The sequence below is a fragment of the Panthera onca genome, chromosome B2 (genome assembly GCF_046562875.1).
Source record: "Panthera onca isolate mPanOnc1 chromosome B2, mPanOnc1 haplotype 2, whole genome shotgun sequence".
NCBI classification, from domain to species: Eukaryota; Metazoa; Chordata; class Mammalia; order Carnivora; family Felidae; genus Panthera; species Panthera onca.
The window spans coordinates 84,864,522-85,008,700 of NC_138343.1; positions in this window are offsets into that span (position 1 = coordinate 84,864,522).

A 144,179-nucleotide genomic window follows, 5' to 3' on the forward strand; every position below is an offset into this window, starting at 1 on the left:
GGATCAATTTAACAATCTCATTCCATGACCCATACACTATTTTATGCACATCTGCACCCAGACAGACTCATCTCCATACTAGACCCCAAATTTGATTTGTTTTAATCATGCCAGAGGAAGGAGATTAAAAGCTTCTATTTAAATAGCTGAAAATTCTCATTTAAAATAACAGCAACTAGCAATCCTCCCTCCACAATAAATTCAAGTAACTATCAATGTCTGTGTTTATTGCTTCCGTGTGCCGTTTACTTATCAATCTCTTAAATCCTTTCGGTTTAGAATATTTAAACAATCCACACAGACACAAAACATAAAAAGAATGATCATGAAAATAGGCATCCTAGAAAAATGTGCATATATGTCAAATTATTACGAATTTGAGGCACGCTGATCAAATGCAGAAAGAATTCCACTAAGTGTTAAAACAGTTGGAAAAGTCTCCCCCACCCTCAAGTCCTACTTTTAAGTTCCTTTGATACAAGGTGGCACAAAGTCAAGAGAGAACTTAAAACAAGCTTCACATTAATATTTGAAAAAGGGCACCCACTGTGTTTGATGTGGCGCCCTTCATGCAAATCATGTAGTCCAAGAGAAATCCCAGTAGGAAAGATGCTGCTTTCTTCTTAGCATGCTCCCTTTTTTTTCTGCTGGATAATAATGAACTTCTCATACTCCCTTTGCAACCCCCCCTGAGCTATACAGAAATTAAGTTATTACTTGCTGGCTGAGGACTCTTTTTGGCAGATTATTGGGACATCTTTATTATTATTATTATCAGTATTGATATGGGGTTAAGAGAAAAAGACTCAAATTCTGAATTTCATTAAGAGGGAAAAAGTTAACCTATTTTTCTAATAATAACATCAGCTCTTAGCAAATGTGGCCAAAGAAATATATATATACATTTAACTTATCAATACATGATTGGTATTTATAAAAAAGTATTCCTTTATGTACTGGCCTCATGCAAGGACATTGATTTAGCTGGAGCAGAGGAATTATTAATGGAGAGAGCCAGTGCATGGAAAACATGCCACTAACTAAATGTGGACTCCCCATAAAGCACTCCTGCGTGGGGAAGGTAGAAACTGAAAACCAAAGTTAGAATCTACTATATTGAGAGCATTTATTTTGGTGTATCCTTGAGAGCTCTAAATTTTTGTCAATATGTAATATCTTCAGGAAGAACTGGAGAACTGGGGGAGAGAAGGCCTTAACCCTTTCTTTCTTTAATAACAACAATACGGAAATCGGGGCACGTGGGTGGCTCAGTCAGTTAAGTGTCCACCTTTGGCTGAGGTCAATCTTATGGTTTGTGAGTTCGAGCCCCATGTCCGGCTCTGTGCTGACACCTCAGAGCCTGGAGCCTGCTTCAGACTCTGTGTCTCCCTCTCTTTCCACTCCTCTCTCACTTGTGCTCTGTCTCTCTGTGTCTGTTAAGAATAAATAAAAACATTGGGAAAAAAACCCATAGGGAAATGTATTCAGTGTTCTCCCCCTACCACCACACCCACACCAAATTCATTTAGAGGAGTCCTTAGTGACTAAGGCCTTTTTAAAATGGCAATCAGTTTTGTTGTCCAAAACTGAAAGTTTTCAGTTCATGTTATTAAATGCAAAAAGGAAATATCAGCTATATTTCACTTAATAGTTTATCAAACATTTTCACATACTAATTTTTAAAATTTGAGCCCCACCTCAACTTGATGAGAAAATTACTCTTCCTGCCCTCATTTTGCAAATAGGGAAACTGAATTTTAGAGAGAGTATGTAAATTATCTCTATTATCATTAAAGTGTATCTAGTCTCTTTGTCCTCTGACTCCAGATCACTTGAATTTTGTAGAATCTAATTTCTTTGGAGGTAAGTAGATACCAAGGAATTAAGATTAATTCCTTAGCCTGAAAGAAATCTGGCCTGAAATCTCTGTACGTCACTGAGTAAGTGAGTTCCTCTGTATATACTATTCATTCAGCTCCAGCATATGAATCTGAGCATTTATGGAAATATAAACTGCATGCCAAGGTTCAGGCCAAAATTATACTAGTTTTCAAGGATGGAATGGTGAGAATAATTTATTGAAGAAAGGTCACTTGAACATGTTATCATTAGCCTCATTTTAAAAAATCCCTCCATCTTCCTCATGGTCTTCTGCTCACAGTACCTTCATGCTTTTACTCTAGTGAATATACAATATTGGATAGGAATGTGGAATTGATCATTTCAGCTTTTAGATTATTATTTTTATCTCCTTTATTATTATCTTAGGAGCTCTATCACTTTGGGATGCCTGGGTGATGCCGTTGGTTAAGCATCTGACTCTTGATTTCTGCTCAGGTAATGATCTCACAGTTTGTGAGACTGAGCCCTGTGTTGAGCTCTAGCATAGAGCCTGCTTGGGATTCTCTCTCTCCCTCTCCTCTCCCTCGGCCCCTCCACTGCTTGTGCTTGCTGTCTCTCTTTCTGAAAATAAATAAATAAACATGGGGGGAAAAAAGAACTCTATCACTTCATAATGTATTTTCTCACTTCTATGTTACTTATTTTTAAGTATATACAATTTTGGCAATGTCTTGGCTTTGTATCTAGGTTTGTGTAAGTGATACAGGAAAGTGGGTCTCATAAAATGGGTATTTTTAAATCATTTTTATAATTGATCATTTTGGCTATGATCAATTTTAGAAACTACTAGAATATGATATGGTCAAAATAATTGATTTACCATATCAAAATATGAATATTCCTGGACTTTCTTGTTATTTCTATACAAATGTAGGCTCTTAATAAATATTTAACTCTGGTGGTGAAAATTACAATGAAGGTATTCATTTCTTTTGCAGTATACCCACACAATTTCATGTGGGTTCTTGAGTTTGATGATTTTGACCATGCTACTTTCCTCATATATCTTATTGTTACTGTTTCTAATATGATATTTCAGAAATTATTTTGCCACTTAATCCATTTCCTGTGTAGAATACCATCACACCACCAAACTTTTAAAAATAGGACACCAGATCCCAATTTAAAATTAAAAGCCACAGACATTAAAGGCCTATTTTAATATTCTGCTCACATTCTTTAAAAATATCACAGTAAAGCTACAAAGACACATCAATAGTACTGAATTTGAATTTTGGAAAAACCTTGGACATAGGATTTAGTTTCCTCCTTGAATAAATTAACATATCTACTGACAAAGAAAAATAAACCCAAGGAAGTAAATAGATGTTAATAATGATGAAAAGGATATGCTTGTCAAAACATGGACTCTAATGATTATTTTACACAATTACCATCACTTTGATATCCCTTAAATAATGATTTCTCATCAGTTCTTCAAATAAGACTATGAATTTCAATATAATGGATCAGACAATTAGTGCATCTAAACTAAAACCTGCATGTGGTAGGTGCCAGTGGGCTGTTTGAGGGAAAGGCTAAACAAATTATACCTATGTACTGCTCTACACAGCATGTGATACTGTTCCTGACTTAAACAGATGATATGCGTATGCCTAGCAGCTTCTAATTACTGTTTTAATGATCTTATCTTTCATAGCTAACACACAGTAGCCATTTAAAGATTGAGCAAATAGATATGCTTCCTCATCACATGTCTGCAGTTTTGTACCAGTATTTAAGATTTCTTTCTTACACATGTATAGATTTTAAAAATTATTACGCATCTACTATTGACTCGTCTTAGAACAGGAGGCCACTGCTGGGACATAAAGACAAAAATTGCAGTTAACCATAACCTAATGAAGATGTTGAACTATGAAGTCAAATGTTTTGTTTTGTTTTGTTTTTGAGCTGTCTGCATAATAAAGTATACAATTTGTATGGGAGAAAGAATATGCTCTATAGGATTTTCTTTTAAGAAAACATTAGCAAGGTCTGCTTAAACATGGAATTACCAATTCAAAGATATTATCAAATCTTTGTAAGTTTTTCTGTTATGTGCCTCTAGTTTAATGCCTATTATTACAGCACATTTAGTATATGGTGTCCAGAAGTCAAATTAGTAAGTAGTTACAGCATCCAGCCTCTCAAAATTATATTTAGTAGAGATAGGCAGGATTAAGTAATAATCCAGAACATAATATAACATTGTCTTTTAAAAAAATCTATCTCTGCCCTATCTGAAGAGTCTCTGTATAGCTTTCAATAATGATATTTTGTATGTGATTAATGCTGAAATCTAGACAATGGAAAAAACTTTGCAGGCATTATTTACTAATCCTCATAAAATGTCCATATAGTCAGGAGTATTACCCCTGTTTTTTATATGTAGATGCTTGACAAGATTTGGAAGCTGATTTTAAATTATATAAAGTGTCATTTGGGGATAAATTTGATCACTTTATCCCCCCAAAATATTCTACCTCTTTTAATGTTAATATGAAATGCTCTGCTTGTTATTTCTTTTTATACAAATATTTGTGTAATTATGTAGGGTAAACATGAAGATGGAAAAGTGAGATAGAGTTATATGTTAGCACATCTATCTTTCTCCAACATAAATCTCTGCATCATGTTAAAATAAATGAAATAAAATAAAATAGTACAATAAAAACAAAAAGGTAATATAGAACACTTGTATACATATTGTTTATTTATGTTATAAACAAAACCTTTTAATCAAGTAGGGAATTTGTTTATTTTTTCTTTACAAGTTGTTTGCTATACCTGAAAGTAAGGAAATATTAGTTATCCCCACTTTTGCAATTATATTAAAGAATTATTTCATTGGCTATATGTTCTCAGGTAGTTTCAGCAAAAAAGTAAATGCCATTTGACTTTTTTATAAATTGCTTACAAAGTGCCTACTGTTTTCAAAATAGTGGGTTACAATATTTTTGGTATGAATCCATTTGGGGATGTTTAAGTGATCTGTGTATATATCTTTGAATTTAAAAAGGCCTTTTAATTCCAATTGTGATTTTTGGGAAGCCAGTCTATCCAGCCTCAAGTTCCTAGCCAAAAGTAAAACTTGTATAAAAACCAAATAGTATTAATACTTTGAATATATTCACAATTCCATTACAAATCCTTATTTAAGTTTGGATAGAGATAATTAAGAATAAATTTGAGGCATCATCCTTTGTTAAGCAAATAACCCATTTTTTTAATGTTTCTTTATTTTATTTTTGAGAGAGAGAGAGTTGAGCAGGGGAGGGGCAGAGAGGGAGGGAGACTCCACGCTGTCAGTGTAGAGCCTGATGTGAAGCTCAAACTCATGGACCATGAGATCATGACCTGAGCTGAAATCAAGAGTCAGATCCTTGACCAACTGAACCACCCAGGTGTGTCCCAAATAACTCCTGTTTTAAAAGTAAGAGGGAGTGGGATGAAATGTGCCAACTCTGGAAATAGTAACTCTGGAAATAGGTGGAGTCTTTAAGACTAAATGCAGAAGAAACTGTACATAAGCACTGTACTATAAGTAACAAAGTTGATTCCCATATGAGTAAAGATTAACAAGTGTGAAAACACTATACATGTATATAGGAATTGAACAATTAAGTAAATGAAACCAAGTTTATCACCTGTTGGAGTGGGGAGTTGCATATAAGCAAGGGAGGAGGTTCAAATGATCCATGTATAATGGGCTGATATTGGAGATATCAGCATGAATTCATTTTTACCTTAATGCAGATATGGATGATGGCATGTAGAAATATGTATAGATATACAAATATACATAGGTTAGTATGTGCATATATATTTCCTTGCTGAGGGTCTAGAAGCAATGATATCCAGTAGCAGCAAGTACACTTAGCACCCAGATTTTGGTTACTAATACTATTCTTCAGGAGAACAAGGGATCCTTGGACAAATGGCTGATTTTAGGACCGGGGCAGAGTATATACAAGATGACCTCAGTGTATGTTATAGTATGTTCCCAAATCTAAAAATTAAGGAAGTTCCCAGCTCCCTCCCTCTGTTATACTTGCAGTTGTGCATGCCTGCACGCACATGCGCACACACATGCGCACACACACACAATGATGGGCTTATGTTAAAGGAACACAGAAGCCAAATGAAAGAGCGCCAAATGGCCAAAGCTAGAACAATATGAATGGCACAACAAAGTACCATTGTTATCATCAAAGTATAAAATGGATGTCCACATTTACTTCAGTCCACACAGAAACAAATACAATAATATACTTATTGATTTATTCATTAATGAGGGAGAATACAGAGATCTCTCATGCAGAAGAATTCCATATAATTTATATTCTCTTCCCTCAAGGAGTTAGGCACTCAAGTATTGGCTGTGCGTGGTAATTACCTACCAGAGAGTACAATTATAGAGTTTTAAAGACCAGCATAGGTCTCCCTAAGGTAGTTAATTTTAAGGTGAAATTGAAGTGGAAGTTGGAGTTAGCAAGGCAAAACAGGAATGAAGTGGGATGGCAGCTGTTCAGAGACAACTATGTCTTAATATTGGTGGATGAAAACAATGAAATTCTAGAGGTCCGTACTGGAAGGAACCAAACAAACCCAGAATGTTGGAGCCTCAAAGAAGCAAGAATGGTTCAAGATGAGGTAAGCAGCTCTATAGACTGAAAAAAAGTTCTGCAAGTGTAAAAGACATTGAATTTGTATTGCAGTGGCAATACAGAGTCATAAAGGGTTTTGTGCAGATGTGTAACTATCTAATATAATTTTTAAAAAACAATATTCTACCTGTTCTTTATAGTATTGATTGTAACAGGGCAAGGATGGATGTAACTGGCTATTTTGACAGTAATTTAAGTAAGTGATAACGATGCCTTAAACGTTTTACTTCTCTGTTTGCCTAGATCAGTGCTTCTCAAACTTTAGTCAGCATTTATATACATACATTTTAGTCAGTATAGCTTTCTTGTGATTAGTGTTTGTTGCTATATGTTTTTCCATTTCTTCCCTTTTACCCTCATGACATCACTATATTCTAGGTTTTCTATGTGTGCAGGTGGTGTTCATGTATTTTGTTTCAGTGATTACAGTATATATTATTAAGTAAAATTTTTATATATTTGTTATTTATTAATTAGACTGTGAAATTAATTAGAAATAATAGTTTACCTCCTTAAGGAAACTTACCACCATTATGTCCTTTTTTTGCCTTCATTTTCTTTTGTCTTTTCATAGATACATACCTATATATGTTGAAACACTTCAGATGATATTTTAATTTTTCTTTCCTTTAAATAATCATACATTTGTTCAAGAATTTAAAGGAGAAAAAATATACCTACCCAGAGGTTTACTAGTTCTTCAATTTTATTTTAATAAAATTGACTTTATTTTCATGCAATCAAACTAATTGGTATTAAACTTTAAGATTTTTACATTTTTCCAGCTTATTAAATATAATTAACAAGCACTTGTCATGGTAACCCCTTTTGCATTTCTGACATTGGTAATTTGTTCCCTCTCTCTTTTTGTCTTAGTTAGCCTGTCTAACAGTTTATTGATTTTATAGATTTTTTTTTCAAAAAAACAGCTTTGGTGTCATTGATTTTCTCTATTGAGTTCTTATTTTGAATTACATTGATTTCTGTTTTAATTCTTATTTCTTTTCTTCTTCATACTTAAGATTTAATTTTCTCTTCTTTTTGTAGTTTCCTAAAATGGAAGCTTACATTATTGATGACATTTTTCTTCTTTTCTAATATATACACTCAATGTCATACATTTCCTTGTAAGCACTGCTTTCTCCACATCCCACACATTTTGATTAAGTTATGTTTACCTTTTCATTTAGTTAAACATTTCAAATTTTCTTTTGACTTATTTCTTTGACTCATGTGTTATTTAGAAGTATGTTATTTAATCTCCAAGTATTTTGGGAATTTCCAGTTATCTTTCTGTCATTGATTTCTAGTTTAGTTCTACTATAGTCTAAGAGTAGACATATGATTTCTTTTTTTTTCTTTTAATTTGTTAAGGTGTGTTTTATCTCCCAGATTATGGTCGATCTTGGTAAATGTTGCATGTGAGCTTGAGAAAAATGTGTATTCTGCTGTTGTTGGATGAAGTAGTCTAAAGATGTCCATTATATCCAGTTGATTGATGGTATTATTGAGTTCAGCGATGTTTCTGCCTGCAGGATCTGTCCATTTCTGAGAGAGGGGTGTTGAAATCTCCAACTATCATAGTGGATTCATCTATTTCTTTGTGTAGTTCTATCAGTTTTTGCCTCATGTAATTTGACACTATGTTGATAGGTATATATGCATTAAGAATTGCTATGTCTTCTTGGAGAATTAACTCCTTTATCGTTATGTAATGCCCTTCTTTATCTCTAATAACGTTCCTTGTTTTAAAGATTTTATATAAATTCCATTTAGTTAACATACAGTGTAATAATATTAGTTTCAGGTGTACAATATAGTGATTCAACACTTCCATACAACACCCAGTGCTCATCATAACAAGTGCATTCCTTAATCCCCATTTATCTATTCATCCCAGCCTCACCCCCACCGCATAACCATCAGTTCTCTATAGTTCAGAGTCTGTTTCTTGGTTTGCCTCCCTCTCAATCTCTCTCTTTTTTTGTTATTTTTTTAACCCTTTGCTCATTTGTTTTTTTCCTAAATTCCACATATGAGTGAAATCATATGGTATTTGTCTTTCTCTAACTGACTTATTTCGCTTAGTATAATGCTGTCTAAGTCAGTCCATTTCATTGGAAATGGTACGAATTAAACTTTGACAAAGCAGGAAGGAATATCCAATGGAAAAAAGGCAGTCTCTTCAAAATATGATATTGGGAAAACTGGACAACAACATGCAAAAGAATGAAACTGGACCATTTTTCTTCCACCATACACAAAAGTAAATTTAAAATGGATTGAGGATCTAAATGTGAGACTTGAAACCATAAAAATCCTAGAGAACACAGGAAGCAATCTCTTTGACATCAGCCACATCAACCTCTTTCTAGATACATCTCCAGAGGCAAGAGAAACAAAAGCAAAAATAAACTATTGGGAATTCATCAAGATAAAAATCTTCTGCACAGTGACGGAAACAATCAACAAAACTAGAAGGCAACCTATAGAATGGGAGGTGGTAGTTGCAAATTACATCTGATAAAGTTTAGTATACAAAATATATAAAGAACTTATCAAACTCAATACCCAAAAATGAATACTCCAATTAAAAATGGGCAGAAGATATGAATAGACATTTTTCCAAAGAAGACATACAAATGGCCAACAGAACCATGGAAAGATCATCAACACTACTGTTCATCATGGAGATACAAGTCAAAACTACAATGAGATATCACCTGACACCTGTCAGAATGGCTAAAATCAACAACACAGGAAACAGCAGGTGTTGGTGAGGATATGGGAAAAAGGGAACCCTCTTGCACTGTTGTTAGGAATGTGAACTGTGCAGCCACTGTGGAAAACATTATGCAGTTTCCTCAAAAAAAGTAAAAATAGGTCTAAGCTACTATCCAGGATTGCACTACTTGGTATTTACCCCCAAAATACAAAAATACTAATTCAAAGGTATACATGCACCCCTATGTTTATAGTAGCATTATCTACAATAGCTAAATTATGGAAACAGCCCAAGTGTCCATCAATTGATGAATGGATAAAGAAGATGTGGTAAATTGATAAAAGAGATGTCACACACACACACACACACACACACACACACACACACACTGGAATATTATCTAGCCATAAAAAGAACTGTCTTTATTTTTGGTTTGCTTTGTCTGAATCCACTCCTGCTTTCTTTTGATTAGTTTGAGAATGGTATATTTTTCTTTATCCACTCACTTTTAATCTGTGTGTCTTTATATTTAAAATGGGTTTCTTGTAGACAACATATAATTAGGTCATATATTTTGATCTACTCTGACAATCTCTGTTTTAATTGGGACATTTATACCACTGATACTCAAAATGATAATTTACATATTTAGATTAGTATCTACCATACCCATTACTATTTTCTACTTGTTGTTCTTGTTCTTTATCCTATTTTTGTCTTTCACTTTTTTCTGCCTTTTGTAGTTTTACTTGAGCATTTTCTATGATTCTACTTTCTCTCCTTTCTTAGCATATCAGTTACACATTTTTAAAAAACGTTTTCAGTGGCACCACTAGAGTTTGCAATAAACATTTACAACTAACCCAAGTCTACTTTCAAATAACATTATACTACTTTACAGGTAGTATGAGTACCTCATAATAACAAAATAATGCTAGTTACTCCCTTCTGTCCCTTGTATCATGGCTGTCATTCATTTCACTTATATATAACCATACATAGTAATCTATCATCTATCATCTATCTACATTAATTTCCTTTAGTTTAAACAACTTATTTTTACATATCTTGCAAGGCATATCTACTTACAACAAATTTCCTTAATTTTTGTTTATGTGAAAAAGACTTTATTTCTCCTTTTGAACAAAAATTTTGAAATGTAAAGACTTCTAGGTTGGTATTATTTTTCTCTCAAAATTTTAATAAGTTCATCCTGGCCTACTTTTGCTTATATAGTTTCTGAGAGGAAGTCAGATATTATTCTTTGTTCCTCTGTAATTAAGGTGTTTTTTCACGCTGGCTCTTTCAGAATTTTTTTTTCTTTAGGTTTGATTTTCTGTAGTTTAAAGATAATATGCCTAGGTGTAGAGATTTTTTGTTTGTTTTTAGTTGTTTTTGTATCAGTTTTGTCTTTTGCATTTATCCTGTTGGGTGTTCTTTAGATTTTCTGGATCTGTATTTTGGTGTCCAAAATTAATTTGGGGGATTCTCAGTCATCGTTTCAGTATTTCTTTGCCCCTTTTTCTCTTCGTTTGTCTTCTGGTGTTCCCATTATACTTGTTACATTTTTTGTAGTTGTCCCACAGTCTTTATACAATCTGTTCTGGATTGTTTTCATCTTTGTCCTCTTTGCTTTTCAGTTTTTGAGTATTTTATTGATATATCCTATAGCTCATAGATTCTTTCCTCATCTGTGTCCAGCCTACTAATAAGCCCATCAGAAGCATTTTTCAATTTTTTATTACATTTTTTATTTCTAGCCTTTTTTTCTTAGAGCTTCTATCTCTCTGCATATATTACTCATCTTTTCTTGTGTCCTACTTATCCATTAGAGCTTTTTGCATATTAATCATTGTTGTTTTAAAAATTTTTTAAGCTTATTTATTTTTGAGAGAGACAGAGACACAAGGTGCGAGCAGAGGAGGGGCAGAGAGAGGGAGACACAGAATCTTACGTGGGCTCCCGGCTCTGACCTGTCAGCACAGAGTATGATGCAGTCTGGAAACCACAAACTGTGAGATCATGACCTGAGCCTAAGTGAAATGCTTAACCATCTGAGCCACCCAGGTGCCCCTAATCATTGTTGTTTTAAATTCCCAGTTTGATAATTCCAACTTACTCCTATTTGTGATTCTAATGATTGCTTTGTCTCTTCATTTTATCATGATTATTTTTTCTTTTGGTAGGCTTTGCAATTTTTTTCTTGATAGCAGGTCATGATGTACTAGGGAAAGCAACTGCTGTAAAAAGGCCTTTAGTAATGTGGTAGTGCAGCGTGGGGGAGAAGGAAAGCCTTCTATAGCCCTAGGGTTAAGTCTCAGTTTTTTGTGATCCTATGCCTTTGGACTGTGAACTTCACAAATGTTTCTCAGGTTTGTTGTTGTTGTTGTTTTCTCTCTTCTTTTAAGTGGGACAGGATGATTACAGCTTGAGTTGGGTATTTCCTTTCTCCAGGTCAGTTAGGCTCTGATAATATCCCAGCCTGTTAGGTTCTAGTTAACTTGTTTCTCCTGAGGGCAAGCCTTGTTAAGGATAGAATGTTCTGCTGTGTTTCAAAATGGTTCCTTTTCCCCTTTCCCTACCAAAGAAGTCAGCTTCGATTCTTTTCTGATATTTACTGTGAAAATCTGGTGGATCTCCTGGGGGTAAATCTCCTAAACTGTAAGGGATTCCATATGACTTAGTCCCCCTGGAGTTTTTAACTCTAAGAGTTGTCCACACTGAACCTCCAGCAGTTTGTCAGTTATAGTTCAGGTTTTCTTACTCTGCACCAGTTCCTATGGTGATTTCTACTGGCGAGTCTCTCTGTTCAGGTAAGCCATGACTCTCTGTGTTGATTTTGTCTGTCTGACCCTCCAAACTTAGGGACAGTTGTTTACCCCGTGTCTTCTGCCCCGTGTCTTAGGGTCTACCCCGTGTCTTAGGAATCCAAGAAGAGTTGTTGCTTTTTCAGTCTATTCAGCTTTTTATTTGTTGTTATAACATAGGGGGGACTTCTAAGCTCCTAACAGGGGGAACTGGAAACTGGAAGTTTCTTCTTGAAGTTTTATAATGATTTTCCAGGCTTTAAGAAATCTTTATATCATGTAGTCTTCTTCTTCCAAATATTTTTAGTTTTACTTGTCATATTTAGGTCTACAAATCCTGGAATTGATATAAATAATATACTTCTAAGATACATTTTTGTATGTAGCATGAGTTAAAGATGGAATTTTATTTTTATATATCCAAATATACTAAGATCTCCACTTTAATGTAAGTAAATTACTGGTAGCAGGCATACTTGACTTGTTTCTGATTTCAATCAGGAGTCTTCTTATGCATAGTTACAAATGGTGCATAATATATAGATGTTGTAGATAGGATTTATCATGTTGAGGAAGTTCCTTTCTTGCTAAAATATTAAGTCATGTATAACTATTGAATACTATTAAATAGTTTTTAATAATTATTGACATGATTATATATACACATACACATTTGTATGTAGTTCATTACATAATATGGTATTTATGTAATTATATTATAAAGATTATTCAGAGAATATCAGCTTTTATTCCACTTCCCTGTTACTGATTCAGGATGATGGTAGATGACAGGATATTCTTGAGTCAACAAAAAAGGACTTCATTTCTCTAGGCAGAGGAAGCAGTATGGATATAAGCATAATTGTGCTGTTTCCCTTCTTCCAAGTCCCCACAACATGATGTGAGGGGCCCATGATTCTAAGATTGCAGTGGGTTGTGTCACAATTTAGGATGCAGGACAAAGGCTCAGTGGCTTTTCATAAGGTAGGAAACCTTACAGCTCACAAAAACAAACCAGTCCTTTTGCTCCATTGTGTGGAGCAAACTAACATTTACATGGTAGTCATGATATATAGTTGCCTTAACATACTTATTTGCCTATGTGACCAACTACAGATAATTCTTAACATATATAAATTTAGTTGTATATAATATTGGATATATTTTGCTAATGTATTTGTAAGGATTGTTGCAATATAGTTAATCTGTGAGATGGGATTTTAATTTCCCCTTTTAGTACTTTTCTTGTATGGTGTAGATACATTATGAATTTAGAATATAGAAAATATTTTACAGGTTATAGTTCTTGATGGACTGGCTTCCTTGACCAAGTTTACATATATTATTTGTCTTATTTAAAGAATTATTTATGAGAGTTTTCTCAAACTTGCTTCGATAACAAAGCTTTGTAATTGAATTGTATGAAGACTGCATTTACTAGAAAATGGGAGAATACTGTTCTTTTAACTTTGAGGTTTTGATGTTCTATAAATACCAGAGACGTTAGCTTGGTAATTGTGTCTTTATAGGAGTAAGCCATATGCAAGGACTGGCCCTGAGTTTTCAGAGCTTTGCTGAAATCTACTCTAGCTGCATAACTCGTTGACCATCTTATAAGTTTCTACATTGGTTTAACTGAGCATAGCTAAAATTTTTAAAATCTCATGTTCATTTCTTCTGTTGGAGCTTGACAAAATAATTTAATAACACTCCAATTGAATACATAATGACTTATAGTACTTATGTCCATTTTATATAGATACTTATAAGAATAACTGCAACAGGACCTTGAAGATAATTACAAAAATTAGAAAAACAATCAGATTACTAAGATATCTCTAAGATAGTTACTGAAACATTTCCAAAATTATTAAGTATTTTAGAGTCCTGTTACAAGACTTATGGTAAACATGCCTAATAGTTGTCCATGATGTTTGCGGTATAACATAAATGTCTTAGAAAGGTAGGGTTTTGTGTGTGTGTGTATCAATTTGCAGAGACATGAAAAAGTACTAGAGGTGAGAACAATACAGGAAGTTTCAGTATTATCTCAAGTTTGAGAATTGGCTCAATGATAAGGAAATTTATTGGTTTATATACCTGGACATCACAAAACACAAAATTATATGATGCATTCTCAGTTGCTTTTACAGGATTTTCTATGGGTTGCAGTGGAGAAAGACAACCCTCTAGTTGTGCATTCAGGTCAATAGTTAAGGCTGTGCCTCAATCTCTCTTCATGATATTTTCCCAAAGACCACTTGTTCCACATACAATGCCAAAGAAGAAATGGCATTGAGAGGTGTATCAGGCCAGCTCAGGAGGAAAGGGAAGAGAAGGAGGAGGTGGCAACCAGGTCAGCAATATGAAGTAACCAGAAAGCCCACATTTAATAAGAAAAGTGACCTATGGCAGGACTCCAGTCAAAGTCCTGATTCCTGCCACATATAGTCTCCTCAGAGTTACCAACAAAGCACCAAACCTTCCTCACTAAGGTCTACAATTCTGTTTCTCCAGAGTATATTTTTTTAAAATGTGATTTCTTATTACAACTATATTGGCTCTTCAAAAGTTATCTTTGTTGGGGGCACCTGCGTGACTCAGTAGGTTGAGCATCTGACTTCATTGCAGGTCGTGATTTCGTGGTTCATGAGTTTAAGCCCCACATCTGGCTCTGTGCTGACAGCTCAGAGCCTGGAGCCTGTTTCAGATTCTGTGTTTCTCTCTCTCTCTCTCTCTCTCTCTCTCTGCCCCTCACACACTCGCACTCTGTCTCTCTCTCTCAGAAGTAAATAAGCATTAATTTTTTTTAAGTTATCTTATTTTATGAATGATTTCTAACTTAATTTTGTGTGTGTCCATGAAGATGATTTATAGTATCTTTTCCTTTAAATTTGCTGAGACTTGTTTCATTATCTAATATGTGGTCAGGTTCTTAAATGTTCTGCATATGCTACTAGAGAAGGTGTATTCTGTAACTACTGGGTATAATAATTATATATACCTACCAGAACAAACTATTGACAGTATTGTCCCACTATACTAATTTTTTCTGACTTTTGTTGGCTTGAACTTTAATGACTGTGAGAGAATAAAAGACAAATACGTGAGAGTCAATTGAGGATCTCTCAAATTTTCTTTATGTATTTAAAACTAAGTATACCTATATGCATTTATAATTTTTACATATCATATATAGAATGAGCTCTATTTTATCTATTATTTCTTTCCTTTTTTTCCCCTTTTTTGGATATCATATATAAGACAGAGAGTATCTTTCTTAAAATTTTGAAGTGAGGAGTTTGCCATTTCTATTTATTTAGTAGTATTTCCAAAAATTTGAGTTATTTTTATTTATTGTCTAATTTTAGAATTTTTACTTTCCATAAAATAATCAATTTTGTCTAGGTCATTAAATGCATTGACATATCTCATTACATTTTTTATTTAAAAAAATTGTTCTCAGAGATATCTGACAAATACTTCATTCATACTATCTTTATTTACTGAGTCCCAAGAATATAAAAATACTGTTTTGCCTTCAAGAAACATATTCTATTTGATAATGACAGATTATGATAAAAATAGACAAACATATATTTTGTAAAATGATAAGTGGTTTTGAAAGCAATTTATGCAAGATGGTGGAGGAAATGGAATGGAGAAGAAAAGGGCATTTAGTGCTTTTGTTAAGTGCAAAGGACTGAGAATGGGGAGTTTTTGGTGAATTCATGGAGCAGGAAGGAGGCAGTGAAGCTGAAATAATAGAGTGAATAAGAGGAAAGCAGAAGATGAGGTCAGAGACAGTCAGGGGCCAGTCTTGAGGGCTGCTTAAACTATTGTAAGATCTTTACTCAAAATAGTTTTTGTCTAGATATCAAATTTTATGTGCTCTAGCTATACTAATTTCCTAGAGATTCCATAACAAATGGCATTTCAGTTTGGATAGCTATTGTCTGAAATCAAGATGGCAGAAAGTTGGTTTCTTCTGTAAGCTCTGAAGAGAAATCATTCTATGCCTGTCTCTTAGTTTCTGATCTTTTCTAGAAATCCTTGGTCTTCCTTGCCTCCTCTAACTACTGGTAGCTCTAGGCGTTCCTTGGGTTAATTTCCTTCCCAGTATTCCCACTTCAGTCTGCAGGAAATATCTACCATTGCTTACTGCAAGGGTATTTTAACCAGCATCTCCCACAGTGCTTTCCACCTGGTCTGCCTTCAAGGAACTACAGCTATGTTATTCTTTGGAGATGTTTATAGCTGAGGGTCAAGAACCAATCCAAACCATCCCCTACCCCCACAACTACATCAGACACAGATCAGACTTTTATCATGTTTTGCTCTTAAGTTCATTGTATTGGGGCTCAAAGTTTTCTGCATCTCAGCCAGTATTCAGCCAATGGGAGAAAATGGTCTCTCCTCTTGAAAAGCACCTCCAGTCTGTAAGTAGTAAGGGGAAGAGGGAGGGAATGCAGAACAATCAGGAAACTTCCTGCAAAGAAATCCTCTTTTCTGATCTTCCTCTACCAGCCACCCCATTATATACCTTTACATGTGCTGAGGGACAAGGTATAGTTTTCCAGTCCCCTGTTAGTAAAATCTCACAAATGACCTGGCAATTTCTAGAATGTGTGTTCACTTTATACCCTTTGATTTAAACTCATGGGCCTCAGCCAAAACTGAGACAACTGAAAATATTTCATTCAATATTCTGATGCAGAAGAACTAATAAAAGGAATAAAAATGCATTCTTGTCCATTTTGTCTTGTACATTTACCCAATTCAAGGATCTTTAAGCTTATGCAAGTAATGCACTCCCAACCCAAGTTTAAAGCCACCACAATGTAAACTCAAAATGTCACATTCGAATTGCAGGATTCATAGACATCGAAGGCTTTTAATTGTCCTCAGCTGAATTAAGGTGGAACAAAATGAACATAGGCCACAATGTAAGGAGAAAGAGTATTATAAATTCGAACAAATTTTATTTTTATGAACAAAGTTATGAATGTTACCCCAGTAATTTGAGAAAAGCAGTCAGAACGTTTCTAAGCCATTTTAAAGACCATGAATCAAAGAACTGCATGCTTTACCAAAGAACAACTTCAGTCAAAATGGATAATTAACTAGCATAATGATAAACAACTTAAAACTTTTGTCCTAATTATATAATTTATATAAATTAATTATTAAAAGTTCTAAAAGGTAAAAACAAAGCAATTCCATCAGGGATAAGCATTAACATTTTGTATATGTAGTCCCATACTAATATACATATTTTATAAAGTATAATGTTTTATAAAATTACATTTTACATAGGTTTATATATACTTTACAAGCTGTTTGGTTATCTATCTTCTTTTTTTTTCTCCAGGGGTCAATAAAAATACATTTCATTATTTTCCCTTTAAAATCTATATGCAAAGTGTACATCATTCAACTCCTTGGGTAATCTTGATGTTTTCCTCAAATACAGCCATAAATGACAGAGGTATCTAGTTCTTAATTTACTTACGTGGTTAATCCCAACATTTTTCTATGCTGTTATAACTATACTGAAACACTCCTTTTTCTTTGCTTTTTATTATAGAAATTTTCAAAATTACACAACAGAGGGAAAATAGTATAAGCCTATGTGTACCCAATACCTAGCATAGGCAACTAGCAACATCATTTGTATATGCTTGCTTCATTTATTGTCTTCCCAAAAGTTTTTTTATTAGTTTGTTTATTTTTAGAGTATTATGAACCACATTTTAAATATAATATCTTATCTGTAAATACTTGAATGTACATTTTTAATAGTAAGGGCTTTTAGAAAATATAACTCCAATGATATAATCAGACCAAACAAAATTAACAATAATCTCCTTGTGTTATTTAATGGACAATGTTTGTTATTTCCCCAATTGATTCAAACATGTAATTTTATGATTGTCTTGTTCAAATCAAGATCCAAAAAGACTGACACTTTGAATTTGGTTAGTATCTTTCTTAAGTCAGTTTTAATCTTTTAGACATTGTGTCTCTTTATTTTTGCATCCTATTTATTGGTAGAAAAGTTAAGTTGATCTTTGGACCATACAATTTTCCATGTACTGGATTTGACTGGTATCATCTTTGTAGTGTCATTTAGCATCCTCCTCTCCCTGCTGTGTTTTCTATAAACTGGTATTTATATCCTCAGTTTGATTAGATATATATTTTTTTAATTGGCAAGAATAATTTTTGTGCAATGGTATGTTTTTCTTGTTGTGTATTATAATAAGAATAATGATGTCTAATTTATTTACAGTTTTATCACTTGCAGTGACTCTAGTATTTATATGATTATAACATTTTTTCATTAAAAAATAATCCTCTTTTGTTGGATATTTGGAAACCAAAATACGCTTTGTGGAAATTGATAAAGTCATAGTATAAGCAGCGTTTTTTTTTGTTTTTTTTTGTTTTTTTTTTTTTAACGTTTATTTATTTTTGGGACAGAGAGAGACAGAGCATGAACGGGGGAGGGGCAGAGAGAGAGGGAGACACAGAATCGGAAGCAGGGTCCAGGTTCTGAGCCATCAGCCCAGAGCCCGACGCGGGGCTCGAACTCACGGACCGTGAGATCGTGACCTGAGCTGAAGTCGGATGCTTAACCGACTGAGCCACCTAGGCGCCCCTAAGCAGCGTTTTTTAATAATAACTTCCTTGTTAATGACACAAATTATAAACAGAACTCAACTAATGGATTTTGTAAGACTTGCCTTCCTTGAGTAATTTTTCTACTTCTGGTCAATTCAATATAAGATACAGAAAAATCTAGGATCTGAAGTAAGGTTGATGTGTGTAGTGTAACATAACCTGGGACTCAGGTCCCAGTCAGGTTATGACTCAACTAAACTTTGAAACAAGTGTGTGGTTAGATGTTAAGGAGAAGGTGTGATTTAGAGAGCAGTAAATAATCACAAAATGCTTATAATATTTACAATTATAAATGTCTGGCTATAAATAATGTTGAGGAGTTTCTTTACTTACTTAGTAATCATACTAGATTCTTCAGCATTCGCCATTCAGGACTCTCTTTTGTAGATGGTATTGGTCCAGCACAGAGGTAATTGGTAACTTGGTACTACCTAACCTTCAGTGCCTCAGAAAGATTCATAGTATTTATTGTATCCTAACTCTGACTTGGAAATAAATGACAGCTGCTTGTTTAGAAAGCATATTCAAAAAACAAAAAACCAAAAACAGTCAAAAAGCAAAACAAAAAAGACAGCACATACAAACTGTTGCTTTGCAATTTCATGGGGTCATTAATTGTTCTAATAAGTGATAAAATTGTTCAGCAACAAGTGCCATTTATGTAGCAACAAAGAGTAAAATGTAAAGAGCCCAATATTTGGGCCATGGCTGTTTTCTGTATAAGTTATAGTAGTCCAAATCAAACTGTAGCTAAACAGTACAGGTTTGTGTGCCTCCAAGACTTACTCTTTCAATCTCTCTCTCTGTTCTGTATTTCTTGTCTCTTTCATTCTTGTTTTTCTCTGAAAATCAGCTTCATTCTTTCAGACTAAGTCAGTCTGGAAGTATGGACTCTATCAGCCTCCTGATAGTTTTATCATAAGAAACTCTCTGACTTTAATTCAAATGTAAAATATTGGAAAATAAGAAAGAAGAAAGGTAAAAAGATAGGCAGGCAAACTGACTTAGGCATAAATCTGGTAAAATATTTGCAGGATTTGTATAAAACACAGGTGGAAGAACTCAAAGAATACCTAAATAATTGGAAAAATGTACTGTGTCCCTGGATTTGAACACTCAACATTGTTAGTCATCTCTTCTCAGATTGACCCATCCTAGTCAAAACCCCAGCAATAGTTTTTGTAGATAATGATAAGCTGATTTTAAAACCATATGGAAAGTCAAAACAGCCAGAATGTCTAAAATACTTTTGATAAAGAGGAACAGAATTGAAGAATCCACCTTATCTGATTTCAATACTTTGTATAAAACTACACTAATTAAGACTGTGATTTTAGTGGGAGGATACATACATAGATAAAATGAATGGAATAGAACCCAGAAATGGACCCACAGTAACATACTAGTTTGATCTTGACAGAGGTACCAAGACCATACGAGAGAGAAAAAAAAAAAAGCATAATCCTTTCTAACAAATGGTGCTGAAATAACTTAACACCCTATGCAAAACAAACACCTCAAACCACACCTCACACATTATATAGAGATTAATTCAAAATGGATCACAGATTTAAAGATAAAATATAAAATTATAAAAATAGTAGAGGAATGTATCACAGAAAATCTTTGTATTCTTAGGTTAGATAGATATTTATCAGATGCAATACCAAAAGCACAATGCATAAAGTAATAAATTGACAAATTGGATTGCATTAAATTAAGAACTTCTATTTGAAAGATAGTGTAAAGAAAATGAAAATATAAGCTCCAGACTAAAGGAAAATATTTGCAAATCACATAATCCACGGAATATTTATTTGCAGATTATATGAAGAGCTCTCAAAACTCAATAAGAAAGCAACCCAATTTAAAAAAATAAGCAAAAGATTTGAACATACATTTCATCAAAAAAGATATACTCATGGCAAGTATGCAGCAGAAAAGATGCTCAACATCATTAATTATTAGCAAAATGCAATTAAAGATATTTGCAGGGGCTCCTGGGTGGCTCAGTCGGTTAAGCGTCCGACTTCGGCTCAGGTCACGATCTCACGGTCTGTGAGTTCGAGCTCCCCGTCGGGCTCTGGGCTGATGGCTCAGAGCCTGGAGCCTGCTTCCGATTCTGTGTCTCCCTCTCTCTCTGCCCCTCCCCTGTTCATGCTCTGTCTCTCTCTGTCTCAAAAATAAATAAACGTTAAAAAAAAATTAAAAAAAAAAGATATTTGCAAATGACATATCAGACAAATATCCAAAATCTATAAAGAACTCACAGAACTTCACACCCGAAAAACAAATAACCCAGTGAAGAAATGGGCAGAAAACATGAATAGACACTTCTCTAAAGAAGATATCTGGATGGCCAACAGGTACATGAAAAGATGCTCAACATTGCTCCTCATCAGGGAAATACAAATCAAAACCACACTCAGATACTACCTCATGCCAGTCAGAGTGGCTAAAATGAACAAATCAGGAGACTATAGATGCTGGTGAGGATGTGGAGAAATGGGAACCCTCTTGCACTGTTGGTGGGAATGCAAACTAGTGCAGCCACTCTGGAAAACAGTGTGGAGGTTCCTCAAAAAATTAACAATAGATCTACCCTATGACCCAGCAGTAGCACTGCTAGGAAGTTACCCAAGGGACACAGAAGTGCTGATGCATAGGGGCACTTGTATCCCAATGTTTATAGCAGCACTGTCAACAAAGCCAAATTATGGAAAGAGCCTAAATGTCTGTCAACTGATGAATGGATAAAGAAGATGTGGTTTATATACACAATGGAATACTACTTGGCAATGAGAAAGAATGAAATATGGCCTTTTGTAGCAACATGGATAGAACTGGAGAGTGTTGTGCTAAGTGAAATAAGTCATACAGAGAAAGACAGATACCATATGTTTTCACTCCTATGTGGATCCTGAGAAACTTAACCGAAGACCATGGGGGAGAGGAAGGAAAAAAAAAGTTAGGGAGGGAGCCAAAACATAAGAGACTCTTAAAAACTGAGAACAAACTGAAGGTTGATGAGGGGTTGGGAGGGAGGGGAGGGTACGTGAGGGGTATCGAGGAGGGCACCTGCTGGGATGAGCACTGGGTGTTGTATGGAAACCAATTTGACAATAAGTTTCATATTAAAAAAAAAAAAACTACAAGGAGATACCACTCTTCACTGATTAGTTAGCTTAAAACAATAGACTAACAATACCACACATTGGCAAAGATGTCCCAAAGTTTCAGATATGCTCTTTCTTCATTATGTTATCTAAATAATCAGTGTTTCTAATTCTCAGTTCCCACCTCTGTAAAAGGTGGCTACTAATCCCTATCCTGTATATGCTATTGGGCTGTTGTGAGGAAAAAGAGGAAAAAAAAAGCAAAACATAAATGGAACATTTTGTAAAATACGAGGTACTTTACTAATGTAATGAAATATTGTTATACTATAATTTTAGTACAGTTAAGAGAAAAGATTAAAAAATGCTGAAAGCAATGATAACCTGTTTATAAATGAGGTACATTCATATCATTTATTATACAAAGTTCTTGAAAGATATAATACAACAATAATAAGCCCCATTATCAATTAAACATGACAATGATATTAACAATTGCTTTTTGATCATAGAATTATTATCATAGAATTATTATCATAGAATTATCAAGAAATGTTAATAACCAAATTAATGATATAAATTATGCATGGATAAACTATCTCTACGTGATAGTTAAAGCAAACTGATGTATTAATCAATTATTTCAATGCCTGCCTTCAAAATTGCCTTAATTTTAATGAAAGTAGTTATCATATAAATATATTTTCCTTTTTACTTCTCTGATCATTCACTATAGAGCAGACTGATAACACATTCAGCTATACTGTTCTGCAAAGAAAAGATAAAAAGAAATAAAATAACAACTCCCAAATCTAAAGAAAAAATTAAAATGTCAACAGTCCTTTGGTGACAGTTTTAAATGAATCTTTAAAAGAAGCTTATTTTGGAAAGCCTTCTGGTCACCCCCAATTACTATGGTTGCCTTGGTTGTGACAGCTGGTGTATAATCTTTGATTACACTGTCATTAAAATGTCTTTTATACCTTTTTTAATGCCATCAACACACCATTTGCTTTTCAAATCACACCCTAAAGTGGGTGGATCATGGGCATTGAGGTATCTATGAAGTTTCTAAGCCTTTTTCACACTTTTTGGAGCTGGTAAATTCATACACAGTATGGGAATCTGATGCTGCTCCAGCTCTGATATACTAAATTTAACCTAGATTTTTTTTAACATCTACTCACACTTTTTATGTTTTGCTTCTACCCTCTTTCTCAACAGAAAAAAAAAGTATTAATTTCATTAGTGCTCATCAATGTACCTCATTGAAAATGGTAATAATGAGGTCAAGACAGAAGTGCAGCAACTAAGTACATCAATTAGAACTTCATAGGGAAAAACACAATGTTTCATAGCCTTAGACCACTTATTTAACCCAATCAGCCAGCTTGGAAATTTCCCCAATGAAGTAGAGAGTGTGCAGATTCATCTCTGTGGTGTGGGCAAGAAACTTAATGAGGTATCAGCCTTTTATTTTGTTTCATTTTTTTTCTTTTTCTGATCATGTGGTTTACAAAATAAATTCAGATAACTTTACTGAGTCCTAGTTTCTTTGAAAGCAAAATGAAAATAATAGCTGTTCTTTTTATTTCTTAAAGTTGTTCTAGTCATTAGAAGATATAAATCTTGACAACATATTGCAATCTAGAGAGCTCTATAATGCAATGCATGGCTGCTGTTAGTAGTGACTCTATAGTTACATTAATCAGAACAAGCATCCACCTCCTACTGGGTCAGCAACTAAGTGCCACAAAAGGAGGACTGATCAGATCAGCTGAGGCAGTTCTATGTCCAATAAACATCTCAACTTATCAATAGAAAACAAAAAGGATAGTTGTTATTTTTTTTAAATAGTTTTCAAAACATTTTGAAAGAAGGGTATTTACTGTTCTTCCTTGGAGAAATTTTTAAATTGTTTGAGAGATTATGATAAAATCATAAAAATTTAGTTTTCAATAAACATTCCTCAGGTACCTAAAAGACTGAAATGTTAATAGAAATGGAGATACAGAAGTTGCTTCAAAAGCCTGAAAAAAACATATTTAAAACAACACAGGCTAGAAGAAAGTTAAGATGGCAGAGTGGTAGGAGGAACCTATGCTTGCCTCATCCCTCAAACACAGCTAGATAAGTTGCAGACCATTCTGAATACACAGGGAAATGATCTGAAAACTGAGAATAAACTGCACAACTAGAGGGAGAAAAAAGCCACACTGTGTGGAAGGTAGAAGGTACGGAGACATAGTTTGGGAGAGGAAAGAATCACCAGTGCTGTGGAGGGGAGGGGGCCTGATAAGGGAGAGAGGAGAGAGAAAGAGAGAGAGAGATTGAGAGAGAGAGCAGAGCAGGGTACTTCACAAGAAAAACATTTCCCCAAAACCATTGATAGGGAAACCATTGATAGGGAAAGCAAGAGGGACTGATTATCACAAATTTTTATAAACAGCAGAGCTGAAATTCTGGTCTTAGAAGTCTACAACATTGCTGGGGTGGAGCCTGATGGTCGTAGAGATGCTCCTGTGGAGAAGGAGGGCAGAGGCCTTGAGCAGACAGTGTGGTCTGAGGATCCCCGGGATTGCACTGGGAGAGACCGTTCCCCTTCTTGGAGTGCATTTAGGAGAGGGGGCACTGCCTCTCCAGGGACAGAAGAGCTGGGTGCGGGGGGGTGTCATTGAACTGCTCCATTCATAAGCATAGAAACAGAGACACATGTTGAGGGCAGCTAACCTGAATGTCAGCTTTTTGCTGCACTTTACCTTAAACTCCAAGCCCCTGTGCATTTGTATGACTGCACTTTTGGGACAAACTAGCAACAGATACAGTGCAGTGAGACCCTCCCCCAGAAGATCAGTGTGGGTCTTGCTGAACTGGGTTCATAAAATTTGGAGTCTTGAAACCCAGAGAACATGCCTGATATAAAACACAGGAACACTGTGCCTCAGGGTGGATAGATGACTCACACACAGAGTGAAGGCAGGGATGTGAGGGATGTCTGGAACAAATGAGAGGAGATTGTTTCCTGTTCTGTAAAAGCTCCTTGAAGAGCAGTAGACATGAACTCCCCTCTCCATGGACTAGAGAGCCAGCTTATGTCATTTTTATTCCTGCCCATCAGCAAAGATGGACTTCAGTGGGCAGCACAGTGCCCACATGTCCACATTGGAGGCTCGAGTCACTTACACCAAGCTCCACCCCCCCCACCCCCACCCCATGTTCTGTAGGTGCTCTGAAGTAGGACCAGTGTGGCTGAGAGAGCAGCAATGAGCCCCTTTCCCAGAACACCAGCACAACCCCCCATACCCACCTAGTCTACTGAAGATAGAGTGCTGCAAAGCTTCAGCTCCAGTGGAAATAGGATCTAGCCCCTTTTTAACAAGCAGACCAAAACTTGCCACACAGTGGACAAGGTCCAAACACTCCCCACTGCAGGCAATGAGAAATCTGAAGAGGACCAACCTCAGGGAATGAGTGGCCAAAAAACAGGAGCAGAGTGCTCACAGTGTACACCAGAAACACTTCCTGAAGTGCAAGGCCTGGACAGTATAGGACCTGTTAATATAGCCATTACTATGAGGAGCAGGACCTCTTAATATAGCCATTACTGTCAGTAACCAGCTTGCCTATCATATAGAAGACAGAGACCTAGACAAAATGCCAAGTCAGAGGAATTTATCCCCCAAAAAGAACAAGAAGACGTCATGGCCTGGGAGCTAATCAAAACAGGTATAAGTAATATGTCTGAACCAGAATTTAAAACAATGATCATAAAGATACTAGCTGGGATTGAGAAAAGCATGGAAGACATCAAAGAGTCCCTTACTGCAGAGATAAAAGACCTAAGAACTAGTCAGGTTGAAGTAAAAAATGCTATAACCTAGATGTGAAACCAGGGGTGTCAAGATGGCTCAGTCTGTTAAGCATCTGACTTCAGCTCATGTCATAATCTTGTGGTTCATGAGTTCGAGCCCCACGTCAGCTTTGTGTTGACAGCTCAAAGCCTGGAGCTTGCTTTGGATTCTGTGTCTCCCTCTCTCTCTGCTCCTCCCCCCGCTCATTCTCAGTTTCTGTCTCTCAAAAAATAGATAAACATTAAAAAAATTTAAAGATGTGAAACCAACTGAATATAATGACCACAGGATGGAAGAAGCAGAAGAATGAGTAATGATGTAGAAGATAAAATTATGGAAAATAATAAAACTGAAAAGAAGAGGGAAAAATTGGATCACAAAGGTAGACTTAGGGAACTCAGAGACTCTATAAAGTGTAATAACATTCAAATCATAGGAGTCCCAGAGAAGAAGAGAGGAAAAAGGGAGCAGAAGGTTTATTTGGGAAAATTATAGCTGAAAATTTCACTCATCTGGAAGGAAACAGACATCTAAATCCAGGAGGTACAGAGAACTCCCATCAAAATCAATAAAAGCAAGCCAATACCAAGACATATTATAGTACAGTTTCCAAAATACAAATATAATGAAAGAATCCTGAAAGCAGCGAGGGAAAAAAAAATCCCTAACCACAAGGGAAGACGAATCAGGTTAGCAGCAGATCTTTCCACAGAAACTTGGCAGGCCAGAAGAGAGTAGCATGATATATTCAATGTGCTGAATGGGAAAAATATGCGACTAAGAATATTTTATCCAGCAAGGCTGTCATTCAGAATAGAAGGAGAGATAAAGAGTTTCCCAGACAAACAAAAACTAAAGGAATTTATGACCATAAAACCAGCCCTGTAAAAAAATATTAAAAAGGACTCTGAGTGGGAAAGAAAGACCAAAAGCAACAAAGACTAAAAAGCCACAGAGAAAATCTCCAGAAACACCGACTTTACAGGCAATACAATGGCACTAAATTCATATCTATCAATAATCACTCCGAATGTAAATGGACTAAATACCCCAATCAAAAGACATCAGGGTATCAGGGTATCAGAACATATAAAAAAACAAGACCCATTTATAAGCTGTGTAAAAGAGACCTATTTCAGACCTAAAGTTACCTGTAGATTGAAAGTTAGGGGATAGAGTATCACTTATCATGCAAATGGACATCAAAAGAAAGCCCGAGTAGTTGTACTTATATCAGACAAACTAGATATTGAACCAAAGACTGTAATAAGACATGTAGAAAGGCACTGTATCCTAATTAAGGGATCTATCTATTAAGAAGATATAACAATTTTAAATATTTATGCCCCCAACTTGGAGGACCCATTTATATGTATCAATTAATAAACACACACACACACCTAAAAACCTCATTGATAACAATACAATAATAGTAGGGGACTTTAACACCCTCCTTACAGCAATGGATAGATAATCTAAGCAGAAAACCAACAAGGAAACAATGGCATTAAAAGACACACTGGACCAGATGGACTTAATACATACATTCAGAACATTTCACCCAAAGGAGGAGAATATACATTCTTTTCAAGGGGACATGGAACATTCTCTGGAATACATTACATACTGGGTCACAAATCAGGCTATTTACAATTGCACCAAAAACTATATGATACCTAAGAATAAACCTAACCAAAGAGGTAGAAGATCTGTACTCTGAAAACTATAGAACATTTATGAAAGAGATTGAAGGTGACACAAAGAAATGGAAAAACATTCCATACTGATGGATTGGAAGAACAAATATAGTTAAAATGTCTATACTACCCAAGGCAATCTACACGTTTATTGTGATCCCTATCAAAATACTACCAGCATTTTTCACAGAGCTAGAACAATCCTAAACTTTGTATAGAACCACAAAAGATCCTGAATAGCCAAAGAAATCTAGAAAAAGAAAAGCAAAGCTGAAGGCCTCATAATTCTGTACTTGAAGCTATATTACAAAGCTGCAGTAATCAAGACAACATGGTCCTGGCAGAAAAACGGACACATAGATCAGTGGAACATAATAGAAAACCCAAAAATGGACCCACAACTATATGGTCAACTGATCTTCATCAAATCAGGAAAGAATATCCACTGGAAAAAAGACAATCTCTTCAACAAATGGTGTTGGGAAAACTGGAGAGCAACATGCAGAAAACGAGCATGCAATTAGACCACTTTCTTATACAATACACACAAATAAATTCAAAATGGATGAAAGCCCTAAATGTGAGACTGGAAACCATGAAAATCCAAGAGGAGAATAGAGACAGCAACTTATTAGTAGACATGTTTCTTGAAGCAAGGGAAACAAAAGCAGAAATGAACTGTTCGGACTTCATCAAGATAAAAGCTTTTGCATAGCAAAAGAAACAATCGACAGGTCTCTAAGGCAACCTAAGGAATGGGAGAAGATATTTGCAAATGACATATCTGATAAACAGTATCCAAAATCTGCAAAGAACTTATCAAACTTGACCCCCTCCCAAATAATCCAGTTAAGAAATGGGCAGAAGACATGAATAGACATTGTTCCAAAGAACATATCCAGATGGCTAACAGACACATGAAAATATGCTCAACATCACACATCATCAGGGAAATACAAATCAAAAGTATGATGTGATACTACCTCTCATTTGGCAGAATTGCTAAAATTGACAACACAGGAAGCAACAGATGTTGGTGAGGCTATGGAGAAAGGGGAACCCTCTTACACTGTTTGTTGGTAGAAATGCAAATTGTTGCAGCCTCTCTGGAGAACAGTAGAGTTTTCTCAAAAATTTAAAAATAAAACTACCCTATGACCCAGCTGTTGCACTACTATGTATTTACCCAAAGGATAGAAAAATACAGATTCAAAGGAGCACATGTACCCCAATGTTTATATCAGCATTATTATCAATAGTTAAATTATGGAAAGAGCCCAAATGTCCATCAACTGATGAATGGATACACACACATATATATACACACACACATATATGTATATATATATATATATATGTATATATATATATATGTATATGTATATATATATGTATATGTATATATATATATACATATACATATATATATATACACACACACACACACCCATACACAGATGTGTACATACAATGGCATATTACTCAACCATCAAAAAAATGAAATCATTCCAGTTGCAACAACATGGATATAGCTAGAGTGTATCATGTTAAGTGAAATAGGTCAGAGAAAGACAAATTCATATGATTTCACTCATAGGTGGAATTTAAGAAACAAAACTGATGAACATTGGGAATGAGAAAAAAAAAAGGAGAGGCAAGCCATAAGACACTCAATTGTAGAGAACAAACAAGTTTACTGGAGGAGAGGTTGGTGGAGATGGACTAAATGGGTTATGGGTACTAAGGAGGGAACTTGTGATGAGCACTGGGTGTTTATATAAGTGATGAATCAATAAATTCTACCCCTGGGGTGCCTGGCTGGCTCAAACAGTAGAGCTTTGGACTCTTTGATCTCAGAATTGTAAATTCAAGCCTCACGTTGGGTGTAGAGGCTACTTACAAATAAAATCTTAAAAAAAATTGGGGATCCTGGGTGGCTGTTGGTTAAGCATCTGACTCTTGGTTTTGGCTCAGGTTATGATCTCACAGTTTGTGAGTTTGAGCCCACATCAGGCTCCATGCTGACAGTGTGGTGCCTGCCTGAGATTTTCTCTCTCCCTCTCTCTCTCTGCCCCTCCACACCCACTCTCTTTTTCTTTTTGTCTCTTTCTCAAAAATAAATAAATAAACAAGAGATTAAAAAAATAAATTCTAATTCTGAAAATTAAATAAATAAGTAAAACAAAACAAAACACAGGTTAAAGTATCTTACATTTTAATGTTTTAAATTATTTATGTTTTACTTTTTGTGTAAACACTGCTATTCTAATGCTGATTAAAATATTTGATTAGTAATGTCTTGTAATAATGCAAACCAAACAAACTTAAAAATAATATATTCAGTTAAGAGATAAAAAGTTTTAAATAATGAATCCCATGTAGAAAATAGGAGTTCTTTAATTAGGAAAAGACTGGTAATCTTAGTTTCAAACTTTAAAACAATTACCCATGAAGTGTGTAATAATTATATTACTTGAAATGAATTATCTGTTTGCTATATTATTTACTGCATTTCTTAGTTGAAGCTCAGATTTTGCCGAAATGTCTAGATTCCCTTTGAGTATGGGAAACTTTTCAGTCGTCCAGTGCTTATTGCTTTTAAGGTATATCCTTGTCAATATCTCTGATATTTCACAGTATATTTCCTTCACACCTCATCATAGAGCACTCATCCAGTTCCAGGGATTTACTGATGGTGAATTTCTAACGTTGAATCATGAATTCCTTCATAGAGACTTCACTGTCTGTTAAATTCACACTGATTTTCCATGAAACGTTGGAGTTGGAATTTTCCCATTGTTATATATAGTAAAGTCTATGTAAAACACTGAACTGTTTTACATATTAGATATTAGATATTTAGACTTGAGATTAATGCAGCAGCCTTTGCTTAAGAATATACTGGTTCTGAGATAGTTTCTCTTTTTAAACTATATTTCGTATAATGAAACATATATGAATTGTTTACAACAAAATGATGTGACTTTTTGGTGATATTATGTTAAAAATAATTATAGAAAAACATGAATTCTGGAAATCCTGTCAACTGTTATTAATTTAGTTCAAGATTTATAAAAGACTCTAAAGCAGATATTGCAGTAAATATAAAAAAGTGAGAATTATAATTGTATTCAAGGAGCTTATTCTTTCATTAGTAGAATATTTTACATACATGTATAACAACTAATAGTAAAGTCAGAGAATATCAATGTCAGATAAATGACTAAATAGAAACCTCAAGACCTCAAGAAACCAGTTTAGACCTGGCAAGGTATCACTTCACTGACACTTCCTTGGTTTCCAAAAGAGCTTCCTCAATGCTCTGAATGTAAATATTAAGAAATAAGTGTTAAAGAACAAGTTACAATTTTCAGCTTACTTTACTTGTGTTTTGAACAGGACTTTGTTTTACAGGTCTCTGCTACTGACTGAGGCATAGATCATTGTAAGTTAAGGAATGGATATAGTATAAGCAATAGAGAGGTTTTATAAAAAGCATAAATCTTAATGTGTGAGTGAAAACAAGTTCCTGACTGACCAAAGAAGTGTTTGAAAAACCAGCCAAATCCCAGGGTATTGTAAAGGCCCACTCACCATCTGTTTGAGAATCAAAGGGTCTGGATGTGATGACAAGTCATAGTTAATGCAAGCAAAGGAGTAATTGCCCTTTCTACTTGAGTTTGTGAAGCCTTGACCACTTCACAGACATAAAGATTTGCAGATTACTCATCCAGGGGAATCTGATGAGTCAGCACATATTTAGAAAGAAAATGAAAGAAAATGAGATAATGATATAAATAATATAAAAATGTGTAAAGAAGGAAGAATGATAAAAAATCCTGACTCTCAATGCTTAATCTTTGAGAATAGAACAATCTCCATCTTTTGCATAGATTTATCTATTCATGACCAGTTGATGGATGAGTGTCTCTAACGGTTGAATGAGTGTGCATTTTCTTTTGGAATAACAGAGCTTAAAATGGTATTATGAGTCTTCCATTTGTTATATTGGTTTTTTTAATCTGTATCAATGTAATTATCTTAAAATTTTGCTCAGCAAATATCTAATCCAGGAAGATAATGTTATGTTTAGTTCCACTCTTCTCTGCTACTCATACGTTGAATTATAGGACTTACTATGTTCTACTGACTAAATCCTTTTAGACTTAAAATTTTGATAGTGAATGTGAGCAAGTATTCATCTACTCAGTGTAAGAAGGCAACCATATCTCTTTCCAGCTCACCCCTTACTTCTTGGTGTCTTTCTTTCTACTATGCAGGCATTGAGATGTGGAAGGCAATCTCTCCCTTTTTGACTATTTTTCCATGTTCTCAGTTCACTGATAGTGAGAAAGAGCTGATTTAACCTGAGCTTCAAATCACCAAAAATGAGCATTAATACGTTCCTACTGTTCATAGACATGTATATTTCAACAGTAAAAAAAATGAGTCCCTTTTTATAGGGCATTTAATCTCTAAATTTTATACCTCACTCACAGGTGGATTTGAAAAGGGTTTATGAATAGAGTATAGCTCTTGGTTCATCTCAAATAAAATTATAGTTATCAGAATATCCTGTTCACCCTTACATAATCTCAGCCCTCAGTCAATATGATGTTTTGGTTTTGAAAACGTATTTTTCTCAGATTCAGCTCAGCCGTTGTCTTGAACATCAGCTATGTTTTTGACCACACATCAAGTGATATGTGACTCCCAGCCTTTTTCTTTATAATAAACATGCTATGTTTTGCTCAATTTCTAGTCACATTACCCCAAAATGCTGAACTACTTCCCTGATCTAAACTATCTAAACTATGCATTGTTAAAAAATCAAGGAGTCAGGTTGAACATGTAGGAAATAATGAGACTTAGGACTAAATATGGAGGAAATATGTTACCATCTAAGCATATATATAAAGCCTTTGATTGTTTATAATTGTTTTTTTAAGAGTGTGTGTGTGGGCAAGGAGAGGCAGAGGCAGAGGGAGAGGGAAAGAGAATCCCAAGCAGGCTCTATGCTTTCAGTGTACAGCCCTATGTGGGGCTCATTCTCACTGACCCTGAGATCACAATCTGAGCCAAAATCAAGAGCTTAACCAATTGAGCCATAAGGGCGCCCCTGATTGTTTATAATTCTTAATAAAACTCCCAAGTCGTCAAATGTCATAAACAACATCTACCCTCTTGATCTCTACATTTGACTTCTTTCTTAAACTCATTAATTTATAGCTTCTATCAACATTGCTTCCTTTGAAACTCTATCTCATCAAGTTAGTAGTTGTCCCCTAGTCGTTTCAACATATTCTGTACACAGTTTTTTTTGGACATCTTGACATTGGTATCTATTCCCTGCTCATTAAAAAGCTCCCTCTTTTTCTCTGTGATAGCTTATAATATTGCTCTCACTCACCTTTAGGCTTCACTTAAGACTATTTTTCCTCTTTGCAATCCTTCAAATGTTGGTGTGCCTCAGTGTTGGTTCTCTACCCTTTTCTAATTTCACACATTCTTTAGTGATCTCCTTCCTGTTTAAAGCTTCACTGTTGACCTATGTGCTGATGACTATTGCAAATGTTCCCATGATTCCAGACCCACAGATCCAGCTGTGGAGTGCACATTGCCACCTAGATGCCCACAGACATTTCAAACCCACCATGCCCAAACTAGAACCCATCAAATTTGTAATTGCTGTACCAATTTTTCTGCCAAAATAAATATATCATAAGGAATGAATACTTCGATGCTTTTGAGTTTTCTATTGTATTAAAGACCAATTATAGGAAAAATGTTTTAAGTTGGGAGCATATTTTAGTAACCTTCAGTATTTTCCTATTTTTCTGTGTCTTCTGCTCGTTATATGGCTCCTTAATCATACATTTCATATTAAAGTACAAATGCATATATGTGAATCTGTGTGTTCATATATATGTATGTGAATATATGTGATATCTATGTGATATAAATATGATATAAAATCATGTGATATAGATAGATAGGTAGATAACTATCCCAATTGCTGAATGACCTGAAATTATGGTTGATAGCACACAGCTGAGAAGAAAATTATTAAGCTCTCATTCCCTATATTCTAAGAGGATTCGGGTCTTGGTGTGAGATGCCCAGTTTTCTTCTGTGCTCAAGAGAAACTAAACTGGTATCTTCTGCCTTTATCTTCAGGAGACATTGGAGAAAATAACATTTCTGAGAAGAACATTCTAGGTGTCTAAGTATAGGGTCTGTTTTCTCTTGGGAAAGGTGTGGACACCAGTCTCTTAAGGCAAAGAGATATTGGTCCCTGATACTGATGTAAAGATTTCTAAAACCAGCAGGTATACAGGAATAGCCCATACTAAGGGCTTCAAAGGACCAAAGTTTAGTATCCCTGGGAATGAGAAGATAGTTTCTTCCTTCCCGATTCACTCTTAGAAGTTGGAAATAGGCCTTGACAAAAAATTAGTAGCATAGTTGGTGTCAAAGTTGTGCAGGGGGAGTGTGGCAGTCAGGGAATCTGATGGATAACACCACATGAATTGTTAGTAGGACTAAGTGAGACATTGCTTAGCCTGTGGAGGTCCATCATAAAGGACTTGGCTGACATGTTTAAGCATGCCTACAAGGCACGCCTATACTTTCTTCTTGATTCTGCTCCATAACCTCATCAACATACTCATTCTATTCTTTTAGGATACTTTATATGGAATGATTAGTTAATATATAATTCAAAATAAGATACTCCAACAGGACTACCACCAATAAAAATTTCTATTATCTAAGTAATATAGGAATTTAAAACACTGTAGTCAGGAGAAGGAGGGAACTAAACTGATTCTTTTTTCAAACTATGTGCCAAGCAGTATACTCAGCACCCTACATGTAATAAATTGCTTTGTCTATGCAACAATCCTATGAAATAATATTTCTATTGCAATTCAGTAGATGAGAAAAGTGTTTTTCATAATGCTAAAGTAATTTGTCCAAGATTATAGAGTCAGAAACAAATCAGTCTATCCTCCTCAAGACTTAAAATGCTTTTTGTTATGACATACTTCAGCAAGGAAAACATTTTCATCAGGAAACCTTTTATACATTAAATTGTTTCTTTACTCATTCATAAAATGATGATTGCTTCTAAGACCTATTATCATGACATCTGTGTATACCTAGATTAGAAATGCATATATTTAAATGACTTCTAAATTTTGATCATGTACTACTTTAATGAGTTTCTCAATGTATACATTCCAATACACCTGTGTTTATTTATAAGTTCAATAATATTTTTAATAAGAGTTACCATGCCACATAGTATTCTATACACATTATAAGTCTTAACTCATTTGATCACCATATCACCCATGAGGCAGGTACTATTTTCATCCCTTTTTTAAAGACAAGGCACAGACAAGCACATTTGCCAAAATGCCTTAATTAGCAGGTAATGAAGGGAGTTTAGAGTCACATGCTCAGTTTCTAGAAGCAAATCTTTGAACTTTTTAATATATTATTGCTTCTATATGTCTTTCTATGATAATTGTATGAGTCACACAATAATTGTATGGATTTCATGAATATTATACAATATATACAAAAATAGAATTTAAAAATGATGAAATAAAAATGAATATAAAATACTTTTTGCTAGTTTTTTTCTAAATTCAAATAGATCATTTTATGTATCCCAGTATGGAAAATACTGATTTATTTTCTAGAAATTTGATCTCCTCTTGACTTTAACAACAATGCTATCTTCACATATATTTTGAGATGAGAATTTTATTCCTTTACAAAACAAGCAAGAGAGATAGGAGTTTTATTCCCTCAAAAGGTTTTGTTGACTAGACTGTGAAGATCATCTTTTTGAATAAGAAAGAAGAGAACATATGGAAATTAGTAGCAAACTATCAAAAGGATGATATTACAGAAGCAGTAAGCAGAGTTTAAAAACCATCTGTGTATTTATCAAGTATGTCTGTATAACAAACATGCTTTGTAGGAGTTCACTTGGGTGTGTAGGAGGGGCTATGTCTTCATATTCTGACTGATTAGAAAAAAATATCCTCAGCTTCTGAAGAAATGCTTTACTATCAGGTGTAGAAATTTTAAAAAGAAAAAAAAGCCCTAAATAAATATGTATCTGTGTTAAATGCATAAGCCTTAGCATCATAGAAACTAAAAAGATTGTTTCATTTAGTTTAAAGAAATTCATAGTCCAGTAGGAATTTTTATATAGTAAATTACTAGATTTCTGTTATTTGTCCAATTTTTGCTGTGGCAAAAACATGAGCTTTAGCTTCATTGCATATTTCCCTCCAATTTTTCCTAGTCGCAAGTAGACAGGTAATTCATATGTCTCAGTGGGGGTATTTTGGAGCCTGTTTCATACACAATTTCAGAGAGAGAGAGGTAAATGAGATAACTAGGAGAGGTCCCAGAAATGAACTCTTCTTAGGCTGAAGCTCCATTTTAAAAGCATAAAATTATAATAAAATTTAAAAATGCACAAAGTGCAAAGAGGCAATGTTTGTAGTCAGAAAAAAAGAAACATAATTTATTCAATTTGGGGGGGTGAGAATTCTATTATTTATTGCAAGTATAACAGGGAATCTTTTTGGTGGTAGAATTTTGCTAGTAGGCAAATGTCAACATGGAATCACCAACTTAAAACATCAACCTCAGTCTCAATATCCTTCATCCTGAAAATATTTAAATATTTAAAATTTGACTCTTCAAAGCTTGAAAATTTGTCATATTTTTCTTTTCTTAGAAAAATTACTTTAATATAGCTTTGTTTATAATCATGTCATGTTTTCTAAAAATAAGGGTTGCTCCATAAAGAGGCCATTCTGTATAGTTAGTGCATTTTCTAGCAATTTTTTTTTTTGACAGAGAGAGAACATGAGTGAACGCATGTGAGCAGGGGAGGGGCAGAGGGAGAGAGGGAATCTTAAGCAGGCTTCACTTCCAGCACAGAGCCCAAGGTGGGGCTCGATTTCACAACTGTAAGTAAGATCATATCCTGAGCCGAAATTGAGAGTCACACTCTTAGCTTAACTGACTGAGCCACTCAGGCATCTCTAGCATTTTGTTTCCTTAAATTAACTTGGAACTTACATTTCCCAGAATAGTTTCACATATACTTAATCCCACAAGGCTTACCATTATATTTTTCCAGAAAGGTCTCAGAAGTCACCTTCTAGAAAAGAGCGATATACTAAGAAAAACAAATTTTAAGAACAGATGTTTTAAATTCAGTATGTTTTATGATGAAAAATGAATCTAGCTTCTTAAGAGGATCCAGAATCTACCCTACCCATTAAATGTGTTCCTATGCTAACTGATCCCATGACAACACTGAACTATATATGCACATTCTCTAGATAAATGCCATACTTTATCAGCAGTACAATAATTTAAGGCCAACATCACAAAACTTATTCTTTTTCCATATTTTGAATTGTAAGTTATAATTATTTAATTCAGAAAGGTGAACTCAAGAAACTATCCAGCCATATAAAATATTCACTTCACCCAGTCACTGATAACATCTAAATAAGAAAAGAATGAATTAGAATTTGATCTGATCTTAGACCCAAATGGCAGCCAAAGGAAAATTTTATCTAAAAGGTTTTTTTTTCTCAGAATATTCAGGGATTGAGTATTATACTTCCAAAAAATAAACACAGCCACAAAATGGAAACACACACACACACACACACGCACACGTACATGTGTTTAATGCATAACTTAAATATTTCTTACGATCTGCTTCATAGAAGATTTTTAAAGGAAATATTTGCAATGATTGTATCCTCTTTCCCAAAGAGGGAAAGACACTGTTTTTGAACACTCTTTGTTCCATATATTATTTTGCAAATGCTATTTGTATATTGAAGCATTCAAAGTTGAAAATCCCAACTGGCTTATTTTAAGGAGTACAGTGTCAATTCTTAATGCTATGACATTATACAAGTAGTGCCTTGGGTAATACAAAAACTTTCCTACTTGTAAGCCTTGTTGTGTTTCAAAAATGTACTACATACATCTGAATTTGCTCTCTTCTTACAGAATTTTAATGTATTATTACCATAAAAATCCAACAAATGTTAAGCTCCATTTAGGTTACAAGTATTTATTACATGTCTAATAAGTGAGAGACATATTTTAAAGCACTGAGATATTTAATATTTAAAAGCACTGAAATAATTTAGGCATGGCATGATGCCTCATTAAATAACTTTAGATATGTCTATTATAATAGCCATTGGTTACAAACATTCATTTATTTTCTAGAGCATAACCATTCTTGCTCAGTGAATGTTCTGCACTCTGAAATTTCAGAGAAGCTATATTTTCTGTCTCCAATCTAAACAGGTATTTTCTAATTACTTACAGATTTTACCCAGCTTTGATTTTCAAATGGCTTATTTTTGTTTTAAACTATTACTTGGATTTTAAGTCCGCCATTTTTACTTCTAAATTCCACCTTAGTGGAATCACATTCATAGTACAGCATGTTCATAATAGAACTGCTTATATTTCAGTATTGTTAGGCCTTCTTTTATATATTGTCACTTTACCATTTTCTTCTTATTTTACATTTTATCTTTATTTTCTTAGGATAGAAGATATAGAAAGCTACTTTTAACAGGGCCCTCATCCATATAAACAAATCAGCATATTAGCATTATTCTTGAGATTCAGTGTTGTGCAGTCTTTGAAAAGATGTATCACACTAGACAACAGGAACAGTCTTTTCCCTCAGCCATAATTCTGGAACCATCCCAACTGCAGGGTCTCAGGATAACCACAGGGTCTCAGGGCTCCTTGGAGCATCCAGTTGTCTTCACAAGCAGAGGGAGTGGGGTATGGTAGAGGCTCACAGTGCTCCCTGAAGGGTCCCAGTCAGAATGTGGGATGCTTCGTGCTACAGTGTTGTCCAGCCTGGGAGATCCAGAACACCTGTAAGAAACAGAAAATTTTGAGGAAGACACACCAGAGCACAAGAGACTGTTGAAACCAGGGATCTGGAATAGAGGCACAGTTAACTAAGCTGAAGACTGATATACTCCTATGGAAGGCCATCCCCTTCTTTTTTATCAAGATGGCTTAACAAGCTCCTTTCATTCATAATATAGTTAGTTGAGTTACTAAATCACAAGTACAGAGTTCTCTAACTTTTGTCATCTTTAATCATTGTAATTAAAACCGAACAGTTTTTATTTTAACTTGAGTTTCAGCTCTGAACTTCAGGTCAAAGAGGTTTTTTTCCCCTAAAGCACTTCAATATAATGTGAACAGCTGGGAACTGAGCAGTTTTAAACATAGTTAAAATCTTTCCTTATAACTGTCCTGCTTTAATTGACCTTGCATTTTCCCCTTCTTTGAAAAAATATTTCACGGTATTCTTTGATGACTTTTTTTTAAGTTTACTTATTTATTTTTTGACAGAGAGAGAGAATATCAAGCAGCCTCTGCACTGTCAGTGCAGAGCCCGATGTGGGGCCCAAACCCATGAGCCATGAAATCATGACCTGAGCCTAAATCAAGAGTCAGGTGCTTAATTTCCTAGCTACCCAGGTGCCCCTCATTGATGACTTTGATAAATTCAATTGTTACAGGGCTGATTTTAGCCAAAATTATGAAATAATAATTATTAATTATTATTCCCATAATAATTATTAAACTCATATTGAGTATGATATATGCCCTGACACTGTACTAGGAGTTTGAATATTACATGAATTTTATGTTCATTGCCTTATTTACTCTTTGGTTAATCACCCAGCTTTATTAATTAATTAATATATTTATTCAACAAACATTGTGCACTTCTTATGTGCCTCACACTAATCTAAGTCCAGATACCTATCACATAACAAAACAGGAAAAAAGATCATGCGCCTTCACTTACATCAAGACTCATTTGTGGGGGGTGCCTGAGTGGCTTAGTTGGTTATGCATCCGACTCTTGATTTCTGCTCAGGTCATGATACCATGGTCATGAGATTGAACCCTTCATTGGGCTCTGTGCTGGGAGCGGAGCCTACTTAAGATTCTCTCTCCCTCTGCCTCTGCTCCTGGCATCACCCCCCACCCCCGACTTGCATGTATGCTCCTGCTTTCTCTCTCCCAAAATAAATAAACATTTAAAAACTAGAAAAGACTCATTTGGGCTGTCTTACCCAAACCCAAAGGCTTATACACTACTACCCAAAGGCAATTTTGCTTCCTAAGTTCAACTCTGTCTTCACCCATCCATATAGGCCTCATTACTCCCTTTCTTTCTTTATCTTGAAGCTTACCTATATTTGGACAGTATCCCAGTCCTGGAAAAGCTCTTATCTGGTAAACATGCTAGTAAAGTGTTATGTCGATGACCCATCTTCCTGGCACCATATATTCATTTCAAACTTGCTCTCCTGGAGATAACTTCACTGCAGTTTTTGCTCAGTCTTGAGGAATGATGACTCTCAGGCTGGACTGCACAGTTCATTTCAATTATGAGACAGGGAAATGTAATAGAAAACTACTGAGGAGATCATTCTATTCTGCAGAGGCCTTACGGTTACCCTTCTATATTATTTAACTCTGACATCTGAGCACTGAATCTTTCCTAAGATACTGATATTTAGGAAAAAAAGGTCAGTTTTCTTAGATTTGCATTCTGTTACCCTACCCTCCCTATATTTTAAATCAATAATTTACGTGCAATACAACGTACAATAAATAAATTTTAAGTGTACAGCTAAATGAATTTTTACGAACTTATATACTCATGTAGTAATCACCACAGTCAAGATATAAAACAATACCTTCCCAAAAAGCTTCTCTTGTATCCTTTACAAGACAATCTTCTTCTGGGACTCTAACCCAGGGCACCACTGATTTTCTTTCTGTTGTTACAAACTCAATTTATCTTTTCTAGATTTTATTAAAATTGGATCATGTGATATGTACTCTTGATGTCTGTTTTCTTTCACTCAGCATGTCTTTGACATTCATTCCTGTTATTTCTATGAGTAGTGTGCTTTGTTTTACTGAACAATATTGCATCTTACAGATATATTTTTTTATTTTTTATTATTTTTTTATTTTTTAAATTTATTTATTTTTGAGAGAGAGAGAGAGAGAGAGAGAGAAAGAGAGAGAGAGGGAGAACGCAGAGAAAGAGAATGAGACACAGAATCAGACAGGTTCCAGGCTCTAAGCTGTTAGCACAGAGCCTGATGGGGGCTCAAACTCACAAACTGTGAGATTGTGACCTAAGCCAAAGTCAGACGCTTAACTGGCTGAGACACCCAGATGCCCCCAGATATATTTCAATGTATTTATCCCTCCACCTGTTGATGGACGTTTGGGCTGGTTCTACTTTGGGGTTATAAAAATAAAGTTGCTATGTCATTCCTATTCACGTTTCCAGGTAAACATCTAGAAATTAAGCTGTTGGGCGGTATAAAATCAGTGTATATCAAAATATTGAAGAAACTGCTTAACTTTTTAAAAGTACTTGTACATTTTATATCCTCAAAGGCAATATGTGAGAATTCCACTTTGCTCCCTATTCAGTCCATCATTTGGTATTGCCAATTTTTATTAATTTCAGTCATTCTAACATCTATGTAATGTCTCTGCAGTTTTAATTTTCATTTCCTTGACCACTTAAATATTAATTTAATTATCCTATTCATACTGACCACTCATAACCCTTTTCAGGAAGTTTCTGTTTATATCCTTTGTCCACTTTTTTCAAATTGAACTGTTTGACTTATCACTAAGCAACATATACGTAGTCTGGATATAAATCCTTTGTGAGAAATATGCATTATAAATATAATCTTCAAATATGTATCTTGTATTTTCATTTTAATGACATAGTTTAAAAGCAGAAGATACTAATTTTGATGAAGTATAATTTATCCATTTTTAATTGGCTATGTATTTTATGCTCCATCTAGAAAATCTTGCCTGATCAAAGTTTGTAAATATATTCTCCTGTGTTTTTGTAGTGGTTGTACTATTTTAGCTTTTAAGTCTGAGGTCCCTTTTAAATTAACTATTGCTGTGATATGAGGTAATAGTGAAGTTCTTTTTCTTTTTTTTTATTTGGGTATAACTTAATTTCTTTTGCACTGCTTGTTCAAAAGATTGTCCTTCCTCTTTTAATTTCCTCAACACATTGTCAAAAATTAATTGACTATATATATATGAATATGACTATATATTCTCTCTTCTCCATTTATCTGAATGTGTTTTCTTGTGCCAGTGTTACACTATCCTGACTGCTACAGCTCTATAAAAATATGTGAAGTCAAGGGCTGCAAGTCACAGACTTTTTGTTTCTTTCTTTTCGTTGCCATATAAATTCTAGAATCATTTTGTCAATTTTTACCAGGGTTGGAAAGTTTTTAATGAATCATTTAATGTATTTTAGTTGATATAGGGCTTTTCTGGGTCTTTTAGATTTCTAGGTCAGTTTTGAAAAACATATGACTTACAAAGAATATGTCTGTTTCACTAACACTTCGAATATTTCAAATCCATCGGCATAAAATTGTCTACAATATTCACTTATTATTTATTTATGTCTCAAAAATCTGTAGTTATTAACTTCTCTTTCATTCCTGAGATTGGCAAAGAGTATTTTTTTTCTGTTTTATCAACCATTTTTTATTTTGTCTTATTTATTTTATGTTTAGTTTTTAAAACGTATAAATTTTTTCCAGTCTAATAGACATTTTATGGATATTTTCTAAGAAACTGTTTGCTTGTTTTCTATTAATTTGTGCTCTTGTTATTATTTCCTTTCTTCTCCTTATTTTGAATTTGATTTATTCTTCTATTTCTACCTTCTAAAGTTGGAAAGTTAGATGATTGATTTGAGAATTCTTTTATTATATGAGCATTTAAATCTCCTTTTTTTTTTGTAGACTGCTTTTACTACAGCCAACAAATTTTGGTAAATTTTGAATATTTTCCTATGTTGTTGTTGTTGTTTTTACTCATGGGTTGTTCAGGCTTATGTTATTTAATTTTCAAATAGGTGGATATTTGGGTATTTTCTTATTGATATTTAACTTAATTTCATTGTAGTGATATTACACATTTGATAGACACTTTTACGTTTATGAAGACTTATATTATGGACCAGCATTTGGTCAATCTTGATGAATGTGCATATGAAAACAATACGTATTTTGTAGTTATTTGTTGGAATCTTCTGAAATGTTAATTAGGTGAATTTAGTTGATTATGTTATATCTTTTATATCTCTACTTATTTCTTAATTTCTTGATCTATTAATTAGTGTTAGAGTAGTGCTGAAATCTCCAATTACAATGATGAACTGGTCTCTTTGCACCCACGTCAGTTTTACTTCATGTACTTTTAATCTTTGCTTTTGGATGAATACTCATTTTGCATTTGTCTATTCTTATTGATTATTGGGCACTTTATCATTATGAATTTTTCCTATTTATACCTTATACTATATTTTGTTTGAAATCTAATTACTCTTATATTACTATGGACATTTCAGATTTTTTTGTAATTTCTTTTTGTATGCTATGTTCCATTATTTTTCTTTTTCTGTATATTTATATTTAAATTGAATATCTACAGAACGTATTTGACCTTTGCTTTTGCCCCTTCAGTTTTACTATCTGCCTTTATTGGAATGTATAGAGCATTTATATTTATTGTTGTTACCAATGAAATTAGCTTCAAATCTAATAATTTGCTAATGATAATGATTTTGGGTCTCATTTATCATTGATTCGTATAGAGTTTTGTCCTCACTAAATACTTAACATTCTAGTTTATCGTCATTATTGGTCTATTAGCTATTCCTCCCCCCACCCTTTTTTTTTTTCCTGATAGTAACTGGAGCATTGACATGAACTTTCAACTTATCACAATCTACCATCAAATGCTATTACATTCTTCCACATTTTATGTAAATTTTTACAACATTATGCTTCCATTCCTCTCCTTCTTTCCTTGGTCTTATTACCATATAATTTTACAGTTTGCTCCAACGTATGTTTTAAACCTACAATAGTCAAACAGATTTTTTAAGAAATAAAAAAGTAATATAGGGGTGCCTTGGTGGCTCAGTGGATTGAACATCTGACTTTTGATTTTGCTCAGGTCATGACCCCAGGAATTTAGCCCTGCATGAGGCCCTGCTAAGTCTGGGCCTGCTTGGGATTCTAGCTCTCCTCTCTCTTTTCCCCCAGTTTGCATGTGCATGCTTACACATGTATGTACTCTCTCCCTTTCAAACAAAAAGTAATATAAATTTTATATTTACCTACATATTATTCATTTCTGTTTTTTTTTTTTTTTTGTATATTGATACAAGTTTTTAGGTTAAAACATTTTCTTTTGCTTTTTTTTGTAAAGCATTTTTTTTTTATATTTCAGTATAGTTGGAATATTGGTTTTTAGGTGTACAACATAATGATGCAGCAAGTTTATATGTTATCCTATGCTCATCATAGGTACAGCTATACCATCTGTCACCATACAATATTATTATATATACCATTGACTATATTCCCTATGCTGAATTTATTCCTGTGGCTTATTTAATCCATAAATGGAAGACTGTTTCTCCCACTTTTCTTCACCCATTTTGTCCATCCTCCCACCTATCTCCCCTCTGGCAACTATTAGTTTTTTCTCTTCATTTGTGGGTCTGATTCTAATTTTTATTTAGTATTCATTTGTTTTTTAGAATGCACATATAAGTGAAATCATGTGGTATTTGTCTCTTTCTGACTTATTTCACTTAGCATAATACACTGTAGGCCTATGCACATTGTTATGAAGGGCAAGATCTCTCTCTCTTTCTCTCTCTCTCTCTGTTTTTTTTTTTTTTTTTTTTGGCTGAGAAACATAATGGAATCACATCTTAATCATTCATCTACTGATAAACACTTGGGTTAGTTCCATATCTTGGCTATTATAAATAATGCTGCAATCAACATAGGGGTGCATATATCTTCAAATTACCATTTTTATTTTCTTTGGTTAAATACCCAGTAGTGGAATTATTGGATCATATGGTATTTCTATTTTTAATTTTTTTAATGGTTATTTATTCTTGATAGAGAGAGACACACACAGAGTGCAAGTGGGGGAGGGGCAGATAGAGAGGGAGACACAGAATCTGAATCAGGCTTTAAGCTGTCAGCACACAGCGCCATGTGGGACTCGAACTCACAAACCGCGAGATCATGACCTGAACCGAAGTCAGATGTTTAATGACTGAGCCACCAGGCACCCCTCTATTTTTAATTTTTGAGGAACTTCCATTGTAGTTTTCATAGTGCCTGTACCAATTTACTTTCCTACCGCTAGTGCACAGGGCTTTCTTTTTTCCACATCCTTGCCAACACTTATTATTTCTTGTCTTTTTGATTCTAGCCATTCTGCCACATGTGAAATGATATCTCATTTTGGTTTTGATTTGTATTTCCTCACTGATTAGTGATGTTGAGCATCCACTTATGTGTCTGTTGACCATCTGTATCTCTTCTTTGGAAAAACATTTATTTAGGTGTTCTGACCATTTTTAATCAGATTATTTGGTTTTTTTTTTTTTTTTTGGTGTTAAGTTCTCTATATATAACGAAAGTAGATATTTGTGAATAATATATTCAGTAATGGGTTAATATCCATTTTTTTTGTCTTAAAGATTTCCTTTAATATTTAATGTAGTATAAGAATACTGGTCATAAATAAGCTTTGCTTTTCCCCTGCCAAAATCTTTACTTTCTGAAATATATTTCTTTTCAGTATAGAAATCCAAATTGAGACTGCTTCTTCTTTTTTTTTTAATTAGCACTCTGATCCCCTTTCTTTGTTTTGTAGCTTACATAATTTTTGACAAATATATTTGTGATTTCTCAAACGTCTCTGTAAGTAATGTACTTTTTTCTTGACCTGCTTTTCTTTTTATCACAATATAATTTGATTATATTGTACATTAGAATGGTTTGCTTTCTGTTAATCTTTATTGGGTTATGTTAAATTACTTGGCTATGTGGGTTTATAGTTTACTTTAAATATTGCAAGATTTTCTTATTTATTTCTTCAAATATTTTTTGACATCCTCTTATCTTAACATCCCAATTATCATATGCTAAACTGCTTAGCATATCACCATAAAGCACCTGATCCTTCATCTTCATGGTATTTTCTTCTGCAGTGTCTAATCTATACTTAACACTATCTACTAATTTTTTTCCATTTTAGATATTGGGTTTTTTAATCTATTTTTAAAAAATGTTTATGTACTTATTTTTGAGGGAGAACGTGTGTGCGTGAGTGGGGGGTGGAGAGACAGAGAACTCTAAGCAGGGTCCATGCTGTCAGAGCAGAGCCTGATATGGGGCTTCAACTAACAAACTGTGAGATCATGACCTGAGCCAAAATCAAGAGGCGGTTGCTTAACGTACTGAGCCGCCCAAGTGCATCGCATTTTTTATCTTTTGATATTTCATGTTTTCATATCTCTTACTTCTTTTCTTATTAAAGAAAAGAAAAATGTCTTTTCTAGTAAACCATACTAGAAAAACATCTTTTCTAGTAAACCATTACGCTTATTCATGAGAGTTTCATTTAATAATTTTCCCATCTCTCTTATTTCTGGATTTAAACTGACTGTCTTTCTTCCTGTTTTACTTTTTTTTTTTCATTTCTAGTCTAGTAATTTGTATTTGGATACTGAATGCAGTGATTTTATAATGTTGAGTTAAATTTTTGTATTACTTTAAAGAATGTTGCACTTTGATCTGCGTATTAATTTAAAAGTTACCACACACTATTCTAATCTCTACTACTATAGATTGGTTTCGCCTGTTGTTGGACTTTGTATGAATAGAATCGTAAAATATGTATTATTTTGTGTTGGCATCTTGTGCTCAACATAACATTTTTCAGATTCATCCATGATTGCCTGTATGAATAGTTTGTTCCTTTTGATTGCCGAGTGTAATTGCATTGTAAAAACCTACCATGATTTGTTCATCCGTTATTTTGTTAGTGATTCCAGTATTATAAATAGAGCTACCATGAACATTTTTGGACATCTATTTTGGTGGAATGTGTTTATTTCTGTTGTATATATATCACCAAGTGGATTTTCTGGATCATAAGGTAGATACATATTTAACTAATATTGTACTATTTTATACCTGCCACCAACAATGTGGTTGCCAGTACTTGATATTGTCAGTCTTTGTCTTATAATTTTAGATGTTCTGATGCATGTGTTATGGTTGTGGTTTAATTTGCACTCCCTGTTGCTTAATGATGTTGAATACCTCTTCATGTATTTCTTGGCTGTTCAGGGATCTTCTTTTGCAAAGTGCTTATTAAATGTTTTTGTCCATTTAAAAAATTTTATGGTAATGTCCAGGGGGTTTTGTTTGTTTCTTTTTGTTTTTAAATTATTGATCTATAATTTATAACCTTTGTGCAAATTTAGCCCTACTACTGAGGCATGACCCTTCTGAGGTCTCTACAGAAAGCTCCATACATGCAAAGATAATTTTCACACTGGATGGTGAAAATGCAAATGATTATACTGATCTATGAATTCGGGTGAGTATTGCCCCCAAACTTATCTGTGACCCATCTTGTCAAATTTTACCCTATGTGTACACTGATTGTTATTGAATTTTTATTGTTATTTTCAATAACAGTAAGTCTACATATATCTAAACAGTATATCTATGGGGCTCTGTTATTGCTGTGGAAGTTCCTTTTTCTTATGCTGCAATCTAGAAATTTCCCCAGGAGGAAAATTGGAGTAAATATGTCACTTACTTCATTTGTTTCCCTTTTTCAAAGATCACAGTGTTGTGCTTCCTTTTATTCAATGTGTGAAAAGAATAATTTCATATTTTCAACCTACTTTCTAGAAGTTTGTACTAGGAAGATAAGTCTTAAAACTGTTATTCCATTATGGCTAAAATTGGGAATCCCTCCTCTCCTTCCTTTTGGATGATGATGGTCATGATAACTCTACTTTATGGCTCTAAGTTTTTCATTTGCAAGGTGGAAAGATGGAAGTCATATATGTCTTGGATTGGATAAAAATTCATAATAATTGGGTTAAAATAAAATAGATATTTAAATAGCTAAAAGATTTGAGTAAACTTACACACACACACACACACACACACACACACACACACACACACACACAGAGTCTCTTTTCTACAAAGGTATTCTGCCTAAAACAGAATCTCAGGATTTTTATCAAAAAAGATGAGGAACGGAACAGGCACCTGGGTGGCTCGGTCATTTAAGTGTCAGACTCTTGCTTTCAGCTTAGGTCATGATCTCATGGTTTGTGAGGTCAAGCTCCACATGGGGCTCCATGCTGATAGTGCCGAACCTGCTCGGGATTCTCTCTCTCTCTCTCTCTCTCTCTCTGCCCCTCTCTCCTCAAAGTAAGTAAATAAATTAAAAGAAAAAGATGAGGAGGTTTCTGGGGCACCTGAGTGGCTCAGTCAGTTAAGTGTCTGACTCCTGGTTTCTCCTCAGGTCATGATCTCATAGTTGCTGGCTTCAAGCTCTGCACTGATAGTGCTTGGGATTCTCTGTCTCCCTACTTCTCTCCCTCCCCTTCTCTCTCTCTCTCTCTCTCTCTCCCTCTCTCTCTCTCTGTCTTTAAGAAAAATAAATAAGCATTAACAAAAAAAAAGATGAGGAGGTTTCAAATGTTCCCTTGGGTGTCAGAATATGGCTATTTGCAATCTGCAATAACCCATGGGAGATTTGGAACTTATCAGTGATAATGCAAATTCACAGCTTCACTGTGCTGTGTACAAAAAGCTTTCATCTGTCCACTGCTAGTTTAATATAATGTGCTCTGTATTCTGTAAAGCACTAGAGGTGATAACCTAAAATATACTTCTACAGCACTACAACATAAAGACTAAGAAAGTTCTGTAGGGGCTATGTACACAGGATACACTGCACCCTTGCTAAAATGATACGTGTTTTGAACTGAAGTATTGCAACTATATCTAGTTGTTTTGTGACATAATGCCTAAAAAGCTGTTTTGAAAAGCAAGTATAGTACTGCATCTTGTTGAAATTTACCAAATCACAATTCAAATGAGTGGGGGAAAAAAAACTGTTGATGACATCAACATAGTAAACCACATGTCTCTGAAATATAAAGTATATCCTGCTTGCTGAAGAGGTTTTCAGGGAAATGGTATTAATCTCAGGGACTAAAGACAATTTTAGTACTCCAGAGCTTCTAGTTTTATGTTAGATGTGTGCAAATTGTCCAAAGAGTCTAATTGTAATGCTTGATTGGACTATTAACATAAAGTGGGAGTTTTCTCCTGAGATTGCTTTGAATTAGTAGAACCAAAACTTGAAGATGGAGGAAAAACTATGGTCCTTAAGCAGCCACAGGGCAACTTGGAATTTCTCAAGTTAAATATGTCCATGTCATTTCTACCATTAATCATTTTTGAACCGTTAATTTAAATAATACTTGACATACCCTATCTTAGAAATCCTATACTTTGTTTTAATATTAGCTAACCCAATTTTTTTTGGCATAAGAGACTGCAAATATTATGGAATGACCGTATCTTGTTTGCTTTGAGATTCCAGAGGTCAGTAACATTCAGATTACATCAGGAGGAAAGTCACGGGGAGCACTGCTAGAATACAAAATGCATCTCTTACTTGCCAAACACCTAGCTGCAAAATTTACCATCCATCACTCTTTAGAACTTGCCATTTGATGTGTGCCTAGCATTTGACATATTATAGATTTTCATCAATTCCAAATATGGGGATAGGCTCTAACTTCCTCAAGTGAAATGGATAAAGCAACAAAATACTATGGAATCCAGAAAATATAAGGAAAAGGACCACTACTCATGTTGAAAATGATTTCCACAGGAACCTTATTCCATTTTTTCCCTTAATTCCTTGAAGAGGTTCATACTCCCTAGTCAGTCTTTTCCTTTTATAATAACAGGTATTCAAGCATTTTATCTGATTTGACAGCTTGCATGTATAAATAAAAGAACCAGTGTTGGTTTTCATTTTCTTTGACTTTTCACATTACAAAGGACTGTATTAATGCTGCATTTTATAAATTAAAGTAGACCCGATTGCTTCCCACAATTGATCTTGCTGAAACAGTGCATGTGTTTTGTTAGATCAACTGATATCAACATTATGGAAAAGGCAATTTAGAGTTACATTCTATGTAAGCAGAAATATATAGAAAGTAGACAAAAGAGCCATTTATAGCATGACTATGGGCCTTGATAATATTCAGATGTCTGTGTTCATTTGCAGTTCCACTGCTGGAACCCATAACTGGATTGGTCTGCAACAGTGTAAATTTAGTTCACCAAAAAACCATTTGCTGCAAAACAATCTATCGAAGCAAGTGGCCCTCCTATAATGATTTTTTCTGTTTCATTGACATCTTACAAATAATGGTACAACAAAAGTCCTGAAACAGTACAGTGCTCACATAGAGGATAGGAGTGGTGAACAAAAGAAAGCCTCTGCTTTTATCTAGCCCCTTTCATACAGTCACTTTCTTACTTTTCCCATACTATCTATGCTCAGCATATTTTGAATAGTGTCTGAAAGATGCAATTGAGATTATCATGGAAAATACCACAAATAAATTAGAGAATTGATTTCTCTGGATTAAATTCATTACTTTTCCTATGCTCCTATATTATAAGACTTTTGCCTCTCCACTCCTTTTTCCTGAAAACTAAAAGTAAAAACCATAATTTTTTTCTTTACTGTTTATATAATACCTCATAATATAGCATCTCAATAAGACACCTTGGGAATTGACATAGAACACTTGGTTAGCTATAGCCAGGTAAAAATTAGATGGCAAATAACAGACATTTCTTCCTTTTGCACCTTGGCAAAGTATAACCATGCTTGAATGAAAGAGCTGTTTGTCAGTATAAAACCATGTAATTTTCTGACTACTTAAAAATGGCTAGAGACTCTTAATTTATTCTCTTTTTTTTAAGTTAACACCCAAAGATCATAGATATACTATGAATTGCCTTTTTAAGTATCATCTCTTGGGCCAATATATCTTTAAGTTGTGTCTCTCCAATGGACATATTTAAAACGTGCCAAAAATGTGCTTTTTATAAATATATTTGGTTGTGAGAAGTAGCAAGTGAGGGATGGATGGTTATACCAAATTGGTATGTGTGTATATAAGTCTAATTTATTGTCTGAGAACTGGAGAAGCTTTACTACAACTTTCTCTTCTACCCTCCTTTAATAAACTTGCCGAAGTAACCCAAAGCAATTTCAAAGAAATAGCATCCCTACACATATCCAAGGGAGTGAAACCAGACCTAGGATAGTCTTGAGTCACTATCACATATATCATTCTGTAGTTGGATTTGGATTGAGGTTACAAAAGACCCCCCTAAAAGATATATGGGTCTGATTGATTCTCTGGTTTTATCTTTACTTCTCCTTTCAAGGCAGATTTTATTAAGATCAAGACCCATTTTTATTTGTGTCTCTCCACCCCGCCATTCCCTTATCTTCTACCTGGTACCTAGTAGGTAATCAACATATGTCTTTAATGAATGAAAAAAAAAAATCAATTACCCGCTCTGACTTTCAAGGTTTTTGGTAGATTTTATGCTGTTCTGGGATCGTAGGTTCTGTTGTTTATATAATAGTTATAGGTGGAAGGAAGGAATCAATGTTCCTGTTATAACTTAAGCAAGAGCTGTTCTTTCCTGGGAAGATGTATAGGAGATCAGGAATTCTCCAGAATGGATATAGATATCCTATTAAGAGCACCCAATTTTCCTGCTACATTTCCTACATAAAAACTACTTGGAAATAATTTGATTTGAAGCTAAATTCCAGGTCTTGTGTTCACCCCAAACCATCAGGGTTTTGAGAACATGTCATTGTACTTGATATGATATAGCAACACAGAGAACAAATACCAAAAATATCTCTAACACTATACTTTGTTAGAAGTTAATAAAGGAGATTTCAGAAACAGAGATGCCACATTTGAATATGGGTAGAAATATAGCCCTCCTATATTTACTCTCTATTGCTAATGATTACTGGAAATCATAAAAACCAGGAAGCCTTTATTTCTAAATTATTATTTCAGTTTTAGATACATCTTGTAACACAACAAAAATATTAGTGGGTGGTAAATACAATTTGACCAGGATGAAGCCTATATATTGAATTATCATAAACATAAATTACATTATCATAAACATAAATCTGCTTCACACAACTAGTCTTGCTGAAATAGTGCATGTGTTTTGTTAGATCAACTGATTTCAACATTATGGAAAAGGCAACTTAGAGTTACATTTTATGTAAGTTATGTTACATTTTAAGTTTACATTTTATGTAAGCAGAAATATATAGAAAAACTAGACAAAAAAAACATTTATAGCATGACTATGTGCCTTGATAATATTTAGATGCCTGTGCTCAAACATGGGTACATGCAGGAAAAAAAAAACAGCAGTGTGACCATCTTGGAGCAGTATTGAAGAATGCACTAGATGAAATGTGTTGCTGAAAAAAGGTGAGTAGCTGCCTCTTGGGAATGCTAAGGAGCTCTTAGCACTTAGCTGCCCATTTTTCAATCTAGGGTTCCATTCAGTCCCCTGTCTGCTCCTTTCATTGCTTAAATTCTTAATATCTGTGCACAAGGCTATCTCAACCAACAGATTATAAATTCCTAGTGTACAGTGACTAAAGTCGTATTCATCTTTGTATCTTCTAGTATGCTTGAAGAAATTACATGATAGTTGCTATATAAAAGCTAGTCACTTAATTCTAAAGTATGACATATAATACATATATATCTTGTTTAGGTAAGTCTATCCCAGAAAAGGGAGAAAGAATATAGATGTCCTATTAGGCCTTTTTATCCTTAAAGAATTAGGGTTTTATATATTTTTACTTGTGATTTTCATGAGGCTATTGCCTATTTTCTTGACTAACAACCACGCCAAGTCTACACTTTTCCTGGCCATATTTTTCAGAAGATTGATGATTCAATCTTGGGCAAGATTGCCAAAGCATCAATATACCATAAAATTATCTACTTCCCCAATTTAAACAATGAAGCAGATTAAAGCAGCTTGAGAACAGCAATGAAAATATTATGCCATTGGAATGCAAATGCAGACAGCCTGAGGCTGTTTGATTCCCACCAACATAATTACATTTAAGCAATATAAAGAAAACTTTTCCCTTAGGGGAAGATCTATTCCTGCCCAGAAATAAGTTGTGTCCTCCTGTCTAAAGCATGCTCATATGGCATCTCTGCAACAAGACTGTATTGCCTTCAGATGGGTTTATTTGGCTAAATTAGGAAGGACTTTGAGTCCTTTTCCCACTTTAAGATTAGATGATATTAAATATTTTGACTCACTCTTCTTTTGGTTCAACAATTAGCTTCAACCGGGTTTCTCTGGAATCTAGCTTAATTCTCCAGTCAAAAACCAACATATCAAACACAAGTACTCATGAAACTAATAGGCATAAGGAGTCACTTCTTTTACTCATTTAATTAACTGAACCAGATCAATTATTTTCTAATAAGTAATCAATAATAAAATTTAGGAAATAATTCTACAGTTTTTAGTGGGAATCTGTTTTATTATCAACACAAAACCTTCACATGATTCAGTCTCTGTCCATTACTTTGCTTAGGTCAGTGCAATTAAAGCTTAAGTTTGTACTATTACAAATAAAACAGAACCCATCTGGATTACTAGCTCAGAATGTTTAGAGAAAGAAGTCTTCCCTACCTTAGAAAAATTCTTTGATGACTACTGCAGACATCTTGAATGAAGAAAAAAAAAATAATGCTAAGTAACAGCTAAGGTAAATATATTTAACTATATGAACATGTGAACATATATTACTTATCTATCCAAATGTCATATCTATAGAGATCCAAAGAGGAGGAACATTAAATTCTATTCAAGAATAAATCAATAATTTAACAATTTCAATGATTTTTCATACTGTTTCTGAAACTTGTAAAAGGTATTTTTTAATATAAATAGAATGGTTGAATATTAGAATATAAAGTCACGTTTTCTGGTTAACTGTGCGAAATTACATATTTGTGAATTATTATAGTTTTGAAATTATAATTAGAATTAAACTAAACACTCATACGGGGGTGCCTGGGTGGCTCAGTTGGTTGAGTGTCTGACTTTGGCTCAGATCATGATCTCATGGTTCATAGGTATGAGCCCTGTGTTGGGCTCTGTGCTGACAGCTCAGAGCCTGGAGACTGCTTCAGATTCTGTCTTCATCTCTCTCTCTCTCTCAAAAATAAATAAACTTTAAAAAAAATTTTTAAAAAGCACTCATATGAAAGTAATATACAGCGAGTTAATATTAACCTTAGCCTAAGCTGAATTAATTTTAATTAAGGTCTCACTTTGTTACAGAGTTATCATTATGAACAAACATGGCCTTTGCATATATGGTGATGTAGACCAAGGAAGAGATTAGCCTACATCCTATATTATGACGTATACTAAAAGTTTGTCCTTTCTTAAAAACTCGTCTAAATCTTTAGCCTTTCTAGATGTTAACATTTAAAATGGTAAGACTTAATATTACGCTTATTGCAAATAATATGCCAAAATATGGAACAAATGTTGATGAACTGTGTTCTCTTAAGCATCACAGTATTGTATCTACTTCACCTACAGATGTGCCTTCTTTGAAATGAGCATGCTAGTCATTTTTAAGATGCATTTTAAAAAATAGTAAGTTCACTTTGAGATAAAATTCTTGCATAATATAGTTACTTTTATAAATTATATATGGACATGGAAATATGAAGAAAAATCACCACTTAAAGAAAATTCAATTAAAAAACAAATTCAACAGGTTTTTCTAATAATCTACTAGCAGTGAATCAACTTGATAAATTCTGCATGCACTTTCAAAGCTGCATGAGCTACCCTCCATGTCTTGGGCCTGTGCTGACTATACAGGGTGAGAAAGAAGTGGGTCACATTTCCCGCCCATTGGAACTTTACATTCAAGGTATGAAAGTAAAACTAACATGCACCAAACACTTGGAGAATAATAAAAGAGAGAACATAAATATATGCAAGAGAATATTGAATAAGGAAAATGTTCTAATCAAGAGAATTTTTTTTGTTTCAGGCTGAAACCATGTCATTGCCAATGGAAAATGGAAAACTGGCAATATAAGCATCCATTTACATGACAAATTACCCAAGTGCCCCCACACATACTGCCTTCCGTGCACAATACAAAGTGGTTCCATTTTCAGTAGAACATATGCTAAATGTTTAAGCTCAAAGATGATTTAGACAAAATGGAAAAGATTTTTTAAACATTTATTTTACACTTTACAGGATTCATTTAGATTGGCAGATGTTCCAAAACCCAAAGAAAAGTAACTTAACCAGCTAGTGGAAAAGACAGGGTTTGCAGAGAAGGCAAGGGGGGGGGGGGGGAAATCCCTAACTTTGTAACATTCAGTGTCAGAAAATAAATGGATGAATGAATGAATGAATGAATACATACATACATACATACATACATACATACATACATACATAAAAATTCCAGGGAAAATCTAACAGTTAAAATACTGAAGGACTTCCAAATTCTTTCAGGTACCTGCAGCAAATGACGTATTGATTTTGCTGTTAAACTGCACAGCTGTAACCAACACATTAGACACGGAGGATAAAAGCAATGACTAAAAGCACCTTATTTCATCTGTCACACCTGAGGCAATGCCTTCTTCAGACCTTTAGTGTATTAGCACAGAAAATCAATTAGGTAAAGAGCTAAACAAATGAAGGGAAAATAAAAAAGGCCTCATTCACAGAGTATCAGAGATGTCAACAAGCCCAGGAGACTTTGGTAAACTATATGATATCTCCAAATAAACCATAACAACTTTTTCTGAACTTTTAAAAGTCAGCGATTATGTATCACAGATTCCTCTTAAGCCAATTTTGGAAGGTCCCCGGCCATTAAACAACACCTGATAAACACAGCGGAGTACTTTGTTTCAGCTTCAATTTTAGTGCATATGCATGTCTTAAATCATAAAATATTCTGTGTCCCCCCCACCAAAAAAAAAATTCCTACTGCAGTTTACCACCCTAACACACTCTTAAAATGATTATATACATGAATCTTCAGATAAAGATCATTGTTACTTAGCATTTGTATGGCCTTTTCTGTGCTTGCGAATGGCCTCTGGAGTTGCAGTGTCACCTATTAATTTCCTCAGTCATAAGAATAATCAATTTTTATCACAGCAGTCATATGACTTCTCTTTAAGTAGACAAAGCACTGAGCACAGAATCCACCTCAGGGATCTTAAGTACCATGATATTAATTTTCCTTTAAGGAACTTATTTTTTTCCTACAAAGAAAATCAGGCTACTTCTTGAAAGGGATCTCATAAAGTATCAGAGGGAACGTATGGAAACCACATTTGGACACTGATATTAAGTTTTATGGCCAACGCTTAACCCTTTTTGTGCAACTTCCCCAAATTATAAAAGTATCTCTTCTTTGTATCTCCAGTTCTTGTACGACTTATATCTACCACCTCATTAATGTTTTGGTCATTGCCTCTTCATCTCATTTCCTGAAGCTATTAATCTAGACTCATTCTTCTCCATCCTTCCTTATCTGTCTTTTCCCCCATAAAACACTTTGCAATTCAATATATGGAACTCCATAAGCTCTGGCTCTACCCTGACCCAAATCTCATAACCTCTTGCATTTGCTTGTGCCCTCTGCCTTTTCATATTAACCACTGATGTTCATATATCAGGACCTTTCCCACCAAAAACTAATTTTTCCACTTCCCTGTCTACTGGTTTGCTTCTCATTCCCCAGGCCCAATATCATCCACTAACCCTCTACATCCTGCTTCTTCAACTGAAATTCAAATACACGGATATCCACTGAGTATGTGCTGTGTTTCAGGCACTGCGTTCTTACTTTTGTATGTATAAAAGCATACATAATTTAGTCATTTGAATCTCAAATAAATCTTGCCACCTGTGGTTCATTTTTAAAGATGAAAAAACAAATTTAGGGAAGGTAAGAAACTTTCCAAATCTAGTTTCTCCTTCTAGTTATACTAACACCCATTAAACATTTGCTCTTCGTTACCTCTCTCTAGGAAATACCTCTAGCATTCTTTCTTTGTACATAATAATTCATCATATCAGCTCTTTGCCCTCTTGGCCGGTTTGGGTTTTTTTGTCTGTTTTTTTTTTTTTTTTGAGTGAGAACTCTAGGGTTTTAATTACAAATGCAGCTGACTGTTAAGGAGCCCCTGCTCCAATCTTTCTTCCTCACCCTTTTCCTCTCAACATATCCTTCCAAGGGCAGGTCACTAGACCACTAAGGTACAGGAAACTGAGGAGACTGAAAAGGCACAATGCTTTCTTCAAAGTCCTCTGAAACATCCAGAGTCTTCCTGGCTTCAGCTGAGAATCTTCTGGTGAAAGGGGTGAGAGACTTAGCTCTTAGCTTCAAAGTCCTCCACCTTACATACTGGGGTGCTTTTATCTTCTTTTGCCTTTTGGTCTGTGGTTCACTGGTCCTGGCTAACCTTGTGGGGGCTTCCACTTGCCTGGCCGCTTTCTCTTTCTGGGCAAGTTGGATCTGCTAGAGGAGTTTTCTGCACTTCTTTGCAAACAGGGTAATGTTTGGATCCACACTGGACGCTTGCTTATTGAGCTGGTGATGTATAATCAGCCTTCAGTGTATCACAGCCCCCATCACCCAGAGCTTTAGTCACCTCTCCAGGTTCAACACAGCCATAGCTTGAACAGCTTAAACTCTGTTGGGGATGGTTGATCTTTCCCTAGGGAGCCCCCAGGGCTGCCCTGCCATCTTGGATTGTTATAAAGCTGGAGAAGAAGAAATAAAGGTTCATCTCCAATATTTCTGAAGTGCCATCAAGAAGAGCTAATAAATGGTGGAAATGTGAGAGATGTGAGAGAATGGTCATGGCCTTTTGGAGATTAGTTTAATTAATGTACATCACACATATCTACATCTCTCGGGAATGAAAAATAAGCATGAAATTAGGAAAGCAACAGGACAGGCCTACCTAATGTATGTAGTGTAACTTAAAAGTCAGCTTAAATTGTTCAGGAATAAACACAAAAGAAGCAGGTATTAACAGGACATGTGATTCAAAAGCAAGCCTTACCCACTTCACAATTTCTGTAAGATACAAGGCTATTTTATAGAAATATTTTATATATGAAACGCTGCCTTTCAATACAGAAAAACACTAGATCAGGACTCAGTCTTTTTCTTCAATGAATATAATGCAAATTTGAGTATATTGTGTAAAGTAAAATTTTCTAAGGTCAAAATAAATATTGGGGAATATCTATTTTCTGATATACTGTTGAGGAAACTCTGAGAGTTCTTTTGCTAAAAATTTAATCTTTTGAAATGTGACATGTGAACATTCTGCTTGTGGGTACCTAATTGTTTAGTGACAGAACAAGATGGTAATATTTGCACAACTTACGCAAGATTTTATAGCTGCATGTGGAAAGCAAAAGTACCTATACTTTTGACTATTAATTGCTTGATTCAAAAGTATAACATATACTTAATAATTTACAGTATATAGCCAGAAGTTTTAAAAAATCTACAGTTGATCACGCATGTTGTAAGCTATCACATTAGAATATGAGGATGTTTTCTTTGTCAATGGCAGCACATGCATAGTTCTGAACCTGGACTGCTCAAAGATATTGACTGCATATTTTGTAGCCAACAAAATACACTACACTTTTGTACAATTTCTCATGGCAAGGCCACTTAATATCACACATAGTTGAGTATATCAGAAATGCATGTCTGGGTGGCATAATTTTAGCACTTGCTCAGAGAAGAAAGATCCATTTCAGTTTCAGGTTTTATGAGTCTTCCAGCTGCTAAGTACAAACAAAAATCTCTATCGACTTCCTGAAAGTAAACAGTTCTGTTGAAATTGGTATCCCCTGATCACACGGACATCTTATGATTATATAAGGCAATTTAGAATAGCTGTAGCGGTCCCAGATGTTTAAAAGTCCAGCTTTTACCAAGATGACTTGGATGTTACGGCTAAGTACATTATAGGCAGAATAAGTACAGAATGACTTTCTAAGTACTTCAGATATTAAGTAAGAGGCCTGCTTGATGCCTAAAAGTCTCTTCATCAATATCAATTCTTTTCCATAAGTTAATGTCATAAGTTAATGTCTCCAAAATGGCTCTTTTGAAATGCAGCTCTATTAACTGAGAAGGTAGTACATTGTTCCATTAGCCTGTGAGGAGGAATTACTTAGCAAGGTCCTCAGGGAATGAATACCAACAAATAAATTTTGATAAAGGAGGGAAATGAATATAGAAAAAAATCTGAGCATGGATCTTTGCTGAACCAAATAGGCCCAGGTAGGTCATTCCAAAAACCAGCAAAAGGGCACTTTTGAGGAAGTAGAACTAAAGATGAAGTTATGCCAAAGACAAATTTTCCCAGAGTTTTATAAGGTTCTGTAGGGTTTCTAAGAACATTCTTTATGGTTCCAGAATATGTGGATTCGCAGTCCTCTGCCTCCACTTCTTCTTCTGTAAAATAGGGATAACGATAAAAGCTGCATCATCAGAGATAATTCATCGGGATGACATATGTAAAGCATTTAGAACTTTACAATAATATTAACATTTTAAAAATGTAGAGATGCATTAATATTACAACACAGCATCCTGGCATCTTCCCCATTTTACATTTTAAAAACTACTGTTACTTTTATGAATTATTCATATTCCAAAAAGCCAATATCCTAAAAAAAGAAAAATAAAATTATTTTGAATAATGTTTTATTTTCTGCATCATGATCAAGAGTTCTTGACTTTTATTTTTTCTTTAACCCAGTGAAATGTCTGAAGCCTTCCTTTTCATGTTAGAGGATGAATTTCAAGCCAGTTGTAAGCAGCTGTCCTTAATTTTCATTCCTAGCAAATGAACATATTTTTAAATGATTTTACAGAGCATTTTTCACACTACTTCTAGATGATAGATAAATTCTTCAGGCACTTCTCATTGCCAGGAAATGGACTGTCTTGTTGCTGTTCCAATAAAGTGAGCATACACAAGAGTCTCCAGGAGACTGGTAATCTCATACACAATTTCATTTGTCAGCTCCCTGTAGTCTACAAACTTGTCTTCGAGGAGACTTCACCTGCATGAGGATTTCAGGATTAGGTTTTTCTATGTAATTTCACTCTCTAATAATGGGATTCTGTGAGCACTTTCTTAATTATTTCTGCTTCCTAAGGTCAGGCTATAGAGGTAAATGTAGGGATTTATGCAATTAATTCCCTGTGGATCAAGATGAAAATACTCACTTTCATTCTTACTTTTTATTTATTAAACTTTTATGCAGCTCATATTTCAATTTGCAGGCTAACATAATGGCTAAATTTTTCTTTGTCTCTCCCTTCCTTCTCTTTCCTCTCTGTCTTCCTCCTTCCTTCCTTCCTTTCCAGTAGTCAGGAGACACATATAAGTGTTTCAGTTCCAGTATATTTTATTTTCCTTTTGAGAAAAAGCCTTGCCCGTTTGTGACCTTTATATTGTGTGCATACACAGAGAATCATACAGAAATAAATTAATACACAAAACTAAATTCTCAATTAGCTATAATATAAATAGTTGAATATGAACCAAGTCCCCCTTTTTCCATTAACCTCAAAAATCTCAGTAAAAGTGTTTATAATTTTCTTGGGAGCATAATGCCACAGTTATTTGGTCTCCAATGCTTTGACTTGTTATCCTAATTATACTTTAACCATAGTTATTAGCCATTCTGATATTTCCTTCTTTGAATCTAATCTTTCTGCCACCTTTCTCATGCTCTTATAATAATGGAACAATTTCTGAATTCTCACTAAGATCTTTAGCTCCTTTCTTTCCTATTTTCTCACTGCCAACAAAAAAGGGGAATGTCTTTTAGAATCAAATGGACCTGTCATTTAGGGTCAGACGCCTTTAAGTTGTTTTGCTTTGGCTTACTATTTAGCTAATATGAAACTTACTTTCCCAGTGGAGAAAAAAGTGATTCTATTACACATAACTACCAATTCTGCCAAGAACCTTAAAGATAATATCTATAAAACAACATAGTGCCTGGGACCCAATCATCATTATAAATGTGATGAAAATAATTAACATTGCCTTTATCTGCAGCAGTATCATCTTCATCACTGACTAGCCTGTAATCAATTATCAGCACTATTTTTCGTCACAATAATTTTTAAGGTAAATTTACTGAAGTGTAACTTATGTGTAGTAAACTTTAACCTGTTTAAGTGTTCAGTACTGTGAATTTTGTCAAATGCTTATAGTCATATATTCATCACCGCTGTCAAGATATAGAACAGTTTCAATGACCTGAGAAATTTTGTAGTTAATCTCCTACCCTGAACTCCAGCCAGGAACATTCACTGATGTTTTTCTTTCTGTAGTTTTGATTTTTGTTTGTTTGTTTGTTTTGGGTATTATGCTGTATAAATGGAATCAAAGAATATGTAGCCTTTTGAGTTTGACATCTTTTAGTTAGCATAACGCATTTGAAATTCGTACATGTTGTAACTTGTATTTGAGGTCCATGTACATTCCGTTTTATTCCATATTCCAATGTGTGAATGTCTCCATGTATTTTTTAAGTCTTTTCTCCAGTAATGGTCATTTGAATTATTTGGGGGTATTTGATTTTGACTGTTCTATATTTTAGATTCCAGTTCTTTGTCATGTCAGTGCTTTACAAATATTTCTCCCAGTGTGTATCTTATCTTTTCATTTTCTTTACAGTAGCTTGTAAAGAGCTAAAGTTTTTAATTTTGATAAAGTCCATTTTTCTTTCAAAATTTATTCCGTGATTCATACTTTTCCCTCTCTTTAGAATTTTTTCCTAACACAATCTAACAATGTTTTTACATGTTTTCCTTTAAAAGTTTTATCATTTTAGGTTACATATTAGATCTATTTTGAATGAATTTTTATATATGATATAAGATTTGAAGCTATGGATTGAGATTATCTCTCCCTTTTTTTTTCTTGGATACAGATGGATGTCCAGTTGTTCAGCACCATTTGTTACACATTCTATCAGCTCTCCATTAAATCAACTTGATATCTATGTTGAAATCAGTTAAATAGGGGTGTGTGTGTGTGTGTGTGTGTGTGTGTGTGTATTCCACCATTCTTTACCTTGTTCCACTCATGCTTTTTTTTTTCCTTTCACCAATTTCACAATGCTCTAATTAGTGTAACTTTATAGTAAGCCTTGTAATCAAATATTGTGTGTCCACAGTCTCCGTTCTTTGAAAAATTGTTTTGATGATTCTAGCAAATTTGCTTTCCATGTATATTTTAGAGTCAGCTTGATGATATCTACAAAGTACCTGTTGGGATATGTAGTGACAATATGCTGAATGTATAGAATAACTTAAGAAAAAATTGATATATAGCAAATCATGTTTTCTAATCCATGAATATTGTATACAACTCCATTTAATTGATCTCTGATTTCTCTCACCAATGTTTTGTAGTTCTTAGGACACAGCTCTTGCATATATTCTGTTGGATTTATGTTAAGATTCTTCATCTTTTTGGTACTATTGTAAATAGTACTTTTTATAAAATTTTAATTTCTAATTGTACATTATTCTTATATGGAATTCAATTTGTTATTCAATATTATCATGTGATCTTGCTTAACTCACTCATTAGTTCTAGTAGCTTCTTAAAGACTCTTTGGAATCCAATACCTAGAAAATTATATCACTTCCAAATAGAGACAGTTTTAATTTTTCTTTTCCAAATGGTATGCCTTTTGTTCTGTTTTCTTACCTAATTGGATTGGCTAGAGTTTCCAGTAATATAACAGTGGCAAAGGCAAACGCGTTAGAAATAAATGAGAAAAAAATTCATTGTTTGACCAATAAGAATGCTGTTAGGAATAAATGAGAAAAGATTAAATGTTTCACCATTTTGTATGATGTTATCTGTAGGGTGTTTTGTTTTGTTTTGTTTTTTGAGGAGGATACGTACTCTGACAAATTATGGTTGATTCTATTTTTAGTGATTGAATGAGAATATACATAAATATTCTCTTTATACAATGGATTAGATTGTTTTGCTTTTCAAGAGTTCAACCAAAGTTGCATTACCAGGATATGGCCATGATGTGTTATTCTTTTTATTTATTAGTGGGTTTCATTTTCTAACATGTTGCGGATGATTTTTGTGTCTATATTCATGATGAATATTGAGGCTTCTATTCTATTCTATTCTACCCTATCCTATTCTATCCTATCCTATCCTATCCTACTCTAATTTCATTTATCTTTCTCATTCTTTCTGATTCACTATGAATATAGCAATGACCTTGTGAAATTACTTGAGTAGTATAGGATCTTTTCAAGCCATCTGTGCCTAAAGTTTTATATATTGGAGGAGTTTAACTATCAACTCAATTTATTCAATGAACAGTGCAATTCAATTCTTGATTAAACACTGGTAGTTTAATCTTTCAAGGAATTTGCTAAGTTGTAGAATTTATTATTATAATATTCATAATAATCCCTTAATAAATTTTTAATATGGGATCTGTAGGGATGTCTCCTTCTGGTATTTGTAATTTGGTGTCCTCTGTTTTTTCCTAATCTGACCAAATATTTGTCTTTTTAATTTTAATTTTAAATTATTAAAAATAATTTTAATGTTTACTTTTGAGAGAGAGCGTGAGAGAGACAGAGACAGAGTGTAAGTGGGGAAAGGGAAGAGAGAAAGGGAGACACAGAATCTGAAGCAGCCTCTAGGGTCTGAGCTGTCAGCATAGAGCCCAAAGTCAGTCTTGAACTCATGAACCATGAGCGAAGTCAGATGCTTAACCAAATGAACCACCCAGGCACCCCAATTTTATCTTTGTAATTAGTCAACTTTTAGGTTTTTTTGATATTTTCTATTTTATTTTATAGTTTCATTGATTTCTGATTTCATCTGTGTCACTTTCTTCTTTCTATTTAAGTTCAGTTTTCTCTTCCTTTTGTGGTTTCTTAAAATGAATACTTAAGATCATTGATTTGAGATCTCATTTCTTTCCTAGTGTAAGTAATTAATGCTATACATTTCTCCCTGTCTCCTAAATTTTGATATGTTTTGATTTTCATTTAATTCAAAATATTTCTAATTTACTTCAGTCTTCATATTTTCACCATCAATTATTTAGACGTATGTTATATAATTTTTGAATAGTTGTGTAATTTGTGATATCTTCCTATTATTCATCCCTTGTTTACATTGTTATTAAGGACCTTATTTTGTATTTCTTGCTTCTTTTAAATAGGTTGAGGTTTACTTTGTGGCCCCAAATAGAATTCTATCTTTGTGAATATTCCATGTGCCCTTTAAAAAAACATGTATTTTTTTTTACTCTAAATTTGTGTGTCCTACACAAATTTAATTGTCCTAATTGTCAAATAGATAAAGTTGATTGATAATGTGATTTAGGTATGATTGTCCTTGTATTTTTCTAATGATTACTGAGAAGGGAATATTTAAGTCTTCAAATATAATTGTAAATTTGTCCATTCTTCCTTCTATCAGTTTTTTTGCTTCATAAGTTTCTAAACTGTGTTGTTATACTATAAAACAATTAATAAGTGTATACATACATTTTGAAATGTTATACATATATTTTGCAATGTTATATCATCTTACTGATGTGAGCTCTTTATATAATTCCCTCCTCTCTCTCTTATAGTTTTCCTTGGTGTGTAGTCTAATTTGTTCTATATCATGCAGTCAATTCAGCCTTTTCTTGATTAGCGCTTGCATAATAAATCATTTTCCATTCTTTTATTTTTATCTTTGCATTTATATTTGAAATGCGTTTCCTATACTTATCATGCAGTTGAGTTTGCTTTTTTATCCAGTCTGGCAATTTCTGTCTTTTTATTGGAATTTTTACATCTATTATATCATCTTTACTGCCTCCCCCCCCTTTCTTTTTCCCTTCACTTGATGTGATTACTATTGACCTATTTTAAGTTCATTAAGTTTCTCTTTGGTTATAGTGAGCTTACTGATGAGTCCTTTGAAGTAGTTTCTTATATTTATTACTACATTTTTATGCCTATCACTTCCATTTGACTCTGTCTTACATTTACTATCTGCTGAAATTCCCCATCTGTTTATGCATGTTGTACAATATTTCTACTGGATTATTTTTATATATTTGTAATTGTTATTTTAAATACTCCAAGAATTACAACATTTATGCCATTTCTAAACCTGGTTCTATTAATGGCTTTGACTTTTCCTAATGGTATTACTTTTCTCTTGATTTTTATGTGCTCCATAACTTTTAATTGAATGCCAGAAATCTTTTATAGAACAGAAGAGCCTGAGGAAAATACTATTTAATTTGCTAATGGGCATGCCTCTTTCTAACACTTGGTTGGTGTGTGGAGTATTTAAATTAATGTAGTCAGTACTTGGGCTGAATTTGGGTTTTGTCATCGTTATTGAATGAAATATACCACAGGCTTCCCAGTTTTCTAACTTGTGCTTAGGTGAGGGCTGAATTACCAGGTTTTACTCAGCGTTAGACTTCTGCTCTCAAATTTCTGTCACTTGCAAAACTGTGCCACAAATGGTGTCTCTCTCCAAACTCTTGCCCTTTCCCCAATGTTAAACTGCAATTGCTTTGTACTTAGTGCTTGTTAGCCTCATGGTAAGGATAGGAATGTACTCTGTTTCCTTGGTTGAACATCAGTCCTAGCACGGCCCTGTGTGCTTGGCTTATGGAGTTGTTGCCCTTCATGATCTGATATCCCATTAACCCTCTGACTGCTTCTCACATTTATTTTCTCCTCTACCTCACTGACTGTTCTGGAACCTCTTAAGTACATGCCCACCTGAGGCCATTTTTATTGACTGTCTCCTTTGCCTAGAATGCTCTTCCTTTAGATATGTTCATGCCTAGCTCTTGTAACTCTTTAAGATCTGTGCTAAGCTATCCCCTTTCCAATGGGCCTACTCTGACTCCAAAAAGCATTGAAATCTCTTCTTTTCCCTCTGACCTTGACTGTTCCCCATTACCTTACTTTACTTTATTTCCTAACACATGAGCAAGAATCCTTTACTAGTTTATTTACATACACCTATAATAGTATGTGATACAAAATATGCACTCTTCAAATAGGTCTTGAATGGATGAATACATTAATAAATGAAAAGATAAGCTGCAGACAAACTAAAACAAAATCAACAACAACAACAACAACAACAACAACAACAACAACAGCAAAACACCAAAAACCAAACTCCAGAATATCAGCAGGGGCAGTAAACAGAACACTAATACATTTTGACTAAATTGAGAAAAACGAAACTACTAATTCAGAGAAAGCAAATACATTGCAAAGAACCAAACACTTTGAGTCAGATGATGGGTATTACATCCAGTTCTATACTACCTTCTGGTGTGATCTTTAGAATTTACCACAATTACCCAGAGTGCTACAATGTCATATCATCAGATAACCACTAAGTTCCTTCTATGTTTAGTCCACTACATGGCCCTTTTCTACGGAATTATATTTATTGGTAAATAAGTTTTTTTCTGTATATCACATTCGTCCTACATGTTATTCTCTCCAGAAACTTTACCTGAAGAAACATTATTCAAACACAAACTGCAGTTTTCCAGCACAATTCTACTTACTTTCTTCTACATATTTTTAAAAGACCTTTCTAACTTTACTGTTACAGAAAAAAAAATCAATAGAGGAAGAAAATAATTTGAATGCTTACTACATAATGGAGAATTAGTCAAATCAAGTTTAAAATGCTTTACATACAGATATTTTCTATTAGAATAACCAGTATCGAGCAAAATCTGACTATTTTTCTCTTTCAAATATGGCTTGTTTTGATTCTTGATTTAGTGGAAACATCCCAAGTGGTTAAACCATTCTAAACTTAAGGATACAGTCAAGCATTTTATGACTCTCTGCCTCTTGTGTGCTTTGAAAAATAAACAAAAGTTTGACAAAATAAAGAGTAGAATCAGAGGTTAAAACAATGTGCTTTGTTCTGTTTTTAAATGTTCTCAGATAATTCATGTATCATTTTGTTTTTATTTCAACAAGCTTCTGTATGTCTTCCCTTAAGTTTGTGCCAGAAATAGTTTATGTTTAAGAAGCACACAGTATGTTTTAAGATTAAGGATTAATGAAGTCTGGCTGAGCAGGATATCTAATTATGAATTTGATATTTAAAAGCTGTGCTACAATTTACATATTGCATAATGTATGTTTGCTCTCTTTCAGGAATAAAATATATCATTCTGTAAATAGACAGTTTTCAGAAATCTTCATTTTACATATCCATGCAGATAAGAAAGGAATATGATTGCATAACTAAATATGTATTAGGAAAATTTAATGAAATTGATTCTAATTAATTCTAATTAATTATCAATCCTTAATATAAAACTATCCCTATACTTATAGGTAACTGTTGAGATATGAAAGAATGAGGTAAATAGCATTTATTTAGTAAACGATAATAATAAATAGTATTTATTTCCAAACATTGTTATTTTGACAAATCCATAGTTGCTACACTATTCTTTCTAATCAAATTAAAGACAAATAAAATAACTATTGAACTCTACTATAGGTATAGAAAATTTCCATAGGCGCACCTGAGTGGCTCAGTAGGTTAAGCCTCTGACTCTTGATTTTGGCATAGGTCATGATCTTGCAGTTTATGAGTTCGAGACCTGTGAACTGACAGTGCAGAGCCTGCTTGGGATTCTTTCTCTTTCCCTCTCTCTCTACCCCTCTCCTACTGTCACTCTATCTCTCTCTAAATAAATAAATAAACTTAACAAAAAGAAAATTTCCACAGAGGAAGCTCTTACCATCACAAAAGAACAAACTTTTACTCCTTCTCATCAAAAATATTGCTCAATGTTGAAAGCAAATTCAAACCAGAAGACGACCTGTGGGAAAAATCTTGATGGCCAGTAATGCTTTAAAAATTCAGTTAATATGGTTAATAAAAGTCCATGAAAACTAAGAATTAACTCCCCAATCATTTCAGGTCAATCCTTATTATTTTAAAATCCTTCTCAAATGTATTAGTCTTTTTGCCCACCTTAGCAGGTTCATGAGTCTGAAGATAATTGAATCTCTGATAATTCAGGAACTGCAATGCCTCAGGCTCATCATTTTAAGCATCAATTTTCCTTGCATAGGAATGGAGATGAAATTATAGAGGAGCACAGGATATTGGCTTTGGTCCCTCCTGACCCAAAGATAGGGCCTAAAAATTATTGATTTTCAAATAAATCTCTAGGACCCAATTATTCGTTATTTACCACATATCTAAAATGTGAAAGAAAGAGGGAAAAAACAATTGAGTTGTTTGAAGGTCTGGTTAAATCATGTTTCAGTGTTCCTGTACTACATTTTCCCTTTTCTTTTGGAGGCTTGGCATTGTATATATCCAAAGGAATATTTCTTAAGTAATAAGAAATTCAATGTGTGTTTGCAAAGAAGCCACCAGTTTTGTCTTCACTGACTGAGCAGTCAAAAGGTTAAGCTGTTATCAGGTATTTCCCAAAGCTAAATTTACTACCAATTTGTAGATTAGTCACTGATAACACTTATTGATTTGCTAATTGCCCATATGGAATCTTTAGCTAACTGTTTCAAAAATGTATGTTTAGCCATTACAAATTCAACAGCAGTTTCTAAATAAAATCACAAAGAAGGAAACTTTCTTGGTACCAAATAAACACTAATGTGGGATGAATATTTCCAATTCCAGGGATGTTAGCGTAGACAAATTCTCCCGTTTTTCCCACTGAATGCAACTATAACTCCTGGGCATAATCCTTGAAGCAGCTGTATGATAAATCTAAGAGCAGGTAGATTAGAGAAGAGACAGATTCAAAGTTCCACCAAACTGGTGCAGATATTACCATTTTCCTCCACTATTGCCTGCCTGAACTCAGAGGCAGATTGAAACACATTGTGTACCAGGTGTACACTAAAAGTGATCTTAAAGAAGCCCTCTCCTTCTGGACCAAAGACTGTAAAAAAGAAGTGAGTGTTATGGATCAGGAAAAGTGTGGAAATACCACAATTGCTGTTTTCTTTTTTTCTTTCACTCCCAGACAAGCTCTTACAAGATACCATGGAAATGGTGACACTTGGGTGGACATAAGCAGCTGCTGACATCTAAAACTCTGAGGGTGATGAACACTTTTCTCTGATCAGTGGATCTGTGGTTCCCAGAGAGTGGGCCAAATATCTTCCTGCCCTACCCATCCCCACCTTCTCTCCTTTCACAGCTTGGTTCTAGACACAGTACTGGTAAAAGGAATTGCATGGAAAAGTATGGAAATCAATACCTTAGCAAGTTGCACATCTGTGAATCTGACCCTGAATAGTATACCACCTACTTAGGAATCTACTATAGAGTATATCACTGCCCAAATTCCACACTGGTGACTAAGGTACACATAAGACATATGTGAATAACACTGCAAAAGCTTTGAGAATTGAACCAATATTGGAACCACTGTCCAGAAAAGATAGACTGAAACTTGTAAAAATGGAAAAATCTATTTCAATGAGATGAACAAGGTAACTTGATTGCCTGTTAAAACAAAACAAGATGTCTCATTTTCCTTAAGATTTAAATAATACTTAGTCTTGATAATCAAAATATCAAAATGTCTAGGATATTTTGCCTGGGATATTTTGCTAGGATAATTTGCTTGGCATGTGATGAATCTGGAAAATCCAAATTTTCAAAGGAAAATACAAAACTATGTACCAACCTTGAAATGATACAGATGTTGGAATTATCAAAGAATTTAAAGCAGATATTATAAGCATGCTTCATTGAGTCAGGGTGATTCCTCTTAAATGGAAAGACAAATACTCTAGCAAATAAAAACATAAAAAGAAAAAGCAAATGAAAATATTACAATTGAAAATTAAAAATTTAAATGAGCTCAATTGCAGAATGAGGATGACAGAGGGCAGTGTCTGTGAACTTGAAGATAGAAGAAGAAAGCTAGGTAAGTCAATAGAGTATAGATGGGCATGATCAGATCTGATAAAATCTCAATTGAGAAGTGATCTAAAGGAAGTGAGAAAGTAAGTGATTGCTTTATATACAGTGAAAGTATTTCAGCATGAGAGAATGGAAAAAGCAAAGGCCTTGAAGTGAAGACTTGGTTGGCGTGTGGCAGGTAGCATGTGGTTGGGCCATAGTGAGTCCTGGTGTGAGTGAAAGGATATGTGCTCAAAGTTAGAGCAGAGGTGGGAGGTAGGACAGGTCATGAAGAGACTTGTAGGTCAGGTTAAGAGTTTTAGCATTTATTACAAGAGCTAAGACATTGGGAGATTCTGACTTTAGAAATAACTTTATCTACATTTGAATGGATAAAACATCTTGGTGTGGAGCCTAGATGAAAGTGAATTGGTGCGTGAATGGGAACAGGCAACTAGTGAGAAAGCTATTGAAATGGTCATGGGAAGACATAATGGTAAACTAGAATGGTAGGTAGGTAAACTGGATTGGAGGTGATGAGATTGACTCTAGAAATAGAAGGAGGTTTTTGGTAGAAAAAAAATATATAAACATTTCAATGCCCTTGAAACAGTGAATGAACACATAATACATTGAATATGAAAATTAATATCTTGAACAGAAACGTGACTAAAATACAAAATAGGATTCTCATGGAAGACCAGATATTTCCACACTCAAGATCATTAAAAAATAACACTTCCTTTTCCCTTTCTCAGTATTGACATTCAGACAAAGTGCCTTTTGAACAGGATGAGCTTCTATCTCTTGAAGTCTCTCATTGTTTCTCACCTAAAAAATAAAACTGAAATAAAAAATTAAATTATTTTATATAACCCTTCCAGAGGTAGTGAGGGAATATATTTGACCATCTCTATGAAATATATATAATATATAAATATAAATACAATACACATTATATATTTGTTATGATAGTATACATTACTATTGTATGATTATATATCATACATAATATATTTGTTACTATATATTATATATTATATACTATTTGTTATAAATAAATATATTTTATATATGTAAATAATATATTTATATATGTGTATATATGTGTGTAAACATGTAAAGAGATAATTGTACAATATTTTCATTCATATATAGTTATATGTGTGCATGTATATACATATGTATATATGTATATAAGTAGATATATATGTATATAAGTAGAAAAATATAGATAGATAACATTTATATGGACATATATGTGAATATATAATTTATATATTCACATATATATGTATATAAGTAGAAAAATATAGATGGATAACATTTATTTGGACATATATGTGATATATATGTATATAAGTAGAAAAATATAGATAGATAACATTTATATGGACATATATGTGAATATATAATTTATATACATTAAAGTCAATTATATATATAATTTTTAAAAGAGTTGAATATTATTCATTTGATCTCTTTCAATCTTTTTATATTTGCATACTCATTTTCTGTCACATTGCTTTTTTAAGAAATGTATTTCTATATGGGGTCTTTTTTCTGTCTCTTCCTCCTCCTTCCTCTTCTTTATCCATTTACCTGCTTTTCATCAATTTATTTATTTACTAATAAAATTCATAAAAGTATTCTTTTTTAAAAGTATTCATTCTTTTTTTAATGTTTATTTATTTTGAGAGAGAGACAGGGAGAGAGAGAGAGAGAAGAAATAGGGCAAGAGGGTGAGAGAGAGACAGAGAGAGAGAGAAGGAATAGGGCAAGAGGGAGACAGAATCATGGGACTTAAACCCACAACTGTGAGACCTAAGCTGAAATCCAAAATTGGATGCTTAATGACTGAGCCACCCAGGCTCCCCTAAAGTATCTATGTTTAAACCTTTAACTTCTACTTGATGCTTCTAAATATAAGACTCTGGTCTTGATGAGTAACCCTTCTTAGCTGGAATTTCCTTATAAATATCAACATCTTTTCAGTGGGCTCATTGTTCAGAATCCATTCTCATGATTTCTATGCAGATTATATTTTCCTTGTAATCTGAATTTGAGATGGTGGTGACCAAGGAGAGGTAGTTCTGACAGGAGATTAGAGACTTGGAAGTAGATGCCAGAGTATCTCCCTCTTCTTGCTTCAGGGATTATTTGTGGAAATGGCTGTCCCTCTTTCATAGTTGCATCAATCTCCAGGCAGCCCTATCCTTCATGGGTAAAGATGTAGCCAGTGGTAGTGATGCCTGTTCTTGGCCTCTGGTAATATCTGTTTTCCTTATACTTCTAGCCATAGGATAGTTGAGATTTTTTTTTTCCCATTACTAAATTGTGAATTGCTTCAGTGTCCTCCTCTGACTTTTCAGTTCTCCTAACACCTCGGAAACTAGCTACACTGTAGGAGCAACTGAAATACAGGTACATATGACGTATCAGTGGTTCAGACAACCAAAGAATTTATAATCTACTTCATATAAATTATGTTTAATATTTCTAATTACCCTGCAATATGAGTACTAAAATTCCGTTTACTGATGTCTAAGCTCAAAGGTGCTAAACAGCCATTTTAAGATCAGACAAGTAGGTGCATAGTTGGTATATAAAATGATGTATCTCTAGTTCATGTCATTTTATTTACAACATAATCAGGTGAATAAAACCAGTTAATGAATAATGTTTGCCCTCAGTCATATTCTTTTTGTAATACTTGTTATCCAGAAACAGCAATGACATCCAAAATGATTCTTTATTTAATCAGCTTCTTAGAAATTTTTCAACCTCTTTAATTTTTGGACCAAAAAATATTGAATAAAAATTAGCAATAATTTCTAATGCTTTGATATCTTCCTCTCTTTCCCCAAGGAAAATAATAAAAGGAATGCCAATTCGAAAAGCAGATTCATACATTTATTATTATATGCTTAAAAATAAGAATAATCTATCAGTTCTTTCCAAAATATATTCAGGAAATTACTTCTTCCACTAAATACCAAAAGGCTTCCTTGACAAAATGGATCCACATTTATATACAATTAAGTAAATATTGCAAAATTAAACTGGTGCTTAAAATTCAGAATACTGATTAATACATTGTAAGTTTGAGAATTCATAAAGAACTATGTTTATTTTTATTCAACCTGGAATTGCAATAATATCTCTGAGTATTTGATATATATGCACACACACACACACACATATGCAATTATAAATGTGAAGATGTATAGAATATTACATTTGAGAGTGAGAAAAAATGTCAGTCTGTTGTATGCATGCAAGAACTGTGCCCTCACCTATAGTATTTTATAAAGTTTCTTCAGTCAGACTTCTAATTTTTGACTAAACCAGAATTAGAACCCAAGTCTAAGAACATTTAGTTTATCACTGACCAAGTTAGCTATAGGCAGTAAAAAAAGCATAGTGTTTTGAGTTATATATTTCAAGTTCATGTTTTGCCTTCACAAATTGCTAAATGAACCAAAGATTTCTCATCTCTAAGATGAGGATAATGATAATAATAATAATAATAATAATAATAATAATAATAATAATAAATTCCCTAATTACTTCACAGTGTCAGTATCATGAAGATCAAATAAGAAAGTACCTCTAAAAGCATTTTCAAAGGAATCTTGCAACATCATTCTAATTAGACTGGAAAAAATACCATAAAAATCAGATGATTTAATGATCAACAATTTATGTTTAATATGACAAACTCAGATTTCCTTTTCCAAATATAATAGAAAATGCCAGAAATTAATTAAGATTTAGGCAAATTTGTTTTAAATTTAAATGTCTTAAGTGTTTTGTTTATTTTTGAGCCTCATTTGTACTTGGATTAATAGAATATTTGTACAAGTTCTTTGCAATCTGAAGACATAAAAAATTGTATTAGATTAAAATGCAAGAAGTATTTAAAAGATATTTCATTACATTCAAAAATAGAAAGATACATAACTCTCTGGTCATAACTATTTAACAATTCTCAGTTGATATTTTTCAATAAACTATTATTTTAGTTACTTTCATGAAAAACCTGATTTGAATACATGATATATCCTGTCAATTGTTTCAAACTCAGTCCTCATAAGATCCAGAAAGAACATTTTAGCTATAAAGTAGTTGATTCTGGAGTTACACATAGATATGGCTTCGGAATATTAACTCCATCATCCATCGGAACCATCTTAGATATACCAATAGGAGGACATCATTTCATGATTCATTCAACTCTCAGTTACCCTTGGAAATGGGAAATAGAATTTGGATGAAAGAAATTCTCAACCCCTGATCTTACTGCATTCATTAATGCTCACATCCCTACCTAATGTCTGGCTAAAGTTTCCAGAAAATAAGCAAATGACAGATTTTAAATTCACCCCAAACTTGTTTTCTTTTCTACTAGCCTTGACATGTAGGTGATGATAAACAGACACAAATTATACAAATTAGGAAACCAAATGGAAGAGAAGACCAAGAAAAATAGTCAACCCAATTGTGTAAATGGTTGAATGTTTCATTTTCACATAAATTCTGGACTATTTTATTTTACTGATATATGATTTCAAATTTTTTTAACAAACACAATATAAATTCTAGTCTTATCAAAGAGCGATTTAGAAAATGCTGAAGACATCACTGTATAATGAAAATATCACTACATATTAGGCTGACTGAATATACTTTAGTCAATCATTTAAGAGCATAGGGATATATTTCCCGAGGTTGATAAAAGGAATTGGTCTAGATGACTTCTGATATTACCCTGAACAGAATTCTATTATTTTAATAATCCTGGGAGATTCAGGATATTTAAGGTATGGTTTCTGGTCTCAAGAAACTTGAAAATTAGTTGAAATATATGTGTTCATGTGGAAGATGGTGAGAGTATTCTCTAGGCAAATAAAAAAAATGAGGCCTGGAAAAGTTTTATAGAAATTAATAATTTTATTGGGTTTTGAAGTATGAGTTTTATAGGTGAATATGTAAGGTAAAGGGCATTCGAAATAAGAATGAACAAAGACAGGCATTTATGAAAGGACATGGTGTACCTAGGTGATAAATAGCAGTCAGAGGCCACTATTTGATTTTCTATCTTAAAACATGAAGGGTAATCTAGATCAGTGATTTTTAAATGTATTTCATGGTCTACATTGTAGGCTTTTAAGGTCCTCCTGATAAACCTCACAATGATTAAAGAATGACAGTTATCTTTACCACCAAAGCTACTCACCAGAATCTATACCCATATATATTGCTTTCCTGCCTTATACCATAGAGGAACTACTCTGGTTCTTCTCCATAAGCAATTTTCTCATTCATCACCAACCTTTATACTCTGTATTGTATTTTTATATTTTTTGTGGGTGCTATAACAAAGTTCCACAAATTGGGTGTCTTAAAACAACAGAAACTCATTCCATTGCAATTCTGGGGACTAGAAGTCTCAAGTAAAAATATCAGTAGGGCCATGCTCTCTTCAAAGGCACTAGGGAAGGAAACATTTGATGCCTTTTCTAGATTCTGGTGTTTTTCTACAATCCTTGGCATTCCTTAGCTTATAGATGCACTCCAATTTTTATCTCCATCTTCATATGACCTTCTCCCCTATCTTTGTCTGTTTTCAAATTTTCTTCTTCTTTTAAGAACAGCAGGTGTTGGATTAGGGCTCATCTTAATTTGATTGCCTTCCTAAAGACCCTGTTTCCAAATAATGTCACATTCACAGGTTCTGGGTTGACATGAATTTTGAGGGAGGGAATGCTATTCAACATAGTAAACTGTCTCATTCACACCATCATACAAATATGTTCTTTCTTTCATTTTAAAAGTGTGCTCCTGGGGCACCTGGGTGGCTCAGTCATTAAGTGTCCAACTCTTGATTTCAGCTCAGGTCATGATGGGTTCATGGGATCAAGCCCCTCTTCAGACTCTGCACTGAAATTGTGGAGCCTGCCTGAGAGTCTCTCTCTCTCTCTCTCTCTCTCTCTCTCTCTCTCCCTCCCCTGCTCTATGTCTCAAAATAAATAAACATTTTTTAAAAGATTTCCTCCACTAGCCACTGCACATTTATCTTATTTTTTTTACACTTTTTATTACATTTGTCTATAATTGCAGTCTTCAATTTGTCTCTTTCTATTTTCTCTTATATTCACTCTTAATAATACCCACCAAGCTCTTCCTTTCCAGTTCATGAATGACCTCCATATTGCTAGTTTCATGTGATTTTTGATGGCATTTGACCTTGGTATATTTTCTTTAATTGGCTTCCAGAATACTACTGCACCTTGATGTTCCTTCAATCATGTTGGATGCTTCTCAATTTCCTGTTTGGTCTCTCAGCCTGTTGGTAGTGAGCCCTGATGCTTAGTCTTTGGCATTCTCTGGTGATTTCTTTCAGTTTCATGGTTTTAAATACTATCTATAGGTCAAAGATTCTTGTATATTTATTTCTAGTCAAGATCATTTTTTTTATTACTGACAGCCTCCTATATCCACTGCCTGCTTGATATCTATATTTTCAGGTCTATTATATATCTCAAATTAGCATGGTTTAAAGAGAATTCCTACTGACCCTCTTAAAAAACTTACCCACTGGCAGCGTTCTGCATCATTTTACAGCAAATTTATCCTCCCAGTTGCTCATGTCAAAAAACTTGGAGTCAAGTCATTCTTGACTCTCTCCTTTCTATACTTGCCCACATTCAATCCATGAAAAAATAAAAATTGACATAGAATTTGCTTTCCCCCTTGTCTTAGCCATCATTATCTCTTGCCTACATCATTGCCATTGTCTCCTAATTGATCAACTTCTTCCTGTGCTCACTTATAATCAATCACCTATCAACACAGTAATGAGACTGATCCTTTAAACTACTGTCACGCTGTTCCAAAACTTGCTATAATTCCATATCTCACTAACGAAACACCAAGGTCATGTGATGGCCTCAAGGCCCACTGTGATATTGATTGCCATTACTTTCTGACCTCATCTCCTAACTTCTCTTCACCTCACTCCTTCTGCTACAACCATGTTGGACTCCCTGCTGATCTTTGAACCTGTCAAGAATGCTCCCAGTGTAGAGTCTCTTATTATGTGTGGTGTGCCCTTCCACAAAACATCTGAATTGGTAACTCACCTTCTTCAAATCTTTGCACAAAGTCACTCTCTATAAGTCAATCTTAAATTTATTTTCCTATTGCTCATCCTACCGCATATATTGTGGCATAATAGTTCTCTTTAAACTCCTATTTTTTACTTTACTTTGCCTATATTTGTCATATATGTATGTGTTATATACATGCTTGTATATATTATATTATCACCTTTGAAAATACTGTATAGTTACTTCTGTATTATGTTTGCCCTCAGTGACCAGGGATTTTGTTTGCTTGTTCATTGATGCATCATGAATACCTAAAAGAGGGACTGGCACACATTTATTATATACAAAATAAACTAGTTTTAATGGGAAAATAGCACAGAATTCCTTGGACATTTTCTCTCTTTCTATCAAGTGTTATGGGCTCTGATTTGTCTGTGCTCTTCTTGTAGGGTGATTCCCAAAACTCCTAAGTATGATATTTATGTTTATTGTATACATATAATGTGTCAGGTCCCATACTAAGCCATTTACAGATACTGGTGTCATGTAAACCCTCCTCTGTAGAAATAGCTGAGTATATTATTCTCAGCTTGAAGAAAGGCATAAAGAAACTAAGTATAACACCCAATACCCAACCCAGTAAGGGAAGGAGCTATTTATTAAAGAACATTATCCTCCTTCCCCATATACTACTCTGAATATAAACTTCTATTATCCATAGACAAATATAATAAAGACACATAGATACTAGCTTTTAAAGATAATATATGTAATTTAGATTAATTAAAAATTGAAATTATTTCTATTTTCTCTATATTTTTTATCTACCTTTGATTTGTTTATTAGGAGGTACTGCGTAAAAGATGTTGATAAACTACTAATCATACAATTACCTTGAAATATGGCAGGATTTTAAATTTCTAGGAAATCTCTTATATGCCTAAATATAGTAGGATATTTTCCATAAGAGACTATTAAAAATATCTTTACATAGGATAGAGAAAGAATAAATCTCATATAACATACAATTGATTTTAAAGTATATTCTAAATAAAAATTTTTAAATCTTTTATGTAACAGCAGACTTAATATAACTCTGGAAAGCTTTAAAGCCAGTCCTTTTGCTGTCTGAGGCTACTTAAATCATTACAGAATAAGAATTTTAATGCTGGCACAGAAATCTTAGGAGTTTATTTTAATATGAATAGACTATTTTCAGTTATTTCCTGTAAATGCAAACAATCTTAATTTTTATGGATTCCACTGATTCAGAAGCTCAATGAAACTAGGCACCTGTGTCTTTTCCAATTCTGCAATGATGTAGAAATCCCATCCTTTTGTTAACTTTCTGTTCTGAGCTATTTTTGACACTTGAGTCTCAAATTTATGTCTTACTCTTGAGAAGGTTGTGACATTAAATAAGCTGCCAATGGATCAGTCACTTTTCAAATGATTATGTTAAAAAGAATAGAAAATATGAGTAATTGAATAAACTTACACTATATTTCTAATTCAATTGATACGATAAATGAAACACTAATTTGGATATTCCTAGTCCTATACCATAACCACCTAGTCCTATCCCTATACTAAGACATTAAAAAAATCCTCATTATACTAAGTCGAATTTTATGTTACTTATATAGTAAAATATTATGGTGCATTTAATTTGCTAGCTCCTTTGGCTTTGGGTTCCTGGAAAAGAGAGCTAGGTACTGTTAAAGACATTCTCTTATTCTGCTATTTTGGACTGCTTTCTCCTTGGGAAAAATTGCTTTCTGAGTCTGTGTTCCTAAGGATCGAATAAATCTCTTAAATTAGGGGCTGACAAGCTATGACTCATTGCCTTTTTTTGTAAATAAAGTTTTATTGGAACACAGCTGCATTCATTTATCTACAGTGTCTATGGCTACCTTCATGTTACAGTGGCAAAGTTGAATAGTTACGGCAGGATCATCTGGCCTGCCAGGTTTAAAATAGTTATAGCCGACCCTTTATAAAAACAATTTGCAAAACTCTGGTCTAGATGATTTCTGTGATTGCTCTAAGTTTTAAATTCATACAGTTTTATGGGTCTCTTTGATCAGTGATGCAAAAAAATGGTTAAGTACTACACATTACGCTTATGGATGGATTCTTGGTATATTAAAAGGAATGATGATCCATTCCTGTCTTCAACAATATCTTAAATATTTTATAATCTTACTTGAGGTATAAAAGATGTATATCAAGATGCAACTGGAAATATTAGTTAGCATCTGCTAAGAAAGTGTTGAAAAAGGAATGGGCATTAAGAAAATCAATTACTGAAGCAATCACTGAGAAGTAAGGCTGGCAAGTAAAGCTTTTACGCAAAGATAGAACTTGAGTTTAGATAAAAAGTGAATATATTGAATACTATACATCACAGTTATTGAAATGGGCACTTAAATTTCTTTAATCACTAATACTGTATGGTAATAATTAATATCCTTGTTTTATAGGTAATGAACTTGGGTTCACATAGCTACTATGTAGTGGGGTTTGTATTTCAATCAGGTTTACTTGCCACACACATACGTACATATATGCTCACACACACATATATGAGAATATTTTTTCTCCCCATCCTGAACCCACACTTCTAAATCCTGATACGCTCCCCTTGGTTCCATGATGCCATGCTATAATCGCATTCTTATAGATAGCTAAGCTAGAAATCTCAAATAAAGATTTTGTCTATTATAATTATCAAGGCATGTATTAAAAAATAGCCTGAACTAAGGTATAAATAAATGTAATGTGTCTGTGTGCATATGTGCTATGTGTGTGTGTATAAAATTATAGAGCATATATATATATATATATATATATACTTATATACATACACTGTACCCTTTTGTAATTATTAAAATGTGTCTAAGTATTATTTAACAAGGCTGCATTTTATTTAGAGAAAGAAATAGAATATCTTAATAGTAGTCAAAGAATAGAATACCCAAAATGAATTCAAAGAATACACCCAGAAATTTTCTACACAGGAGAGGCAATTCCCTTTCTTTCTTTTTCTTTTTTTTTTTTAATTCTAAGACAGGTGTGTAAAAATCAGCATTGCTAATTTCTTGTCAAATGATTTCTTTCTAAAACTATTCTATATTTTTCTCAAGGTAAATTCAGTAACTAGAGCCAGTATGACTATAAAGCTAGTAATTATTTCATATTTAAGCATGCCATCAAATGCAATTTCTAGTTTTGTTATGTGTATTAATTATTCCCAGTGACAGAAGAAAATGCAAGAGACTGAGATGATAATCCCCCTTAGTACAATGATGTAAAACACATAGAAAGACTTCTTCACAAGGGCACTCTAAGAACTAAGTTACACTGTAAATAGAAAATTCTTTGCAAATGTAACATACAAAATGATCAACATCATCCTTTGGGTGCAGAAAAATAGAAGAATTTTGCTTCCTAGAATCTGAAATTGCTGTTAAAGGGAATAAATAGAAAGTGACATAGAGAATGGGAAGTTTATAATACTTCTGCAAATTCTCCAACTGACTGGCTTAAACATTTTTTATATGATTCCGATAAACTTCTACTTAAAACTTAGGCTTCAATTTTGTCACTATAAAGAAATAGAGATGATAGCTGTTAGCCAACTACATCAGAGGATTTAGCTTAGAAATCTATTATGATGATTGCTATACATAGAAACTGTGATTAATGAAAGTGCTTTAAGGGCACAATATAGCTCACTAACAATAGTACCTTCAACTTAATATTTAATTTATTGTCCAAAAAATCATCAAACTCACTCATCCTGAGAATGTAATATTTTACCATTTTAATGTGCTTTACCTTCCTCATTTAATCCTCAGACATGTAATTATTATAATTTCTGTTGGCGCATATCAAACACTCTATCTGCCATTGTGTTGAGTTATTGATATAAATCATCTTAATCAACAATTGCCATAACTTTTTGATGTATTATTATTACTATTCAGCTTTTCATAAAAAAAAAAACAGATGTGGAAAATAATTATTCGGGAGTAAACAGGAGGTTTTGGCTTTTGGTAATGGAAAAGTAACCTGCAATTTACAATTATAAACTCTAAAATATATAAATCTATCTGAAGGCATTAAAGTGTGATCTAAAACCAGCATAACCTGGAAAAGAATCAACATTTGGAAGAAGGGGGTTGTTCTGAGTTTCCTATTTTAATCAGTTGTTACCTAAAGGAAGTCTCTAGATAGCAGTCATGACAGGCAGCTAGAATATAGAATTGGCAGTCTTCATGGCTTGAGGATTTAGGGAATAGTTATCAGGGGTACCACAGCTGCTACAATGTAAGAAGAGAAATTTTACAAAGGAGAGGCTCTAAATCCTGCATGTAAACTTTTCCCAATTCTCTAGCTGATCTCTGTACCATGAATGCATGGGGAAGACCCTAAGCAGCTGACTATAATGAAATGAACATAGAGTTCAGTGGATGCACCCTACATGCAAGATAGGCTTGGAGTTTGAGTTCAGCCAAAGTAATTGCTAAAACAAACAAGAAGATCTTAGTACTCCTCAGAGAAATATAACAGGACCCAGAATCTGCACAATGTATCATTTAGTTTCCAGATGTATTCCAAAATTTCTAAATATATATATATACATATATATGTATATATATGTATATATATATATGAGAAAATTAATGTCCTTATCTACAACTTCATGCTATTTTTCAATAAAGTATATGTTGTTATACCCTATTATTCATATGTGAAAACTGACACTTGATAAATTAAACAATGTGCTAGGTAATAAGGACAGAGTGATAAACAAGATAGAAATTCCCATTGGAGACTACAATTCACTGAGAGTTATGGATGTTGTACAGATATCATCAGTGACTATGTCATTACGATAATGGTAACTGCAGTTGTAAAATACAAGGAATGAGATTATAAAACAGAGTGACCTAACTTTAAGAAAAAGCTATATACGTGATATCTTCTGCTTCTCTGTATTTAGTTAAGAATTGTTTCTCTAATATGTGCTTAATCTTTAAAGACTCAGGTTTAAGTTTGTCTGGTACAGTGAGTGGATATTTAATCTGTCTGTTCTTAAGGAAAAGATTTATCTTTGTTGCTATGGCACACTTAGTGGTACCCTGCCAGGTTAACTACACATAAAACACAGTAATCTACAAGGGGCTATTTGCGGAAAATAGAAAACCGTGAAAGAGATTGTAATGACTTTGAAATGCCATGATTACAAAGTAATAGTTTATAGGTCATAATGTGTCTAAGAAAAATATTGCTGAAATATAGGCATGGACTATAGTGATGGCCCAACTTCCCTCCAATGTACACTTCGCCGAATAAAGCAGACAAAAAACAGTGAATTATTTGCCAAAAAATAATAAACATGAACATATAGTGAAGAGTTAAATATGTTTTTACACCTTTCTAATCCAACCACACTCGGTAGTGAAAGGGCGGGCCTAAACTGGCGTCTCCATCTTGTTCTGTGTCCTTCACCTTGACCATGCCTCCTCCCCTTGAGTAACCTCCCGCTCACCCGTTCAAACTTCCCGATCAAAACACTCCCAGCGACCTGTGTAACAGGACTCCAACCCTTCCTCAGCCAATCTGCTGAGGCCACAGCCATTACCTCACCAACTGCCCCTAGACCCCAATAAAACCTTTGTGCTTTTGAAACTCGCTCTCTCTCCCTGGTATTTCACTGCTGCGTCGGTGCAGGTAGGGGATTGAGCTCCAGCTAGCTCGAATAAAGGCTCTTTTGCTTTTGCATTGGACTAGGCTCCCTGGTGATCTTTGGGGATCACAAATTCTGGGCATAACAGGTAGCATTTAGATTACCTCCAGGACATGGGACGGTCACTAGGATAGTTGAATCCATTGATTTCAAGCACTTCTCTACACACAACTTTTTAGTCACCTAATTTATTTTAGTTAAAATCAAAATATAAGGTTAGGTGTTTGTTCTATTTTCCCAGTGTCCTAGAGTGCAAGTACTTTTCCACAAAGTTACAGTGAAACAAAAATGACATTGTCATTTGAAGTAATGCTTAAATAAGAATATAAAGCAACACTGAGAATTTTTAGGGACCTCCACAAAACACAATCGCTTTACCTACAACCCCTCTCCCTTTATACTTTTTGTTCCCTATTTTCATTTGCTAAGCTTTCCAGTTTGCTTGGTTTTTACTGAGTGGTGGGAAGTGAAGAATTTCTATCTTCAAATAAATAAACATCTCATCTTCGTCAATGAATATTCTATCATTAGTTATTCAAGCCACGCATCTTTATTTTCCTTTTTCCTGGGAAATCCAAAAAACCAAGGGGGGGGAGGGACAGAAAACTTGAAATCTTTGCAGCTCTCGTTGATAGCTTATTCTGTCTCGGTTCCTTTTATGCTTTTCTTCTGAGAGATGTTACTCATCCTCCTCTACGTTGCATATATATATATATATATATATATATATATATATATATATATTGAAGCTTTTTGAAGGTATATAATCTGTACCCACGTTATTGTCCAAAAATTTTAGAATTTCACCATAATCAGTGAATATTGATACAATCCCTTTGTATTTGATCTAGTAGAAACATGTAGTTGCTTATGATCTAAGAAAGATAATGCTGACTAGACTAACAAACATTTTCTTAATGTGTATATATAACAAACACTGTTTGACTATTATGTGCACTGTCCTGAGATGATCTAAAAATAGTAAGTCAGTGAATCCTATTGTTGCTGTCAAATGATGTCAATTCTCAGTCATTACAAGCTTCTTTACAATATCTATAATAGATTATAACAATGAGATTGAATACAATTAAATGCAACATAAAACTTTTGCATTTGCTTCCTTCCTGTTGATACATGTGTTTTTTCTTTAATGATTACTAGTAAGACGAGAGCAAGGGGACAAGATCTTGGCTGTCCACAGTTCTTTGGTATTGTCAGTTATTTCAAAGAACCAGTTCTTGGCTTATTATATTGATGACAGTAATGCAAGACCTCTGGGTGATGCCAAAACAGAACAAAAGTGCCAACACTGGTTTCACATTTTCTAACTCTAAAATGAGTGTGGTGAAAGTCTTGGGCACCAGAAAAAAAAAAATCTGTCAATTCCCTCACGAGCAGCTGTCACCTATAGTTAATCTTTTTATTTCTATTTGTGTATTTCCCCTCACACCACCCCATCTCCCACACACTATGTCACCATCTGCTACCACATTTTCCTGCATCCAACTGACCTCTCCAAACATGGCCCTGCCATCATTTTCAGTAAGTCAGCCATCACGAAGTCAGTGATGGCAATGTCCTTTGAAAATAAAACTAAGTATTTCATAATTGAGGTAATGATATTTGCCCACTTTTTCTATGTACCTAAATGTTTTTTTCCTAAGTGGAGGAACAACAGCTATGGGGTTCACTGAATGTTCTAGCAACCTAGGAAAGCACATCTAATTTTAAAGGAGTACATATAAAGAAATAAGAACAACATGAACTTTTTTATTTTTATTTTTTGCTTCGTAGGATCCATGACTAATGGCAAACAACAGAGTACAGAAAAAAATAATCAACTTATAGATTAATAGTCAATAATGTAGTCAGTGGTGAAGACTGTTAGCATCTGTGCATATTTGGTTCACCTCTCCTTTCATGAGAATTACACTTTTATTTCCATCTTGCTGCTAAATGAGGTCATATGATTGTTCTGACCAGTTCATTGTAAGGATAGATGCATCATTGTGAGCTGAAGCATTTGTCTTTTTGAGTAGCCAGGATGTCATAGTTTAGTTACCATAGCATAACCTTGCCTCTTTTGACTAGTACTATAGGTCTTCAGTTACGATAAGTAATTAAACAGTTAATCTGTATCTACTCTTATCACCCTCATCATGAGGATTTTAATGATTGCCTATTCTGTTTTCCAAGTATTGTGTATATTCAGTTGCATCTGTTTACTAAAGGAGCCATAATCCTAGGGGTGCCTGGGTGGCTCAGTCGGTTGAGTGTCTGACTTCAGCTCAGGTCATGATCTCACAGCTTGTGAGTTCACATCAGGCTCTGTGCTGACAGCTTGGAGCCTGGAGCCTGCTTCAGATTCTGTGCCTCCCTCTCTCTCTGCCCCAACCCACTTGCATTCTGTCTCTGTCTCTCTCAAAAATAAATAAATATTAAAAAAAAATAATAATAATAATAAGTAAAGGAGCCATAATCCTTACCATTTTGTCAGTTATACAGAGAATTTGGATACCTTCACACTTAGGTTAGCAGAAGAGGCATATGATAGGGAATTTTATGTAGGTTTCCTATAGTCCTTTGCCATCAGTCAGAGACCTGCAATAATGGAAGAAGTTCCTCTGAAGGTAATGCTAGAGACTGCTGCCAGTCTGATGTGACAAGAGTCAGAAGAAACAAAGGATCAATGTCAAAGCCTCAGGAACTACAGTTCTTCCACATTACGACCAGAGAATAAAATATAACAACAGACTGGAGAGAACACTGGTAGAAATAGAATTGTTTTCTGAAGACAATATTGATGCTCCCCTTTCCTTAAAAAGGAAGTAAATAAAGTGAATTTGGATGGATTCCCAGATTGCACATCTGCCTGTCTGAATTACACCTGAGAAGTAGGAACCAAACAGATGGAAGTGAGGGGGATTAGGAAACAGCTTTCTTTCAATTTTATGTGCCTATAATCACAATGGCTTACACCCTTCACAACAAAGGGTCTTCAGGCTGGCAGACAGCCTTGTAAATACAGACTGTAACACCTGTGTGTCAGACAGATGAATACAGGTGCAATAGTGGTTTCCCTAGATATAGAAGATAAACTTTGCTGAGTTAGATACATGCACATCATTCTAGTTGCCACTGCCTCCTTCTCTAAACAAGTCATTAACTATAATGTAAAATAATATTGCATAAATATTTGGTGTTATTAAACTTAATTCCTCTTTGGTACATTGGAGGGGGTTAGTCTATCATATTCCACTGTATGTGTTCTCTTGTTCTGTCCCCACTTTCCCCCTCAAGCATCTTTAACTTCTTTTTTCATTTTAAGATTTCACCAAATGGGATGGGAATATTGCAGGAATGTTTAATAGTTGAGATGTATTTCCTTCCTTTTAAAAAATCCTCCATAACATTTAATAGATTTAGTAAGTTAAGAAGATGAAAAAATTTTCAATAATCTTAAATTGTGGAACGTTTGCAAAAAAAAAACCCTGAAATAATTGTCATAGTATATCTTTTTTCTAAATGGGGTAGGTAGAATTGTGAAAGATTTGGCATTTAAATGAAAGAGAATATGAAGAAATAATACATTTTGGCAAATCGTGTTTTTTGAGAATTCCAGTATATGGCAGTCCTTATTAACATTTAAGAAGTGGATTTCTACCAAAACAAGGGAGATTAAATATCTAGGGTGTTAGTGGAAATTTTAATAAGGTATGAAATGTCTCATCACTGCAATGGATCAACAGCTTAAAACTGAGCTAGACAAGGATTAAGAGAAGGTAAGGCTGACAGTGACTTAACTGACAATGTGAAATGATTTGCCAGCTTTGAGTCAGATACTTGATAATTGTTCCACTTAATCATATACCATAGTTTCGGTTAGCATTAATGGATCTTATGCATTCAATTTGTTAGCTGAGATCCTTTTTTTTCCTCTACAGGGTCAATAACAATTTTTATAAAATATACTGGAAATGTAAAGTCCAATAGGATCTGACATGAACACACAAATACTGTTCTGATTAATCATGAGCATGACATTTACCTTAAAAATAGAGAATAGTATTTCATATTTTCTATAAATTATGGACTCTTGTGCAATGATCACTTTAAATCGGATCTAACACATCTCTTACTTAGTCTCATAAGATTCTACTTCTGTCAGATAAAACTTAAAAAATAAGATAGCTATTTTATATTTTTGCATCTGTGATTATTATACTTTCTAACAATAATTAAATTCTCAAGTAAATGATTAAATTTAGATTAAAGTCTTGAGTCCTTTGATCACCTTGGTTACAGATAATGAATTTGACTAAATTTATGACACAGCAAAGCTTGTTTTACCATCATTTAAGAAGAGTCTGTATGAATTAGACAGGTCAAAGAAGCTTTTTTTTTTTCAATTTATCGCAGCTCATTTAAATGCCAAGGCTGTGAGGAGAAGACATGAAAGTACCAATGTTACCACTCTACTTACTACATATTTGTTAAATTTGATTGAATTAAATAAAGGCACAGAATGTCATATCAACAAGTTTCTTAAAAATTCCAGTTCACAAAAGCCATGTATACATACAGCATTCATCTTAATGGGACTCACTAAAAGTAGCTGACTCTGTCTCTGTCTCTGTCTCTCTCTCTCTCTCTCTCTCACACCCACCCACCCACACACACACACACACACACACACACACACAGTGGAATGACCAACTCTTCCAGTTTGTCTGTGACAATTCTGGGTTTTGCATTAAAATTTCTACATCTCAAGAAACCCCTTGTTCCTAGGCAAATTGGGATGGCTGCTTAACATCTCACACCCACACCCACACCCACAACCACACACACATGCTGTTGGATCTCACTTTGAATATGTACCACAATCTTCACCATCTATAAAAGAGCCCTCTACACTTTGGGCCAAGATAGAAAATCAGAAAAAAAAAATATCAAAAGCCAAAAGAATATATTAAACAACAAATTTCAAGTCATTGCATTTCAGAAACTGAAAGACATTGATCCTGAGACACAGGAAACAAATAAGTGTAACCCAATGATTATACAAGCTTATTCCCTGGAGAGAATTTCCAGGCTATAGAAAAAGGAGGGGAACATGAAGAGAGACTTTAAAAAAAAATTAGAGTTCCCAGGGTTGAGGTTTCTCAGCTGCACAAGCCCACCGTGTCTAGTATTCCACTGAGCTCATCTCCACGTCCAATCCAAAACAGAGTTTGGACGGCAAAAGGAAATGAAGGTCTTTCTTCTTTCTGTGCCAAGTATAATAAAGTCCTTTGTTCCTGACCAAGTACTCTTTTGTCGTAGCAAGCCTATGGCTGACTAACTTGTTAGTTCACAAGTAGGGTAAAATCCCAAGCCCTTTGCATTTTTTGATGCAAAATACAAAAAATAAAATTAAAAAAATGACAGAGTATGAGATTTCTTAGATAAAACACAAAACATACAATTCATTAAAGGACCAATTGAAAAATTGAGACTCATTAAAATGAAAAACTATTGCTCATAAACAACATTGTTAAGAGACTGGAAAGATAAGCTACAAAAATGGGAGGGAAATATTTACAAATTATGTATCTGATAAATGACTTGAATCCAGAATATATAATGAATTTTTTAAACTCAATAGCAGGAAAATAGTCAAACCATTTTTAAAAATGAGCAAAATATTTGAATAGACACTTCACCAATGGAGATATACAGAAGATAAATATTTACATGAAAAGATGCTAAACATCATTAGTGATTAGAAAATCGCAAATTAAACGTTGATAAAATACAACTGCACACCTATTAGAATGGCAGAATTAAAAAGACTGACTATATACAAAATGTTGGCAAGTATGTAGACGAACTAGAACTCTCATATACTTCTAGTGAAACTGTAAAATGATACAACTGTGTTGAAAAACATACACCTACCATATGACCCAGCCACTCCACTTCTAGCTATTTACCCAAGAGAAAAGACAGCATATGCTCCTACAATGACTTGTATGTGATATTCATAGCAACTGTATTTGTAAGAGCCAGACTGGAGAAAAACCAAATGCCATCAACAGGTGAAGGAGTTAGCAATTTCTGGCCCACCTGTATAATGGACAAATAAAATGAATAAATTATTGATATGGCAATAAAAAAGAGTAAGTTATTCATATATGCTATATAACATGAGTGAATTTCAAAATAATTATGATAAATGAAAGATCAAAAATGAATGAATAAAAAACACATGCTTTATGATTTCATTTTAATTCTAGAATTAGTGACAGAAACCAGATTAGTAAAGTCTGGGGATATGGATGGAAAATAGATGAAACCTCACCACCTTTAACTTCCAACCAGATAGCTCTCCCTACCAATATCAGATGGATTAAAAGACCCCAGAGATATGGCTACCATATTTGGCAATTTGGTTTCCAGGATAACAGTTTCTCTGAGAATCAACTTAAAGTCTACCATTAAAGAAAATAAGCCTATGGATACAGCACTCCCAGCTAGATTTTTGGAGTCTTCCTCTTAAATGTGAGTGCGTAGTCATAGTTCACAAGGCATTTGTGGAAAATACAAAAAAGGAAAAAACCCAAAAAACAAAACAAAACAAAATGGTCCCAGAAAAAAAAATAGAAATATAAAGCTCAAAGTATAATTATGCTTAGAAATTTCTTATTTGTATACTAAAAAAAAAATGAAAGAAGTTATTTCATTCATAATAAGATTAGGGTCCTTTAGTTAAGAAAGAAAAAGAAAACAAGATAAATCTCTTGAAATTTATACAGAAATGAAACTAAAACTCAATAATACTAAAAGCACAAAGATAGACTAAATAAGATCAAATATTACATGTTTGGAGCAAGAACAAAGAGTGTCCAACTCTCAAGTGAGAAAGCCCATAGACTAAAAAGCAGAAAATATTATGAAACAGATAATGAAGATTTTCTTAGTGCTTAAAAGCATAAGCCTCCAGATTCAAAGGGTATACTTATGGAAACAAATGTGATAAATGAAAAACAAACAAACAAAAAAGACTTAACATAGTCATATGTCATTCTGAATTTTTACTACAAAGATAAAGAGTAGATTGTTAAATCTAAAGATCAATACACAGTCCCTATCAGTCTTTCATATGCATTTAGTCTTTAGATCATTTCCTCTACATTTTTTTAAACTGATTTTTTAACTTTTTAAAGACAGTTTTATTGAAGAATAATATTCGTATCATAAAAACTATCATTTTCAGGATTAAGTTTTCAAAATTCAGTGCTTTTTAATATATTTACAAAGTTACGGAACCATCAACATTGTCTAATTTTAAAACATTTCCAGCACCCAGAAAATGAACCTGATATCCACTAAAAGCCATTCCCTTCCCTTTCCACTGGCCCTAGGCAAATACTGATGTACTTGCTGTTTCCATACAATTGCCTATGTACATATTTCATATATATGAAATCATACAATATGTATTCTTTTGTGTCTGGCACTTTTCACTTAGCATAATGGTCTAGAGGTTTATCCACATTGTAGTATATATCAGTACTTTTGTTCTTTTTTATTTTTGAATAAAATACTATTATATGGTATATAGTGTTTTGTTTGTCCATTCATCTTTTGATAAATAGTTAGGTTATCTCCATTCTTGAGCTATTATGAATTATGCTACCTGACTATGTACAGGCCTTTTGTACATACATTTGTTTTTATTTCTCTTAGGTAGATACCTGCGATTGAATTCCTGGGTCATAGGGTAATTTTATTTTTAAAAATTTGAGAAACTGCCAAGCTATTTTACAAAGTGACTGTATGAGTTTACGTTCCCACGTTATGTTATCAGAAAAAATAAGAAGTTATGAGAAGTAGCCTTTAATATTACTGTGGTTCTGTTTGGTTTAGTAAGTTTTTTTTCCTTCCAAGGTGTTCTCTATTTCTTTAGTTTTCAACAATTTAATTATGATATTTATGTTTATGGATATTTTTTCTCTCATGCTTCAAGTTTTTTGACCTTCTTGGATGTTATAGATTAATTTTTTTGGTGGCAAATTTGGGAAGTTTTCAGTTATTATTTCTTTATTTTTTCTTCTCTTTTCTTTCTCTCCTTTTTCTGGTATTACTGTTAAGTATATATTGATGCACATAATGGTGTACCACGTTTCTCTTAAGCTCCGCTCAATCTTCTTCATTCTCTTTTTTTCAAATTGTGTAAATTTTATTGATCTGTCTTCAAGGTCATTGATTATTGACTATTTCCTTTGCTAGCTCACATCTCCTATTGAGTCCTGGGTGAGAGTTTCATTTCATTTATTGTAACTTTTTAAATCCGGAATTTCCATTTGTGTTTCTTTCATAATTTCTATCTCTTTTGATATTCTGTATTTGATGAGACTTTAATTATTTAAAAATTGTTTCTTTTGGTTCTATAACTGCATATAATGACTGCTTTGAAATCTTTGTCTGTTAGGTTAAAAACATCTGAACTACTCAAAGGCATTTTCTGTTGCCTGCTCCTTTCCAAGGTATGGGTCACACTTTCCCCTTTCTTTACATGTCATATAATATTTTGTTGCAAACTGAAAAATTTATATAATATATTATATCAACTCAGGATTCTTTTCCTCACTCCTCTGGGCTTATTGTTATTACTTTTTTTTTTTTTTGTTCATTTGTTTATTTTTTCAGTGCATTTGCTGGGTTGATTCTGTTAAATCTGTTTTTCCCATGGCATTAAGCCTCCAGTGCCCATGCTCAATTTATTTTCACTTTTTTTGAAGTTTATTTATTTTGAGAGAGAGAGAGAGAGAGAGAGAGAGAAAGAGAGAATGCACACATCAGCAGGGGAAGGTCAGAGAGAAAGGGAGAGAGAGAATCTGAAGCAGGCTCTGCACTGTCAGCACAGACCCTGATATGGGTGTCAATCCTACAACCTGTGAGATCATTACCTGAGCTGAGATCAAGAGTCCAACAATCAACTGACTAAGCCACCATGGCACACCCCCTTGTTTTCATTTTAAGCTTATTTCCTAGAGTTCACCCCTAGGTCAGCATAGATTAATGATCAACCACTGATCATTCAGGTTGTATGCTTAAGCACCCTGAGCCAGTAGGTTTTTCATCCTTTTCCATTGGATTGCTGTGGGACTTAAGAAACAATTTCAGGGGCACCTGGGTGGTTCAGTTGGTTAAGCATCGGACTTCAGTTCAGGTCATGATCTCACATTTTGTGAGTTTGAGGCCTGCGTCAGGCTCTGTGCTGACAGCTCAGAGCCTGGAACCTGCTTCGGATTCTGTGTCTCCCTCTCTCCTACTCTTTCTCTCTCTCTCTTCCTCTCCCTCTCTCTCAAAAATAAACATTAAATATTTTTTTTTGAAAAAAAATGATTTCAAATTTCAGGCAGTTTACAAGACTGCCTCACATTCATCCAGGGACTTGCTTGTACTCTCTTCAGAACTCTTAAAATGGTGTCTTAAATTTTAGGAGATACAATATGCAAGCTGTGGATTCTAAATTGATTTATTTATAGCTATCCATGCCAGAACACAACCTAGAAAATATTCTCCCACTCATGGAATGTTTTAAATTCATTTTGTGCACAAATAATGTAGAGTATATAGAAAAAATTTACTCTCTCTCACAATTTTATAACCTGAAATTATTTTAAATTTTTGTAACAATTTTCAAATTGACATTCTAGCCAAATTTAACAACTTTTAGAAATTAATCCATTTGAAATGCACAAATGAATGAAGATCATGTTACCCATAACCATACCCACTTCCCTCATACCCCACCCCATCTTAAATCCTAGAACCAAAAATCATTCTTCATTTCTATTATTTTGTCATTTGAAAAGAGTTTTATAAAGATAGCAGTACCTTTTGTGTTTACCTTTTTCATTCAAAATTATTTCTTGGATATTCTTCTAGGTTTTTATGTTTATCAGTATTTTGATCCATTTTATTGCAGAGTAGTAGTCCATGGTATGAATGCACCACAAGCACCACAATTAGTTTAACCATTCATGTCATTAAGAACATTTGGGTTTTTTCAGGTGTTCACTATTTTAAATAAAATGGATATGGACAGGGGTGACTACGTGGCTCAGTTGGTTAAGTGCCTGACTTCGGCTCAGGTCATAATCTCACAGTTCATGAGTTTAAGCCCAGTGTCGGGCTCTGTGCTGACAGCTCAGAGCCTGGAGCCTGCTTCAGATTCTGTGTCTCCTCTCTCTCTGCCCCTCCCCTGCTCATGCTCTGTCTCTCTCTGACTCTCAAAAATAAATAAATGTTAAAAAAAATTTTAAAAATGGATATGGACATTTATCTATAGGATATTTGTGTTATCATAACTTTTTATTTATTTGGGATAAATGTCCAAGTGTATAATTGTTGGATCTTATGGTGGTTACATATATAGTGTTATAGGAAACTTTGACAGTTTTTCCAAAGTGGCTTTACCATTTTACATTTACACCAATGAGGTATGAGTGGTCCAGTTTTTCTGCAACATTACCAGCACTTGGTATTGTCACTTTTTTTAATAGCCACTCAGGTGGGTGTCTAGTGATGTATCACTATGACTTGATTTTGCATTTCTCTAATAGTTAAAGGTGTTGATCTTTTCATGTGTTTATTTGCCATCTGTATCTCTTCTTTGGTGAAATGTTTGCTCATGTTTCTTTTGCATGTTCTATTTTGATTGCTGTTGTTTTTCTTTTCAGTTATGTTTTGAGAATACTTTAAATCTTCTAGATATAAGTTCTTTATCATGTGATTGGAAAATATTTTTCCCAGAGTGTAGGTTATTTTTCACTTTTAATAGGATCTTTTAGAGAACAAAGTTTTAAATTTTGTTAAAGTCCAATTTATAATTTTTAAAAATGTTTAAAGGTTGTCTTTTTATGACAAATTTAAATTTGCTTTGCCTAGGTCTAGATCCAGAATTTCTACTGTGTTTCTTTATAAAAATTTCATAGTTTTACATTTTACTTTTATGTTTGTGATCCACTTATATATATTTATATATTTTATATCATATTTTTGTATATTTTATGTAAGAGATAGTGTAGAATTGGTGTTACTTCTGACTTTAATTTTGGTAGAATTTGCCAGTGAAACCATCTGGGCTTGATAATTTCTTTCAGGGAGTTTTAAGATTATGAATTCAAGTTCCTTGTTAATTCTAGAGCTATTCAATTCTCTGTTTCACATTGTGAGAGTTGTTGTAGTTTGTATTTTTGAGGAATTGGTTCATTTGATCTAAGTTTTCAAAGTAATGTTTATAAAATTGTTTAGAGTATTATCTTGTTATCTTATTGAGGTTTACCGCATCTCTAGTGATAGTCCCCATTTCAACTCTAATATTGGCAATTTGTATCTTTTTTATTTTCTTTGTCAGTATTGCTAGCGTTTTGCCAATTTATCTTCTCAGTGTCTGTTCAGGAAAAGAAAACAAGCACTGAAGATTAAAATAAAATAACATGTATATATATAGATATAGATATAAATATAGGGGTATGTATATGTACACATGCATACATAAATACATGCATAATTTTTCAGAATGTCTTTTCTGTAATTACAGTAGAAAAATGCAAGTTTGCATTTGAAGTTTGAAGTTTGTGTATAGACATGCCTATCATTCAGCAAGATTTCATTGATTTATAACTTGGATAAATTTGATCAATCTAGACTGCCATTTCATTAAAAAATTTTTTTTTATGTTTATTTAGTTTTGAGAGAGAGGGAGAGACAGAGCGCAAGCAGGGAAGGGGCAGAGAGAGAGGGAGACACAGAATCCCAAGCAGGCTCCAGGCTCTGAGCTGTCAGCACAGAGCCCAACATGGGGCTCGGGGCTTGAACTCATGGATCACGAAGATCTTGACCTGAACCGAGGTGGGATGTTTAACTGAAAGAGCCACCCAAGCGCCCCATCATTTTGTTATTAACATGATAACAAAATGTTCCTATTTCAAAGATTCCATTCTCAGCGCAGTTGTCCCTGCTCATTATATTTAAAGTGGACTATTTATATTTAAAGGCTACATCCATATAGCCTCACCTTCCTGCTTTTTTCATTGCAGATTAACACTGTTTACATAATATTTTACTTACTTACTTTTGTTATGGATCTGTCTCTTCTGACTAGAGTGTAACCATCATGAAATCCAGTTATACAAACCGAGTGAATATACACTTAATAGCAACATTTGGTAGCACCTTTTGCATATGACTGTTTTCTAGTCTGCAAATTAGTGTAGAAACACCTATATTTGGTAACATGATAATATAAATTAACTTCTTATTTTATTTTATGATGTTTATCTGTTCTTATAATTATAATGGAAGGGCCCCATATTTGGTATAATGGGATTAAACTCTGATTTAACAAACTTTGATATTTTGTAGCTTAAGGATGACTCAAAAAAAGTACACAACTCAAAAACAACTTCCATACTACCCTTTTATCTGTTGATTACTTTTCTCTCAGCAGCCAGTTTGTAAACTGAGATTCACAAATTTTTAGTTCCATGCTGTGCCTATTTTGTGAATATGAGAGTTATATTTTTGATGACTTCATAGATAAAAACTTCTAATTCATATTCATTTCCTTCAAAACTGAGCTCATAATTTTCTCTACTAATTACTCCTCCTCTTATATTTCACCTTATTGAGATATCATCCAGTTGCTTATTCCATAAATATGCAGTCGTCTCAGATTACTCTGTTTACCTTATGTTCAACATTTGCTTGCTACCAAATGTGTAACAATTCTACTCTCAAATCTCTCTCTTTTCTCCATTCTCATTACATGAGGTTCCTGGCACTTATTAGGTCTATTCTTGGTTACAGTTCAGTAGAAGTTTAAATAATCAGTTCAGACTTGAGACGTCACTCTTTAGATTATTAGGCAGCATGTATATCCTCCTCCCTTATTCCATTAAATTTCACTAAACAACTACAAATATACAGACATGCTCAGAGAAGCAAATCTCTGATCTGGTGGCACATCACCCTTAACAAACCTTATATAAAGCATCATCCTAGCTTTACTCATCTGTGTTAGAGACACATATATCATCTGTACTTATCTTTTTGAACTGTGTTTGGAAAATTCTATTCACTATATTTAACAAATCTGTGATTCTAATAGCATTTCAGGCATGACTCTAAAATAATTTGAGTGAACAAAAAGCAATAATTTCATATTTGTAGGCATAATACTTGAGTGCTGTGTATTTGTGGTAATAAGAAACAATAGACGTTCAATATGCCCCGCATTGTTTGATATTTATCCATCATGGTTTCAACGTGCTTCTGTTTCCCAAAGGACTATATACATGTAATAATTAGAATTGCAGCGAGTCATATATTTCTGAATGACTACTCTGATTCTACTGTAGGTTAAAGGGCAGAGCTAAAAACTGTGTTGTGATAAAAATATTAAATATGATATTAATGGCCTAAAGTTGTATACTTCCCTTGAGATTCCCTCTTTTAATAACCTCCAGTATCATAGATAAAACTGAGGCAGTAATCATTACTGAAATGGATTTTCTGGCAGAATTAGACATCGCCTCCAAGAATCAATAATCATTTGAAGCTAACAGGGTGATTAAATGACCTCCTTTTTATTTTACCTCATGTTGAGTTGCTTTTTAATCTTGATTTAGAGTCACACTGCTAGAAACAAAGATAAACCGAGGACTTAGAACATTAGAGCAGCAACGTGAGGCCTATTCATTATGAAGGTTAAAGTCTCCTTTCCTTCAATCAAGGCATTTCTAGCTAATCAATGCATTCTAAAGGAAAAACTGAACACTCTAGGTACAGACTGTATAAATACCACCACGTAAGGCAGCTTCTTCTTTATAAAGACCTGCACCATTAGCCTTGCTATGACAAGCGCTATATATTTTTTATTTAATGATTTACCATGCCAGGGATGCTGGGGGATATCCTCATATTGACTGGTAATGCTGTCATTAATTCCTTTCATTCATGTAGTTTATTCCTCCCATCTCTTTACAGACCAAAAAGAACTGCCTCAAGTAGGCAGCAAGTTAATTCTGCTAGCCAGCTATTTTCTACCACATACAGGAAATGCAGCCATTTACCAAGTAGAGTTTTACAAGGTTTGCAATGTCAATTACTAAGTGAACAACTGGGTTGACCAATGAATTATTTTTTTGCAGATCCTAATAATATATACATATGACTGTATGGAAATTAAATTTGTTATTGTGTTCACATGTAAGAAATAATTAAATTTGTAAAATATAACTTTGTGAGATTCAATAAAATTCAAAAGCAAAATCTATTTGATCTTTTAACCAAAGGAAAGTTACATAGATAGCTGGATAGACAGATGGGTAGGTAGATACAGTGGGTACACATTGGTGTATCCACATGTGTGCATGAGGGAAAAAAGGAGACAGATAATGATTAATTGTATCTTTAGCAGAGTTTTATTTACTATTTTTATCTTAAGTTTGGGTCTTTCATAGATTGAATATGTTTTATATCTTTAAAATATATTTTTCATGTTGACATAATAAATATAAATTAATAAGATTATAACATAGCAAGTCAGATATTAACAATTATCATGCATTTTCTGTGCAAAGGTTTTAAAGTATAATTTATAATCAATTAATAAGCCTCATTGCCAAAGAGTTTTCAAAGAGTTATTTAACAACAAGGAGATAATTTTCAAAATGTTGAAACTATACCATGAGCTTTAAAATTTTTCACTACTGCCATGACAGTCACTTAGAAAAAATGACTTTCTAAAGAAATATATTTAAAAAAATGTTTTAGCATTATGAAATGTCCTAACTGTTCCTCTTCAAGTGAAACATGTGATTTTATTAAATTTTAGACAATTTTTCAAATTTTATATAGTTATTCTCACATCCATTTATACATCTTTTTTAAAAAAATTAATGTTTATTTACTTTTGAGAGAGAGAGAGAGAGAGAAAGAGAGAGGAGTATGAGCAGGGGAGGGCAGAGAGACAGAGACACAGAATCAGAAGCAGGCTCCAGGCTCTGAGCGGTCCACACGGAGCTGGAGCTGGATATGGGGCTCAAACTCACGAACCATGTGATCATGACCTGAGCTGAAGCCAGGTGCTGAACTGACTGAGCCACTCAGGTGCCCTGATTTACACATCTTTAATACTGTACAGTTTGACAAGGATAACGGAGAGGTGTTCTGTCTTCTCCGAGCATCTTTATGAGAGACACGTGATGTCTGGCCATCTCTCTTTTTGTGAGGTGAATTTTGATCAGTGTGTCTAGATGCTCTCAATTTGATCCATCCATCTAAAATTCACTGTTAGCCTTTCACCTAAGTGCTTTAGCTGCCATCAGTGATGATTATCTCCTTCCATTATTTCTTTAAGGATGGAAAAATGGTGATGTTTTAATTCTATCCCATCTTTCTCATTCACTATCTGGAATTCTTTATACTATTCTAGGTATCACGAAGTATAGTTCACATAGGAAATGCAGAGTGAATCATTGGGTTGTTCTTACATTTATCAATTATTTAGAATAGCAATTGATTACCAACCATGTAATAAAGGTGATAAATATGTATTTTTACTATAATTATTAATCTGAGTATATTAGCATATTTGATGTCTTTTGATCTATTGCAGTTATTCTTTTTGATGCTCATGTTGTCCCATCTCTGACTGAAGTAGTCTGTTAAAGTTTGTTTTGTTTCATTTAATATGAGCCCACTAGTAATTATAGCTTCTATGTTACTTTGTCTAAGATACTTCAGGTTCATCCTACACATACTCTACTCCAGATCTGGAATCAGGTATTTTTCCAAGGAGCTTTTATTTATTTATTTTTTATTTTTTTATTTTTAATGTTTATTTATTTTTGAGACAGGGAGAGACAGAGCATGAACGGGGGAGGGTCAGAGAGAGAGGGAGACACAGAATCTGAAACAAGCTCCAGGCTCTGAGCTGTCATCACAGAGCCCGACGCGGGGCTCGAACTCACGGACCGCAAGATCATGACCTGAGCTGAAGTCGGATGCTTAACCGACTGAGCCACCCAGGCGCCCCGAGGAGCTTTTATTTTTTAATGAACCATTATTACAAATCTCAACCTTGGCAGTAGAGTTTCTCATTAGGGTTGAACGGTTCATTGTTTCTCGATTTTTAAATGCACACAGCTAGGAACAGGAAGACATGTATTTTCACTATGGTTGATTTCAGACTACTAACATGGCATCACTGAAGTTAGACTTGAGAAAAGATTAACTGTTGTACAATAGTATAGAGTATTTCCACCATACAGATACAATAGATTTAAATAATCTCAAGATTATAGGCATTAGAAAAAGGTAGTAAAATAATTAGAAAGTGAGGAGGTTTTTAGCATTTCTTACCTTAAAAATTTAATATGATTTATTTAATAGTATGGTTCTATAATTTAATTTTTAATTATGACTGAATTTAACACTGGGCTCACAAAATTATTGAAAATACAAAAATAGGTGCTCACAGGGTGGTGTAAGCTTGCTCATGCTCACCACTTCTCTGTGTGCATAACAAAAAGACAATTGAGGACATTTGAATACTAATTTGATTTTTCATGATATTTAGGAATTATTGTAAATGTGTTTTGGGGGTGCAAATGGTATTCTGATCTTGTCGTTTAGAGATACATACTGAAATGTATACTTATAAGAGCTGGTGATTCTGAGTCATGTGTATAATATGAGGGTTCATAGTACTATTCTGACTAATTTCATCTATCCACAAAATGTCTTCATAAAATGTAAAAAATATAATCTATTGATTTTCCAAATTCCAGAGATACAAAAAAAAAGCACAAAATAAGGTCATCATCCTCAAAAGGCTTATAGCAGACTAGGTTTCAAGCTTTTAAAAAGTTATGCTTTTTATAAAAAGTTTAAAGTGTGCTGTAATTATAAAAGGTGGGGAAAAACTAAATACATCTGGAATTGGGAAGGCCTTTATGCAGACAGGGGTCTTGACATATGTATATGAACTTGTCCAATGGCAAGTGAAGATAACATTTTACGTGATAATCCTTATGTGCAGAAAATCAGGTTTTGAAAATATAGGGAATATTGGAAAGCAGTGAAGAACAGTGTGAGCTTATTGTTTCTTTCAGATTACATATTTTATTGAAAATAAATGTACTTTCATTATGATTTAGTATTACCTTTCATTTTATTTGATTTGTATCAGTGAAATTAGAATGTTGGCCTATATTGTTAAAATTATTAATTATTTTTATTTTAAACATATTGTTATGGATGAAAGTGTGTATGATAAATCAGCTATGTCATTGCACAAAAAGATAGCTACCTAAATGACTTTCTGTGAAGTAAATTATTCAAATCCCCGGTTAAGATGTAAGTTATGTGTTTCAATAATAGAAAGAACTTATAGATCCCATTATTGGGCTACTGACTGAGGAACATTTTAGTCCCTGCTATCCAAGGGATTCTCAATCATGCTGCCGAGAGCATTTGATAATTTGAACATAAAGTTTAACAAAAGGATGAAACCTAAAATAGTCCATATTGAGACATTCTCTAAAACTCTATTAGAACTATCTGTAGATAGTTTTCAAATTATAGGACTCTAAGGAATCTTATCCAAATGAGAAGCTAAGGGCAAATATAATTTGAAAAATTTCCCTGGTGATTTTAATAACCTTTCTCATATTAAACTTACTCTGAATCCATTGAGGACCACTGAACCCATGTTAATGAAAGAGGCATGTCCAAATATTAAAATATTTTGGGAGAGCTATTGAAATATGTTTCATGTTTTTTTCTTTGTTTATTTGTTTGTTTTTAAATAAAAGCCTATGGGGCTTCTGGGTGGTTCAGTCAGTTGAGCATCTGACTTCAACTCAGGTCATGATCTCATGGCTCTCATAAGTTTTGAGCCCTGCATATCCAGCTCTATTCTGTCCCCCTTTCTCTGTGCCCCTCCTCCACACTTGCACACACACACTGTCTCTCAAAAGTAATTAAACATTAAAAAAAATTTTTAAAGTAAAGAAAATTAAATTAAAATAATAAAAATTGGGGCGCCTGGGTGGCTCAGTTGGTTAAGCATCCGACTTCAGCTCAGGTCCCAATCTCACAGTTTGTTGGTCAGCCCTGCATCAGGCTCTGTGCTATTAATTCAGAGCCTGGAACCTGCTTCGGATTCTCTGTCTCCCTCTCTCTCTCTCTGCCCCACCGCCACTCATTCTCCGTGTCTGTCTCAAAATAAACATTAAAAAAAATTTTTAATAATAAAAATAAAACTAAAACCCTATGATATTAGAAGAGTAGGAAAAAAACAAGGCCAAGATGACTAAAAAGACAAAAAGAGAGTTGGAAAATCCAAATTATATATAAGCAGGAAAGAAGGATATGGAAGAGAATCCAGGAAAGGAAAATGAAAAATTGGAAAGAATAACAGCAGAGTCCAAGGAAGAGGAATATCCATAGACTAGTCTATGTCTGTAACCAGACATAGAAGTTTACATCCTCCTTCCACTACCTTTTGTATTTATACTCTTATCATTCTCTTGTCATCGTGCTCTTAAATTGGGTTTTATCTACGTTTTATACAAAACAACTTTTTAAAGAACAAATAATTCTATGAGATTTATGAATAAACCAGTTTATTTTTTATTTTTTTTTATGCATCACTGATTCCCAGCTTTGATTTCTGGTTTACTGAAGCAATAAACTTATACTATTTTGCTAAAAATAATATCCTTGGGCACCTGGGTGACTCAGTCGGTTAAGCATCTGACTTCAGCTAGGTTCATGATCTCACAGTTCATGGGTTGGGCTCGCGTAGGGCTCTGTGCCGATAGCTCGGAGCCTGGAGCCTGTTTAGATTCTGTGGCTCCCCCTCTCTGTCCCTCCCCTGCTCATGCTCTGTCTCTCTCTGTCTCTCAAAAGTGAATAAAAACATTAAATAATTAAAGAAATAAAATCTTTATTCTTCTGTTTCCTGATATTCCATCCTACTCACTCCCTCCAGATATTGGTAACTATATTATTAGGTTTTTATAGAGTCCTACATTTAGGTCTATAGGCTTCCTAAGGTGAAATAGGAGAATCTAACCTTTTAACCTCCCCTCACACACAAATACCACTCTCTTCCATCTTTGCCAGTTTATTAATCTAGTTTACTCGCCGGCATTTTTTAAAAATGATTTATAATGATTATGTGAATATTATTCAGGTTGAGACATGTAATGTACTGTGATTATATTTGTTTTTAGTTGTCTTTCCTAGTTTTCTTCATATCTATCAACAACTTGCCCTCCAACTCGCTGGAAGGATAAATTTACATTGATTGTTCAGCAGTCCTCCTGCATTCTGCTCCAGGCAGGTCTTGTCTTCTCCAGGCTTGGTTCTCACCTAAGAGTCACTCTGTCATTATTCTGAAAATTCTTCTCATCTTTCCTCTTTGTTGGATGACAGTTTCCTTCTTTACTTTCTCTGTTTTCATAGCCATATTATCTTCCATCTTCATGAGAAACATTCTATAGGAGACAAAGGTGAAGATGCTGTGATATGAAAGCATATTTAGTCTACTTCCCACAGGAATGTTAATGGATCTGAACATAAAATTTTAGGTAAAAAATTATTTCTCTTCAGCATTTTCAAGGTATTTCTTAACTTTCTACCTTCCAATCCTGATATTGTTAAAAATCTCATGTCATTGTAGTTCTTTAACTTTTATATGTGACCCTTTAGTATTTTTTTCTGAAGGTTGTTAAGAGCATACTTTTTTATCCCTACAGTTAAAATTTCATGATATGTCTTGGGGGCGTTTTAAACTTTCTTTCTTTTTTTTTTTTTCTTTTTTTTTTTTTTTGACAATCAGTAGCCCTTTCAATCTGGACATTTAGTCTTTCTCTTCTAATAAAATTTGTTGACTAATTTCCTTCATGAGGAAAGATGTTCTTTATCTTTGCAATTCCTACTACTCAGATGACTGCTTGACTGCTTAGATTGATCCTCATATATTTTTTGTTTTTCTCTTTTCTTGACTGCTTTTGTAATATGTTTTCTGTGCCGTTTCTTAGGACTTATATTCAAAATTTTATATTTAATGTTTAATATTTCTCTCACTGTATAGATAAACAGATAAATGGATCTCTCTTTCCGTTTATGGCTCTCTCTCATCTTTTTATATATATCTATGGAGAAAGAGAGAGAGAGAGGGAGAGAAAGAGAGAGAGAGGCGCCTAGGCTTTGGCTTGCAATATTTTGTGTTTTCTCTCCTCCGTCTCTATTTGGTCTTTGTGAGCTTATACTTGATGTCAATGCAATGGGCTTTTAAGGAAGAGTGGATGCAAAGACATATTCAAGCTACCATGTTTATATAAAAGCCACTGTTGTATTTAATATTTTCTAATCCATTTTCCTTATTTACAACCCTTTCTTTCTTTTATTGTCATATTTCCCCTTTTTACTATTTCCTTCATTTATTTGTTTCTTCTTTCATTAATATACTTCCCAACAATGTACAAAATATACTGTAGGCCTCCTTCTACTCAGAACCATTGGAATATCCCTTTATCCTACTTTTCTTTATATTCCTTTCACTTATCATCTTTTGATTTACTGACTTGTTTATTTTCACTGTGACATCACACATCTACAAAATTTTTAAATATGTACAGTTTAAATAAAATATAGCAAATTAAGTACCCTCCATTATAATGAATAAAATGTTTAGAAGGACCTAAGAAATCTGCTGTGCTGTCCCACAAAATATCCCATTCTCGATTCCCCAGAAGTTACCACAATCCTAAACTGTGCATTAACTAATCCTTTGCTAAAGATAAAATATTTGGCTTAATCTGTTTTTTTTATATGAATGAAATAATAATGGGTAAATATATTCCTATGTGACTTGATCTATTCATTCATTCAATATAATATTTTTGAGATCCACTCATGCTGTACATTTGGCTAAATTTTATTATTTTGTTGTAGCTATTGCTTAAGTGTTCTATTGTATATACACATCACAATTCAGTAATCCATTATATGATTGATGAATATTTGTATTTCCAAATTTTTTGCTATTTATATAAAATAACAGCTATAAATATTTCCTTTGTGTTTGTTGGTGTATATATTCAGGAATTTTGGTAGAGCATAAAGTTATACAAGAATATGTGAATGTTCTTCTTACATTCAGAAAAAGAACTAAATAATAAAAGCATGTGAATTTTCAAGTTAATAGATAATTGCAAACTTTTACCAAAGTATTATAGTAATTTGTATCCTCATCAGCTGTATAAGTTGTTACTCTGGTTGACTTTTTCCAGAAAAGTTGATATGAACAGAATGATAGTGATGGTATTGACCATTGGGGTCTCAGATTTTTGTAGTTTCCTATAAAACTCACTACTTTGGGGGGGGGTGGTGGGGGAAGAGGGGAATGAAAGAGGTCTAGTCTTTATCTCTTATTCTCCATGCCTGATGTTGTTTTCTACAGAACCCCCCCTAGTGAAAACTAGTCCTGTGTGTGACAACTTGCCAGACTTTCCAATTTTACTTCTATTTTTTATGTGTGCAGAAATTAAAAAGGTTTTCTCAGCTATTTATGCAGTACTGTTAACTCTAGGCAGTCTTTCAGAGTATCAGGTCTGTTTTTTTGATAAGAAATAGAAGTTTATTCTTTCATGTTTTAAATGGGGTAAAAAACTAAATAAGTGATTCTTACAAAAGAAGCTATTGTAATTAAAAATTCTAAAAATTTTTGCATTCTTTATTGGTTGTATCATCGAGCTTTACAGCAACACTAACAAGATAACAATAACAAGATAGATTCATCACATTTTAAATATGAGCATCCTTACCCTCTCTGTATCTCATTTTTTGGCCAGTATGGATATAGTGAGAGTTTTAAACTTGTGAGATTTTAGAAACAACTATTATTTATCTTTAGCTATTATTAAATCCATCATATGCTACAATAAAAACATATAAATTGAAACATATGATACTACAAATTTCTAAAAGCAGCTGTTGAAAAATCCCTGTTTCTCTCAATCTCTTGCTCTCACACTTACATCCTTATAAACACACATGCACACACACACATACACACTCACATGCACACACACACATGCACAGTAGAATGCTTTGGAACTCATGGAAAAAGAAACTGAAGTTCATAAATAAATCCTGAAAATGGTTTAAAATAACAGCAGAAATATGTCCCAGTACTGTAAAACATTTAAAGAATTAAACAAATTCCCAAAGAGCTGATCAGCATTTGCAGAGGCTGAAGACACATGTCCTTCAGAATCATAAAATAGGGAACTGCATTTGGAATATACAAGCTGAGATATAGACAAGCCTTGGATTTAAAACAAAACAAGACAAAACCTTAATATCTTTAGAAGATCCTTATAATGGAAGTCTTTATGCTAAAGCTTATTCTTAATTCTGGCCTTGCTCTTTGAATGTTTAACTTAATATAACTGGGCCAATCCATCATCCCAAAGCCTATTGAGTGCCTACTATGTGCCCAGCATGAGAGCAGCAGAATCAGGCACCTCTGACATTTTGATTGTTTGATCTGATTTTCTGTCACCTGTCTTTCAGGCTCCCCCAGAGAGAGAAAACCTGGAAGTAGCAGGCTCTATCCCTTCAGGGAAATCTTAATGAGACCTAGCAGTTCAGACTGACAACCTACAATCAGACCTGATTTTTACTGCATTGCTTTTAGAATGAGCATTGGTCTTTTCGTTATGCTGCTTTATAAGTCCTTTATCTTCAGTCATTTCATTTTTACATATTTTTACATGAAAAAATTAATGAAAACCTTGATTTTCTCAGATGAATGATTATGGTAGATGCTGACCTCAATTAATAGTACAACAAATTTGTTACCCCTTGAGTTGAAATGCAAACGTAAAAATCTTCTTCACCTTTAAAATACTAATAGGGTAAATCTAAAATAATGTACAGAATTTTATTTACAATTATCCTTTCAGTTTTCATTCTTCTGTTTCTTCAGGCTTAACCTTAAAATCTAGAAAGCTGTTTTTTCGATAGTATTTTTTCTTTAATTGGATGTTTTCACCAATCACCTAACTTTTCCTAATTTACCTTGTCTAGTAATAAATGTATTCCTGTCTATTTGTGTTGCTGCAATGCTAGTTTTTTTAAAAAATTGGTATTGTTAATTCTCATTTAATATATCATCACCCTGCCCATACAGTTTTGCAAATCAGGGTAGGATTCGCAATTGCAGCTATTGCAATTGGCAAACAGAAAATAAAAATCTCTTTTCTCATAGTTAGGTCCAAAGTAGATATCTAGGTCTAAGGCCTGACCTGAAACTTCAAGCATTGTGTTCAAAAATGTAAGGGAAGATTATCAGACTGGATAATTTTAAGACTGGTGTGGGGATCTAAATATTAGAAGCAATATGGTGGTCTCATCATTAACTATACTTTCTTGGCAGGGAAAGATCTAGATTTTGTAATCCGTGAAGCCTATACACTTTGGGGGCCCTTTAAAAATATATCAGTAATATAAAATTTGGGGCCCCTCACAAAACCTTGGAAAAGCACCATGATAGTTAGAGACCCAAGAGCTTAAGCTTTATTTGATTGATGATAAATCTGCCTCTGCTCTTGGCTGAAATTTCTAATGAGGATCATTTTAGATAGAAGGTAATGTCTGTGTGTTTAACATTAACCTAATATGTCTGATTGATAAAAAAGTTGTATCAATGCTAAAATACACGATGTGCTAAGACTTCTTAAAATTGTTCTAAAACCACAAATTGTGGTGGGCACAGGCATTGTATTGAATTTATGGGTGATGGAATTGGAATATCTTATCAAGGGGGACTACGAAAAGCTGAAATAGGGGAAATGAGGCAAGAAATGGAAAGTAGGATTGTAATGGGAAGACCAGATAATACAACGTGATGCACAAAGAGACAACATGCCACAGAAAAATGATGGTGGTTTTATATGAACTGTAAATTATTTCAGAAACTATTTAATTAATAATCAAAAATAACACATATAAGAGAGGCAAAAACTCCCAAGTGCAAAACTGGTAGCAAAAGTGCTGTCATTTTCAAACACAAAAATAATATGTTAAATGGCTTAGATTTAATGAGAAATCATTCACTTTATTATCAGACAAATGTCTTAAGGAAAAGCTGAAGACTATGTTTCTATGGGCTTTTTCCTTGGCCTATATTTGACCTGCTTCTTTTTTTTAATTCAAATGTCACATTTTTTTCACCCTTAGAAATGACAGATTCATCTTTTAATGACTTAATCCGAGGACTAGTAATTCTACATAGAAGCATAAGTCCATGACGATAGAATAAGTCAAGAAAAAGGAGATTTGTAAAAAAAAGAAATGATTGGTATAATAAAAGTTATTCAGAAAAGTGAGTGAATCTAAGGGGCAAGACATTCTGTAGCATATGTCATGCAGTGAAGTGAAGGAACAGTATTATAAATGTGATTATGCTGCTTGAGATAACGTTCACTTGATTGTAAACTGACTTGAATATTATATTATCATTAGAAAAGCATTTTAAATCAAAATATATAAGAACTAGGCTTGGGAATAGATTGGTTGAGCACTTTAAAGTATCAAACCAAAATAATAAATTATGTATTTTTATGAGAAATTTAAACAGTCATAATGCCTGAAGTCAAAGTAACAGATGGATTAGGACAACAGATGGACAATTTATTTCACAGATTGAATACCTAGAGACCACAAGCACCCACTTGGAAAACCAAGACACACTGATCTGATGCAGTAACTAAATTATTTATTGTATATCATAGAATGGTGACTATTTATGGTTAAAGTTAAGAAAAATAGATGGAAATTAAATATCGTGATAAAATAATTAAAACTAATTCACTAAACCAAATTATTGAAAGACTACTAGAAATCTAGCAGTTTCTACTTAAGAAATATTCATTCTGTTGTAAAGTGCTTTGCCAAAAATATTGAATGTTTATATGCTCAGTTGTTTACTTAGGAGAGCTATTATAAAAGCATATGTTATATACAAATGCAAGCATAAAAATATGTAAGTGGTAGTTTAAAACTAGACTGATCATTAATACATGGAGTTCTATAATTTTAGATGGATACTGGGGGATACTTTGCCCATGTTTCAGTTTGCACATCACTAGATGGGATATTTCTGCTTGTGAGTTTGAACCTCATGATAGATCAATAAAAGTAGATGGAAGGAATTTGTCAAATATTTTAAAGGATTATACTAATATAAAAGACAAATATCATATTAGGATTTATCTCAAAGAGGTTATTGTTAATGTTCAGGTTGTTTTAGTAGTTGTATATTTCTCTCTTTTATTATTTATTTATTTTTTAATGTTTGTTTTCGAGAGTGAGAGAAAGAGAGACAGAGAGAGACAGAGCACATGTGGGGAAGAGACAGAGAGAGACACACACAGAATCTGAAGCAGGCTCCAGGCTCTGAGCTGTCAGCACAGAGCCCGATGTGGGGCTCCAACTCACAAAATGCAAGATCATGACCTGAGCCGAAGTCAGACACTCAACTGACTGAGCCACCCAGGTGCCCCGAGTAGTTGTATATTTCTTTAAAATAGCATTTATATTGTCACCTCTCAAATAAGAAACAAAAGGAAAAATATAGCCTTGAAAAAAACATTATACTGGTAAAACTTTTAATATACCATAGCTGTTTAAATTTTGACAAATACTTGATTAACAGCAATCCAGATAAGAAGCATAGAATAGTGACCTAACACTGAATTGGACCAACACTAGTTTCAGTACTATTATAAATGGATGCCCGGGAGAGTATTGACCTTGAAAGCCTTATGTTTTTTTTCTGCAACATGTCAATGGCCTATATGGTCTTATTTTATGTTTATGTTATGGTTTCTATATCTTTGTTAGCCCTAAAATTTTATAATTTAATATAATGAAAAAATAAAAATAATTTTAAAAAGCAAGGGTAAATAATATTGGAGTCAGAAGAATGCCAAAGATTTAGTAGTATGCTATAGGTACAAAGATTCTAAAATATCAGAGATAATATTCCAGATATACTGCAGATAATCTGAGATATTTTGGACACAGAAGTTCTAAACATTTTCTCTTTGAGTATATACTACATAAAGTAATAAACAGGAAGGTTTGAATACTTTCAATTCCTTCCAGAAATAACAAATTGAAAACTACAAATAGAAGAATATAAAATTGGGTAAAGTTTTACTTTTTAAATGTCACTTTCCAGAATTTCCAGAATGTGTGCTGTAAGATCATTGTTTAGCCAGGTCCCATCTATCTTTCTCTGCAGCACACACACACACACACACACACACACACACACACACAGAGCTATTCACCTAAATTGCCTGCTTTCCTAGTGACAGCCTATTCTCAGTGGAATTTGTTTGCATTTTGATGTATGACAATCAGCCTTCATTTTCAAAGGAATACAGTGACAGCTTCTTCCTCTAGTGATAATTCAGGTTATAGATATGATTTGATTCTTTAGGTACATAAGCTATGATGATAATCTATAATGATTGAAATTCAATCAATTTTTAAAAAAATATATAAGCAACAAGACCAAAGAACTTACTTACAAAATAACTTTGTAATTAACTCTCTTTCTACACACACACACACACACACACACACACATGCCAATAAAGTAACTATAAATTTTAATATAACGGTAAGTTGTGAAGTTTGGAGGAAGAAACCAAAACAAGATTAAAAAATGTTTATTTATTTTGAGAGAGAGAGAGAAAGAGAGAGAGAGAGAAGGCACACTGACATGCCTGCACAACTGAGGGAGAGGTAGAGAGAGAGGGAGAGAGAGAATCCCAGGTAGGCTCCATGCTGTCAGCACAGAGCCTCACACTGGGCTCAATCTCATGACTGTGAGATCATGACCTGAGTCAAAATCAAGAGTCAGACGCTTAACCAACTGAACCACCCAGGTGCCCCCCAAGTCAGGATTTTTTAAATAGATATTTTATACTTATCTTTGGAAAATAAAAACTAAAAATAAAAATTTGACAAAAATGGTACTTAAAGAGATAGTTCTGATATTGTTGTTCATATTCAGTGGATAAATGGTAAAATTTCAGAGCTACTGAACTCCGGAGAGGTGTCAGGAAGTAGAAATAAAAGAATTCATTTTTCTGCATACATGAGGCATAATTTAATATTGGGGACTAATCAGGGGATAATTCTTTGTGCTAACTAGGAACAGAATTTGATGGTTTTCATTGCCATTCAGGGGGGAGGGAGTCAAGAAAAGAAAAAGCAAGAGTGGAACAATTTTTGTTTGACCCAAATAATTTTAAACACGTTTACAGTTGGAGGTATGCAGGGCCATACATAGAAAAAATGAAAACATTTGTATAGATATTTTAAAAATACAATAGAAGTTTGCAAATCTCTGTAGAAACAATGACAGAGGCTTTTTAGTAGCATTGAACTTTGATCAATTGAAGGAACAGATTTTGAGAAATTCCCAAAATAGATAATAGTAGATAATAATAAAATTATCCCAGAGTAAGGAAACATCTACATGCAGAAACAACAAGGAATATCAGAGGGAATTAACAGGGAAGAGAAGAAAAACAGAATGAATCCAAACACAAATCATTGCTTTGTCACCTTTTACTACTGACTTCTGTAGTTCTTTAACGATTAGGGAGTTGAAAATCATTCTATGTACACCTATTAATCAGATTAATGTTATTATTTATTACTAGTTTCAGTAAGTTTTAGAGTGAAATGTATGGAGTTCTCTTTTAATAATGAGTTCACCATTCTTTTTGACTCTTTCATCTTCGTAAAGAGAGAATCCCTGCAGTTCCTGACATCTGGTTGCTGATCTGGAACTATCAGCTCCCAGGGTTTCATTTTGCCGATGCAGTCCTGGTGCTTACAGACTATGGAGACAAACATAAACCATTTCATGGAAAACCAACATCAGACAAGCCACTCTGTGACTGTGATTGATCAAGATAAAAACAAGACCACTCTTTAATCATGTTTGAACACAAACAGAAACAAGAATATTTTCTAAACCACAAATATGCCAAGAAACTCCCTATCCTAGCTATTGTGAGTGACTGGTGCTTTTTGAGCAATTATATCTTTAACTAAGTTCTATTCTTCCTTCATTGTACATAGGTAGTTATATATTAACGGCTTCTTCCTGACCAGATAGAATCCATGAACAAGCCTCTTTTCCTTGACCTCAGTTCTAAATCACCTAACACAAACGCAAAACCTGTGAGTCCTTTCTAACACCTTCATTTTCTTTTTGTGAGGTCTCCATTTTTGTATGATTCACTAAACCAATTTTGATTACAAATATGTTTATAGTGGTATGTGGCTGGAGGGCATTGACAGGTGTAGTGGTATGTGGCTGGAGGGCATTGACAGGTATAATGATAAAGTCATTAAAAGTTTCTCCTCCTCACTCTGATGTCATATGTACATGTTTAGTTTGGGAAGATTTTGCCTATTCATTGTCGTCAAGATTCTGGTCTTTGAGAGTGGCTTATGTAGTTTTAAACTATGGTGATGCTATGAATAGATTTGCAATTTGTTGGCCCCCTACAATGCTCCTATATAAATGTATATTCTTCCAAGTAAAGCTTTACTATGTTCTTGAAGAGATGATAATCACAGATTTTTTTTTATAAAAAGGTTCCAAAAGAAAACGGAGGCTTTTGAAGAGAAATAAAACTAATATAAGTAAGTCCTGGTATAATGCATTTCTTTTGCCCCCACACGTCTCAACAGTAGTAATTGATAAAACCTGTGTATGATTCCTGCTCATATGTTTTAACAATTTACTTTTGGTAACCTATTTTTAAAGCCCATTCAGAGACTTTGAGACACTACAACATCTCTTTTTCCTGCCCACTTACCAATTTGTTTATTTTTTTCCTTAGGTTATTTAGAATTTCATTTTTGTACAAGTTCAGAGCAGAAGTGAAAAGGTAGTACAGATGCAACATGGCTTCACAGTTTAGAGTGTGGAACCTGAGTAATACTGCTTTGATTTGAACGACTAATCTACCAATAAATGTAACCTTGTCAAAGTTATTTCTTATCTTGTACCTTAATTTCCTTTTAATATGGAGATAATTATAGTATCTACCTTTTATGCTTTCTTTGAAAATGAAATGAGCTAATATGTGTAAAGCCTTAGAACAGTGCTACCATATAGCAGACACTGAATTAATGCTGTTAACTATTCATAGAAAGTCCAAAGTTTTCTTTGACTACCACTCCCAGTTACAATGTGCTTAGAATTACATTATTATTGCGTATATTTCTGAACCTTTCCATGTGTTTGCACACATTTATCTGTACAGGATGTATTATTGCAAAATAAATAAAGGACAGCACACTGTTCTTATATAATTTGAGTCAGGTTTATTGAAAGTATAATTTATATACAATAAATTTAATCTGTCTGAAATGTAAAGTATAGATCAGGGTTCATATTTTTGCATATGATTTTTTTAAGTGTTTCTATACCATCTGTTGAAAAGACTATCCTCTTTCAGTTGAATTGCCTTTGCTCATTTGTCACAATTATTGACCATAGTTTTGTAAATCTTTTTTTAGACAACTTTTTTAACTGAAATATAATTGGCACATTACATTAGTTTCGGGTGTACAACCTAGAGATTTGACAAGTTAATATGTTATACTGTGCTCACCACAAGTGTAGCCACCATTTATCACCATAGAAAAATTTACAGTGCTATTGACTATATTTCCTATTCTGCACCTTTTATTGCTATGCCTTATTCATTCCATAACTGGAAGTTTGTACCTTTCACTCCACTTCACCCATTTTGCCCATCACCTCAGTCCCCTACCTTCTAACAACCAACAGCTTGTTCTCTATGAGTCTGTTTCTGCTTTTATTATTGTTTTAATTCATTTGTTTTATTTTGTTTAGATCTCACATAAAAATAAGTGAAATCATATAGAATTTGTCTTTCTCAGACTTACTTCACTTATCATAATACTCTCTAGGTCCAGCCATGTTGTCACAAATGGCATGATCTTATTCCTTTTTATGGCCGAGTAATATTCCATTATATTATATGTATATACATATACACATATATATGTGTATGTTTATATATATATGTATAAATACACATGTATATATATGTGTATATATACACGTATGTGTATATATACACATATATATACATGTGTATATATACACATACATATACATATGCCGCACTACTTTATCCATTCATCTGTTGATGGATGCTTCAGTTGCTTCAGTATCTTGGCAATTGTAAACAATGCTGCAATAAACATAGTAATACATATATCTTTTCAAATTGTGTCTTTGTGTTCCTTAGGTAAATACCTAGTAGTAGAATTACGAAGTCATATGGTATTTCTATTTTAATTTTTTGAAAATCTTCCCAACGGTTTTCCATAGTGACTGGACCAATTTGCATTCCTATCAACAGTGGATAAGAGTTCCTTTAACTCCACAACCTCAACAACACTTGTTTCATGTTTTTTTTGATTCTAGCCATTCTGATAGACATAAGATATCTCATTGTGGTTTTGATTTGCATTTCCCTGAGGATTAGTGATGTTGCGCATCTTTTCATGTGCCTATTAGCCATGTGTATATCTCCTTTGGAAAAATGTCTATTCAGGTCTTCTGCCACCTTTTTATTGAGTTATTTGTTCTTTTGGTGTTGATTTCATTTTATATTTTGTATATTAATCCCTTTCAGAAATAGCATTTGCACATATCTTCTCCCATTCAGTAGATTGCCTTTTCATTTTGTTGATGTTTCCTTTGTTGTGCAAAAAAGCTTTTGTTTTGGTGTAGTCTCAATAGTTCATATTGGCCTTTCTTTTTCTTGCCTAAGGAGATATATCTGGAAAAATATTGGCATGCTGATGTCAAAGAAATTACTACCTAAGTTTTCTTTTAGAAGTTTTATGGTTTTATGTTTCACATTTAGGTCTTTAATCCACTTTGAGTTTACTTTTGTGTGTGTTGTAAGAAAGTGATCCAGTTTCATTCTTTTGCATGTAGCTGTCCAGTTTTCAGAACACCATTTGTTGAAGAGACTGTCTTTTCCCCATTGCATATTCTTGCCTTGTTTGTCATAGATTATTTGACAATATAAGTATAGGTTTATTTCTGGACATTCCTTTTTGTTTCAGTGACCTATGTATTTATTTTTTTGCCAGTACCATGCTGTTTTGATTACTACAGTTCTGTAGTGTATCTTAACATCTGGGCTTTTGTTCTGTCTTCTCCAGCTTTGTTCTGTCTTCTCAAAATTGCTTTTGCTATTCAAGATCTTTTTCAGTTCATACAAATTTTAATATTATTTGTTCTAATTCTGTGGAAAATGCCATTGGAATTTTGATAGTTATTGTATTGAATCTGTAGATTGCTTTGGGTAGTATGGACCTTTTAACAATATTAATTCTTCCAATCAATGAACATGGAATATCTTTACATTATTTATGTTGTATTCAATTTTTTCATCAGTGTTTTATAGTTTTCAGAGTATAGTAGACTGTCTATTTTTATCTAAAAGGCATATAAACTTTCCTGTAACATAGTGTCCTAATTGCTACAACTACACACTAAGTCTTAAAATCAGGTGGGTGAAACTTGTGAAACTTGAAACATTTTTCTTTTTCATTTAAAAAAATTAGTCTAGCTCATTTGTCTTTCCATATCATCTTATCAATATCTACAGAAATTCTTCCTGGGGAATTAATTAATTAATTTTAATTAGCTTTCTTCTTTTCTTATATAAGCATTGAATGCTGTGAATTTCCCTATATGCTACTAATTTTTGACTCCACAATTGGAATTTCATTAATTCTAAAGATAAGTTAGGGGAAAATTGACATATTAAAAATGTTGAGTTTCCAATTCTAGACACTGAATGTGTTTCTAATTATTTAAATTTTCCTTGACTTTTGTGTCCTCAGTGTTTGTAGTTTTCCTTATACACATCCTGCAACAAATGTTTTATTTGGCCCATGCCTAAATATTTCATTTGCTAAGTTATTATAAATTGTATTATTTTGAGTTTCAAATATCTATTGAGAATGTGTAGAAATATGATTGTTATTTATATATTAACCGTTTATACCTCAACTTTGACAAACTCACTTATTAGTTGTAGATCTGTTTTGTAGAATCCTTAGGATTTTCTATATAGGCAATCATCTATGAAAAAGAATGGTTATCTTTCTTCTTTTTCAGTCTCTACCTTTTTATTTTATTTTTTATTTTTTATTTTTTCAACGTTTTTCATTTATTTTTGGGACAGAGAGAGACAGAGCATGATCGGGGGAGGGGCAGAGAGAGAGGGAGACAAAGAAACGGAAACAGGCTCCAGGCTCCGAGCCATCAGCCCAGAGCCCGACGCGGGGCTCGAACTCACGGACCGCGAGATCGTGACCTGGCTGAAGTCGGACGCTTAACCGACTGCACCACCCAGGCGCCCCAGTCTCTACCTTTTTAAAATGAGCTTTTAAATATTCTTACTTTAATAAACTTGCTAGGGCTTGCAGTAAGATATTAACTAGGTATGAGAATAGGTATCCTTGTCTCCTTCCCAACCTAAGGTAGGAATCATTCAATCTTTCATAATTAAGTATTGTTAGCCTTGTTTTATTATTTTGTAAGAATAGATGTGGAATTTTTTCAATATTTTGCCTTAATTATCCCATATTTCCCCCTTATTTCTGCTAATTTAATGGATTTTATTGGTTTATTTTCAAATGTTAAAATAGCCTGGCATTACTGGAATGACCCATATTTGCTTATCACACATCATCCGTCTTATATATTGTTGGATTCAATTGGCTAATATTTTGCTGAAAATTTTTGTATCTGTGTTTATAAAGAATGTTTCTCTGTAATTTCCTTTTAGTGTACTGCCTTGTTCTAGTTTTAGCATTAAGGCGATGCTGGCCTCAAATAATAGAAATATTTCCCGTTCTATGTTGTTTTTTTTTTTTTTTAATGTTTACTTATTTATTTTGAGAGAGAGACAGAGAGACAGAGAGAGAGCATGAGTGAGCAGGGGAGAGGCAGAGAGAAAGGAGAGGGAGGGTTTCAAGCCAGCTCCATGCTGTCAGTACAGAGCCCCACAGGGGGCTCAATTCCAAGAACTGTGAGATGGTGACCTAAGCAGAGATTATGACCTCAGTTTTATAGATTTTATCGATCTTTTTATATAAACAGGTTTATTTTTTTTCTGTTTTCAAATTCATTAATTTCTGCTCCCATGTTTATCTTATAACTCTTTTTGATTTAGATTTATTTTGCTATGCTTCTCCTAGTTTTTTAAGAGGGAAACTTAGACAATTGATTTGAGAAAATAATATTTCTAATATTTATTTTCTAAAATTAATTTAATTTTTAAATTAACAAAATACATGGCCTTATTTATCTTCACTGTTTATTAGTCAGAATTCCTTTTTATTTCCTGTTTACTCTGAAGTTTAAAATGTATTTATTTTAATTATAGGACTCTGCCTTTATGTATTATTATATTTCATGTACAGTATAAGAAGTTTCCTATTTCTCAACTTTCATGCATTGAGTTAGTTTTGTTCTCCCTTCATTCCTTTCCTGTTGTGACTTCAGTTACACATAGGTTAGACCATTTAATACTGGCCCACATCTCCTGGATGCTGTATGCTGAATATTTAAATTGTTCTTTTTTTATATTTCAGTTTGGATAATTTCTCTTGAACTATAATTTTTATTTCTGCTGTATACAGTCTGCTGAAAATACTATCAAAGGAATTATTTATATGTATATGTATATTTTTGGTAACATTTCCATGGAACTCATTATTCTATTTTACATCTCTCTAACAAAATTCCCTTTCTGTATTTTCATGTAGTTCTTTTTTCCAAGTAGCACCTTTAAAATCTTTATCTTGGTGTTTAAAATCCTTGTAATGTTCTAACAATTGGATTATTTGGGGGCTAATTTTGTGAGCTGTGTATTTTCCTGACAATTTGGTTTTTCTTCTTGATTTGAGTTTTTGGAGAAATTTTATTGAATAATGCGCATTATGTGCTAAAGAACATTAGATGCTGCAGTAAACAGAATTTATGCCTCTTTCTTTCTCAGGTTCCTGGTGTGGGGGACTTAATTCAGCCAATAATTGTGCTACATTTGACTTTATTATTACTATAATTACTTCAGCACATCACAAACTTCAAATTCCTTCAGTGGCAGGATGCTAATAACTTCCTCTCAGTGTTTCACCTTCTGCTTCTATAAGGCCTGTATGCCTGCTTCACAGTGGTGGTTTTTTATTTTTTTCTACACTCTTGTCCCTTCTCCAGCTGTAGATTGCCATGGATTTTTACTCAATAGAAGTATAGTGTTAGGGATAGGGTAGCTCTCAGTTTTCTCATTCCAAGCCTCAGTCTTAGACAGGCACTGTATTCCTTAGCCTTAGGGATAGAGCTTTCTTAGCATTCTTACTCTTCTTTTCCATGACAGCCACAATCTTTCTTGTACTTATGGAAGATCTTGGGTGGAAAGTAAGTTTACATATCATCTCAAAGTAGTAAACTCTGTCTTTTGTTAGTGTACAATCATTGGCCTAAGTGGATTTTCTACACCCTTTTTAGTAGTAGACGGCTTATTTTTTCTCTTTCTCTAAGGTAGTACATAATCTCTTGGGGTATTTTGTTGGGAGGATTCCCTGATACTTTTCTAGGGGCTTAAGAATTTTTTTAATAAAAAAAGTAGGGTTTGGAATAGGGTGATATTTTGTGTCTGTGCACTACTTTAAGGGCTAATCAAGTTTCCTGATCTGTCACAATATTTCTTGAGAATACCTGGCATCTATCCAAGTTAAGAAGCTCACAAGAGCAGGGGTTCCTGGGTGGCTCAGTTGGTTAAGTGTCCAACTCTTGATCTCGGCTCAAGTCATGATGTCACGGTTTGTGAGATTGAGCCCTGAGTCAGGCTCTTGGCTGATGGTGTAGTCATCAGTCAGGCTCTTGGCTGATGGCTGCTTGGGATTCTCTCTCTCCTCTCTCTGCCCCTCTCCTGCTTATGCTCTCTTTTTCTCCTTCTCTCTCAAAATAAATAAACTTAAAAAAAAAAGCTCACAAGAGTTAGAAGACAATTTGCCATGTGGAGCAAACATGTAAAGGTGGCAGTAATTATCTTTTATCATTCATAGCTGCCCATGAAGCCTTTCTTCAGAAGGAAAATTCATAGGGCAGTTCTCCCAAACCATTTCAAGTGTCATAAATTAACTGCTGTATCTCCCACCATCCGGCAGATGGCTTTGAGCATGGTTTGAATAATCTATTAGAGGCAACATCCACTTGGGCCTTCTCTACCTCATTCCTGTAGGAGTTTGGGGCTAGGAAAACTAGTGTGAACACATTTTGCCTCTTGAGACATGAGTAATAGATCCTTTGTCTCTGGCCCAGGAATCTATGTCTTCTGACAGCATCCATGAAATTATGTCAGGCTAAAATTTTAGCTTCCAAGTAGGGTACAATTTCAGATGCTTCATTGTTCTTGATAGCAAATACTTGCAGCACCTTGTGTCTTGTTTTCCCATGGATTGTAAATTCTCATAATAGTCATTTAAGAAGTCATCCAATTTTTTAGCTCTCTTACCCAGGTTTCTGCACACCACCCCCGCCATGATCTTCTCAAAGTAACACAGCTTGTATTAATGTTTCTCTTTCGAGTTACCTGCTACTCTTTGGAATTTAGTACATTTGATTAGATCCAGCAGTTTTATGAATACAGATATTCTAGTTTTTTTTTGTTGTTGTTGTTTTGTTTTGTTTTTTCTCATTGTTAGGATGACAGTGCCATTCTGATTTGGCTTTGTAAATTCTAAGCCTGCCCTCAACATTGTCCTTTCTTAAATTTTTGTTCAAGTATTTGTGAATATGCCTTAGAAATTTTACCTTATGCCAATATATGTAGATCAACCTCAGTCTTTTTAACCACTTCATAGTATGTCTAAATATGACTCACGCAAAAGTTTTCCTAATTACAAGCATTTAAACCATACCTGATGTTTCTTGATTCCAAATAATGCAACCCTTTTTCATGCCTTCTTGTACAAGTGTGTAAATGTTTTTTTCTGGTAGACGTCAAAAGTGGAATTTCCATCACTGCGCTTGTACATATTTAATGTTTATAAATAAAAATATCTTCTGTCTTGGGCTTTACCAATTACCACACAGCAGGAAAGGAGAGTACCAATTTTTCTATACTTTCTCTAATACTTAATATCATCACAATTCTTAATTTTTGACAATGTGATGAATAGAAAAAAAAAATTTTTTTGAATATGTCTCCCTAGACAAGGGAAACAAAAGCAAAAATAAACAATTAAGACTATGTCAAACAAAAGATTTTGCACAGCAAAGGAAACCATTAACAAAATAATAAGGCAACCTAATGAATGGGAGAAGATATTTGCAAATGATATTTCCAATAAGAGGTTAATATGAAAAATATATGAAGAAATTATACAACTCAACACCAAAAAAAAAACAAAACACCAAGTAGTTTATTAAAAAATGGGCAGAGGACGTGAATAGATATTTTTAAAAGAAGACATACACATTGCTAACAGACACATGAGAGGATGTATATCACTAATCATTAGGGAAATGTCAATTAAAACCACACAGATATATCACCTTATACCTGTCAGAATGCGTAATGTCAAGAAATAGCAACTGTTGATGAGGATGTGGAGAAAAAGAAATTTTGTTCATTCTTCATAGGAATGTAAATTGGTACAGCCACAATAGAAAACAATATGAGGGTTCCTCAAAAAGTTAAAAATAGAAATATGTCAGGGCGCCTGAGTGGCTCAGTTGGTTGAGCATCCAACTTTGGCTCAGGTCATGATCTCACAGTTCATGGGTTCAAGACCTGCATTGGACTCTGTGCTGACAGCTTGGAGCCTAGAGCCTACTTTGGGTTCTGTGTCAACCTATCTCTCTATCCCTCCCCACTTACTCTCTCTCTCTCTCTCTCAAAAATGAATAAACATTAAATTAAAAAAATAAGTATAGAAATACCATATGACCCAATAACTCCACTGCTGGATATTTACCCAAAGAAATCAAAAACACTAATTCAAAAAAAGATATATTCACCCCCATTATACTGCAGCATTATTTACAATAGCCAAGATATGAAAGCAACCCAGTATCCATCAATCAATGGCTAGAAAAAGAAAGTGTGGTATATATACACAATGGAATATTATTCAGCCATAAAAAAGGATGATATCTTGCAATTTGTGACAACATGGATAGATCTAGAGGATATTATGTTAAGTTAAATAAGTGGAGAAAGACAAGTACCATATGCTTTCACTTATGTGTGGAATCTAAAAAATAAAATAAATGAACAAACAAATCAACAACAACAACAAAACACAGACTCATAAGTACAGAGAACAAACTAGTGGTTGCCAGAGGGGAGGGAGATAGGGAGAAAAGGCAAAAATAGTGATGGGGATTAAGAAGTACAAAATTCCAGTTATAACATAAATAAATTATGGAAATAAAAATTATAGCCTAAGGAATATAGTCAATAATATTGTAATATATTGTATGGTAACAGATGGTAACTACACTTATTGTGGTAAGCATTTTGCAATGTATAAAATTGTTACATCACTATATTTTTGTACACCTGAAACTAATATATGTCAACTATACATCAATTTAAAAACAGTATTTTGTGTCTTTAGTATGGGTTTTTCTAGTAATAGTGATATTGTTCATCTTTTTTATATATTTGTCATTTGTATCTCCTATTCTCATTTTTTGTTATTGATTTGTAAAAATTATTAATTTATTATAGATATCGGTCCCCTCATATGTATGCTGCAAATTAACTTTACTAATGGTGCTTTGGTGATAGTAAAAACTTTATTAGTATTTTTCTCTGTGACTTTTGTTTAAAAATGACTTCATTCTTAAAGTTTTAAAGATATTCTTTTGGGGGCACCTGGGTGGCTCAGGTGTTTGAATGTCTGACTTTGGCTTAGGTCATGATCTTGCCATTCAGCCCCACATTGGGCTCACTGTTATCAGTGCAGAGTCAGCTTTAGATTCTCTGTCCCCCTCTTTCTCCATCCCTCCCCCACTTGCATACATGCTCTCTCTCCATCTCACAAAAATAAACATTAAAAAATTTAAAGATACTCTTTTGTATTCTTTCTGAGATTAGAAAAGTACACAGGATGTTTAGTAATTTTGAAGCTGTTATCTCTCTTTTTTGTTACATTTAGTTACTTTTATTTTGAGATTCATTACTGTAGATGGTATTTATTTCTTCCAAATTGGGAATCATTTTTATACATAATATTTTTCCAAATACGCATGAATCCTTTGTGGACTCTGTTAATCTATTAATTTATTATTTGTTACCTTTATTTTATTGCTACTTACATTGTAATTTAATACTTTTGGTTAAGATCTATTTCTTATTCTGTTTTTTTAAGTTTATCTTGGCTATTCTTCCAGGCTAACTTTGAGGGATTAAAATGAACCTGCTTGTCAAGTTTTATAGTAATTGTATTGGAATTTTAATGGGATTAGATCATATTCATAGATTATTTTGGAGAGTCTGGCAACTTTATTCTGTTGATTCTTCCTGTCTATACATCAGTTTATATATTTATTTGTTAATGTTTTTATTACTATCTTTATGTAAAGTTTCAGTATTTTCTTCTGAATTGTCCTAATGATTCTTCTTAGATTTACTCCTAAGTAGTTGATAGTTTATAGTTGCAATTGATATTGAACTTTTTATTAAACTATTCCTTAATTGACCATGACTGAACTAGAACATACAGTAAAGTTTGGTGATTCAAATCATGGGCTTTATAGCCACGCTGAACTCCTGTTTTGCTACTTACTAGCTATATGACCATGAAGAAAATAATTATAATATTTTGTGTATCAGCTTTCCTCATTTTAAAAATAGAGATAATAATACCTTTTTTTGAAAATAATCAAACTTAGGGGTGCCTGGTGGCTCAGTCAGTTAAGCATCCAACTTCAGCTTCAGTCATGATGTCACAGTTCCTGAGTTCAAGCCCTGTAACAGGTGAGCTTGAACCCTGCTTCAGGCTCCACACTGACAGTATGGAGATTGCATGGGATTCTCTCTCTCTCCCCCCCTCTCTCCACTCCTTGTGGGATTCTCTCTCTCTCCCTCTCTCTCTCTCTCCCTCTGTCTCTCTGCCCCTCGCTCACTTATGTTCTTTCTCTCTCAAAATTAAATAAACTTAAAAAAAAAGAAAATTATCAAACTTAAAGAATAAAATTAAATAAATAAGTTAACACATATAAAGAATCTCTACTATGACTTGGCAAGTTTAAAGTAACCAGTAGGTGTTGTCAGCATTATAAGGCTATTAATTTTTTATGATTCTCAGTTGATCACCTGGATGTGTTAGGTATAAGATCATATCATCTAGGGATAATGTACTTTATTTCTTTCTCTCAACACTAATTGAATTTCTTGCTTTCTTTATCATTACATTGGTTGCAACCTCTGATACGAAGTTAATATTGGGGTGAGAGCCAGCATCCAATTTGTTCCTTAATTATTTATAATATTTATCTATTGTATGTAATTCTTGCTATTACATTATTGTAGAATCTTGCTCCATGTAAGAAAGCTTGTTCTCTTTTTTTTAGCTTATTGTGAGGTTTAATTAAATTTTATATTTCTTTTGAAAACTTATTGAATGTAATTTTTGGATTATATGTTTTGTAGCCTATTGCGATAATTATGTTATGCCTCTCTCTTTTCCTCTCTTAACAGAGTAGATTTTGTTGCACATAATATGTTTTTAAATGTTAAACTGTCCCTTACGCCTGCATTTTTTAATAAGTCCAATATATCCAGGTTTATATTTTTTCTTTAATATACTTTTGATTTTTATATTCTGTCTCTCTGTTTATATACAAAATCAATCTAAAGCTCCCTTTTCTGGCCTGATTTTGTTATAATACTTTATTTAAGCTCATCAAATGAAATGAATAAATGGGATCATTCCATTTAAACTAGTACCCCTTGATTTTTCGTTGAGCATGGTTTTGGTATTAGTCCACATTCATAACATTAGCATCTCATTATTTTTAATAGCTTCATAGTATTTATTATATGAATGTAAAATAACAGACTCAACTAATCATTTATTCACTTATTTAAGAAATATTTATTGAGTACCTACCACGTATTTAACATGATTCTCAGTGCTTACTATACAGCAGTAAACAAAACAAATTCTTGGATCTCATGAAGCTGTTACACTTTTCTGTTGAGACAAATAATAGACTACTTAATAAATAAATATTGTATTCTAGGCAGTGATATTTCTTTCAAAAATAGTTTTAAAAAGCCAGGCAATGGAATATAGGTTGGCAAAATGTTCTGTCTTACATAAGACAATCAGGGATACACTGCAGAGAGGTGACATTTGAACAGAAAAGTGAGTGAAATGAAAGTGATGGATAAGTGTGCATGTTTTCAGTTTTTTCCTGATATCCCTTCCGTAACCCTTTCTAAGTTGACATTATTTGGAATTTCATTCCACCCATTATATATTTTCTTTAATATACATATAACTAATATTTATTTAAACTTGATATATGTGCTAACTGCTGTTTTTGCTATACAAACAAGTTACCTCCCCTTTTGTCTTGGATTCCTTGCTCACTTTAGAAGAATAAATTGTCTGATAATTGTTGCTAGAAAATTTGAGGAAGTTAATTATTTAATTTCTTTTACTTTAGTTAGAAGCATATTTATTTTCCCCCTTATACACTAAGATAACACTGGCTATAGCTTCTTAACTTTAAAGGTGATTTTCTTAGAAATTTAAAAATATTGTTCCATTTGATCTTTATTATTATTAACAGTAGTAGTGTAGTAGCACTAGTAGAAATTGTTTTGCTGATGAGAAATCTGACATAAATGTGATTCTTAATGATTCGTAGGTAATCTTTATTGTTTCCCTTTCTGTTAAGTCTTTAACAATGCTTTTAGATACTAATTGTTGTTGTTATATTATTATCACTATTAACTTATTCTATTCAGTGGGTCAGACTTCACTGAGCTTTTCGAATCATGAGTGTTCTTTTTTTACCCTTATTTTTGGAAACATTGTATGAATTCTTTGAATATTGCTTTCATTGATTCTCTCCAAGCATTCTTTTTCGAATTTCTCCTAAAAGGTGGAATAAACATTAGATCTATATTCCACTGCAATTCATCTTTATTTCCTACTCTCCCATCTCATTTTTAGATGATATCTTATATCACATGTATCATTTTCAGCCACATAAACACAAATGATTACTATAAATGTTCTGTTTTGTTTTTCTAACTTCAACGATCAAAAGTTTAATTTCCATGATCTTTGGAATTCCTTGCATATGTGCTGTACTTGAATGCATTTCCTGATGGTATTAAATGTATCAATCCTTGAGTCCTCTTCTGTTATAGTAACAGAGTAATAGAGTAAAAGTAATAGAGATTACTTTTGTTTTAAGCTATTTCTACTTATTGTCCTGCCTTTCTTTGGTATTGTGGGTTCCCATCAATATCTGGTTGTATATACGTCCACTTTATATAGCCACTATATATATCCACTGTGTGTGTATGTGTGTGTATATAGGTGTGTATAACATTTGTGCTTGTTTACTTATTAGACTTTGCTCAGTTTGCCCAGACAATTTGCATATGAATAGTGGGTTGGACAGATCTTGCTTTAGAAGAAAGCTAGAACTGTTATATGTATAAATAGAGAATTAGACAGCTGAAGGACATCAGTCTTGCTAGATAGAGTGTTTCTTAAGCAGCATTATGAACCTGAAAGCCAAGTTCCTCCTGATCCACCTAGAACTATCTTTTTGTCACTAATATTAAAGACAAAAACACCACTGTTTTTGCACCCTGAGGCAGGTGGGTGGGGCAAATTTGTAGATGAAGTCTCCTCTTCAGGGACCGCCCACCATAGTGACCTACATAATGCATTTCCAACCACCACTTCTGGGGATGGATTACTCTTGGTATTGACCCCACTTTTTCAAGTAGACTTTTCTGCATGTGTTTTGGTTTCTGGTTTTCTTCATCAATTTCATCCTGTCTGTTGCCACCTTTCCTTTAAAGGTTCTTTATAATTTCTGATAAATATTAAGTTCTTATTTTTATTTGCAAAATTTTGTTTATATATTTCTTTACTTCGTTTAGTCACTTCAATCATTTCTAAAATTTTTGCCAAAACATGGCAGCTGCAACATGGGTTTGTTTTTCAATCTTCATCTAAAAGAATCTCACTTGTAACATGGTCTTTGTGATAACTCAGGAATCTTTCAATGCAGAGTTTTATAGAGACAGTTAAATTTATTAATGTTAAATCATGGAATTAGAGAATGTTTTATGAGATAGAATGCTAAATGTATATTATTCTCCAAAAATATGGGCCTAATATGAAGGGGATTTATTGGATAGAGGCAAATTTTATAGCTATATTAATTAATTTAATATGTCATTCATACTAATAATATATTTATTGAGCAGCTCTTCAATGTGTGATTAATTGTATTCAGTTCAATAAAAATTCATGGGGTGTCTATTATGTGCTGGCCTCATACAGTTTTTATAAGAAGATTTTATTTCCCAAAAGGTTTTTGTGAACTAAATTCCATGTGTTGATAAAATAATTGCAATCAAGTAGCTATTTTCTTAGAAATATATATATGATTGCTACACCAGAAATATACCAGGCAAACATGTATTACTTTGTTAATATCACTGGAGGAATAATTACATATTAGGGGTGGACAAACTTTTTCTGTACCAGATAGTAAATATTTTAGACTTTGTGGGCCATAAGATCTCTGTTGCAACAACTTAATTCTGCTGTTTATCTGTGAGAAAAACCACAGGTAATATAAAAATGAGTTAACACATTGCGTTCCAAATAAATTTATTTATGAAAAGAAGCAATGGGCAAAATTTGGCCTGTAGGCCATAGTTCTGTAACCCCTGCTAGATAACATAAAAATTTAAGGCATTTCAAGCTACTATTCCTTAAGCTGAAGTTTTGAAAAAAAAAATATTTCTGCTTCTTCTCAACTTAGGATACTGTTTCAAATTCTTTAAGAGAAGGTGGAGTTCTCACTGTAGCTTTTATCTTCATCAAGTTAACAAAAAGATCTTCACATCCAAAAAGAAATGTGTATTAATAAATAGAACTCCAGGGTAAAGAGTAATTCATAATATTTTAGGTTCATATATATTATTTTTTCTCTATTGCTGCAAATTTCCCAAAGGTGAAAAAGAAAGCTCCAATTTCAAATTGTTGAACAAGATGAAAAATGACTCATAACTATATTCCCTGCTATAAATATGAAAATAACATCTGAGATATGTATAATAGCTTGTTATACAAAATTCCAAAATATTACCTGCTTAAGCTAGAGCAAAGACATGTATAGTTGGTATTGATATACAGAAAATATTTAGTATTCTTCATAAATGCTTGAGAAATAATATAATAATTATTATAATAATATTATAATACTTAATATATAATATTATTATAATATAATAATAATAAAATTCTGTGATAAGGAGATATTAGACAAGATTGAAAAACCTTAAGATATCTTTCTTCATAAAAAAATTGTAACCCTTAATAAAAATGTTAGTATACTCAACTATAACATTTCCTACGAAGTAAGGTAGACTTAATTTATATTTTAAAGATAATTGTGTTATGTTCCCCAGGTTTCACCCCCAGGATGGCAGATTTATTATTTGTATATGAGTTCTCCGAGTTGAATTGCCACAACTTGCCTTCCTCTCTTCTTCGATAGTATCCTAAGACGTCAGACATGTTTTCCTTGATAGACAATCAATAGTTGCACTTTCATTGCTTTACAACTATTCTTGAATGCTGGTCATTGTCAGTTTGGTTTGTGTGTCTGTATGCTCACTATATTGTCACCACTGACCTTAGTCATTATTATTTCTTTACTCTAGGAATCACTCTTGCAGAGGAAGGGGTATGCTGGAATTTTTTCCCCCTCCAGATTCATTCTTCATTCTTTTCTGTCCTAATTTGTGCCCTGGGAGTTTGATCTTTGTATAGTCTTAATACTAGGGCTTTCATACTACCTGGCTTCCAATTAGGTTTAACCAATGGAGGGAAAAAACTAGTAGGAGATTGGAGGTTGGGATATAAGACAGGTCAACTGGCTTTTTTTTCCTGCCCTCTATTTCTTTCAGCAGCTTGTTTCTTCCAGTATTTGTTATTCTACAGGATCACATCTCACCTGGCTGATCACTCCCACAATGCTCCACTTCTCACTGGGCACCAGCAGCACTGTTTCCTCCCTCTGCTCTGTCAGTCCTACAGAGGACTGTCAAACAGTCATAAAGTCTTGCTGCTCTTGCTAGCCACTGATTGACTCACCTTACACTTTTGTTCTCTTTATGCTGCCCACCATACACCTATAAGTCTTTTCTTCCTTAAAATCCCTACATTTGAAAAGTAATCCTGCAAATTTTCTTTCTTGTTGGACCCTGTTGTAAGGAATAAGTTAGTTTCCAAATTACTTTCTTTATTTGAACTGCTTCTGGAATTTCATTACCATCCCAGAGACAACAATTCATCTCCAGGAAGTTAGGATAAAAAATTAGGATAAATGTCATCTTTTAATTCAACAATAGAAACTAATGATAAGTGTGCAAGCAGAATTAGATATAGGATGTGTAGTTTTGTGATATATAATGAGAAAAACATATTTGGTCTTTTCTGGCAGAGCTCTTAAAATCCTTGGAATTTCCTAAGTGATGAGGGCAACAAAAGTATTATGAGTCATGTTAAGGAAGTGACTTTTGGACCCCACATAAGGATGAGGGCTAATTGCCAAGAGAAGCAACCATTTGATTATAGGATGGGGACTTTTGGTCCTATCCCCTGGCCCCTGGGGAGGAGAGAGGAGCTGGAGAGTGAGTTCAAACACCAATGGGCAGTGATTTAATCATCATGCCTATGTAATGAAGCCTCTATAAAACCCCAAAAGGGTTCAGAGAGCTTCCAAGTTGGTGAACATGTGGATATCTGGGGAGAATGGTACACCAAAAGAGGGAATGGAAACTCTGTGCCCTTTCCCATATACCTTGCCCAATACCCTTACATCTGGCTGTTTCTGAGCTGTATCCTTTTACAATAAATAGATAATATAGTTTTCTGAGTTCTGTGAGCTGCTTTAGTAAACTAATCAAACCCAAGGAGGAAGTCATGGGATACTTGAATCTGTAGCCAGTGGTTAGAAGCACAAATAGCAACATGAGCTATTTGTGGGCTGGAATCTGAAGGTGGGGATTGGGGGTGGGAGTATTGTAAGACTGAACCCCTAACTTGTGGAATCTGATACTATCTTCAGTTAGATAAGCATCAGAATTGAGTTGGAATTCTCACACACCCTGTTGGTGTCTGAAAATTGTTTGTTGGTGTGGAGGAAACCCCCTGCCCCTCCTGTACACTGGAGTTGGTTCCAGGAACTTGAAAGAGGATGCTTACAGAAGTAAAGTCTAGAAGGTTACATGAGCTAGATGATAATAATAAAATAATATTATAATAATTTTTATATAGTATTTCCCCAAATATTTCTTTTTCTTTTTCGCCATGCAGTAACCAGTGTTTTTACATTTAATCCTATGCAATTTGATGCTCTTCTCAGATTGAATTCCTTGGCCATCTCATACTCCTCAAAGTTTTGGGTTCGGCCTTTATTTTTCTACCTTGAAATTTCCTGGCCCTTATAGAAAAATATTAGTTGTAATGAATCTATCTATTACCAACTTATTAGAATGATATGTTTGGATTTTGTGTGATAGATTATTGTTGGTGCACCTAAAATTACACAGCTGGTTAGACACTTTCTTAAAGTGCTCAGCAATTAAGACATCATCACTAAACAAAACCACACTGTCCCACAACTCCCAGTATATAACATTTTTACTTTTAGCAAAATAGCAAAGAGACTATTGAAACTTGAGGAGTCTTCCTTTCTTTAGTTTGTAATGCTTGCTGAGTGTATGTAGCTAAAAATGTAATACTAGACATTATTGGCTGGTAGCTCAAAGAGGCATTCAGACCTCTTGATGTAAAATTTAGAGTTCTTCATTAAAGTAAAATATTGCTTTTATTAAAAGCCAGAGATGTCCTATTAAAGTTTAAGTATTTCCTCTAGAATGGAAATATTTTTCTACCAAGAGATTATGTTATATGCAAAACCTAGGAGAAATCATTTCTTTGTTGAGTGATTTAAGAGCTTATCAGCATTGTAATAGCTAGTTGCAACTTGGAGACAAACCCTGAAATAGATTGCATTTGGTTTTTCTCACAATTCTTTCATCACTCTCCATTTTTACTATGGACACTTTGTGAGTAGAATATATTCATTCTTACCCCATTGGATAAGCAATGTTGGAATGTTGGAAGAGGCCTCAGTGTTTCTGCCATTCATCATGGTAAAAGTTGCCTCATGTAACTACTTTTCCCAGAATCTGAGACACATGGGACTGTCCATAAACAGACCTGCTAGCTTATACAGAACTGTCCACACTAACTCACAGAACTACAGGAAAAAGTAAGGGCTACTTTTTAAAAGCCAGTGGAATTTGGGATTGTTTTTATACAGCAAGTCACAGCAATAGTTGAATGATACAAACCCATTCGCAGAGAAATAATCAGGGAAATTCTGATGAATATAGACTGTGTCCAAGATGGTGGGACAGATCCCCACATTGTTTTCCAAAATGAAAATATTTCTTAACTGGTTTATACCCAAACTATTAATATTTAACATCCTCTCTAACTACTGTGGAAAAGAAAAGAAAAAAAAAAAAACATAAAATTGAGATGCCTTTGGTCTTGGATAAGAGGTGTATTTGGTGTGGTGAAGAAGCAAATCTCTGTTGCTTATATTGCAATTTTTAGGGGGATTCGACCAATGCTGTTTGTCTCCAGAATAAGTTTAGTGAAATAGCCCTTTAAGAATGTTTTGTTTTGCTTGGTGGTTTTCTGTAAAGCCCTTTGTCTTTCTAGAATGAAAATTTGAGATTGTGCTGGAATTCAAGTGACAGCCTCCCTGCTGTAAAGGGAATGGGACTTTCTTAGTGGCTATTTCTTTGCTTTGAAATAATTCACAACAAAAGATGTTAGGGACAGATAAGCAATAGGAGGTGGTGGCAATGTCCATCACAGGTATGGAATCACGTGTGGTAGGAGAGAGCCTGTGTGAAGGGAAGTGGCAGCAGCTTGGTAAGGGTGTTGGAACCTGAGCAGGTGAAAGTTATCTCTAGTGTTGTGAATAATTATTCAAAATTTTCTCCACATCTGGGCAGATCCCCCTAACCATTTGTAAAGAGGTAGGCAAAATATTTTTTCTAATAGGCTTATGAAGCTATACCATAATATTCCCTTTTTTGTGTATCAAACTTCTAGTTGTTATTACTTTTTTTTTTTAAATTTTCTTAACGTTTTTATTTATTTTTGAGACAGAGAGAGACACAGCATGAACGGGGGAGGGGCAGAGAGAGAGGGAAACACAGAATCGGAAGCAGGCTCTAGGCTCTGAGCCATCAGCCCAGAGCCCGATGTGGGGCTCGAACTCGCGGACCACGAGATCGTGACCTGAGCCGAAGTCGGACGCTTAACCGACTGAGCCACCCAGGCGCCCCTAGTTGTTATTACTTTTAAGTTTACTTATTTATTTTGAGAGAGAGAGAGCCTGCATACACAGCAATGGTGGGGAGGGGGAGCAGAGAGAGAGAGAGAGAGAGAGAGAGAGAGAGAATCCCAAGCAGTCTCTTTTCTGTGAGCACAGAGCTCAATGGGGCCTCATTCTCACAAACCACAAGATCATGACCTGAGTCGAAATCAAGAATCAGAGGATTAACCAACTGAGCCACCCAGCTGCCCCAGTTTTTTCTTTACTAAAATCTACCAGAGTTGAAGGGCCTTAACTGTTGGTGTGAGCAATCTTAATAACAACAACAAAAAAACCTAAATCAAACAAAAACTCCAACTAAGATATGATTTAAAATTCATAATATAATCAATCACTTGATGACTGTTTTTTATTAGTAAAAATCAGCATAGAAAAAGACTCCACAATGAAAAAACAATTTGCTATTTCAGTATTGATATGAATATGTAGAAATGAACATATTAAAAGATATTTAAGACAATTATATCAGGAAGTTTAGTGTAGAATAGAAAAATTGAAGAGATTTAAAAGAAAAATAAAAGAAGGCATTATTTTACATTCAAATTACATTATGGATAATCCTTTGCAGTCTTTAACTGCAATTCTCAAAAACTAAATCCCTAATTCCTTGAAAATGACTATAATCAGTGAAAGTTATTAGCATACCCAATTCTAGATATTACTCCATTGTATCTCACCTCCAGTGATTATGGCAACAATAGTCTCAAGTGATGTTGTCTGGGAAGGGGTAGCAAAGTCAGAAGCAAGGCTTTACGTCTCCTTCCCCCTGGGTTCCATTGTCAGGGAGCCATACCAATCATGGGAATTTATTTATCTGCAGCTTCCTCTCTCACATTATCTCAATTAATACATTTTTGTTCCATAGAAGACCAGACCATCCCCACATCCACCCTCATGCACTCACTTGACTGCTCTAAGTCTACATAGCCCCACCACATTCCCAAGGCTGCCAAAAAAGAATAGTAAATTGTATCAGAAGTGTGAATGGCCTCTGTGAGAAAATAGGGGATTCATGTTATGTTATTGGCAAGAATGCTGCTCCCTCAAAAAAATGCATACTTGTAATGTAAGGTAAGCTGAAAGCCAAGTTTCCTCTTAAATTTTATGTAAAAATTTTCTCTTTTATTATTGCCTTCAGAGTTCTTTATAAAGTATTTCTTAAATTTATTTTTTCTGCTTTAATTGTTATTTTACACCTGAGTTGCAAGACAATTTGAATTTTGAGGTTTTCCTCATTTGAAGACTATTTTTTATTTATAAAGATAGCTTTTTTTTCCCTCTCCTAGCAATTAGAAATAGAATAGATTTATGCGAATTTTTGGCATTTATTTTCCCTTTCAGGTATCAAATTAAAATAAGATATTTTAACCAGGTTTCTCAATCTTTTTTATTTCTCTTTGTGTCTATAATGGGCATAATTCCCCATTCTATAACTTTTGAGAAGTAATAATCACCACTAAATTTTTATGTGTTTTTGTATTAAACACATTGTGCTAACATTTTATATCTAGGACCTCATTAAATCTTTGTAACACTCCATGAGGTAGGAATCATTAATAATGTCATTATGCAGATGGGAAACTGGAATTCTGAGAAGTCAGTAGCATTCCCAAGAGCCCCTGTAATTGGCAGGACCAGAATTTGGACACAGACTGTTTGATTCTAGAGCCTGAGCCTGGCACCATCTCATCAAGAATTTGCTAATGATTTTCTTTGGCTTTCTCACTTTTATCAGAAGTTTGAATTTAACTGCCCTGTTATTACTATCTCATTGTAGGCCACTGGCAAATATTCTTAACATGTATTTTTTCATAAAAACTACTAAAAACACACACAATGTTTTTGTGTTTTTTTAAATGTAGAGAAAACAGATTAGGAGATACATAGATATAGATATACATGATCCAGTTATATCTACATAGACATAGGTTTATTTTAATTTAAGGAATAGGCTCACATGATTAAGGGGCCTGGCAAGTCCAGAATCTGTAGGGCCAGGTGACAGGCTGAAAACTCAAGTTAAAAGTTATGGCTTGCAGTCTTGAGGCAGAATTTCATTTTCTCCAGGAAAACTTACTTTTTGCTCTTAGGTACATTCACATTACCAAGGGTAAGTCCTTTTATTCAAAGATATGGATGTTAACCACATCTACAAAATACCTTTACAGAAATACCTAGATTAATGTCTGATTAAATACCTGGGTACTATAGCCTAGCCTAGTTGACACAGAAAACCCAGCCATCATGCTACCTATAACAAAAAGCTATCATTGTTTCATCAAAAATTAAAATAACTCAAATTAATGTGGTAATATACGAATCTACATGTGGAAAAAAACAAAACTTTCCATATAGCACTGCTTTGCAGATTTGTAATCTCCTAATTAATTTTAAAATGTTGGACTAGTTGTATAAACCTGGTCAGAATAAAATCCCTATTTATGACTTTTAATTACTTAAGTAAGACATGTGGAATCACAGTTATCCTGAAGAACTTTGCTTCTCAAATTTATTTTTATCATTGTTGTTTACGTTAGCCTTCACATACATGCTATATATATTCGTATCACCTGTTCCCATCATTACACTACCCCATCAGTGAAACTGTTCCTGAAAACTTTCTGACATTATATTAAAGTCGTTGCCGCCAAATGCTCTAATTTACCTGATCAATTTTTGTCTTTGTACCACTATTGTAGAATATGTAGGTTGGCTTTCATTTGATGTGATTTCACATCTATTTAATTTTGTTAAATTGATCAAATTATCCAGTAATTCACTCATTTATTCAGATTATTGAGCACTTTAGGTATTGGAAATACAGTGGTGGAGAAAAGAGTAATTGTTCTGGCTCACAGAGTACAGGTAATTTTAGAAGAAAGACATTGCATGACTGCTTTCATAATATTCTGTTCTTGTACACCCACAAAAAATTTGTCAAAAAATTGTGTGGACACACTTTTCAAATTGTTTTTCTAGAACTCAACAATGTCCCATCATCTCCACCACTATTCCCTAGTACAAGCTAATGTCATCTCTGGTCTGTCTTGATGATTCATTCAATACACTAAATTGTCTCCTTGATTCTGCCCATGTTGTCTCTTTCTCTTTCTTGCTCTGAAGGAAACTTGCTGTCATGTGAGCTCCTCTATGAAGCAGCCCATGTGGCAAAGAACTGAAGATTACTACTGATTTCTTTTTTTAAAATATTTTCAAAATAAAAACATAACGAAAAATTTGTTGACACTTGGAAGAAATGTGAAATGTCCCCCCAAAATATGTTAGTACCACACCTTTACAATTAAGCACTAGTGGGGTGAATGTTGGTCCCTCAAAACTTTGTCCATGTTCTAATCCTCAAATCTGCCAATATTATTTTATGTAGAAAAAGAGTCTTTGCAGATATAATTAAGCTATGGATCTTGAGATGAGGAGATTGTCCTGGATTATCCTGGTGTGCCCCAATCCAGTGACTAGTATCTGTATAAAAGTGCAGTAGAGGGGGACTAGACAGGCAGAAGGGGAGGAGGCAATGATATAAACAGATAAATGTATGAAGCTGAAAGAAAAGCTTAAGAAACTGTTCAAGGACCTAGGAGAAAATTGCCTTGGTTGGAGCTCAGAGAAAGTGGTGTACGGTAATATTATTACTATTACATGATTGCCCCGAGACAGTAATGGAAATGCAAGACTCAGAGAAAATTATACCATAAACACCTCAAAGGTTATGGAATAGGTGGTACTTAGTATCTCTGACAAAAGGTTGAAGATCAATCTAAAAGCAGAACTGGATAAATATCTATTTAAGAAGCAGACCCATAGATCCTTTCTCCCATTCTGAGACATAGATGCCTGCTTTTCTGTAATCACAGCAGAAAACTGGAAAGGAAAAAAAAAAGAACTTTTTCTTGGGACACCTGATACAGTTGAACGTATATTTCAGTGAAGTAAATTCTAATCTACTGACTGTGAAACACTCAGCGTCGTTCTACACTTGGATCAAAGGAAGGAAATAGTGTAGTCATTATCTTATAGGTAGAACACTGGAGGAAATTGCCTTCCTAAAATGGTGCTTCAACCACACCCAGGGGGTGGATGGCTCTTTGTTCTTTCTTTGGGTCTGTTCCTTGGAGCCAGTCTGGGAAGAGAATGGGGTTGAGATATAGACCAGAGTGCCTCTGTTTGCTCTCTGGCCCTGTGCTTGTCAAACTGTTAATGGTGTACCCGCTCAGTAAAGTTAGTGATAGGAGATTCTAGGATGACATTTGTATACCAGGTTAAAAAAAAAAAAAAAATGTGCAGGTTGGAGTGGGTCTAGGAGACACTACATCAAAAAATGAAATTGATAGGATATTTGATATTTGTGAACATATTGAGGAGAGATTTATAAAGTCAGCTATGAGTTTCGCGTTGAATTAGTGATAAGTGTATAGAAAACTAAGGAAAAAAATTAAGAGACAATTGTTAACACCAAAGCGAACAAAGATACTGTGCAAGAAAGCAGAAATAATCACAAACTTCAGAGCATTATTGAAGATGCTGTATACCTATGGATCTGAGTATTGATTCAATAAAAAAATTAAGTCTTGGTACAAATGTATAGGATTGTGTGAATCAGGTACTTTGAGTGGTGGCTGTGAGTTTTCACTGTGGAAGGTGACTAGATAGTGCCTCCTACTAAATAATCAACACACAGAAGCACACACTTGTTATTTAGATGAATGGATGCAAATTAAAAACATAACAAAAAACAAAAACAAAAACAAAAAAAACCAAAAACAGCCAAACCATTTGGAAGTGGTTATTTTTGGGAATCAGCAATAAGTGAGGGGAGTGTGAAGAATTTCTTACAAATCTCTATTAACTATAAATCTTTTTAACATTGATTGCATATATAAGTTTGCCTGTAATGAAAAACACAATTAAAAAGCTGTGGGGAAAATGCTCTCATACATAACTCCTAGAATCCATGTTTGGAAACATTAGGTCAATTTAAATCTTAAAGCCATGTAGGTATTTTTCTTAATGTACTGTGTTTGCATGCAAGGATAATGTACTTGAACTACCATTCAATCTTACATTTTATTACTTTTAAAATACAAGTTTTGGAAAACTATTGAACATATTTACAGGGTAATGTGGACATTATACAATAAAGTAAATCTTACTCATCTGTTTAGTTATTTATGCTATGACTTCTTATAATAACTCTGAAGAAATGGACAATAATTTATAAGAAATGGGTTAATTATAGGGCATTACCTAATGGAATGTCAAGGTAGGACTGAGTAGGGATAAAACATAATTTGATTCTATTACTAGACTAGTAAAGTTATTATCTAATAACACTAGTCACAAAAACCCTGAGTGAAGAATTGCTTAGGTAGAATATTTATAAATTAAGAAAAAGCCATAAGGAAAACATATTAACAGTTACAAGCACATTGATCACCTCAGGAACAATCTCCTTTCTTAATGACTAACATATAGAATTATAAAAGCTATGTAAATGATAGAATGAATATATTCCACCAAAAACAAGCTACAAAGGCAGAATTATATATTTAGGATTTATTTTCTTTCATCCTAAACCTGAATTCCTGGGGTGCCTGGGTGGCTCAGTCGGTTAAGCGGCCGACTTCGGCTCAGGTCATGATCTCCCGGTACGTAAATTCAAGCCCGTGTAGGGCTCTGTGCTGACAGCTCAGAGCCTGGAGCCTGTTTCAGATTCTGTGTCCCCTCTCTCTGACCTTCCCCCGTTCATGCTCTGTCTCTCTCTGTCTCAAAAATAAATAAACGTTTTTTTTAAAAAATAAATAAATAAACCTGAATTCCTTTTATAAGCAAATAATATCACCAAGGACCTAGTTATAATTAGGACTAGATTGAGTTATGTCCCAAAGAGTTCTCAAAAGTAGCAATTTAAGCAAAACAGAAATTGATTTCTTTTGTTTGTAACTCGGATATAGAGAGTCCTTAACTGTTTTAATGTGTGGAATCTAGGCTACCCCTCCTCTTACATTAAACTATTCTTAGGACTTGCCATCCATCTTCAGGGTTCAAGATGAAGTTTCAGAAACCATCTACTTTCTCAGCAGCAGGATGGAGGGCAGGATTAAGGAAAGACAAAAGGCTCTCACAAGTTCCATTGTTCCTGTACAAATAACCAAGTAGTCACTGAACTGTAACACTCACTTCCTGGCCACAAATATAACAAGTAAATGTTCTTGATACATTTGGTGAAGACTTCAGGGGTCTACAGAATTCATTCTCTAATCCACCTAAATTTGAGAAATGCCTGATCAGTTAGGTGAATTGGCTACCTAAACACAAAATAGTGCAGAGCTAACGTAAACATTTCAAAACAGATGTTTTCAAGAGTTAAGATAATGAGAACACACCTGCTCTGAAATGTTTGAATCTTAAAAACATGTTTAAAGATTTGTATATTTGTCAGATTGCATACCACCATAATGTTTTGTAACTATTGATGTTTTGTTTTTCTCCAATGTGAATCATTGAAGCTTCTAAGTGTTTGGTGAAACCATCCAAGTTAGTTTCTGCTGGTGTTTTTCACGTTTGTTGCTCCTAGAAACTAGCCTTGAGTAGCTGACTGGAGAGAGCTGTGTGGTGTTAGAATTGTACCCAGAAATGTGAGAATAATGATAGGGAGAGGCAAATGGTATTTCTTACGGTAGAATGTTATCAAAATGGATAGCTATCCAAGCTCATTTATTTATTATTTTATGTCAAGAAACATTTATCATTAAGCTAAAAGACCTCTAAATACCTATAAATACCTCTTGGCAGCTCTTCGCTACAATGGTTTTAACAGGAGAAAAAGAAGTCAAGTCAGAAGAAGGGTAATAACACAAAACCCTGCCCGAAGGTAAGGAGAAAAAATGAGATTTATCAATTTCAGATTTCAGACCTCATAAACACAAAATTGGAGGGATTTTCTTGAGTAAATTTCCGTGCAGTTTTCATTAAATATTTCCTCAGAGAAAAATGTCTATAATGTTAAATGCTAATTTTATTTAAGAAACACTTTTGAACACCACATTTATGTGTGGTTTATTTTCCTTGAAATTAGTGTGTGTTTACTGTTGCACAAGTGAAAGTTGTTCTGCTTATCATTTGTTTATCACATCCTATATTTGCATTAAATGGTGAAATTACTCCGAGTTTATCTCACCTACGACATCATAATTATTTTTAATTTGTTGATTGTAAATGATTTTGAAATTTAGTGGATGTCTTGGCCACCTCATCCATCTGGATAACCTTTGCTTTTATTTGTCTATGACTAGGCTGTTTTACAAGGCTATAGTCATAAAAGTGAACTTGTAGATATCGATGGCAATACAAATAATTCCTCATGTCCAAGGGAAAGTAATTGATCACCACCCAATGGAAATGATAAGTTTTGCCGATTTTGTGTCCGTTTGTAAATTTATTTCTGCATTTCTTGTCAGACTACAAATGTGTGATACTTTGCATTCTCTTTTGAAATGGTTGTAATATCTTACTGATTCCCTCATTAATTAATAATTTAAATAAAACCTTTGATAAATCTTTAAAAAAAGAATTCTTTTTAATCTGTTGAATTAAAATCAATATTATTTAGAAAATCTATATACCATATGACTTGAACATAGCTATCACTCTGAGTTAGTTTAGTGCATTTATGTTTATTTGCTGTAGCACATCCACTGTTCGCATATAAATCATCTAGTATTAATATTTTCCTTAAGACATTAATATTTGGTCATGTGTTATGTTATAAAACAGATGACATAGAGAAAAACTATGTACTATAAAATATATTCATTGAGACACTATTATAAATTGTAAATCAAGTGTTATTACTGAATTGCTTATCATTGTAATATTACAATCTTCATAAAAACAGTTGCAGTCCTGGATATAACCTCATTATTCTATGTATTATGTTTCCCTAGATTTTTTATTTAAGTATTACTGCCCACCCCCCCAATAGGAATTATTCAGAGTTACCTTTTTGTGTTTTATGAAATGATGATACTGTAATGTTTTTATTTGAAAAAAAGTAGTGTATGTCTTCTAGAGGACTCAGACTTGTGGAAGCTATCCACAAGTTCTTTATAGAACCTAATACTTAAAACCTTTTCTATCTATATACAGGATTGCATTACAACAAAACTCTTTAGGAGATCCATAAATGAGATTAAATCTCATCATAGGAATTTGCTCTGCTTACTTCGTAATTAATGCTTGGGGGAGGGACATGCAGGGCCACACAGGGCCACACAGCCATTGTATTCCAGGACAGATGAATCTATCAGGGACTGTGAGAAAAGCAGGCTTTGTGCTATCAAAAGGGTGAGGTGCTGTCTGGTTCCCATAGGGTTTGTCATTAGCTTGTTTGAACAGTTTCGCAGGCTGGCAGAGAACCAAAACCCACAAGGGAGGATAAGCAGAAACTGCACCTGGTTACTTTGATAAGGAGCATTGTTGGCTAGGAGACCTCACCCATCGGAGCCTAATGGGGAGGCAGTGTGTGGCTGGGCCTTTTGAGGTCTTCTCATTTCCCCCGTTTGTCTAGATAGCACATATATTGCACCTTAATTTTAGACCTTGCACCATAGGAAATCGGCGTTGGCATGGACTGGTTGAGAAAAAAGAAAGCTAGGCTACTTCTAAGAAAGCCTGTGTGTTAGTCCTGACTCTGCTGTATATATTAGCTACATGATTTCAGAAAAGTAATCTCACTTCTGAGTTTGTTTTCCTCAAGAATATAACAGGAAAAATAATACTTGTCTTCTGTCTCTCACAGGGTGTTATTTTTGTATTTTTAAACTTTTTATTTTGAGAGATTGTTGTAGATTCACATACACTTGTAAGGAATAATACAGAGATACCTCTTGTACACTTTGCCTAGTTTCTTCCAGTAGTAACATCTTGCGATACAATATAAATTCAGTACAATGTCACAACCACGACATTGACATTAATACAGTCAAGATGCAGAATATTTCCATCCTAAGGGATACCTCATTTAGCCTTTTTGTATCTATGTTGTCACCCTGCCTTACTTCCTGACAACCATTTCTGTATTTTTGTCCATTTTTATATTTCGTCATTGAAAGAATATTTTCTAAATTAAATCATATAGTAGATGACCTTTTGGGTTAACTTTTTTCACTCAGTACAATTCCCTGGAGATTCATCCAAACTGTTCTGCTTATTTGTAGTACATTCTTTCATGTTGCAGAGTGGTTTTACATATTATGGATGCATCACTCTTTTTTTTTTTTTTTTTAACCATTTACACATTTGATGGACATGTGGGTCATTTCTAGTTTCTGGCTATCATGAGCAAAGGCGTTGCGAGCATTTATGTACAGATTTTGTGTGAACATAAAGTTCTTGTTTCTCTCAGATAAAGCCCAAGAATATAATTGCTAGGCCATGTGGTAGTTTATAAGAAACTACCAAACTGTTTTCCAGAGTGTTTGTACTGTTCAACATGCCCATAAGCAATGTATGAGTAATCCAGTGTCATCACATCATAATCAGCATTTGGTGTTGTCAGTATTTTTTTACTTTAGCCATTCTGATGCAGTAAGTTATACTGACTGTGGTTTTAACTGTCATTTACCTGATGGCTAATGATGTTGATTATATGTTTAAATGATCTTTTTATGTGCTAGTTTGCCAAATGTGTATCCTCTTTAGTGAAATATATGTTTATGTCTTCTGCCCATTTTTAAATTGGGTTGATTTTGGGGGTAGGGCTTTGTTTCTATTTTGTTTTGTTTTGGTTTTACGGTTGTATTTTTGAAAGTTCATTGTATATTTTATACATAAGCCCTTTGTCAAAGATGCAGTTTGCAAATATTTTCTCCCAGTCTGTAGGGTGTATTTTCATCTTCTTAACTGAATCTTTTGAAGAGCGAAAGTTTTTCATTTTAATGAGGTCCAATTTATACATTTTTGTTTCTAAGGATCATCATTTTGGTGTCTAATCTAAGAACTCTTACTTCCTAGAACCAAATATTTTATCCTATCTTTTCTTTTTTTCGAAAAGTTTTATAATTTTTCATTTTATATTTAGGTCCATGAACATATTTTCATCATAAAATATGTGGATAGGTTCAAGGTTCGTATTTTTGTCTATGGATGTCGAGTTACTCTAGCACAATTTTATGAAAATGCTATCTTTCCTCCATTGATTTGCTTGTGAACCTTTGTCAATAAATCAGTTTTGGATTTTTTTTTTTCCTTTCTTTTCTTTTTTTTGATAGATTTTCTGGGATTTTCTACATAGATAAATCATGTCTTCTATAAATATGGACAGTTTATTTCTTCCTTTCTAATCTATATGCTTTTTATCTCTTTTTTTCTTGATTTAATACACTGTCCAGAACTTCTAGTACTATTTTGAATAAGAATGGTAAGGGGTGACTTTATTCCTGATCTTAAGGGAAAATATTCAGCTTTCATGATTAAGTAAAGTGTTAGTTGTAGGTGTGTTATGGATACTCTTTATCAAGTTAAGGAGGGCCCTTTCTATTCCTAGTTTGCTGACAGTTTTTGTTCAGATTGGATGTTAGGTTTCATAAATTGTTTTTCTGCATTATTTAATATAATCACACACATTTTCTTTAGCCTGTTGATATGATAGATTGCGAGATTAATTTTCAAATAATGAACCAATTTTGCATATATAAAAAAAGTCCCACTGTAGAGTAGTGTAGAGTTTCTTGGTCATGGTGTAGATATCATTTTGTACTTTGCTGGACTTGCTTTGCTCATATATGAAGAAATTTGGGTCTAAGTTCGTGAGAGAATGAGAGATTGTCATTTGTAGTTTTACTTTTTCCCTCCTCCTCCTTCTCTTCCTCCTCCTCCTCCTCCTCCTCCTCCTCTTCTTCCTCCTCCTCCTTCTCCCCCTCCTTCTTTGTATCTGGTTTGGTATCAAGGTAATACTTGTTTCATGAAATGAGTTGCCAAATGTTCTCTTGTCTTCTATTTTCTGGGGAATATTGAGTAAAGTGGTCTTAATTCTTTTTTAAATATTTAGTAAAATTTAACAGTGAAGCCATCTGGGGCTGGAGATTTCGTTCTGGGGAATATCTTAATTAAAATTTGTTTTTTAAATTATTATAAGATTATTATCAGTTTCATTTAGGTTGAGCTTTAGTGATTTGAATTTTTTGAAGAATTGATTGATTTTTAATACATCAAATTTGTGACTGTGAAGTTGCTTATAGGATCCCCTTATTATACCTTGAGTAATGAGGATCTGTAGTGATGTCCCCAGTTTTATTTCTGATATTGGTAATTTGTGTCTGTTCTCTTTTTATCTTTGTCAGTCTTGCTAGAGGTTTTTCCATTTTATTGATATTTTTGAATAATCAGCCTTCTGTTTTATTTTTTCACTGACCTTTCTTTATTGTTTTCCTGTGTTCATTTCTTGGATTTCTACTCTTCTTTCCTAATTATTTTTTTCCTCTGCTTATATGAGGTTTATTTTTCTCTCTTTTTTCTAGCTCTTAAGGATTTAGATTTTTGATTTGACACTATTCTTATAGAAACATTTAAGGCTATACATTTCTCTCTCAGCATTGCTTTAGATGCATCTCACATGGTTTGATACATTGTATTATTTGTATTAAATTCTATGATTCTGTATTAAATTCTATGAGGCTTCCTTTTGAGTTCACGGATTTTTTAGAAAAGTGTTTAACTACCAAAGGTTTTAATAATTATTAAAAATTTTTTAATTATCAATTTCTAATTTTATTCCAAATGATTGGAAAACATACTCCATATGATTTCAATGTCTTTAAATCTTTTGAGATGTCTTATGACCCTAGATATGACCTATATTGATGAGTATTTCACAGGCACTTAAAATAGACATGTATTCTGCTTTTGTTGAGTGAAGAGTTATATATGTGACAATTAGATCCTATTGGTTGATAGTGTTAGTTCTGTATATTTGCTAACTTTCTGTCTATTGATTCTATCAATTTGTGTAAGTAGGGTGTTGAAGTCCCCAACTATATTTGTGGACTTGTCTGTTTTACCTTTGACTCTATTAGTTTTTGTTTCATGTGTTTGAAGGGCTTTTATGCAGTATATGCATGTTAATGATCACTTCACTTCTGTATTGGTTTGCTAGGGCAGCCATAACAAAATAGCACAGACCAAAGTTCTTAAACAGCAGAAGTTTATTTTCTCACAGTTCTGGAACCTAGAAGTCCAAGATCAAGGTGGTGGCAGGTTTGGTTTTTCCTAAAGCCTCTCACCTTGGCTTGCAGATGGCTACCTGCTTGCTGTGTTTTCACATGGTGTTTTCTCTGTGAATGTGCCTTTTTGATGTCTCTTCCTCTTCTTATAAAAACACCAATAATGCTGGATTAGGACCCCACCCTTATAATCTCTTTTAACCTTAATTACCTCTTTAAAGGTCCAATCTCCAAAGGCAATTAAATTGGGGGAGAGGGTTTCAACATAAGAATTTTGAGGTAATGGTCTACAAAAATTCTTGTATTTAAGTATTGATCCTTTTAACACTAGGTAATGTCTTTATCTCTCGTAATTTTCTTTGCTCTGAAGTCTACTCTGATATTAATACAGTTACTCTCACTTTTTTAAAAAAAACTATCTTACATATCTTTTTCCACTCTTAGTTTTGGCCTACTTATGATGTGTTTGAAATTAATCTTGGAGACAGCATATAGCTGGATTAAGGATTTTTTTAAGCTACTCTGCCAATCTCTGTCTTTTAATCATTGTATTTAGATTATCTACATTTAAAATAATTATTGGCATGGGAGTGTGATTTATTTGTTTTCTATTTCCTCTATTTCTCATTCCTCAATTTTTCCTTTTTTAACCTTCTTTTGGATTGCATGGACATTTTGTAGAATTCCATCTTTTTTTGTTTACAATGTTTTTTGAAAATATTGCTATGTATATATCTTAGTGTTTGATCAGTGAGCATCACTGATATATATATATATACATATATATATATATATATATATATATATATATATATATATATATACACACACACAACTTATCATAAATAACTGTTATTAACATTTTATCACTTCACATGAAGGATGGAAGACTTAGTTTTACTTCTGCCTCTGTTTCTCCCCATTTTCAAAATGTAATTGTCATAATTATTTTCTCTGCAAACATTGAGCACCACACCACATAATTTTTTCTTCAACTCTCTAATATGATTTTAAAAACAAATGAGGAGAAAAAAAAAATCTATATACTTACCCCATGTTTATCCATGATATATATTTTTTTCATTTCTGAAATTTCAAAACTATTCTTATCATCATCTTTCTATTTGAAGCATCTCCTTTTAGCCATTCTTTAAGGGTAGGTTGCCAGCAACATATTCTCTCAGTGTTCCTTTGTCTGAGGATGTCTTTATTTCCCCTTTATTCCTGAAAGACAGCTTGCCAGATATAGAATTTGGGGTTGACAGATGTTTTCTTTCAACACTTAAAAAATATTGTGTTCCTTGCTTCTGGCTTTCACAATTTCAATGGGAAACCCACCTTCATTTGAGTTGGTGTTGCCCCTAAAGATAATGCATCATTTTCCTCTGACTGCTTTTAAGAGATTTTTCTTTGTCTTTCATTTTGAGAAGTGTAATTATCATGACTCTAGAGCAGATGTCTTT